We start from the raw sequence: 136737 nt of genomic DNA, 5'->3' as shown, positions 1-136737 counted from the left end.
CATGGAGGGTTCACAATTCGAGTTTATTCCATAAGGATCAGAATGCAATGGAGATGTCGCCAGGAGGTGACATGGTGCAGCGGATCGTGGTGGAACAGTTCGTGGCAATGCGATACACACGACAGTCCCGTGAGGGATGAGATCATATGGAGGTATGATCGGGAGCTATTGGGAGCTCCGCTTTGGTGAACAACACGATGGCAAGAAGGGCTATGGATTCAAGGAGTGAAGGCCATGGTACCGCAGAGGCGGGTCTTCCGTGCGTGCATCGAATTTTGCATCGGACGAAAACCTTGGTCATCAGCATATGGGGGCTGTGTTCCACTAAGGGAAAAGTTCGAATGCAAGTACCAGTGAGTTCCATGGGAGGGACTTGATCATGCAGAGGTATGATCGAAGCAGCTGGAGAGTTGGACTGCTCCAGAGCTCATATTCGCTTAAGGGAGCCCGACAAGTCAGAGGACAAGGTCGAGTAAGCGAACGTTGCTACCAAGGAAGCTAAGGAGAACAGAATCGGTGCAAACTCTACAACGTGATGGCAGAGGCCATGCATGAGAGTTGCAGTATGTCTTTCCATCGACAAAACGGACTGCTTGGAAAACACAAAGGTGTTGAAGCAGGGGGTCGAAAGGGGTAAGGAAGCGACGACGAGTCCAGAGGGACTTAGCTACCCAAAAATCAAGCATCAATTAGAATGGAGGTGGACTCAGAGGAGTGCCATGGAGACATCTCTACTGATCGTGAAGAAAAGGGATTCAGAGGCGAGGCGACGGATAGTAGTGCCATGGGCATGGCAGCGCCATGGTACCACAGAGGCGGGACTTCCGTGAAAGTCATTGATCCCTTGCTCTCATGGAGGGAGAGCGCTTGGTCGTGAAAGGGGCCGAGGAGGTGGAGCATGCAGAGGCAATCTCCAAGTACCGAGACAAGGCTGAAGGGCAGAGGCCAAGAAACTTCGTAAGACCGGTGTCAACAAGTTTCTCATCAAGATAGCCGTAAGTGAAGGACTTCGGGTCATGCAAGAGTGCACGACCAAGGAATGAAGCAGGCATTACGCGGTGCTGTACCTTTGCTACTCAGTGGAGTAGGCGGCAGAGTTGATGGAGAAGACGGTACAATCCCAGAGGCGACCTCGTCTATCAGAGAATTACTCCAAGTTGGGGTGAAAACTTCCCACATTCCAGAAGTTCGATGGCATTGAGAAGGTGAATCACAGTAGCTAACTCAACGCAAGGAGTGCAAACACTTCAAGTGCTTCAGAAGTGTGAGCAAAGAGCAGGCGAAGGCTAGTAACCAGCTCGATGCATGAAGTACAACCTCGAGGAGGCGGGCGAAGTCAAGTAACCTTTGCCTTCTCAACTCTTAAGAGAATGGGCGAAACCGAGTACCCCAATTCTCTTATCTATCCAGTAGAGGAGCTCTGCACAAGTTCAAAGACCCTTCGAGGATAATGGAAGACAATAGTTGTCAAATCCTCACCAACGGTAATCAGTGCTACTAAGAGTAGATTGTCCGCTTCATTTCCCAACGAAATGCCAATCGAATGCGGAAGTGATGCGAACCTACTTGGATGTGACAACTACCTGAAAGAAGAGTCAATGAGCAGATGTTGTGGAGGAAGGACCCAAAACTTCAGAAGTTTGCGAGACGATGCTCGTTAAAACTTCAACAAGCATCCACCCAGTTCGAGCAGCATGTGGAATTTATGAGAGACTGGCGCAGTAAGGATGGTCTTTTCCTTCATCTGGGAGATCCGCATGAATTAATGAGGATCAACACAACTCAGCCAACCCCACACCAGAGTCAGAGTCATTGGCGAGTTGAAGCAGCATGGCGGATCAAAGGTTCGACTACTCAGAAACAGCAGCGGAGAGCAGTTGGGAGCCAGGAGGCGCATTGCAGCTGGAGCAGAAGATTGAAGACTCAGCAAAGGCGAAGAGTTGCAGTGTTCGCAAAGGCTTCGACGAGGACGTCGAAGGGATAAGTGGGGGAGAATGTCACGGACAAACTTCGAAACAAGGTGTTTGATGTAATGCTTATGTATGTCTGTGTTGTTTGGCATGTTCATGCCTTGTACAGCAGGTAGAGGGGCGGCCGAAGGCTTAATAGTCCCATGTTAGTTGGGTTGGTGGCCTCTTTAGGCTTGTAAATAAAGGTTGTGTCATGTGGACACGTTCGAGAGCTTTTCGATCTATAATAGACCATTTTACCCTTTGTTGTGCCACTGTTCAGAGCTTGTAAAGTCTGTTTATAATTTGCATTGTCTATGAAGTGTTTTTCGGACATGTTTGCTTATGGATCCCGATTGAGGCGTTCTCTTTAACCCGTTCTCTCTTTTGTTGGTCCTAAGGGACAATGGGAGGCTTCGGGGAGGCTAACCTTTGCGGACGGACACGCAAGGGTGCCACACGACTTAGGCAAAACCAGCTAAGTCAGTGTCACCATGTCGCCCCCCGGTGACATCTCCATTGCATTCTGATCCTTATGGGATGAACTCGAATTGTGATCCCTCCATGTGTGGCCTCGGCCAATACATCGTAGGGTCTCTTCCACCTTCGATTTTGTTTGCTCCTTTGGCAATTGACTTTTATCTACCGGCTCTTGGGTCACACTTAGATGAAGCACCGTTCTAAGACAGTCCGTCGCCTAGTAGCTCCCGAAGTCCACCGACTTCATTGAAAATGGTGCACCATTGTCTGGATCCTGGGCCTATGCCCCTACCAGCACAATCTCCGCTGCGCACCGCTTCCTTCATAGCGACTTGAATGACACTGTGGCATATTCTTCAAGAGTACTCGCCTCTACGTCCTCTTGCCCCATGCCAAGGCCTTTTGAACTCAACTTCGCCTCTGCAAGTTGAGTTGTCTTAGTTCCTCCATCAAATACTTCTCCGAGATAATGTGCATATGCTCATAAGCTTCCTTCGTCTTTGGCACCATGCAAGATGAGTCCGCTCCATCAGAATAAAGGACCCATGGAACAACATGATCCTGCTCTTGCCTCTGTAAGAGTTCATGTCCTTGACTTCTGTCCAAGGAAAGTTCTATGCCTTTGCTCCATGTCCCATCTTCTATGTCGGATCCCTTCATGCAGCTTGGATACTTTGCCAAGTTACACCCAAGTTGCTCCGCTCCTCGTTTCCCATTGAGTTGATGGTGGCCCTCACACCCGCCATTCTACGGGTCATCTCTCACTTGAGTCTGATCTTCATATCGACTCTAATTGTGTCTTCATTTGTGTTGTTTTGGCTCGCTCCCCCACTTGATCTCGCAATGCATCTACCAATGCATTCTCTCAAGCGAGATAATGCGACGACTCCTCGTCACTCACTCGGTCCATTGAGCTTCGTGGAATTGTTGTTTTTGAGGTACTACTCATCAACATGTGCGGTCTATTGCACATGATTCTCCCTTTAGAGAGCCGGGACTTATCCCTCCTGGATATCTATCCCATTGGAGCAACATCTCTTTTCATTTCCTTCTCTCTGAAAGTTTCGGAGACCACCAACCCCTTGGACTACTCCACCTTGCTGAATAAACTGTGCATTGTTCTGCCTCCTACAAATGCACTTGCTAGATTGCGACTCCACATCAATACAGCCCCCGCTACACCCCTCAAGGCCTAGTGATATGCTGAACTCACTGCACATTTTAGCCTCCTACGGACATATCATTCTCATCCGGAAGAGAAAGTTTCAATGCTCCATGGCACCGAGTTTCAGTTGCCTTGGGATGGCCACGAACACTCCATTGTTCACATATAAGCCATTGCATGAGTACCGAATTCTTTGAGTTAGCAATTCCCCTCACCTCCGTGAGTTTTGCACAACTTTTTTAATCGCTAAGTAACTCATTCCACCTTGCATGGTCTCATCCTTTACTAAGCGTCTCGCTTGCCTTGAGCACAATCAAGTATAGTTGTCAACATCGAGCCGTAGCTCGAACTCAACCATCCCAACCTTTGTGTGCTACGCATTCTTCCAAGCTTGCTTGTTCTCGTGGTGCCTTTTACGCGAAGGGTTGTCCATTCCTCTGAATGCCAATCTCAGATGCCCACTCCTCCGAGTGACTCATTTTCCCTACATCTACATGCATGTTTTCCCCCAAACAGTCGCGCGTGTTGATTGCCCTCAACGCAGTCCCGCTAGGTCCCCCACGTTTGCACGTCAAGTGTTTTTATAAGTGCTTGTCCCACTCTGATACCATATGTCATGGACTTAACTGGTTTTTCCTAAGTCGTGCGACACCCTTGTGTGTCCGTCCGCAAAGGTCAGCCTCCCCAAAACCTCTCATGGTCCCTTAGGACCTAGAAAAGAGAAAACGGGCTAGAGAAAGTGTTGGGAAATCTTGGGGCGACATCATATGCGCAGCGGAAGAACAAGAAAATAAAATCCCCGATTCTCAAAAAGATGTTCGTCGTCGTGAGAAGATTGGTGCGCAAAGTCCGCGAAACTTAAAACTGCGTATAGAGTAGATTGTGTTACCTAGGGAGATCGTATATCCTTATTTCCTTGCAGATTCTTAGGAGAGGGTGAAGGAGGTCAAGCGCCCTCCTCTCTAGCGGTGATCCACACAGCAGGGTTGCGACGACGCTCCTCAAAACTCCAGGCCTGCTTTGAGGTGGAGAGGGAGAGGAGAATAGGAAAGGTAAGCAAAGGCTCTAGCCTATAAGGCTCTGAATCCCTCCTATTTATAGAGGTCCCCTGTCAAACCCTAATGGGTCCTCCCCTAGTGGGTATTGGATCTGCATCCAATAAGACAAGGGCTCCGTTGGATATCTCATATCTGAACCTCTACTCATCGCAATGCCTACCATATGTGTGTGACCCTCTAGGCCCAATATCGAGCTGGCCATGAGTCATACCCGTCAGAACTCCTTCTAACTCAGTGAATTATTATCTCTGTAATAATTCACTTGACTCATCGACTACGGACGTACTAGGCCACTACGCCGTAGTCCCCAGACGATACAGGGGAATCCAATCCATTGGACATGTCTGTCCTCAGTTACCGTGTACCTATAGTCCCTCATCCATCTAATATCCCAGAGACCGTATATCGAGCATGGTGTTGTCAGACCCATACGGTTTCTACTCGAGTCTCGCTCTAATCGGATTCTCCCTGAGAACTCTTTCTCTCTCAACCCGAATGACCCTAGCCAGGGATTTGTCTGAGCAATAACACATGGGATATTCCTCTCATGACGCCGAGAGTGGATGATCCTCTATCGACACTCAATAGCCCTCGTAAGGTCGACTACCACTCCCAATGACCAGGTGTACTAGATCTGGGACAGCCAAACCTATAAGTCTGGTATCAAAGAGTGGAGCACTCATACAGGACATCCTTGGTGTCTCAAGTCTAAGGACCAGATACACCACTAGGACTACGGAATCGCTGTCTGACAATAAGGCATCATCAACCATCCAGCATTCCGTAAGCGGATCAATCGGTGAACTCATTCTCCAAGCACCTGTACTGTATCCCTAGTGTCCCTACACGAGCAGCTATGAGACCAGCTGCATCCATCATATGGACGGGTATACAGCACACCAGTCTGTCCGGTTATCACGATATCCCTCTCGAGTAACCTATAACTGGGATTATTTAGGATATGTGTTTAAAGGTGAATCGATCTCATTATCGTGATCTCATCACGATCCGATTCTCATTGCACAAATCCAAGGACATCGCAATATATATATATATATATATATATATATATATATATATATATATATATATATATATATATATATATATATATATATATATATATATATATGCATTTATGCAATAATTATAAAGTGATATACGCCAAAATATAATAAGCAAAAAGATTCTATATCAAGTCACACGTGCCATCACTCACGTGATTGGCTTGTTGGGCACCTATGACTAGCAATCTCCCACTTGACCTAAAGCCAATCACCTATGTCTCTGATCCCCATCAGACCCCTGTGACGCTCAAAGACAATCTGAGACAACGGCTTTGTCAGTGGATCTGCAATGTTATCTTCGGATGAAACTTTTTCCACCACTACATCTCCTCGGGTTACGATCTCTTTGATAAGTTGAAACCTCCTCAGAACACTTCTGATAAGACCCGGATTCCCTTATTTGAGTAATCACCCCATAGTTGTCACAATATAAGGAAGTCGGCTCCTCGCTACTCGGCACAACTCCCAAATCTGTAATGAACTTCTTCAACCAGACTCCCTCCTTTGCTGCATCTGATGCAGTAATGTACTCCGCCTCTGTGGTCGAGTCAGCAGTGGTATCTTACTTGGAACTCTTCCAGCACACTGCTCCCCCATTCAAGGTGTACACATACCCTGAATTCGACTTGCTATCATCGACATCAGACTGAAAACTTGAGTCAGTGTAGCCTTCAACCTTAAGGCTATTACCTCCATATACAAGTAAAAGATCCTTAGTCCTTCTCAAGTACTTAAGGATACACTTTACTGTTTTCCAGTGCTTCAAGCCTGGATCCGCCTGATACCTGCTCGTGACACTCAGAGCATGCGCTATATCAGACCTAGTACATAGCATGACATACATGATAGACCCTATTGCTGAGGCATAAGGTATCATATTCATGTTTGCCCTTTCTTCTGGAGTCTTTGGGGACATACTCGTAGAAAGCGATATCCCATGTCTCATCGGTATGAGACCTCTCTTGGAATTTTTCATGTCAAACCTTTTGACAATGGTTTCTATGTACCTAGACTGGGACAAGCCAAGCATCCTCTTGGATCTATCTCTATAGATTCTAATCCCCAAGATATAGGATGCTTCCCCTAAGTCCTTCATGGAGAAGTGTCTAGATAACCAAGCCTTTACTGTGGATAGCATTCCTACGTCGTTCCCAATGATGAGGATGTCATCCACATATAATACCAAAAAGGTGATAGCGCTCCCACTTACCTTCCTATACACACAAGGCTCATCTTCGTTTTTAACGAAGTCATAAGATCTAATTGCCTCATCAAATCTTATGTTCCAACTTCGGGAAGCTTGCTTTAGTCCATAAATTGATTAAGCAACCTACACACCTTATTTGGGCAGTTTTTGGACAGGAATCCCTCAGGTTGCATCATATACACCTCCTCCTCGAGGTTCCCATTGAGGAATGCGGTTTTCACATCCATCTGCCAGATCTCATAATCATAGTGTGCTGCAATAGCCAATAGAATTCTGATGGATTTTAGCATTGCTACGGGTGAGAAGGTTTCGTCGTAGTCAACACCTTGCTTTTGACGATACCCCTTAGCCACTAGCCTTGCTTTATAGGTCTCTACCTTTCCATATACTCCGATCTTTTTATTAAAGATCCACTTGCAACCGATGGGTACAATACCTTCGGGCGCATCAACTAGATTCCAAACCTTGTTAGAGTACATAGAATCCATCTCAGAATTCATGGCTTCTTGCCACTTCCCAGAGTCTATACTCATAATAGCCTCCTCGTAGGTCTGAGGATCAATATCCTCAACATCCTCTCCTCTAATATGTCCCACATATCTCTCAGGAGGATGGGATACTCTATCAGACCTGCGTAAAGTTGAAACTTGTGTATTAGGTACCTGAACAGACTTGGGCTGTAGAGTGGTGCTTGAGCTTAGTTCTCCAACCTCGCTCAACTCTATCATTCTCCCACTGTCTCCGCCAAGAATGTGTTCCTTCTCAAGGAACACTACTCTCTTAGCTAAAAAGACCTTTTGGTCCTCGAGATGATAGAAATAATACCCACAAGTTTCCTTGGGGTATCCCACAAATTTGCGTCGCTCTGTCCTTGATTCTAACTTATCGGGGTTGTGTCTTTTAACATGGGCAGGGCAGCCCCAAATCTTAACAATCTTAAGATCAGGCTTCTTCCTTTTTCATATCTCATATGGTGTAGACATTACCGACTTAGTTGGAACTATGTTCAGAAGGTAAGCTGCGATCTCTAGGGCATATCCCTAGAATAAGATGGGTAGGTCAGCGAAACTCATCATGGACCGTACCATATCTAATAGCGTACGATTTCTCCTTTCAGAGACACCATTGAGCTGAGGTGTATAAGGAGGTGTCCATTGGGATAATATCCCATGGTCCTTGAGGAACTGAGTAAACTCTGTACTTAAGTACTCACCTCCTCGATCTGATCGAAGAGTTTTGATACTCTTTCTAGTCTGGTTCTCCACCTCATTCTTATACTCTCTGAATTTCTCAAAGGCCTCGGACTTATACTTCATTAAGTACACATATCCATACTTTGAAAAATCATCAGTAAAGGTAATGAAGTAGGAGTAACCACCAATGGCATGAGTTAACATGGGTCCACATACATCACTATGTATGAGTTCCAACAGCTCAATGGCTCTCTCTCCAATTCCACTAAATGGAGAGTTGGTCAGTTTTTCACGAAGGCAAGGCTCGCAAGTTGCATATGACACATAGTCGAATGGATCTAGATATCCATCATTTAGCAACTTTTGAATCATTCCCTCATGGATATGATCTAGCCTACAATGCCATAGGTATGCACTGTTCACCTCATCTCGTTTCCTCTTAGACACTTACATTCATGATATGTGGAGTAGTGTCTTGCATAAACAAACCTTTATGCAATATTCCTCTCGTCAATCTCCCCTCGGCTTTGCTAGAATTTACAATAAATTGTAGATGTAATAAGCAATACTGGTATCCAATACCAATGCACTATCACAAAAATCTGCTAATTGGCGATTGATCATGAATGTACCTGAAGCTTCTCCAAGCTTCTATTTCGCCTTTTCTGCAAGGTACTCTTTGTAGTTCCTCTTCCGGTGCCCATCTTTACCACAGTGGAAGCACTGGCCTTTGTCCTTTGCTGGGTCTTTCTTAGCAACCTTTGCTTTACCTAGTTTGCCCTTGCCCTTTCCCTTCTTAAGGGACCTTTCTGTTTTCCTTTTCTTTTTGGTCTCACCAGTGTAGAGAACTGGCTTCTCTTTCTTAATAGTATTCTCTGCCTCCCTCAACATATTGAGGAGCTCTGGGAGAGTCGCCTCAAGCTTGTTCATATTAAAATTCATTATGAATTGTGAAAAGGAATTTGGTAGGGACTGAAGCACAATGTCCACACACAAGTTATCCTCTAGGACCATTCCTAGACCTGTGAGTTTCTCTATCCACTCAATCAACTTTAGGACATGGTTCTGAACCGGTGTCCCCTCAGTCATCCTAGTGCGGAAAAGGCTCTTGGATATCTCATATCGTTGAGTCCTTCCCTGTTCCTCAAACAATTTGTGGACATGTAGGAGAATGGATCTGGCATCCATCTTTTCATGTTGTCCATGTAACTCAAGAGTCATAGAGCCCAACATATAGCACTGAGCAAGAGTGGAGTCATCAATGTACTTCACGTAGCGAGCGATCTCATCCTCGTTTGCCCCTTCTTCGGGCATAGGCATCACTGTATCAAGGACGTACATGATTTTCTCCGCTGTTAGAATAATTCTCAAGTTACGGAGCCAATCCGTATAATTTGGACCAGTGAGGCGGTTGACATCAAGTATGCCACGTAAGGGATTTGAAAGCGACATTTTCTGAAAATAAAGATGCAGCAGAAATGAATAACATGTAGATTTTGCAAGAAATAAACTATCAAGATATGGACTTCTATCTTAATATGCTCCCACTATTTTACTAACGAGTCACGCGACACCCTCAGCACGTGAAACGGAAGTCTCCGTTAGACTTCTAGTGGACATCAGGATCCAATTAGCGTCTTAGTGTAACCTCAAGGGACTCGACCAATCACACTAAGCCTAAAAGGTATGCAACTCTTGCCGATCACAACTCCTTGTGATTCCCGTCCTGTTCGGCCTCCGAATCACCATGGCCTCGAGGGACTCGACCAACCATGATGCTCGGTTAAGTCAACACCTTCGTTACAAGATGAGTTTGATTTGATGATATACCCTCGAGGGACTCGACCAAGCATACCATGCCCTCAGGTCACCGGTGACATCTCTATGTCGTAAGCAAGATAGCGAATCGCGATATAGGTGAGTCTCGAGGGACTCGACCAACTCAACCTACATTGGGAATCGGTTCCTACTCATAACGATGGAAGGCCACGTGGGTCAATCTAATTGCCTCACGTTTACCGACTTAATATTATCGAGAGATGTTTCTATGATTTGGTCTCCTAATATGACATGTCACACATATACATATTTAATATATATCTACATTGCATGCAAATATATATACATATCTAGTATGGGTATAAGCAATCACATCAGATGATCATGGACCACAACCTAATATGATTAGGCCCGAGCCAGTAGGCCTAATCACTCACATCAAGATCTATGTGTGCAACGGTGCATCTCCATGCCCCGTGATTGTCCATCTCGTCCTCGTCGGTTCCGTCGACATCTTGATGCATCTTCATGCATCACGATCGTCCGTCTCGTGGGTCCCGTTATCGCATCCACGCTCTCGCTGTGCCTCCTCATGTGATTACAACTTAATTATAGGCACGCAGGCCCGACAATAAACGAGAAATATAATGGAGGCACGCAGACCTCAATAATAATAATCACAAGTACACACATCACACGGTCCATGATCATCCGTCCACACATCATACATCACATGTATAAATAATCATCATCATGTAGGACTACTAGATAATAATAAAAATAATAATCAACTAAACCTTTTAATTAATTAATATTTTCTGAAATCAGGGACATGTAGGGAATTTCTCAATTCCTAAGGGTATTTTCGTAATTTAGATAAAAGACAGAAACTGGAATTTAAGGGTCAAATTACAAATAGACTTTATAAGCTCTGAACGATTACAAAATAAAGGGTCAAAATGGTCCACTATAGATCAAATATCTCTCACAAGTGTCTACATGATATAACCTTTATTTACAAGCCTAAGAAGGCCACCAAACCAACTAAAATGGGGTTGTTAAGCCTTCGACCGTTCCTCTACATGCTGTGCAAAGCATGAACAAACAAAAAAACACAAACATATATAAGTATTACATTAAACATCCTATTTAAAACTTTGTTCGTGATATTACGTCCACTCCTGATTCCTCTTCCTTTAAGGTCATCGGCTTTCACTATCAATCTTCTTTTTAATGGACGAAGATTAACTATCTTTATTACAACTTTCTCATTTTTCAAGTTAAGGAGATAACCTCACACTGTCCTTTTACATAATATCTCTCATCTCTTATAGCTTAGAATTATAACCAAATTCAAGAGGAGGAGGAGACTCAAATTATACTCAAAATGAGAGTTTACAATATTTTTTTGCTCATGAATAGATAATCCATCAACTAAGCTTAAGTGTGATATTTTTAGGCCCTAAAAGACTGTAAGAATTGAGTCAAAAATTTAAATCTTCAAAATTTTGAGGTACAGGGAGTAAGTAGTATTATCACTGAACTAAGTGGTATTACCGTCGATATAGGTGATATCACCATCGAAAACATCAAAAAGTATAAATAATGCTTTTCGATTGACTCAGGTGGTACTATCGCCTAGGCCTAGTTGTACCACCACTAAAGCCTAGTTTAGGCCATTGATTTGGCCTTTTAACATGCCCAATTTGGCTTACTTCAAACCTAATGCTTCCTTGATAAGTTGGTATAATTTCAGCCCAATATCAACTCAAATTGACCCATAATGACATCGATCAAGAATTTGATAAGTCAACCACGCATACAACACATTAACAAAACTTTTAACATGTTAGTAAGCTATTCTAGCATATCATCCGTTCTTCCATTACTTCATCCGAACTTTCGATACTTTATCTTTTTTTTTGGTATTTTATCCATTCCACTAGCATATCGACTTTCCCATCATATCTAATTTTTTGATGCAATATCCGATCCTTCATGATACTCAAACTTATATCATGATGTTCGATCTTTAGCACGTTGACCAATCCTTCGATTCGATGTTCAATTTTCAATAAGAAAACTTTTGGCAAAATGTCCGACTCTCTTGCTTGATAGTCGATCCTTCATAGATCCAAGTATATGATCGAAGTATTTCCTACATCACTTATCTCAAAAATATATTTAATCCAATAAACTTATTAATTAGTTTCATCATCAAATAATCACCCCCTTTTATAATGATAACTAATTAATATTAGGGTTGTAATAAGACTCTCGTATCTTTTTGTCACCTTAAAATGGTGTGATAAACTTGAACTCAAATGATTATATATCTTTTTAAATACATATATTGAATTCAAATTGAAAGAAATTTGATCTTATTGATATTATTATTCAATCAATCATTCAAATACAAAAATCATTGTTCAATCAAGTTTTAAATTTCAAGTTATAATCATAATTATTTCAAAATTTAAATTTTAACAATTATCAATATGTAATATCAATCAAAATGTAACTATAAGTTAATCATTAGCATGAATCAAACAATAATAACAAAAAATCATAAGTAAGACATAATGATTCTTCTTGTTAACAAAAAAAAAAATGCTTCTCTCCTTTTGTTAATAAAAAAACATGAGTTACTACTTCTTCCCCTTCATCATCAATACAAAAATAATAATAATATCATGGTATCATGGTACTACTTCTCCCCTTTTGTATCAATGTCCAATTATATAAAAATAAAAATTATTTTCATATCATTATACATGAAAGATCTCAATATTTTATCATTGAAAATAAATTCAAGACATGGACACTGAGAGGTCAATTGATGATGGGTATTAACAAGATCCTCCTATCTATATGTTATTTTAAAAATATGATGAACTTGAATTCAAAATAATATTTTTTCAATGATAGTCTTAAATTCAAGTTGAGACAAATTTGATCTTGTTGATATTATCATTGTAAGCCCAAATATTCAATCAAGTTTCAAATTTTAAGAAATAATTAATAAAAGTTAGGCATGAGTCATTACTAATAAAAAGTTATAAAAACATCATAAGTCTCATTATTCAATTCATAAACTAGGCATAAATCACTATTTTGTCGCTTTATCATCAGTAAAAAATATGAGTTACTTCTTCTACTTTGTCATCAACAAAATGGAGTATGCAAGTCATGAATATAAGAGAGTCATACAATATAAATCTCAAGTCATGAGTACAAAAAGATCATGATTCATTAGCAAAAAAAAAAAAAAAAATCATAAGAGAACAAATAGTAAAAAGTCTTAATTCATACAAAATAAATTTTAAATCGTGAATACCAAAAATTTAAGTGAAATATCATGATTCATTTGTATAAATCTTCTCTTTAGTCATTAGCAAAAAGAAAGAACTATAGGAGAACAAATAGTAAAAGATATTTATTTATACAAAATAAATCTCAAGTCGTGAACATCAAAAAGTCAAATGAAAGATCATGATTTGTTTGGATAAATCTCCCTTTTAGTAACTAGTAAAAAAAAGAAGGATTGTATGAGAATAAATAGCATATGGTCTTTAATCATGCATTGCCGAGACTCATGAGTCTCATGAGTTATCTTTAAGAGTTTTATCAATACATTTAAACGTAATTTGATATAAAAAAAACTACGTTTGCATAAATATTTTTTTAACAAAGAACGAGCTTGAACACATATCTTCAATAATTAGCTTCTTATGATATGTATTTATATACTTTCATTCCTGGGGTAAGATTTCTTTGGAAGTAGATATATCTAAATTACTTTTGAGAGAAGAATTCTCATTCAAATTCAATTTATTAAGTTCAAAATCATCATCAAAATTATTTTTCTCAGTTATGAGAAATTTATTAAAAATAACATAAATAGATTCTTTAATAACTAAGGATCTCTTATTGAAAACTCGATAAGCTTTAGAGATAGAGAAATATATAAGAAAAATGCTGGATTTTATATTAAAATTTTCAAAAGCATCCTTATGATTTAAAATAAAATATTTATATTTAAAAATTTTAAAATATGAGATATTATGTCTTTTATTGTTTATAATTCATAATGAGTTTTAGATAAATGAGTTTTATAAGAATCCTACATATTATGTCGTGGCTTTGACCTAAAAGTATTTGGGTAATATATGTTCATTAAGCATGGTCTTTGTCATATCTTATAAACTCTCTTTCTTTCTTTCAATAACTCTGTTTTATTATGGATTTCTTAGAGTGGAGAATTTATGGTCATACCCATTTAAATAATAAAATTTTTAAAAATTATAATTTTTAAATTCAACACCATGATTACTTTGAATAGAAGAATCTTTTTTATTTTAAACTTATGTATAAATTTTGATAAAATATTTGAATCAATTTTTTTTATGTGCCAAGAAGTATATCCAAGTATTTCTATTATAATCATCAACAATCTTATAAGTATATTTGCTATCTCACTTGTGATATCAATAGTTCCAAATAAATTCATGTGAATTAGTTGTAATGATTTAGAGGCACTTATGATTTTAGTATATTTTAAATTAATATCTTATCCTTTAAATAAGATTAGATAGGGTCCTAGAGATTAAAAATTCTTATATTTCATATTTATAAATAGGTGACATGTATAGAAATTAAAGCTTCTACGAGTTAAGTCTAAGAGTCGTTCAAGATGTGTAAGTATTGGTTTGATCTTGGCCAGTAATATTATATTATTACTATTTAAGGAAAGATTACACTTGCATGTGATCCTCCCTTTCTTCATATTATAATCATCAAGAATCTACTAATTGATTGCTGAAATCTTATCATTTGATTGGATTTGATATACAAGCCATGTGATATGATACAACTCCAATGTGGAAAGAGTTACTAAATTCATATGATGTAGTATGAGTAATATTGTCGAGAAAATAATAATCAACAATGAATAGAAAGAAATAAGAGAAAAAAAGAAAGATAATAATCAAAACATATTAGGAAGAAAATAGATAATTATCGCATTTACTTGAGGAGTAAACTTCGAAGATAAGGTTTCACACCTTAAATTTAAAAATTCAATAATATTAAAGTATTTTCTCTCCTACTTAGATTAATAAATCTAAGAAAACTTGTTATGTTCTCAATTCAAAGAAGAGAGATATATTTGGATGTAATGTTGATTAAAAAAGATTGAAGTTTTACAAATTTAGTAAAAAAAGGAGAATATTGATTATTGAAGAAATTCATTTATCTTTAAGAAGGAATTATAAATTCATTAAATATCAAACCATAATTATTTCATCCACCTATAAGAATAAGCACCAATTTAGAAAATAATAAATAAAGTATATATTGATAAGAAGAATTTTAATAAATCCATTTAATGTCGTGGCAATATAAATATAAATAAATAAATGTATATGTATATATATATATATATATATATATATGTATATAGATGTATATATATATATATATGTATATATATATATACATATATATAAATATACATATATATTTATATATATATATATATACATATGTATATACATACATACATATATATACATACATACATATGTATATACATATATACACACACACACACACACATATATATATATATATATATATGTATGTATATATATATATATATACATGTATATATACATGTATATATACATATATACATATATATATATACACATATATATAGTGTGGTTCAAACTAGAATTGAATTGGATTAATGATTCGATGGTTTCAAACTGAATCAGGATCAGGGGTATATGGTTCAGTTTCGATTCCTAGAAATTAAAGATGGAATCAAAATCAATAATTTTAAATTGGAGAAAAAATAGATAAATACAAATAGGTTGGGTTAATACATTAGATTTAAACCTAAATAACTTGGGTTTGAATCTTTCCAAAATAATTTATTTATTTTAATCAATTAAAATGGATGCATCTAATCGAAACTGAAACTCGACCGTTCTGAAAACAGTGTGAACTAGTCTGATATCATAACCAAAACCGGCAGTTCTCTCAGCCCAGAAGAGTGTGGTGGCATTGCTTGCTTGCTGCTTGGGGCTTCTCTTCACTCCTGGGTTTGGCTTCGGCGACTCCTGCATAAGCTTCATCTGTGGTTTTGATATCTAAGTAGCCTCTCATTGCCCTCTTATCTGCCCTAGGGAACATCCCGATATGATCAACTTGAGTGAACCTATCAATGCTCACATGAATCAGATGTCTCTAATGAGGCTGTGGCCGGTCATCCTGATACAGCACCAGGATTGAATTCCTTTTGTTGAATTTTCCGAGATATGCATGAATGCATGAAAGGACTGAGGTTAGATTCAAGTTGAAACGAGTCACCATAAAAATGGCAGAAGAAATAGCTTATCTCAAACATAGCTGATGTTGCAGATAATATTGCCAATAAGTTGTACATTGAGATTTAGATTGGAAATAATGAATACACATGGAGATCCATCTCATCTTCCTTCATTTTTCCACCTTTATCTTGTATGTATTTTCTCTCCACATATACTTTGATGCAAATTAGCCTCCCTTTTGTTTCTATTTATTTCCAGCCTCCCACTAGTGTGCACCAAATTTCTCTACTTTACTTTGATGAAAGCAAACCAGTTTTGCCTACGAGATGTGACTGCCGCTATTTACTCTCTCCAAAAGATGTTATGTGAACAAACAATAGTTCAGAAGTCTTCATACTCAGATCATCTCGGCATAAGAACCTTTGAAGTTGTTCATGAATTGTTGCAACACTTGTTGAAGGACTTCAATCATACAAGGGAGATGTAGATGATCGCCGTCTTATTATCCATGCATGTATATGATTCTTATCAGAGAGAAGGCAACTTCGATCAATAATGCAGCATTGCTGAAGGTTGATATTAAGCAGTTGATTTCTGGTGTTCGATAAGAACTTTTCTTTCAAGTACTTTTTGCGGGTCTTCTAATTCTTTTTCGCAGGAGTATATTGTGTCCAGTGGCATTCACAAATGTACAACGACTGAAAGATTATTATGAATCATGTCAAGCAGGGCAATAATACCTGATTTAGCTTAGGAGTAAGCAAATAAATCAACATGTTTTGCCTTTCAGATTCTTGCAAACAAGGTAACATCTGGTTTCTTGTTCATAACTTGCATGAGACTTCTTCCTTCTGATCCATCATAGCTTCCTCTTTCTTGATTTTGGAAAGAGATGGCACTAATAAAAGGATGTTTGGATCAATGCAAGAACACCTACTTGATCACCACGAAGTGCACATCAAACCACAATGCAAAAGTATAGATTCCTCAAATACGTACGAAGCATTCCACACGGATTAAGTTAACCTAGAGGCCATTTCGGCCACCACAGCAACTTGGCAATTGGGAACAAAGTGATGGTAAACTATATGTTGCGTTCGACTCTCCAAACATAACTGTTGGTATGATCAAGTCATTCATTCTTGCAGATGTCAAGGTCATTGATCACAGATCTATATTCTACTGTGCAACATCACAAAGAATATATAAGTAGGTTTAGTAGGAGATCATGTTCCAGGTCCCATCCCTAAGAGGAATGTTGGTGGTGACTTTACCTCGAAGAGGGAGATGAGTGTGTATGGGAAAAGATGCAGTCTGCCAATGTTTAATAGAAAGGAACGTCGACGGTGCAATCATACATGGAATGGGTGTGAATGTGTTGTAGTGGGTGCAGGAATCATTAGGTGACAAGCTTTTTGCTAAGACAGATGAACTGGTTTCCCAGCTTTCCTCCATTCTACGCCATTCTTCCACCATGTTTTTACTTTCTCGAATAGAAAACGAAGAGAAGTATGGAGTTGAAGAAGACTAAGTGACTTAATACAAGATATATACTAAGGCTGCGAGAATGTGGTCATACCTGATTTAGTATTCTCTTCCCTCCAATTTACAAGCTGCTTTTGTGCTGTCATGGCTGGGAGATTCTTAGGTGCGATGACAGAATGCTTTCTCAGGTCTGCTAGAGAAGTAGCAGATGTAGGATTGGCAGATTAAAGGGTAACTTATGAGAACATACACATATATGTTACATTCAATCCTTCGTACTCATGATATAGACAAACAAACTACAGTTCTCTTCCTTTTCGTGCATTCTTTGGATCCATAAAATCTTTGCAGTAGGCCACAGTGCATACAAATATGACAGACAACCAACACACCAAAACATCACATAAAGACTCCCATACTTCTTTCCTTTCCTTCTTCGTATATAAATCAGGCAATGCGCTATGCCCATATATGCAGAAGGATTATTTCTTCTCTTGTTTGTCCTGCAGGAAAGAGGAGAAAAAAGAAAGGAAGAAAGCGCTCTTCCTATCATCAAATCCTCCTTGCTAAGACAGCATTTTGAAGCCAAGATAAAATGGAACTTTACATATCCACAGTGATGAGAAGCCAAAAAGTGTCAAGAAAAGAAATGAAGCTAAAGAGACGCAACTTATGTATCATCTGTCTTATGTGAGGCCTGAGCAACTGCAAACAAAGTGACCTGGCAATGCCATCAAGAATTGAAATGGAAAAGAAGATGCATTCTTGTGTTCTAGTAATCTTGGAAGGCTGTTCTCCTTGAGATCTTTTTGTTCTACCATGAGCCTCCTCCAATGATACCATTCCAGAACCCTTGAGGATCACCACCTTGCCCCCTGTTCTGCTCAAACTGGCTCGCAACGTTGTTTGAAGGGACTACCGGCTTCAGATCCTCGAGGGGAAACGGCAGCTTGGTACCAGTGTTCTCCCCAACCCCTGGCAAGCTCCCGTACCCAGCACTACTACCTCCTTCACCGATTCCATGAAGAGGAAAGTTAAGAGTGGGTGGCCTGAATTCTTGCAGTCCGAACCCAGTGGGGTATTCCGGCATTGGCATCAGCATTGGCATGAAAGGCCCGAGGCCTCTTGCGGTCATCCCACTCTTTAGCAACTCCGTGGCCGAGAGAGAACCAGCAGCAGCATATGCATTGCTGCTGTTGTTGGCAGTGCTACTTTCTATGTCGGGGTAGTCACTGTACTGACGGAGGCTCTGTTGGCGGAAGGCCAGGTTGAGGTCCTGCCCCTCATGGAACTTTAGAGCTTCGGAGGTGGTGGAGAGCGAGATATACGGAGGGATGAGGTCAGCATGAATCTTCTTGGGAGCTGAGGCAGTAGCTATAGCTGCTGTGATGGAGGAAGAGTTGGTGGTGGCGGCCGAGGAGATGGAGGCCCTCTTGCTCTTTCTTGAGCCACCACCAACTGGGACGTTCCTGAGGGATCCACCCTCAGTCCAATACCTCCTGCACGTCTTGCAGAAGTACCTGGGTTGGGTGAGGCTGTAGTTGTTGTAGTAGCAGAACTTGGTGTTGGTAGAGTTGCACCTAGGGCAGTTGAGTGCCTGCTCCTTTTGTGGCCTCGGCCTCCTCTCCGTCGCTTGTGGCCTGGTGGTGGTGCAGGTGCTGCTTGAGGTGGTGGTTATGGTGGAAGAAGCAAACTCCTCCATGGGCTTCACCAGCCCTATGCCCTGGAAAGCACCAGCAACGCCAAATCCCCATGTGGACAGACGAAGTTAAACAGCACGGGAGCAAACAGACTAAACCAGTCGCATGTATCAGATCATATATAACTACTACTTCGACAGATCTCTAAAGAACAAAGTCACAGAAAGAAGCTTACAAGAAAAAGAAGGAAAGGGGACAGGGAAAGAAAAAAAAGCAAGGAAAAGATCGTGAAAGAGAAATCACCGCACACACACACACCCCTTGGATAAGAACAATGCTTAGCAGCACTTTTGATGTTGCTGCTTTATCGCATGCGATAAAAAGCAAGCAAGAAGACGGATATAAAGGAAAAAGAAGAAAAAGGTAGGAAAAAGAAAGTGGTTTGCTGCTTTCAAGAGTAAAAGCGGTGGGGGTGACAGGATTAAAAGCTTAAGGCCAAAGGAAAAAAGATGAGAGAGAGAGAGAGAGAGAGAGAGAGAGAGAGAGAGAGAGAGAGAGAGAATTAAAGAGGATGCACTAACTAGTCCGAAGAGATCTCCCCAAGGGTATCAACGTAAGAAAAGGAAGACCTACATCAATCTCAACCCTCAACCCAAAAAAACACACCGCGAAATCGAGATAAATAGATCGACTGATGGATCCAGAAAACAACAGAACCAAAACAAAGTAAAGTTCTTACCTCAGGCCACTGGTTAGCATCCATGCACTGGTTCACAGATAATCCAAGGCACCAACGGAGAGCAGGAAGGAGTGGAGGAGGAAGAAGGTGGCTTGGGGAAACAAGGATGGATCGAGAAGTGGTTGCCGTCTCTCACATCCTTTTGAGAGGTGGCGGTGGATGATTCTATTCTCAGACATATTAAACTACTACTCTTCTATTTCTATTTTAATACCGCAATTTCTATCTGTATAAGGCGTTTTGTCGATTGCTGTCTCTACGCCGGTACAGTGCGTGTGTGTGTGGAGTCAAACCCTCGTACGCTAGAAGACGCACCGGATCAGGTGCGTCGCACGTGTCGACGGGCCCCCGGCACGTACACGCGAGGGAGACGAGGACGCACGCGGCATCATGATGGAAGACACGCTGGTTGGGTCCCACTTCGTGCGCATGAAGAGAAGCCATGAGGACTTTTCCTTTCTTCCTTCCTTCCTCAGAAAGTTCAGGGAACAGCTTCTTCCTCTGTTTGACCGGGGCAGCGTATGAATCCTTCCATGGCTTGGATGAGGCAAATAGATTACATCAATAATTATTAGATAGGGAGATTTTGGACTGTTGTTATGTCCTCATTTATTGAGTTAAGGGATTATTACATATTAAGGTGATATTTTTGAAGAGAAAAAGTCTGAGTTGGATGAGGTCGAATCTTAAAGCTACATATATGCCCATATGCTTGCAGAGACGTGCATTAAGTATTCAAGTAGAGAAGCTACACATGCCTAACCCGATGAAGACGTTTTCCTTCTTTTTACGTCTCGATGCACTAACAAAAGAATGACACGTTTTAAGCACCATTGACCGCTCCATTAAACTCCATGACCAGCTATAATGTTATCATCTCCTACTCCGTGAGAGTGACAATAGTTAATGCTTCCAATATAGGTGTTAATCCATTGCAGCAATGAGTTCAGGCTTGCACACTGCTGGGTTGCGTTATGCACACCAATCAACAATTTGTGTGAATTCATGGCACCAACTTGAAGCTCTAGTGCTGGAAATGATCCAGGAACGACATGCCAACAACAACACAATTCAATTTAAGGGTATTATGCATAGATGTAGTGGAACAGTGTGAGGAGAGAGTCTCTCCTGTTTGTGTGTAGAGGAATGAGAGAGAGAGAGACACATATGCTTAACTGGAGGAAGTCTCTCCACTTGCTTTGTGTTTGATGAGTAACTTAAGGGATCAATTAAGCTGATCTTAGACGGCTTTCAATTAACCTATTAATGACTGACATCGTTGTAAAAAATCAAAGTGGGGTACTGTGGGATGATGTGATACTTCTGTTTGTGATGACAAATAAATGTTTTATCTCTCTCTCTCTCTCTCTCTCTCTCTCTCTCTCTCTCTCTCTTTCCTCCCCAAAGATAATGGCAGATGTCCATGAAATGGGAAGTTCAATCATCCTGCACTCTGCCACACTCGCATTGATCATCAGATGGAAAGAAAGGTTGGTCACACCCCGCCTTTGCTCTTCTGGAGGAAGGTTATACTGTTTTTACACATCAAGCTGCCATCTTTGATCGATTCACGGCCACTAAAGGCGAGGAGTGGCAATTGGTCGATGTTCGATCGAGCTTATCTTATTCCCACTGTTTACATTTTGCAAAAAGGACATCGATGACAGGTTTGGAGACCTGCTCTTTAGGCCGAGAGTTGTCATTCTCAAAAAGCTATCTTTAGGGTTTCATCACTGGTCCCTGTTAGGAATCAGCACATGCATGCTGTAAAGTAGAGCACATGCATGCATGAACGAAGGTTACTGGTTTCCGCACCCACCTCTTTTAATTAGATCGATATAGTGCAATTCTGTACACACCTTTTTCTTCATGATGCATGTGAGATAGTGCAGATTACGTCTGAAAGGTCACAAAAGGAAGTTGATATGCTTGGCTGTGACATCAAGAGCTTTATAACAGCGAGCTTCACTCCAACTTATTCGAATCTGTTTTACTCGCAAACAGATTTGCTAATACTTGATATTAAGTGGTCATTATTATTTCCATGTAGAAACATGGGGATGCCTCCTTCCATAATTCCAGGATACTTCATCAGCAGAAACGTCTGTGTTTGGTCCATAGGAAGCATGATCTGAGTCGAGGCAAATGGCACTCTGGGTTTGTCAGAACAAGTGCTACATTGTTCAAGGTTGATTTCAGGTAATGATCCGAGCAGACGGTGACAAGGTCCTGCAAAAGCATGAAAAGGAATCCTTATGGGCCTCTTACTCTTTATTTTTCTTGCATATTTGACCTTTTAACCAATGAACATATGCCACATTTTTATCTCATGATCATTTCAAAGTTTTGTTCTTAGACTATTTGTAATGGTCAGTACATGAGAAATTATTTGATTTGTAAGTTGATTTGTCTTTCCCACCTTGCTCAAGGGACCACCTTCCACTCACCCAAATCCAGGCCCAGTGATAGAAACTGAAACCCTAATTCAGGACGCAGAAGACAGTATATCTTAAGTTGACTTGGAGGATCTGAATGCTGACAAAGTAAAGACGAATATGTGGTGATTCAACAGCCCTCAACTGGCTGCCACAAAATGACATATCAATTCGGACTTTTCTACTGTTCTCGAGGTAGAAACATCCCCGGATCCATCCCGCTTTCTGCTCCTCTCCTTCCCATAGAGTTAGTCCAACTGCCACTAAAGATCCAAATGGAAGGAGAACAAATGCAACTGCACCACTGTATTCTTGTTCTTGTCATCCACTTGAATTGTCGAAGTTTCATCACTGATAGCCACGGTGGTCTACCTACGGCTTATTTTCTAGCTCATTATCCTATGTTGGCTTCTCTTCTTGTTCACTATCCATTACATATATGCTTCTCAACATAGTCTGATGACATGTAGCATAGTTCTTTTTTCTTTCCTTTGGAGGAGTTGGAAGACCCACGTTGACTTTGACTGACATGTTTTTTCTTCTTAACAAAATCGTACTGCTTTTTGTCGACTTATATGTGCATCTCTTGCATCCAAATTCAGGTTTTTTTTTAATATAATTTTTTAATGTACAAAGACCTAATTTTAATGGTCATAATTATTAAGAAGTGGTTTTTGTTGAAAATAATTGCCTGCAAAAAGATGATAACAGCAATAAAGCAAAAGATTCTATTCAGTACAAGAAACAAATCTATGCATCCAAATAGTGTGCACATATCAAACTCAGAAAACAAAACCAAATTCCGACCCATAGACACAATCAGTTTACGTCAGCGGAACACACCGTAAGAAAATTTGACATCTAAATAAAACCAGAGAGAACTGCTATTATTCTACGACCACTGTCTTTGACAGGAGATCAAACTAACTCTCTTATGGAACTCTCCATCTGCTTTTGACTAAACGAGGCCTTTCGACAGGAGATCAGGTGAAAGATTGTGGACATTGTCCTGAATCCTACATTAAAATTTCTTGTAACTGCTAATTACCAAAACCTGGTCCACCAGACAAAAAGGAAGAAGAAGATGATAGCATTTCTAGAATGGTATTTAAAGTCCTTCTCAGAATATATTCTGTGAAGAAGGAAGTGCAGTGCTGTTTCCTCTCACCAACCACTAAGTCAATTAAATTTCAGCCAAGTGCATTTGCTTTTTGCTACAGTTGTGTTCATATCTGTTGAGCTCCTTGCTTCTAAATCATGCATGTTCATAAATTAATATTATATATATATATTTCTGATGAGAATATCAAGAGAACCTCAAGTGAATTAGAACTGAACAATCTCGGATAGAACAAAGATAACTGGGAATGCATTTAAAGAAAAGTGGGGTATTCAAAGCAGCAAGATTGAGAGGCTAAACAAAGATGAGGACAGCACATAGTGTTTCTCTTAGTCCCCACCACCACTTCAATCTGTCCCCCCCCCACCTCTTTCCGGTGATTTGTCCATCCAGCAGCCATCCATAGTGCCTGGTGAGATCTGACCGAAGTCCTATCCACATCTTTTCTTTTTTATTCTGAAAGAAATTTCCAAGCCATATCCCACCTAACATGCCTTGCACTCTAATGAAAAGATTAGCCTATATTTTCACATCTAACACACAAAGCTAATTGGCATGGTTGGTGGAGCCAACGACAACTAAACTCATGTAAATTAAAACCTAACCTGCTACTTACTTTGCTCCTTTCTCTTCATGCAAAAGCACTTGCAAGTCAAACCTTCCTCTTAAGAATGGAGCAGCTGCGTTGTTCATCCAATTCGTATTTAATTATTATTTGTTTTGCTAGTTCGTTCTCTAGAAATTAGATACAAAAATTCTCCGTATGTTCGGATTTCTGCAGCCAATGTCTTTAGACAATAAAAAATTCAAGAATACATAAACTTCTATACGGAGGAAAAAAATTATGAAAAATAAAATATGATTGTTCCATAAATATTTCATGTATCTTCATATCCTAATGACATGGTTTGTGAGAAATTTTTTAGTACTAGTAGGTTTAGAGAGGGTGAAAGAAAAAATAATAATAATTTTTTATATTTATATGACTATGGATACAGATTTATATTTAAATTAATTTAAAAAATAATTTTTTTCTTATATAGTAAAGAAAAAGAAATGTGGAGAAGTTTGATAGGAAACATAGTGTAACACAAAAAGAAATTTAGATGATTTTTTCGTTCGATAAGACCAGTACCAAGAGGGAGATTATTGGGGTTGATTTTTTTTATTTCTTATTTCTAAACCTAGTATCCTTACAGAATAAAAAGTATGAAGAGACTTACTTCTATGTGATGGAAGAGAACTTTGAAATTATCAACATATCATCCCCATTGTCCATTGACCTTTTTATTGGATTATTACCAATGTAATCGTCAAAAAATAATTTTTCTAGAATTTTAGACCAAGCTTCTGATAAACTCAGATTTTGGGCTTTATGCCTTAGTGGAAAAGAATGTAAAGAAACACTTTCAGTACTCCTAATATTTCTTTCTAATAAACTTAAAAAGGATAAGAAAGAATGAAATTTTTTTTCAATATTTATGTGAAAATGATATATAAAGATTCCAAATAGATATTTGTGTTAACTCAAAGATACAGTTTATTTATTTATGTTGAAAATTTGTTTTTTCTTCATAGGTATAACTAATTAGTCCTAAATCATATAAATTTTTGTGTTCACTATTTTTGAGTTAATACTTTATTATTTATTCTCCAGCTTCTACGCTCACAAAACCTGTGTCATTGACCAATTCAAAAAGCACCTGAAACAACATGGACGAAGCAATTGCATCAATGTTCTTCGCAAGGCTATCTGCTGGGGCTGAAAGCATGGCACTGAAAGACGACAATGACCTAAGTTCTGCTAAAACCTCTTTCAAAACATTAAAATACTACGCTCTCATCATCACTTTGAAATCTTGAACCACACACAATATGTCTCAAATAGAGATCCAATAGCCATTTACAGTACGTCAAAGCCAACAAGATTTGAAATCTTGAACCCCATACAATATGTCTCAAATAGAGATCCAACAGCCATGTAGAAAACATCAAAGCCAACAAGATTACGGGCGAAGAACACGGTGTCGAGGTCAATGGATCAGTTACCAACGCTGGGCTTCAAAATCCAGCCTATTTAACTCGATCGTCTTGGATGCAACGGTCAACCAGTCAACCATGTTCAAATATAAATTAAGTGGATTAGATTTCTCTCTCTTTCACCAATTGAGTGACAAGTATTTTTCACATAGTCATGAGGAAATGTGTAACTTTACAAAGCTTTCCATTTTTCAATACGATTCAAATCTTTCTTTCATAGAGCTATTTACTATTATCACTTTTGAAAGAATTTATTACACTAGATATAAAGATGTTTGATTTGGAAGGAAAAGAACTTATATTTTTATTTTAGTTTCTTATAATTATAATTTTTTTCTTCTACTGGTTGATCCCTTCCATTGTTAGATTATATGATCCTGTTTAATTAGATAAGATATATTATATATCTGATTATTTTTTTATTAGGATTATCGATTAATAGAAAGGAAATTCAATTATGATAAATTTTTTTAGAAAATAATCTTCGTAGAAAAGACTTTCCTAATTACTTATCCTAGACCTCAATCAAACCAAGATATTTTCAAGCTTTGTTGCACACATAACAATACAGAGAACAACTCGGTGCAGGTGTGAATAATAACTTATTTTCTTTCTTTCATAGCTTCTTCGAATGTCTTTACTCTAAAGTCAATGTTTGCCTTAAGCTTGGTAGGAGAACTATAGCTTATAGTATCAACCATTGTTCCAAGAGATTAAATGAGATTTAGGATTTTAGCAATTGGGGTTCTTCCGAATACTTGCATGACCTTCTATTTTTATCTATAAATAGATAAGACCTGTTAGGAACTCAATATACCAAAAAAAGATTATAAATCTTCTTTATCTCTCTTAGTCCATATTTATCGCTTATATTAGAAGAATAGAAAAAGAGGAGAAGATAAAACTAGTTCTTTTTACATATCGATATATGAATGATAGTACATTTCTAAATTATAAAAAAGGTATTTTGAATGACATTTAAATGTACATAATCATAATTTTAATATATGATTATTTAATTTAAAATTTTGATATTAAAGTTTTTTATATAATAATATAATTATAATTTTTATGCTTACAATTGGTATTAGAGTTTGTTTTGAAATCAAATACTCTATATCATAAAAGCTTTAGATCTATTTTGTATTAGACCTATTTTGTGTTATTGCTATTCACTTAAAAAGGAAGATATGATCTATTTTATTTATCTCCTCTATCGTAGTCACCTACTTGCGGGTGATAAGATTTCCTCGCCCATAAGGATGGCATCATAGATGGAAGATTACTATCATATCTTGGTCGATGAGCTACATCGATAGCTTACCGTCAATGATGCCACAAGAAAGGGTTAATTCTATTTAGGGTGGCTGTAGAGTCACAATAATATATGACTGTATGCTTACTTGTAGTCGAGGTTGGTGACTTACAATAGAATGATTGTTGCACATTACAGTCTAGAAGGTCTTAGCCATAGAGTCCAACATTTTATCCTTGACCATGTGTTTAGTGATTTAAGGAGTCATGGGTGGCTATGCAATTTGAGTTATTTGCAGTGACGAAGGTACAACAATAGTGGCTGCTATCATGGGTAGTGGCTTTCTTTGGTTGTTGGCCTTGTCATAGGTAAGGGCTATGTATAGTATAGTCTACAGTTGTATTAGGCAATGGCATACTAAGAGGGTTGCGGCCTATTGTGGTTGTTAGCCATGTCAATGGCTACCATCTGAACAATGATTTATATTTTATATTTATTATTTTTATATAAAGATATGATTTATATTTTATCATGATTATAGTCATCATATGAGTTTTTCTATACTAATTAATGTCCAATAGTTATTTTAATTATTATTAAACTATTTCTATATGAATTATAATAAAAAATAGGTAAATATTATTTATAATTTATATTCTTAAGTTTTATTTGACTTGTAGTTACAAAAGTGACCTAGAATAATAGGCTTATGTGGTATAAATTATAATAAATATTTTATTATTTTTCTAATATTTAAGATATATTTTATATTCTTATATTAATCTTATAGTTATCAAAGTGGTTTGGACTAATCAATTTATAAAATATATTATAAAATTAGTCATAAATGATATTAAAAATAGCATATATAATTAGGAAATTTATATAATATTAAAAGAATATCTATTTCAAATAATCATGTGATAGAATAGAATAATATTATTTTGAATATCCTTATAGTTTAAGATTATATATATAGAAGTAGCAATACTATTTCACAAGAATGGTATCAATCCTTTATATTTATAAAATCTTGTGTGAAAATTAAGTATGTTAACATCAATAGTTCAATATTTGTTAAGAAATTCAAAGTAATATTATAATATTTTTATTGTTACAGTGGTGCTTCTCATTATAGTATGATCCTTCTAGTAAATAGTTTAAGCATATATAATTTATATTAGGTATTTTAACTTTATCCATACTTATTGGAAGGATCACAAACTTAATTACTAAAAATTCTATCGAATAAGTAATTAAAATAAATAATTGGAAAAGATCTATTTAGGCCTAGTTTTATGACAATTGCTAATAATATTTAGATTTCATTGTAGAATATAACTTGTGCATTGAAATTTGTTAACAAGTCATTGGTTGGTACCTTAATGAGAGAACTAACTATAACTTAATATTATGATATTTAAAAATTCTATGATATATATTTATTATGATTGATAAATTTATAAAGTTTAAGAATATTAGATATAGTGAGTTGTATAATTCATTCTTAGTTCTCTTTATTTTTATTTTAACTCATTTAAAATTCATTATAACATAAATAAAAGATAAATAAAATTTAAATAGCTAACTAGTATGTAGAAGAAATAAGATTAAAGTGCAAAAGATCTCATGATATTTTGATTACTACTCAAACAGTAGGTAACAATAAAGAAAAATTAAAACATAATTCACTAAACAAATTAATTAATTTTTATAAAGACTATATAAACTCATAAAAGAAAAACCTTTATAATAAAATATTATTTCTATAGCAAGAAAGGTGGTGTGAAGGACTATGAGATTTGTTTTGAAAGAGAAAGTTATTGGCTTTCATATGCAATTATTATAAAAGTCTTCTAATTTTTTATGGACTCATGTTATCAATAATGGACAAGATTTTATTTTAACCTAAAAAGGTTTAAAAAAGTATGAAAGATCTTTTGTTATAAGGAATTATCTTAAGTGATAGTCATAATTACTTATTGCCTATATTTAAATATGATTTATTTGATGAATCTTGAGGATGCATGTTCTTACAAATCTAGAAATTTAGTTTCTTTATCTAGAATTATTAAGATATTATCTTTCTCTTAATAATGATAAACTCAATATATTTATGATTCAACAAAAGTTAATTATAAAATTCTATAGTTTGTATAGAATTAATATGAATTTTGAGTTTACAATGATTTTATAGTTAAGTGCTTGAAATAAAATATAGTTTTATGAACTTCTTGAGATTATATATACCTACGTATGCAAATCATTTCATGTTCAAAAGATACTTAGATAGAAATATTAAAAATTATCAGATTTGATAGGAGTGGTAAATTTTATGGATGGGGATCAGGATTTTGATCTTTTTGTTTGATTTCTATAGAATAATGAATTAGTGTGAGTGATAAATTAAAATTTTAATATTAAAAAATATAGATTAATGCTTCTTATATTTTTTTATTTGAGAGATTATTGTTCGTCAAATTATTGAATGAATAGATAAGGGTGAATAATAAAATAATATTGATGAGCTCTCACATGATATTGATATGACTACTAATGATCTTATAGAACAACTACAATTGATAGTTTTAGGAATATATCAAAAAGAATGGAGATCTATCATTTTTGATAATTATGTGGTACATCTATAAGAATCACGATATAAGAATTAAAAGGATCCCTTATTATTTTTATAAGTTATAAAAAATGATGATTTTGAATGATGGTACGATATAATGAAAGAAGAGTTAAAATTAATGAATCAAAATAGTATTTAAAAATCATTAAATTATCTAATAATTATAAAAAAAAAGTCAATTGTAAATTGGTTTTTAAGACTAAACTATTGAATCTCGAATTTTGATAATAAAACCAATCGATAAGTGTTTATGTTTTAATCTGCGTTTTGAGTGACGTAGGATACTTCGATTAGGATAAGACAATTAAAGAAGGAAAAATCATATTGTGCCGAGGGAAAACATGTCTAACGATTGGACGTCGGGCCGGAGGATTGGTTGACGTATCGACAGAAGGTTTCGGGCCATGGATTCGGGTATCGGGCTAAGAAGAGCGGATATTGTGCTAAGGATATCGGAGTTGCGGAGTCAACTAGTCGATTAGGCAATAGGCCGCAAGAGAGGATGATACATCGAATCGGACGAAGCGTCAAGGGACTAATGACATGTTGGACAACTTGATTAATGCATAGTATTAATTATCTAGATCGAAGTGTGTTTTACATGTGCATGATTAACTACGATAGCAAGGCATGGAGCAAAATGAAGTCCCAAAGTCAAGGACGCGCATTTCGTTGGGAGTTCGAGAGTTCGTCGGAAGTCCGGACGTTCGTCGGAAGTTCTGGCGGAACCAGCAAGAAGTCTCGGAGCTTGCCAGAGAAGCTCGTCGAAACTTGCCAAGAAGATCGTCGTGAAGTCCAGGAGCTTGCCAGGAGTCCATTGGAACATTGCCGAGAGATCGTCGGAAGTTCGCCAGAATCTCACTGGAAGAATAGACATAAGAACTTGTTTAGCTTAACAAATGTCTTAGGATTTCGTAGTTAGCACGTAATTAGGTTTGGATTTGGACCAACGCAATTAGGGGCCAACGAGGCCTATGTAAGAACTATGTTGGGCCCAATAAGAGGCCCAAACAGTGCCCCAAGAAGTCTCACCGTCGTGGCACAGTCTTCGAGACTATGTCAAGCAATGGTACCGCCAGTCTGGGCGGTTGTACCGCCCCTGGTAGGGTGCTAGGAGGTGGTACCGCTAGTCTAGGCAGTGGTACCGCCCAGCATTGTCCCCCAGGTGGTGGTATCGCCAGACCTGGGCGGTGGTACTGCCTAGGGTAGTTTCAGTGTCAGAATGACATTAGGCGGTGGTACCACCCATGCCCAAGAAACCCGGGATGGGAAAGTTTTAGGCTTTAAGTTTGAATCAACTTGAAGCCTATAAATACCCTTCTCATCCCTGGTTAAAAGAAAAAAGCATAGAGAGTTTAAAAGTAAAGAATTGTTGTAGAAATCTAAGTGTTAGAATTTTGTTTAGAGAGGAGAGTGAGTGCTTACAAGGGTTATCTCCTAAACCCGTAAAAAGGAGAAGAGGGGTGTAAAAGGTGATTGGCCTTTGCCTATTCAAGGAAGGCCTCTAGTGGACGCCGATGATATCATCGGAGGAGGAAGCCGAAAGTGAATGTAGGTCACGTTGATCGAACCACTCTAAAACTACCGTGTTCTCTGGTTTGCATTTTATTCTTGCTATTACCTTACTGCAAACCTCTTTAAGTGCTTACTGCCTTCAATTCATTACGTATGCTTTCAAGTTACGTTTCCGAAATCGATTTTTCATCGGAAACAGTTTTTATCATACGAAGTTTTTTAAACCAACGTAGTTTTTACCGCTGCACTAATTTACCCCTCCTCTTAGTGCCGACCCCTAATCCTAACAATTGGTATCAGAGCCTCGTTTTCTCATTTTGTTTAACACCCAAAGAGAAATAGCTCTTTTCGACTTTCAAGAGGGTCACTCTCTCATTCGTCCTCCCTTTTTCAATGGGACGGACTACACTTATTGGAAAACTTGAATGAGAGTTTTCTTGCTTTCATTGAATCTCAATTTATGTAATTTAGTCGAAAATAGTTTTCAAAAGTCTTCTCTTCCAATGAACCATTGAAATGATTTAGAGAAGAAGGCTTTTTCTCTAAATGCAAAAGCTATGAATGTCTTATTTTGCACCTTAGACAAAAACGAGTTTAATCGGGTTTCTACTTGCGAAATGGCTTTCGAGATTTGACACATATTAGAAGTCACACACGAAGGCACAAGTAGAGTAAAAAATTCGAAGATCAATCTTTTAATGCATGATTTTGAACTTTTTTGTATGGAACCAAGAGAGACTATTAAAGACATGTACACCCATTTTACAGATGTCGTCAATAATCTAAAAGCACTTGGTAAAAGTTTTTCGAATTTTGAACTCGTTAACAAGATTTTACGCTCACTTTCTAAAACTTGGGATTCAAAAGTAATGGCTTTACAAGAATCAAAAGATTTGAACAATTTCCCTCTCTAAGAACTTATCGGGTCATTGATGACCTATGAAATGACATGTAATGCATGTAAAGAACTTAAGAACCACCTTCCAAAGAACAAGAAGGATTTTGAACTCACAAAGAAATTTAAAAAATTAATGAAACAAAAATTAAAGAATAAAAAGAATATAACTACTTGCTTTGAATGCAAGAAGAAGTTGCCAAAAGACGAATCGAGCTCCTCCGAAGACGAGGAGAAAATCAACAAAGGCGAGGTGGCAAACTATGCCTTAACAATTTTCAACGATGAGGTAATCGAAACTCCCTTAATTTATTTTGAAATTACATGATGCTTTTTATGATGCATTTTCTTTCTTTTAGTTTAGAAAAAATTATTTTTTAAAAAATTATATATTTAAAAATATAACGAAAATACAAAAATTAGGATCATTCTAGTAATTTCGAAAATGATAATAAAAAATTATATGTTTAATAACAAAATGATTTTGGTTGAAAATGCCTTATGCTCAATGAAACCATGATTGATGAATATGCTTTATGTTTAATGATTTCTTTGGCTTGTATGTCCTAACATGATGAATATTTTGAAAATAAATAAAATCATGTTTGATTTGAAGTAATGCATAATGATCTTGCTTAATGAGTTTTTCTTTTGAAATTATGGATGATGAATTTTGTGATTTATGGATTATCGATTTTTACTATAATGAAAGTCGCTTATTGATCTTTATCGTAATAAATCGTGCACCTTCATTTTTAAACGATGATATATATTTTCAATTGGCATAAATGAAAAAAGACATGCTTGAATAAAATAAATTACATGAATTGAAACAACTAAAAAGAGGAAAGGTTTCTCCTAAAAAAAATTATTTTTTCAACTTTATCAATTTTTTTCAAAAAGGAGATTAATGAAAACATGTATATTATGCTTTTATGAATCTCATGGATTATGAAAATGATGAATTTGAATGAGTTTTATCCAAATCATAATTTCTCATGAAATCTTTTATATGAATCAAGATTTTTCATGATCTCCTAAGAACTCTTCATGTTATTTATTTAAGAGGAGATTTGTTAAAATGAATCACGGTTTCTCTTGATTTCTCAGAATTATAACTTGAGTATTCTTTTTATAAATCAAGATTGTTTACTATGATTCTTTTCACTATTTGAGTTATCTAAAAAGAATCATAATATATCTCTTAATATTCACAATTTGTATTCATGAAATATTTATCTCATCACCCAATTAATTCTTCTTGATATTCTTTATGTGATTATATAAATGCATGAAATATTTATGAATTTATTTTGATATATACAAATGATAAAAGAGGGAAAAGTTATGATCATACATGGTAGGATGCAATTTGATAAATTAATACTATCATGATTTGAAACATTTATGATTTGGAATGATACATACAATACTTATACTTTTTATTGTGATGCATACGATGTGTATCATGAATGTTTTAAATAATGATTGTATGGCATCATGATCAAAATGTTGATAAATGCTTAATATGTATTATATGCTCATAATAATGATTAATTTATTTGGTATTGTGCATGAAAAATGAAATGTAAGGTTTTTGAAAATGTGCATGTTTTACTTTGAAAATATAATGATACACAAATAAGTTTGATACTTATCATTGTCATAATCTGAAAATTGATATAAAGGGTCTTCCTTGACAATGACAAAGGGGGAGATAAAAGATGCTAGCTCGTACAATTCAAGAAGAAAGCAAAAATTGTACTTCTCAAAAGAGAAGAAAGAACTTCTTCTTGAACATCTTAAATTATTAGCTTCCATGTTGTAAAATAATGTAACATTTTTGTGAACTTACATTTTTGCAAAGAAAGCAAAAATAATCGCACTTTTAAAAGAGAAGAAATTGTCATCTTGAACATCACCAAGAATTGCTAGCTTGAAATCTCAAGAAGATGCAAAAATATACTATCTTGCATATCACAAAGAAAAGCAAATATGCTAACTTGCACATCTTTAAATTTGCTAACTTATATGTTGTAAAACTTTATATCTACAACTTGATAGCTTGAATGCTCTAACATGATGCAACACTTGCTAAATTTTCTAGCTTCAAATTGCATGATGATAAAACTTGATATTATGTTTTTCATGCAATAAGTTGAATTTATATCTCAAACACATGATAGTTGAAACTTCTCCTTTTTGTTGATGACAAAGGGGGAGAAGTATGTGGATGTTATGCATGATTTTAATCATGACATGTTTGCTTGGATTTTTGAATCCGAAAGTCTCTATCAATACGACATAATTGATAAGGAGAGTTTGTTTAAACTCCGGGAGTTGGGTTAACTCTATCGTCGATTGATTATCATCATCAAAAAGGGGGAGATTGTTGAATCTCGAATTTTGACGATGAAACCATCGATAAGTGTTTATATTTTAATCTATGTTTTGAGTAACACATGATGCTTCGATCAGGATGAGACAATTAAAGCAGGAAAAATCATGTTGTACCAGTGGAAAACATGTCAGAAGATTGGATGTCGAGCCGGAGGATCGATCGACGTATCGACAGAAGTTTCGGGCCGTGGATTCGGGCATTGGGCCAAGAAGAGCGGATATTGCACTAAGGATATCGGAGTTACGGAGTCAACTGGCCGATTGGATAATATAGGTCACAAGAGAGGACGATGCGTCGAAGAATCGAACGAAGCGTTGAGGGACCAGTGATATGCCGGACAACTTGATTAATGCTTAGTATTAATTATCTAGATCGAAGTATATTTTATATATGCAGGATTAACTACGATAGCAAGGCATGGAACAAAATGAAGTCCTAGAGTCAAGGATGTAATTTCGTTGGGAGTTTGAGAGTTCGTCGAAATTCCGGACGTTCGTCGGAAGTTCTGGCGGAACCAGCCGAGAAATCTCGGAGCTTGCTAGAGAAGCTCGTCGAAACTTGCCAAGAAGATCGTCGTGAAGTCTAGGAGCTTGCTGGGAGTCCATCGGAACATTATCGAGAGATCATCGAAAGTTCGCCGGAAGCTTGCTGGAAGAATAGACATAGGGACTTGTTTAGCTTAGCAAATATCTTAGGATTTCGTAGTTAGCACATAATTGGGTTTGGATTTGGACCAACCTAATTAGGGGCCAGCGAGGCCCATGTAAGAATTGTGTTGGGCTCAATAAGAGGCCCAAACAATGCCCCAAGAAGTCTCACCGTCATGGCACAGTCTTCGAGATTGTGTCAGGCGGTGGTACCACTAGTCTGGGCAGTTGTACCGCCCCTAGCAGGGTGCCAAGCAGTGGTATCACCAGTCTAGGTGATGGTACCGCCCAGCACTGCCCCCTAGGCGATGGTACCGTCGGACCTGGGCAATGGTATCGCTAGGGCAGTGTTAGTGTCAGACTAACACTGGGCGATGGTACCACCCAACGTAGGCGGTGGTATCGCCCGTGCCTGAGGAACTCGGGATGAGAAAGTTTTAGGCTCCAAGTTTGAATCAACTTGAAGCCTATAAATACTCTTCTCATCTCTGGTTAAAAGAAAAAAACACAGAGAGTTTAAAAGTAAAGAATCATTATAGAAATCTCTTGTGAGAATCCTCCTCTAGTCTAAGTGTTAGAATTATATTTAGAGAGGAGAATGAGTGCTTGTAAGGGTTATCTCCTAAACTTGTGAAAAGGAGAAGAGGGGTGTAAAAGGTGATTGACCTTTGACTATTGAAGGAAGGCCTCCAGTGGACGCCGATGACCTCAACAAAGGAGGAAGCCAAAAGTAGATGTAGGTCACGTTGACCGAACTACTCTAAAACTATCATGTTTTCTGGTTTGCATTTTATTCTTGCTATTATCTTACTGCAAACCTCTTTAAGTGCTTACTGCCTTCAATTTATTACGTACGCTTTCAAATTAAGTTTCCGAAATCGATTTTTCGTCGGAAATGATTTTTATCGTACGAAGTTTTTCAAACTGACGTAGTTTTTACCGCTGCACTAATTTACCCCCCTCTTAGTGTCGACCCCTGATCCTAACATAAACATGACTCAATTGATAATATCGAATATTATAAAGTAAAACTTGTGATCAAAGATTTTACTCAGAAAGAATGTATCGACCATAGTGACATATTTTCTCTAGTTTTTAAATCAACTTGTTAATAATCATTATAATATTAATATCCTATTATGATTTTAAGTTACATTATATAGATGTGAAAATAAGTTTTCTGAATATAGATTTAGATGAGAAAATTCATATAGAATATCCTAAAAGATTCATAAAGGAAAGGAAAGTTTAACTTACAAATTTAGAATATCAATTTATGACTTTAAATAGGCTTCTAAATAGTGGTATATAAAGTTGCATGATACTATTAATTTTTTTTAGATTTGAAAAAATATTATTTATATTTGAAGATAAGTGGGTGCAAATTTGTTATATTGGTTTATGGATGATATTTTTGTTTGTCACTAGTAATCTTAGTTTATTACATGATATCGGGAGACTTTTTATCAATAATTTTATGATGATTGATATAGATGAGATAGTTTATATTATTAGCATTGAGATATTTAGGAATAGATCTTAAAGATTATTAGGACTGTCTCAAAAATAATATATTGATCGAGTCTTAGAGAGATTTAGTATGCAGTTTTATTAAGCTAATAATATATCTATTACTGTAGATGAAAAATTTAGTCATAGCTAGTGTTCTAAAAATGACTTCAAAAAGAATCAAATAAAAATATTCCTTATAAATATATAGTTGAAAGTCTATTATATGCTTAAGCTTCTATCATATCAGATATCAGTTTTACAGTAAAAAATATTGGGTAGATATTAAAATTATCCATAAATGAAATATTAAAAGATTGTAATAAAGTGATAAGATATATGTAATGGGCGAAGTATTATATACTCATATACAATATATCACCTTCAAATGATGAGATTTTCAAATATTGATTCTATAAATTACCTCAAGAAATCCACTTTATGATTTATATTTATATTCTTTAGAGGGATAATTTTTAAGAATAATATAGTATATATTATATTATCAAAATAAAAGTTGATTTTGTGACATACTTCGAGGCCACTAATCAAGCTTTATGACTACGAAATTTAATCTCAGAACTTAATATGTAATCAAACTCATATGCTAAGTCACCGAAGATACTTTGTAATATATTACCGTAATTTTCTTCTCTAAAAATAATAAGTACTCTAGAAGTTATGTGTCGTATAGTATAAAGTGCCTGATAGTTAAAGAAAGAGTCCGATTAAATAACTAATGTTAATTGAGAATTTAAGTTTCACTGTATTAATTATTGATCTATTTACTAAGGCCTTATAAGCAAAACTATGTAAAGAATATGTTCTCATGATTGATCTCTCGAGCAACATATAAAACATGTATATTTGAGTAGATATCATAATTGACATATTTGCTTACGTAATTAAAGTTATTTATTTTTTCTATTCTGTTTACATTTATGTATATACATATTAGGGTCAAATGTGATAGTAGGATTGTTATAATAAGATAAATTATAGGGTTTATTATAGACTACATAGGGAAATACTAATAGTATTGTAATACATAAAAGAAAATATAATATTGATGAAATAACTATTATGACTCGCATTGGTAGTCGGATATGATATAGTATTATTGAACTTATTAGACTTATTGACCTATTTTAAAATTCATAGTTATATGTAAAATACTTAAAAAATTAGAATCTAATTAGATAAAAATATTTTTAAATATATATTTTTTATTTTATTTTAAATTTATTTTATATCTTATCAATTAATAAACCAAGTGAAAGAATATTAGATTATATGACTCTAATTATATAATATATATTATAGATCTGATTAGATTTTGATTACGATTATTAATCAATAAAAAGAAGTTTAATTATAGTAATATTCCCTAGGAGATACTCTCTTAATTATTAATCCGAGATCCTCTGCTCTCGCCTATAAATAGAAATGATATACTATAGGCTTTATATATATATATATATATATAGATAGAATGCAATAGAAACAAAGACAGCGAACGGGTTACCTACTCCTAACGGTCAAAGCGAGCCCTTTAATTCCATTCTTCATTCTTTAATTAAGAATGAATCAAATCTCCCCAAGTAGGAGATTCGACCTCATAGAGTTCAACCCCCGTTCTCAACCCATGAATAATATGAGTCCGAAGCTTCCTTCGTAACTCCCGGAACTTCTTCGTAGTGGCTCCGTTCCATGCCTCATTTCATAGGGAACCTCAAAGTGGCTCTATTTCATTATATTCCATATATATATATATATATATATATATATATATATATATATATATATATATATATATATATATATATATATATATATATATATATATATATATATATATATATATATATATATATATATATATATATATATATAAGAGATTAGGAATCTTCTCTCATGGTCCTTGTTCCATCATTTATAATGATCCTAAAAATAGAAAAAAAAAAAGAAAAAAAAAAGAATACTAGTTTTGTTCTTTTGCATATTGATATCTACTTCTTTTGGATCGAATGATGATATATTTATATATCAGAAAATAAATTACATCTAAAGATAACAAAATATAATCTTTGATATATAATTATTTGATTTTAAGTTTTAATATTAAAATTTTTTTATATAATAACATAATTTTTATGCTCATATCCATATTTAATTCTGAATGTGCCCGTGATGCATACTCCCCTCAATCTCCTATCTATGTCATGTCTTTCTCGCGTGGGATGTCCACTGCCGAACAAGCATTATATATAGTTCTCCATGTCAGCAAGATCTCAGGGACAAAGCTTCCTTCTCATCCCGACGCGAACTGTTCTACGTGTCTCTCCTTTAATTACGAATTAGGGAGTAGTCATGCCCATCAGAGGCCTTGTCTCACAACATCTTCATCTTTCTTTCTATCGCTCTCTTCTAGAAAGATAGATGACATTGACAACAATATCTAAGAACGTGGGGTGTTCGAGGGACGGCTATACGATGGGACAGAAGGCATATGACAACCCTAAATCATGTATGCTGACGGTGTTGGAAGTTGGACGGTTCTGCAATGGAATGAGTGACGAGACATGCATGCATGTGGTTGGCAGGATGATTTCGATTTGCAAGCCAAATTTAAGAGTCTTGCCTCCCTCGGCCAAAACCCAGCTTGTTAATTATGAGCATCAAAAGAACTCTTTCCAGATCTCATAAATGCATATACTACTAGGAAGAACTCAGATAATAAAGATGTTGGGAACAACTATACCTAGTTCTCTTCTCGAACAAGATACCGAGTTGGCAGTGGCTGCATCATTAGGAAGGGAACACCTACGAGTGACAGCTCCACCGTTCAAGAAGCTAAAACAGTGTTCAAAGGTAGTAGCACTTAACTTGTCACGCATGTTAAAAAATATATTATACGTGAATCTCTTTTTAAAATTTATTATATATATATATATATAATATTATCTCACAAATAATCATTATATTTATCAAGTATCTAACTAACACTTCGTCTCATAGGCTCTTCCAACAGTAGTTTCAGGTGTTTTTGCTAACTTAAAATTACAATCATACTATCTTAAAATAATATACTTTATAGCTTATGGAAACAGTTTTGAATGAGCACAAATGAGTCAGATAATAACAAATAAGAGTACAAAATTATTAGAATAATTAGGGATCATCATAAGTCATTAGGATGCATGCAATATACTTTCATATAATATTTTTCATAAATACAGTCAGTCATACATATGTACCTTAGAATGATTTGATATTTGAGTTATAATGTGTAATGGATACTACTCCCAACGAGATGAGTTTATCTCCTAATAATAGATAAAGAACCTATATTGTATTCCCAATAATAGATAAAGTAATGCATTCAACTATCATAATGGGGATACGTTTCCAAACTATCTAGTTGTCACATCTTGACAACTCGCTAATTCCTAAAGGAAATTATCCTTCAATTTATTGGCTGTTCTGCAATTGACAAAGATCATTTAGATCCTTTTATTATATCAAAATCATATGTCGTAACATATCATCATATTAGCATACCATTAGATGATCGTATCATCAACTCAATCAATCAAGCACATAATCATAAGATAGTAGATTATACTAAGAAGATGCTATAGGGGATTGGATCTAGTGAGTGCCACTGGCAACATGATAGGCTCAAAGCTCCTGTCATATGGGACACAACCACATGAAGATCTCACATTCAACCTAAGCAATTCACTCATCTGTCTATCAATCATGTATCAAGTATGCATATGATATACAAGATTCAATAAATATATTAACAGGGATGGAGGAACATCGATCAGATTATTCACCATGCATCAAACATGTACTTTCATGTATGAGATAATATAGATATATCAATACCAATATATGTCAATAGTGCAAGCATCACTAAGCATTATATACTTTAGAATAATTATATAATCCGTTTAAGAATTCTTTTTACTTGTTTTTTTTTATAGATCAATTATATGTGCAATATGAATCATGAGTCTAACTAGCCAAGGCCTGTACATCGTAAGCCATACAATGTAGGTTATATATCAAATTATGATTAATATATCATGTAGTCGATCGATTTTTTCGACATATCACATCTTATCATTAAACAACATCCTAAAAGCAAAGATACGTGACAATGAATTGTTAGGGACAGTACCTATAATCTAGACCTGTACCTTAGGCAAATAAATCTCATGTTAGGTGTGAATTATAAGTCTGAACACTATATCTTAGTCGAGCCTACACATCATGTGACAAACCTATTTAGGATGATTCACCTATAATAACATGACACTAACAATAAGTTACTTGTCCACATATGAACAGTAACGTCAGATGGATAAGTACTTGGGGCGGCAGGTCATGTTAGCTACAACATGTAGTGTGAAGTGCATGTTATATTAGGTTATACAACGTCTAACTTGCATATTATCATGTGAAGTCAGCTAGTCACTCGTGCACTCTTGGGTTACAAGTCGGGTAGTGTTAAGTGGGTGAGCTTATGCATTAAGGTACTCATGTTAGCTCGCATTTGGAATTGTAAAAGTATGGGCTGCAATTGCTATAGTGGCTTATTGTAATCCAGATGATCGCTATATAATGGGACATGGTCTACGACAGTTACAAGATCATGCTACATGTTCTTGTAGGTTGACAGCCTTTGTCCACCATATGGGCTTATGTGCTAACCCCTCCTAGTAAAATCAAATAGAAAAAGGAAAAAAAAATATTACTAGTCCAAGATTACATGTAACAAGATACTATTAATTCAAGATTAAATCAAATAAAAAGAATCAAGATGAAAAAGAAAAATTATATTGAACTTTTTTAGAAGAAAAAAATTTACGGAGATCTTGAACTATTCTTGGACCTCAACCCTATAGGCCTCAATACATAAGATTTGGATGAATCTACATAGATGACATCTATTTATAGGTGTGAAATATAATTTAAATCAAATTTTTTATACCTCTAACTATATTTAATCAACTTATTTAAAATATAAGATAATAATATAAGATTTTTTTTAAAATATACTTTAACTTTTAACACTCTTCCTTTAAATATATTTTTAGATAAAATATACTTTTAGAAATAAATTCCAGATTGCTTCCAAGATCTTCAAATGATATTTTGAAAAGAAATTGGTAAAGATATATGCGACATTATCTGTGCTTTTGACCTCCATGACTTTAATGACTCAATTTAAAGATACTTTGATTATCACACTGTAAAATAGATTATTTATTAATTTGATGACAAACATCCTCGATTAAATGCTTTAACCATATATATTCTCAAACAGCAAGTGAGGAAACATTGTATTCCGTGGTAAAAAGAGAGTTTGATTGTTATTACTTGCTATACCATAAGATACAAGCAGAACTATATAAAAAGACATGACCAAAAGTAGATCTATGATTATCCACCTCCTAGATCAGCATCTACGTAACCATATAATCCAAGATATATATCCGTATAAAATAATCCTAAATCAAAATGTTAGGACTCTAGTTAAGAGAGTCATAATTGAGAGAGACATTCATGTTAACCTACCTAGCCGACCCCTATTAAAAAGGTGAAGAGGCCGACTAGGGTTAGGAGATTATTTCTTAGAGAAGCATTAAGAGTTGTAAAGGAATAGGAGTCTTGAGTAAGAGTCATATTAGGAGTTGTTCTTAGAGAATCATTAGGAGTTGTAAAGGAATAAGAGTCTTGAGTAGGAGTCATATTAGGAGTTAGGGTTTAGAAGCCCTATAAATAGCCATGCATTTATTTTCTTTTAACAAGCAATAGATGAATCTTTTATGCAATATTTGAGTAATAATTTGGAGGAAGGAACCCCTATAGAGTTCCAAGGAGGCAGATCCCCTAAAGAGATCAACCCCAAGCTTAGAATCTATAAGGGTTCTAACATCTTGTATCAGAGCAGCGTTCTTGGCATCTCGCTGCCCTTTACAGCTATCCATCAGCCCTTCACAGCCGCCCAAAGCAATTCCCATAATTGCTTAAAAGATCATTGTCGAATTCCGCCATCATCTCCACCACTACGGATCATCCTTTGATCTCCCTGTGAATTATAATAGGTTCTGGTTTCGTACCTTACTACTGCTGTAATTTAGTTATCTTTATTTAAAAATCTAAAAAAAATTATTCCTATATTCATACGAATTTTTTTCGTCGCAAAAGTTATCATCTTTGCGAACGAAGGATTGTTGTAGAAAATTTCAACTGCATATTGTTGCCTTAACCGATCTATTTGCAACCCTTTTTGAACGAAATTTCTTATACAATTCATAGATCATCTTGACTTTCATCTAAGATTGATCTATTGAGGAATTTATCTCTAAAAACATTCTTGTGTTGCTGTAAATTTTCATCGTAAACCGTTAAAAATTTTCGACGAGAATTCTGCTATCACAACTTGCATCAATTTCCTTGTTGTTATACTGCCAAAATTTTCTTAATTAAATTAGTCATCTTTGTTGTTATATAAATCAAGATTTTACTGTCAAATTTTCTCCTCAAATCTCTTGGTTTTTGCTAGAAATTTCATCGAGAAACCGTTGTTTCTTCGACGATAATTCTGCTCATACAAGATAACACATATATGTAGCAACTTCCATTGATTTCTATCAAACTTTTGCTGCCATCTATCATAGATCTAAAACTTTTTTCTCTAACCTTCATCTACTACCATCATAGCCTCAAAACTCCACTAAACTACACTCTCAAACTGCATCTAAAATAGCTACAAAATAAGCCTAAACTGTAGCCTACATCCACCAATCCACTAACCCTTTCGACCACCACTTCTCTCAACCAATACATGCCTTTAACCCAATAACAAAAGAGAGATCTTAACATTATAGATTTGGAGGCATATACTATGGTATCTGATGAGGTAATCAGTGCTAAATTTGAAGCCTTCGAGATGCGAATGGAGGATAAGATTCGGACTCTCTTTACCGAACTTAGTTTGAGCCGACCACTAAGCCCGAAGAAATCACATCAAGGAGAGAGCTCTAACCAATCACACTAAGCCCGAAGAGATGACTTCCAAGAGAGGGGAGGCTCTATGATTGATCTCAACTATCCACGCATGAGGGTGGACTTCCCTAGATAGGAAGAAGGAGACTTGATTGGTTGGATCTCGCGCACGGAACGATATTTTCAGTACCACAAAACCGCAGACGCATCTATGGTGGAAATTATGACTATACATCTTGAAAGGGAAATTATGACTATACATGGAGTCCTCTCATGATGATAATTCAAAGAAGGACTGTTGATCCGCTTCGGACCAACCGATTATGAGAACATTGATAGACAACTAGCAAAGATCCAATAAACCTCCACCATTTAGGAGTACCAAACTATATTTGAAAGGTTATCTAATCAAACTCATGATTGGTATGAAAAATAGCTATTAGAGACCTTCATTGAGGGCTTGAAACTAAAGATCCGGGGAGAAGTTAAAGCGCGACAACCATATACGCTTATGACAGCCATCTCTTTCGCATGACTTTAAGAGGAACGATTGAACCATGAAGCCTGGAGGATTAGAGCCGCTCCCTGACTAGCAAAACCAAAACTCTTAGCCCCCCCTATTATCAACCAAGCCTCTACACTAAAAAGGTTGACAAGAGAAGAGCTTCGGGAGCAATCTGCAAAGGGGTTATGTTGGCATTGCGACGAGCTGTGGAGCCGCGAGAATCACTATAAAAAAGGGAGACTTCTTATGATTGAACCAGTAGAAGAAGAGGTCATTAAACATCTAGAAAAAAACCTTAAACATGAAGAAGAAGATACGAAAGAAGAGCCACAACCGATCAACTTTATGGTACATGCACTAGTCGGCTACTCAAACCCGCAAATGATGAAAGTTGGAGGCCTCCTCACCGGTGCTACTTGTATGCAAGAAGGACGGAACTTGACGGATGTGCATCGACTACCGAGCTTTAAATGGCATCACTGTCAAGGACAAGTACCTAATACTAATGGTGGATGAACTTCTTGATGAGTTAAAAGGAGCTCGAGTCTTCACAAAGTTGGACCTCCGATCCGATTATCACCAAATTCAGGTATGTGAAGATGATATTCCAAAAACTGCATTCCACACACATAATAGCTATTATGAATTCTTGGTAATTCCTTTTGGAGTCACTAATGCTTCTTCAACCTTCCAAAGTCTCATGAACGTTATTTTTTGGAGCTTTCTTCATAAATTTGTGCTGGTATTTTTCGATGATATTCTCATTTACAGCCCTTCTCTTAAGACTATTTCAGTATTTATGGATTGTTTTGACGATCCTTTGGGAGAATACTCTTTTTGTTAAGTAGCTAAAATATAGTTTTCTCTAGTAAAAAGTAGAGTACCTTGGGCACATAATATTAGGAGTAGTGGTGGACCCAACAAAAATTGAAGTAATGCAAGGCTGGCCGAAACCTACAAATGTGAAATTACTGCACGGGTTCCTTGGACTAACGTGCTACTACCGAAAATTTGTTAAGGACTATGCGAAGATCAATGCATCTCTTACTTCTCTATTGAAAAAAGATGTCTTCCAATGGTCAGACAAAGCTTCCGCTGCCTTCGACAAACTTAAGACAGCCATGACGACGACGCTAGTGCTAGCGCTACCAGATTTCAACCGACCCTTCATCATTAAGGTCGACGCATTTGGAGTTAGAATTAGAGTCGTTCTTATGCAAGATGGTCGACCACTCACATACACCAGCAATGCATTATCTCCCTCCCATCAAAATATGTCAATATATGATAAGGAGATGCTCGCCATTGTGCACGTAGTAACGAGGTGGAGACCCTACTTGATCGGTCGACGATTTTAAATTAAAACGACTATAGAAGTCTTAAGTACTTTTTAGAGCAAAAAATATCATCCCCTAAGTAGCAAAAATGGGTAACCAAACTATTTGGATTTGATTATAAAATTATTTATAAAAAGGGGAAAGAAAACGTTGTTGCAAATGCACTCTCACGACTACTTGAGCAAGCTAAGTTTTCAGTCATCTCCCTTCCTACCACCAGCTTCCTCGAGGACATTAGGGAAGAATGGAAGAAGGATCCAGAGATTAGCAACATCATAAAAAAATTAGAGGATCCAAGTGCAATAGCCCACTACACTCGGGATTCGAGGGATCTACGCTACAAAGGTTGCATTGTACTTATACCTGACTCCCCTTGTATCAAAATCATCCTGCATGAAATGCACTCCACACCTTCAGCAAGACACTCTGAATTCCTAAGAACCTACAAAAGAGTAAAAAAAAAATTTTATTGGAGAGGGATGAAAAAAATTATTGTTGAATATGTGGCATAATGTGATGTATATCAATAGCACAATGGTGAAACAATGGCAAGTCCAGGGAAACTACAACCACTACCCATATCAGACTCGGTGTGGACTAACATCTCCATGGACTTTATCGAAGGGCTGCCACCTTCCAAAGAGTTATTCCGGATGTAGGACACTAAATTGAAAAGGAGTACGACGTATCACCCACAAACCGACGGCCATATGAATGTAGTGAACAGGTGCTTGGAGACAGCCCAAAGCCATCCACCAAATATGACTACCCAAGGAGAACTCCAGACCCAACTAAGTGTCATTATTGATCGACGGATCGTGACTCGACGACGATGACCCACTACTAAAGTGCTAATACAGTGGGCAAACTTACCAATAGAAGGTGTTACTTGGGAAAACTATGACGACTTGAATATCAAATTCTCAGAATTCATGAATCATCAACCTTGAGGACAAGGCTGATTTGAAGAGGGTGGGTCTGTTTGGACTCTAGCTAGGAGAGTCCTAATTGAGAGGGGCATTAATGTTTACCTACCTAGCCGACCCCTATTAAAGAGGTGAAAAGGTCGGCTAGGGTTAGGAGGTTATTTCTTAGATAAGCATTAGGAGTTGTAAAGGAATATGAGTCTTGAGTAGGAGTCATATTAGGAGTTGTTCTTAGAGAAGCATTAGGAATTATAAAGGAATATGAGTCTTGAGTAGGAGTCCTATTAGGAGTTAAGGTTTAGAAGCCCTATAAAGAGTCATGTATTTATCTTCTTTTAATAAGTAATATATGAATCTTTTCTGCAACCTTTGAGCAGCAATTTGGAGGAATGAACCCCTATAGAGTTCCAAGGAGGTCGATCCCCTAAAGAGATCAACCCCAAGCTTATAATCTATAAGGGTTCTATCACAAAGGTATAATTTATATATTTTAAAATTCTCTTTACTGCATTAAGATTTGACTTTCTTGAAGATTACATAAAATGATTTACAAGACCAACTTAAAATATAATATCTGATCTTGTAATTGTTAAGTAAATAAAACTATCAATAAAAGCACAAAAAGTTCGAGGGTTTTTTCAACTTAGTTTTATATTTACATAAAGTTGAGTAGAAACCTTCTTACCTTTATTAATTTTAAATCTTTCAATAATTTTCTTTGAATAACTTGTTTGAGAGATAAATATATCTTCTTTATATTCATCGCATTCGGACCAAGAAAAATATTAAGCTCTCCCAATATTTTCATTTCAAATTAGAGAAAAAAATTACTTTAAAGCTTTAAGATCTCTATTTCATCATTACTAGTGATGATCATATCATTCTTATATAGAAGAATAATAATGTGTAAACTTCTTTGCATTTTAATAAATAAGCTAACATATGAATAAGAAGAAAAATAACTACAAAAATATAAGTATTGAGTAATTTTTTCATAGAGGTTACTTCAACCCATAGAGGATCTTCTTGAACTTGTAAACATAATTTGGTTTGCAAATAAAAGTATACCCTAATGGTTGTTCATTATAAATGTCCTTATCAATTTTATCATATAAGAATGCATTATTCACATCAAATTGTCAAAGCTTTCATCTAAAATTAGCTACTAAAGCAATCACTATCCTAGATGTCATCTTGGCCATGGGATTACATGTTTTCTAAAAAACTTCTCCATATTTTTTAGAAAACTCACTTATAACAAGTTTTGCCTTATAATGATCTATACTTTTATCTTACTTATATTTCACCTTGTAGACCCATTTGCAAGTAATTGGATCTATATTTGCAAGCTTGGGTATAAGATCTCATCTTTCAATTTTACTTAGAGCCACCATTTCTTCATTCATGGCATCCTCCCACTTCTTAACACCTTTGGCTTTATCAAAATAAATAGGATCAAAATCATCAATTGGTTCAGAAAGAAAAACAATGAGATCTGATTATATTGTCTCCATCTCTATAACGTGTTGGTTTGACAATTATTCCTTTTGATTTCCTCAATATTAGAATTTTTTTTTCATTAACATTATTACTTCTCGTATCACTTTGCTCTACCATTGGTAACAAAGAAATAATAGAAGTAGATATAGATAAGGAAGATGATGAGCCAAAATCCATAGAAACATTAGATCATAAAGGAGACTTAACTATAAGTTTTGAACATATATCATTTTTATTATTATAATTGATATTTTCAAAAGAAACTACTTGTAGAGGATAATAAGAAAGAAACTTCATCAAACACAACATCTCAAGATATCATATACCTATATATTTGTGGATCTATACATTTTTAACCTTTTTTCCTTTTCTTATAGTCAATAAAGATATATTTCTTGGTAGTATCAAGCTTGTTTCTCTTTGAGTTTGGTATATGAATATAGTATAGAGAATCAAATATTTCTGAAATATTTTAACATTTGATTTCTCATCAAACATTAGCTCATATGGAAACTTCATATTGATTCGACTAAGGGGAGTTTGATTAATAACATAAGTTCATAAGTTGCATATGTCATACCTTCTACCTATAATGTTAGTCATAGGTGTCGTGCAAACCAATCACGTGAGCGATAATATGTGTGACATAATATACATTCTTTTTGCTTATTATTTATTTGACACTTTTCTCACTTTATATTATCTATTGCACATATTGTGATGTCTATGGATCTGTGCAATGAGAATCGGATTGTGATAAGATTACGATAATGAGACTAATTCGCATTTAAACACAAACCCTAAATAATTTCGGTCATAAGTGACTTGAGAGGGACATCGAGATAACCTTATAGACTGGTGTATTGTATACCCGTCCATATGATAAAGGCGGTTGGTCTCATAGCTGCTCATGTGGAGACACTAGGGATACGATATAGGTGCTCATTGGAAAATGAGTTCACTGATCGATCCGCTCGCAGAATGCTAGATGGTTGATTATACCTCATTGTCAAACAACGATTCTGTCATTCTAATAATGTATCTGGTCCTTAGATTTAAAACACTAAGAATGTCCTGTATAAGTACTTCATTCTTTGATACCAGACTTATAGGTCTGAAAGTTCTAGATCTAACATATCCAGTCATTAAGAGTGACAACTAATCTTAGGAGGGCTATTGAGAGTCGATAGAGGATCATCCGCTCTTGGTGTTATGAGAGAAATATCCTATGTGTTCTTACTTAGACAAATCATTAACCAAGATTATTTGGATTAAGAGAGAAAGAGTTCTCCGATAGAATCCGATTAAAGCGAGACTCGAGTAGAAACCATATGAGTCTGATAGCACCATACTCAGTATATGATTTTTGGGATATTAAATAGATGAGGGACTATAAATACATAGTAACTAAGATTAGATTTGTATAAAGGATTGGATTCTCCTGTATCGTTTGGGGACTATGGCGTAATGGTCTAGTACGACCGTAGTCGATGAGTAGAGTGAATTATTATAAAGACAATAATTCACTCAGCTAGGAGTTCTAATAGGTATGACTCACGGCTAGATCGATATTAGGCCTAGAGAGTCACACACATATGGTAGGTGTTGCGATGAGTAGAGGTTTGGATATGAGATATCCGTCGGAGTTCCTATCTTATTGGATATCCAGTAAGCCCATGAATTATAGGATCTTATGGATGAGATCCAATAAGAGACGATGAGAGATTATTGGGCAAAGATATACTAATCTAAGAGGCTTGGGTAGTTGGATAGAGATCCAGTACTCAATAAGGCAGGATTCATTAGGGTAAGTACATAGGGGACCTCTATAAATAGGATGGAACCAAAGGGCCATAGGCTAGACCCTTTTTGGCTACCACCTCCTATACTCCTTTCTCCCTCTCCTTCTCAGCTAATATCCCTAGTTTGGGGCATGTTGATAGCAAGAAGTGTTGGCCCCTTCTTGATCGGGTGGTGCGTGTGGAAAGGAAGATTATGTAGTGATTTGAGGAGCATCTTCATAGCTCCTACCATGTGGATCACTGCTAGAGAGGAGGATAGTTGACCTCCTTCATCCTCTCCTATAGATTTATAGGTTTTTAGGGATAATATGATCTCCCTATGTAACACATCTATCACGTATATGTAATTTTTCGATTTTTGCGGACCAATCTTCATACGATGATGAAACCTTCTTTTTCTGTACGAAATTCTAGGATTTTATTTTCTATTCTTCCACTACGCATGTGATGCTATCCCAAATTTTCCAATAGTGGTATCAAAGCCAAGTTGTTCATGCAAAAAATTGGCTTTTAAACTACGTGTGTTGTGTTGAATCGCGTAGAATTATTTTTGTGCGATTGCTGCGATTTTTGCCATATTTTTAAAATCTAGATTGCACTCTTTTTCTTACTATTGAGAGGTATTTAAGGGAGGTCTTTTGATATCAAAATAGTTAACATATAGGTTGGCCAAAGGCTACTTGTAGCCTTGGGCGAGAGCTCTTAAGGGGGCTCTCGGCCTGGCCACCTAGACCGAGAGCAGCCATGCTGCTCTTAGCCTGAGCAAGGCAGAGCCCTTGCAACTAGGCATTCCTGGCTATAAGAGGTACCCCTAGCGGCTAGGGTTTCCTAACTGCTTGGGAGACCCTAGTAACTAGGATTCATGGCTACATACGGCAAGTAGGTGACCAAGTTTACTGGCTGCCCATGGTTGTGCTATATAGCCAGGGAAGAGGACTCCTTGGTGGCTAGGGTTTCCTAGCTACACAAGGCAGCCCTATGACATAGGATTCCTGATCGTAGGGGAGTCCCTAGTGGCTAGGGTTTCCTAGCCGCATAAGGGATTACCTGCCATGTGGGGCACCCTATGGTAGGGTTCCCAAAATACTACATATAATTAATTAAATAGTTTAATTAATTATTTTTATATAGTAGTCCTACATGATGATGTGTACATGTCATATGTGATGTAGACGGATGATCATTGACCGTGTGATGTGTGTGGACATGTGATATGATTATTATTATTATTGGGGCTTGTGAGCCTCTAAAGTTTTCCATTTCTTGTTGGACATGTATGCTTATGATTATGTTGTAATTACACGAGGAGGTGCGACGGGAGCGTGGAGGTGACAACGAGACCCACGAGGCTAAGATGGATAATTACGACACATAAAGATACACCGAGATGTCGACGGAACTGATGATGATGAGATGGATGTGTAGGGAAATCTAGGGATAACATCACATATGTAACGGAAGAACAGAAAAAACAAAAACCCTAAATTTTCCAATGATGTATTTATCGTCATGCGAAGATTTGTACGTAAAATCTATAAAACCGAAAACTGCATATATGAAATATTATATTTAACCTAGGGAGATCGTATATCCCTGAATCTCTACAGATCTGTAGGAGAAGATGAAGGAAGTCAAGTGTCCTCCTCTCTAATAGTGATCCACATAGCAAGGCTATGACGATGCTCCTCAAATCTCCAGGCCTACTATTTGAAGAGAAGAAGGGGAGAGGAGAATAGGACATAGCAACCAAAAGAAGCTCTAGCCTATGAACCTTTAGTTTCCTCCTATTTATAGAGGTCTCCTATCAACTTAAACCTAATGAATCTTACCCTATTGGGTATTGGATCTCTATCCAACTATCCAAACCTCTTAGATTAGTGGATCTTTATCCAATAATCTCTTATTGGTTCTTATTGGATCTCATCAATAGGATCCAATAATTCAAAGGCTTATTGGATATCCAATAAGATAGGGGCTATAACGGATATCTCAAATATGTACATCTACTCATCACAATGCCGACCATATGTGTGTGACCCTCTAGGCCTAATATCAAGCTGGCCAGGAGCCTATCCTCAATTATTGTGAATTATTATCATAATAATTTAGGATATACAAGTCCAAATGGATTGGATTCTCTTGTATCGTTTGGGGACTACGGCGTAGTGGCCTAGTACGCCTACAGTCGATGAGTCGAGTGAATTATTATGAAGATAATAATTCACTGAGCTAGAATGAGTTTTGACAAGTATGACTCATAGCCAGCTCGATATTAGGCCTAGAGGGTTACACATATATGATACGTGTTGTGATGAGTAGAGGTTCATATATGAGATATTCGTTGGAGCCCCTATCTTATTGGATATCCAATAAGCCCCTGAATTATTGGATCCTATAGATGAGATCCAATAAGAGCTAATGAAAGATTATTGGGTAGAGATCCACTAATCTAAGAGACTTGGGTAGTTGAATGGATATCATGTACCCAATATGGTAAGATCTATTAGGGTTAAATTAATAAGGCGCCTCTATAAATAGGAGAGAACTAAAGGGTCATAGGCTATGCCTTTTTTGCTACCACCACCTATTCTCCTCTCCCCTACTCCTCCTTAGCCAACAGTCCCTATTTGGGGCATATAGAGATTTGGGTAGTGATTCGAGAAGCATCTTCACAGCTCCTACCATGTGGATCACCGCTAGAGAGGATGACAGTTGACCTCCTTCATCCTCTCTCATAGATATGTAGGATTTCAGGGATATGCGATATTCTTAGGTAAAACATATCTCTCATATACGTGTGATTTTTGATTTTATGATTTTTGCGCACCAATCTTCACACGACGATGAAACTATTTTGTGGAATTCTGGGATTTTTATTTTTGTTCTTCCACTATATATGTAATGTCGCCCTTATTTTTGTGGAGTCTACCTTTTCGTTTCAAAACCCTAAGTCTCCTACTGTGCGACCTACTCCAACAAATATACATCACCGAAGTACACTGCTGATCCCGTCAAACAAGTCTCCTACAACCCCATCTAGTCCTTCTCCTCAGGATCTACACTCTCTACTTCTCTCGGTTCAGCAGCTCCTCACCCCCTCTATTGCTCCTCTCCCTTCTTTACAAGGTTCTCCTATTGTTGAAGTAATGCCCTCAGAAATACAACCACTATCTTTATCCTCTTTTGGGACTAGTGAAACTGAAGTACCTTAGCTTACCCCAACCCATGTCAATGCCTCTCCATCGCTCATGCCTACAACATAACCTATAGCCCCTAGACATTTAATGATAATACGCTCCAAAAATAGCATCTTTAAATCACGATAAGTCCCTAACCTACATGCTATCACAAAATCCTCGTCAAAGACCAATTAACCTACCATAATTACTCAAGCTCAAAAATCTCCATATTGGTGTAATGCTATGTATGAAGAATATGATGCCCTCCTCCATAATTCTACATGAACCCTTGTACCCTCTCATCCCACAAAAATATCATCGGGTGTAAGTGGATCTTTTGAATTAAGTAGAACTTAGATGGATCTGTTGCTAGATATAAAGTATGTATAGTGGCCAAAGGGTTTCATCAGTGTCCTGGTGTTGACTTCATAAAGACATTTAATCCTATTGTTAAACCCATAATAATCCGACTTATTCTGAGTTTGGTCATCTCAAAAGGTTGGCATTTATGACAACTTGATGTTAACAATACTTTTTTACAAGGGACCCCAATTGAAGATGTCTTCACGTAGCAACATCTTGGGTTCATTCACTCTCAATATGCAAGACATGTTTGTAAACTACAAAAAGCTATTTATGGACTCCGTCAAACTCCAAGAGCTTGGTACATCGAACTTGGCTCGTTTTTTACATCAATTGGCTTTATCAACTCCAAGTCTGATACCTCGCTATTTCTCAGTCACCAAAGTAGCAATACAATATATCTTCTGATATATGTGGATGATATTATTGTCATGAGCAACAATCCTATAGAAATCAAGGCATTCCTTAAGAATTTGGCAAATCGATTCTCCCTCAAAGATCTAGGAATCTTGAGCTATTTTTTGGTAGTGTAAGCAACATACACATCTTTAGGACTCTTCCTATCATAAAGAAAGTATATTCAATATTTATTATTAAAGATGAATATACATGATACAAAAGCGGTTACAACTCTTCTATCTACTAGTGAGTCACTCAAACTATATGATGGAAGTCCTTCTACGTGACCTAACTCAATACCACCAAGTACTTGGCTCTTTATAGTACTTATCTCTCATCAGCCTAGATATCTCATTTGCAGTTAATAAATTATCACAATTCATGCATCGGTCATCTATTATGCATTGGTCTATGGTTAAACAAATCTTATGATATCTTCATGGGACCCTCAATCATGGCCTCTTTTTTCGTAAATATTCCCTCCTTCATCTTTGTGTCTTTGTTAATGCTAATTGGGTAGGAAACTTTGATAATAGAACATTCATGTCGGGGTATATTATCTTTCTTGGAGCTAATCCAATCAGTTAGAGTTCTAAGAAGCAAAAAACAGTTACACGATTTACAATTGAAGTTGAATACCATGTCATTGTAATCGCTATTATAGAACTCAATTGGGTTAGGAATCTACTCAAGGAACTTGACATTAACTCCACCTCTACTCCTACCATATATTGTGATAATGTCGGAGCCACTTACCTATGCGCCAATTCAGTATTCCACTCACGTATGAAATACATAGTCATCGATTTTCACTTCGTGCGAGAATAAGTTGTCAGACATCAACTATGTGTTTCTCATATACATATGGCTGATCAACTAGCAAACTTACTCACGAAGCCTCTCGCTCATAAACTATCTTGACATGAGCACTATCTTACGGGAGCATGATAGTAGCTAAGATTTCTCATAATAGCAGCTAAGATTTTTTCAACTACATAAAATAAAAAAATATCATAGTTCTGTTGAGAAAAATCCTTCTTCCATGTATAAACAGGAAGTACCATATCAAATACAGTAATATCTTTTTCGTTTCATTCTTAATATTTTTTTGTTTCATTCTGTTAATCCTTAGTGGCTTATCTTGCTATCTACCAACGAGTTAGCAACTGTTGTATCAAACCTACAAAGTACAGATAGATTCAGACCTTACCAGCAGCATCGCTGTTGATTAATCTGAGAGATTCATGAATGACCAAAACCCTCTGTAAGTTCAAGCAATATTTATTTCTTTCGTTTTCGTACAACCAATTATGTCATGCTCTATATGCTGCTTTCCAGGAAAACATGTGCAGGCAGCGCCAAACTCTAGCATGCAAACTTAGAATTTAACATGGTTCGTGATGCACGTACTGCCCAAAAGTCAAGCACCAACCCTCGTCAGCCGATACACTCGAGGCTGCCCTTTCAAACTGAACTACGCAGCAAATTGAGTGCCTACGGGTGTTAGATGTAAGTTGTAGCAGGCTTGTGGCAGTCTTACTCTAGTCACACAGTTTGCTGCAGTCGTGTACAGATCGGAGCGATCACTATAGCAAGATTACCGGGCATATTGGTACCACTTTGTCTTTCTCCTCAGTAAATAAAAGTATATTTAAAAGACTGGAGAGATCTGAGTTGATTTGAATCACAGAATTTTTTTTTTATAAATTTATATCAAGCTAAACAGATCATGATATGATAAAGGATATCAACTAAACATATATAAGATATTAACAACTAAAAGAGAAGGATCTCTATATGTTCACCACCTGTTCCTCCTCTCTCTCCGGTTGTCAACACTTGTTTGTCACTGACCTTGCTCTTTTGAAGACTTGAAAGAAGAAAGAGGGTCATGCTATATATATAGGATGAGTATCATAAGAACCCTAGTGCTAATCTATTTAAGATTTCTTTACTTGATTTTTAATCCTAATCCAATTAAAATTTCTATTAAATCTCCATCTAATCTAGATATAGTCCTAACCTAATTAGGAGATACCATATCCACAATAAATTATCAGAATATCCTTAGTTAATTTTAATCTAGATTTAATTATAAAAAATTAAGATAACCCTAGGTAGAAATCCAAATATAACACAACTAGTTAAGTCTCTATCAAATGAAATGAAGGTGCATACAATATCAAAATCTAGGAGTTGTGCGTACCTCAAGTTGGAATCCCGGGCATTAAGGGGGTGGAAGATACGCCTCTTTGCAAAGCTGGTGTGCTGGAGGTGGACAGCTGATCTCACCCTTCAAACTTACTGGTTTCCCATGTCAAACTCTCATGACAAGGAGCAGCTTCAATATCCTATTGGGTTGTCTTGAAGGATAAGATACATAATTCAATGAACTTCCACAGGTGAAGCATAAACACATGCATGCCATCACTGTTTTCACTGAGAGCAAACTTTGGCTTTACATAGGGTGGGAGCAAGGAAGGAAGGTTCAGTGTCTCCATCACATGGATTCCTGCTGCGAGAAAGCATGTCATGTAAATAACAAGACTTGATTAGATCTGTAGATAAGGGAGAGATTAGAGAATGATTGGAATAACTTGTATCGTATCGATCGACGCGCTTGTTAGGTTAATTAAGTCTGTCAGAATTAGTCTATAATCAATAGTTTACAGTGGTGAAACCCTAGAAGATGACAGCACATGGAAGGTGTGGTTGTAGCTGGTGGTGGTGAACTAGTTTATCTACAATGTACATATATATATATGACCCCAACTCTTCTTTGTAAGCCCTGCAGCTGTACATCATCTCCTAATGGAACTCTCGTCCTCCCTCTTTAAAGGTTCCATTCCAAAGGAACAGTGGCCACGCCAATATTGCAGAATACTTCACAGCTCCCAAGTTTCTTTTTTGGAGGGTTTTACAGAATCGATATCTGCTATGGACGAACAAAATGTCATTTGCTATGACACTACAAACTCAAGAAGATTTGGAGAGGTAGAGATAGATCTAAAAGTTTTTCTATTGGAAACTATAAATTATTAACGATTATAAATAAAATCTTAATTAAGAATGATTGCATAAAATATAGGTTGATTTAAATTATTTACAATATTAAAAAAAAGAAGATAATAATGTACGCGTTGAATACATCTACTGTTAATGTACCGATCAATGACTACCCTCTACTTAACAACCTCTACCCACATCGCTAATATGTGAAGACGGATGCCGCGGCCCCACCCACCGACGGCCGGGGCCCGCGGTGTTCGAGGGCCCCGAGTCCTTCTCCCTTGTGATTTGGCTTGTATGTACCGTTTTGTCCCGTTGCGGCCTACCGCGATGTTTCGGGGCGCGTGGGACGATGAGTCGCCGCGTGTCATATCGTCATCAAATAATTGGACCTTAGGGAGGGGGACCCACTCGCACGTCAACATTTGATTTCATATATTTTATTTTCTCTACTTTTCGTTATGTTGGAGGATATTCTTCGAAGCGTTTCTCTCCCATTGGCTGATAGGAAAAAACAAAATCAACAATTGGTGATCATAATTAGATGTCGGAGGTTGGCGATGACAATAATTGTAGGTGGTATTGGGACGATAATAGACGACAAAAATTGATCCATAGGTGATGGGTTATGAGCGATGCGGGTGAAGGATGGAATTGACGCTCAATGTTGTCACCATCAAAAATATTTTTCTGTTAAAATCAAAAACTGAAAACAATTTCTTTTATAAGGATCGCTTAAAATGTTTTTTTTTTCTTTAAAAACGAAAGGAAGTGTTTTTGGAAGGAAAAAGCAATGCCAGGGGCCGCAAAAGGGTATTAATTCTACCACATGGGAGGGTTACTTCGGCTGCTTCCCACTCGGGACTGGGTAAAAGAGGAAGGGCGTGGTGGCCACGAGGAGGTCAGGGATCAAACAGTGGGCGACCTCAATCCATTCATTTGGTGGCCGTACGGGAAGCCCGATCGATTACTAGCAGAGGAAAAGAACGAATTCAATTCAAGCGGAAGTGTGACACGGAGAACTGAGAGCGAAGGCAGCACCAGATTCGGGAGGGCGAGGAGGAGGACGGGGCCAGAGCTCGCCCAAAACCCTCCAAATCGCGGTCCTCGGGCCACCCGATCTCGGAGATCGAGGCTCCACACCCCCTTATCCGATTTATTTAGTCCAAATTCGATTTTTTTTAATGGGGTAGAAGTTGAATTTTTTAGTGCCGAGGTTCTTCCAATCGACAGAGAACGTGAGGAAATTGGAAAGGTTTGGTGGCCGGCCCGGAGGGAGAAAGGTTGCTTGGATCTGACGGCGGTTCCCCAGCTTTTTAATGGGAGGCCAGGTGAGCATCCTCTTCTCTCCTACTCTCTTCTAGTTATGCTTCCTTTCTGGATCGGTTTTATCTTCTTTTCTTGGTCAAGATCGTTTCTTTTGATGTGATTTCCAGTTCTACTTCGTCAAAATCGGATTTTGATGAGCATTTCTCCGTTTCGTGGTTCGGGCTTTCTAATTATCCTTAATTGGTGTCGGAGATCAAGGCCCCGTTCATAGATTTGTCGAAGTCGGCATGTCCTACTCTCCTTTTTAATACGAACCGTGTCTTACTTAGTTGTAATGGGAAGCAACAGAGAGTCTAGATTCGTTGCCTCCACTGCTTGGGTCGGAGGTGTTGAATCTTAGCATTCCGAGATGGAGATTTTGCAGAGATTTGATCCTTTTGTTTATCCTCCCCTTGCTTGCTATTTATAAGGGCAGCGGGATGTTATACTGAGATGTACTTCCTTGTCGCATGGTTCTAAAGTGATAAATCATGGCTCAAGATTTCACCTTACAAGAAGAAGAGGATGAAGTGTTCTTCGACTCGAGAGACTACGTCTCGTCTGTCTCCGATTCGTGTCCCGGAAGCCTGGCGGATAATGGTTTGTTCCCTGAAGACCAATTCATCAGTTGGCCACGGGTTGTTCCCCAGGTCTGGATCAAGGATCCTGTCAGCGTGAGGGAACGGCGGGACAAGTTCATGAAAATTTTTGGTGTGGATATGATGAACAGCTCCCCTGAAGAATCAGATAGTCCTGATGAAGAGCTAAAGGTGGATGGTGATATTGAGCCGGATATTGGTAGGGTCATGTCAGACTATGGTGCTGTGCTAAGAAGCCCTTGTTCAGGGGGCAATTGTTCTATGTCCAGCTTGTCCAATGAGGAGATGGGTGCATCATGCAGTGTGAATAATTTAGGCGAAGATGGTAGCTTAAGAAGCCTTCATGAAGTTGGTTATAATAGGAGTTCAACACTTCATGAACTTGAGAGAAATTTTGGTCCATCATCCTTGACCCAGCAGCTTATGAGGAAAGAAGATGATGCATCAATCATATCTAAGAAGTCAGTAGAAAGGACAAAGATTGGATGGCTCAGAAGATTGGGTGCTGCTGCTTGCATGTTGGATAGGCAAGGGGACAAGTGTAGTTCCAATTTTTCTAACTTTTGCAGGGGTGGAAGTACTAAGACTCAAAGGGTCAAAGTCCATCCTTACAAGAAGCGATCAAAGGAATTATCTGCAGTCTACAAGCGGCAAGATTTCAAAGCCCATAATGGTGCCATCTTAACCATGAAGTTTAGCCCCGATGGTCAGTATTTAGCTACCGGAGGTGAAGATGGAGTTGTGCGTGTGTGGTATGTAACGGAATGTGAAAGAACAGATGAAAAAGACATTCTTGGAGATGATCCTTCATGCATATACTTCACAGTGAATGACACTTCTGAGTTAACTCCTCTCTACGTTGACGAAGAGAAAAAATTGAAGTCCAGAAGCACAAGAATAACTTCAGATCCAGTGTGTGTTGTCATTCCTCCTGAAGCTTTTCAGTTGTCTGAGGAACCACTTCATGAGTTCCATGGGCATGATGGGGATGTTTTGGATATTTCATGGTCAAATAATAAGGTCAGTTAACATTTTTACACTTTGCTTCTATACTGAAAGATAATTTATTGATATAGACTTTTAGTATTGCACGAATCTTTTTCTGATTGTGAGATTTATGCTTTTGTCAGTGCTTACTATCATCATCTATGGACAAAACTGTTCGCATGTGGCAAGTTGGTTCCGAAGACTGTGTCAAAATATTCCCTCACAATGATTACGGTAGGTAATTCCCTTTGATGTTGTTATGTTGCCATTATCTGTCATTCACATAATTTTAGCTCCGGTCAGTTCGTTGGTCTCACAAGTTCTTTTGCATCATCCGATGAATTATGCAGTGACATGTGTGCAGTTTAATCCTATAAATGAGGCCTACTTCATCAGTGGCTCCGTTGATGGTAAAGTTCGTATATGGGAAATTTCAGTATGTCGTGTTGTGGGTTGGGTTGATACTAGAGAAATAGTCACTGCAGTTTGCTACCGTCCTGATGGAAAGGTGTGTTGATACTGTTCTTTGTAGTTGTTCTTAAAGAGTTTTGTCATTGTGAGACTTTCTATAAAAAAAATGTTTTCCTTTTGTGCAGGGAGCAGTTATTGGCACCTTGGCAGGCAATTGCCGCTTTTATGATGCATCAGGTAAATGTGAATCTTCTAACATGATAGTGTTTTTTTTTTCTTGTTGACATCTTTATACATAGTGGAATACCGTGATCCTCATAAAAAGACTACATTCTTATTCTCCTAGACTGAGAACTAAGTCTTCTTTACCATGTTGGTCACTTTCATATGTATGTTTTTATTCCCTTCACGGATGCTTGATACACTTTCTGGATATGTACTTAGCTCCAACAAATCCTGCAGACCAATACATCGCACTCTTTCTGACTCTGTTGCTCCATTGAATGGATTTGAGTTTGGAGTTTTCGTCATTATTTGTAATAATGAGAAATCTTGCTACAGTTTATCTCGTTACCTCATAGGATTGTATATGTTACTTATTGCTGTTTTTCTGCATGGATCAGATAATCATCTGCAGCTAGATGCTCAGGTCTCCTTGCAGGGCAAAAAGAAGTCCTCAAAAAGGATAACAGGATTTCAGGTAAATTTCTGCAGAAGTGACCCCTATATGGTTGATATTTCATATCTGTATTTGCCAACTTCATGTATGCTGTTTGTCTATTACCATTTCTATCTTCTTACAACTTTTGGTTCCATCTCCAGTTTTGCCCAAGCAATCCTCACAAACTGATGGTATCTTCTGCTGACTCACAAATCCGAATTTTTGATGGCATTGATGTGGTTTCGAAATTCAAGTGTATGAAATCTTGCCCTATTAGTATGATCCATTTATTCCAGGACATTCATTCGCAGGCCAATAGTCCTTATGTGTCTCGTATAATTGCTATTCACAGGTATCCAGAACTCTGGAAGTCAGGTCTCTGCATCCTTCACTGCAGATGGACAGCATATCTTTTCTGCCAGTGAAGACTCCAATGTTTACATGTGGAGCCATCATGCTAGCGATGTGGCACCCACATCTCACCACGTGAAGAGCACCTGGTCTAGTGAGCGGTTCATTTCGAGCAATGCATCTATTGTGATACCCTGGTGTGGTCTGCAGTGCAGAAAATCAGGAACAAACACCTCTGAGGTCCCCCATTTGCAAAAGGATGTCTTCAGGGAGAATGCTGGGCTCCTAGGATATGACTTTAATTGTCATATAAAAGATTTGATTGGTAAATACACCTTGAATTTATCGCCTTCCAGTTGTTTCTCTCTGAGCCATGAGTTCTTGGAGTCTCTGCGGAAGAGCTCTGCAACTTGGCCAGAGGAGAAACTTCCCTCAAACTTTGTTGCATCTACCTTCTACAAGTCCCACTACAAGTCCCTGAAGACTTTTCGCCAGACCACCTCACATGCCTGGGGTCAGGTTATAGTTGCTGCTGGATCAGATGGATGGATCAGATCTTACCAGAATTATGGATTACCACAACATCTATGATTAGTTTGGCCTGCACATGGTCATATCGATTTCTTTTTGCCATAGTACCACTACATATGCTTTTGGCAGTACCTCTTTCACACCGATCTATTATGTAAGTAGAACATACAAAGGAACACATCTCCAGTGCTTCTGCCAATTCTACATGGATCAGAATTATACATAAGCTGGCAGGACACAGAGATATTGACGCCATCAAAAGATCAAGCTAGGCGGATAAGGCTTGAATTCTTTGTACATTTGTGCAGTGTAGGTGAGATTTTTGGGTTTGGTATTTTTCTTGTATCAGCTTTGGACACCTTTGGGTTTCCTGATATGTCATAAAAACATTTGGCAATATTGGTGTAAAGCATCCCCATTGTCTAAGGCGGCAACCGGCAGATGAGCTGGGTGAGGGTTAACTTGTACTTTCGGATAGAGAATGCTCATTCAATTATATAGATTCTTTCAAGTATTTCCTATCTGATTGAATTGCTACGGTTGGTCATGGTGGGTTGAACCTTGTCCTGAGGTCTGAATTGGGGTGTTCATCTTCTAGAATTTGCTCCTCTTGTAACTACTCATGGTAGGTTTTGCATGTGGTTGAAGGGTTCTTTCTGGTAAACTTTGTATTCATCTTGATTTATTGATGCTTGGAAAAGTTAAAACTGGTGACCTCATGTCATTGATGTTTTGGTCTTTTTCTTTCCAAAACCTGCTACTGCCTCCAAAATGATCCATTGCTACAGTGGACTGAAACACAACCATAGTCTAATTCTGTCTAAATCACGATTCAGATGGCTCCACTTGCTGTGACCTCGCACCCAAGTCATCTTTGTTTATTTATCATAGAATGAGTCTAACATGGTTTAGGAAAAGTGAGAATCTCTTAAAGCACATGAAGTATAGGATCTTTGTGTTTGACTTAGTGCTTAATTACACAGAATTTTGCTTTTCGTTGAAGATTATATCTCGCTAAATAAAAAGTTTAGGTTGCACGATCCAGATAATTCATAGTATGATGGATAAACCTGTCAAATGCCTTTGTGATGGACATTAATGTCAGCACAAAATTGATGCGAGAACAGAGCAATATAGATTTCGAGAACAACCATAAGGTGACCTCTTTCCACACCTTTCTGATGCAACCAAATGTGTTTTGATTACAAGTATAATGCGGGCGCACGCACCTATGCATCCATTGATGTGTTTATTGGACATCCTTTTAGATTTGGGGAAAACTTCACATGGACGGAAGCTGCTCGAAAGAATGAAATCAAAGTGCTTTCGAGGTATGACACATCAGAACACATGAGCAGATGCACAGCACAGCAGTTGGTGATGATGATTCCAAGTGGCAGATCAACACCTAGGCAAGTCGGCCGGAGGATGGGGAAGAGTCTCCAGGGGCCCCTCGCCGTTCTTCACGATGAACGCCATCGACAGGCCCCAGGTCAGGTGCACATCAAAATGGCAGTGCATGAACCACACACCTGCATGCAGCGTGCATGACGCGTGTTCTAAGAGGCTGTGTCTACGAGAATTTAGTGGGTGTTAGGACGATGATACTGAGAGAGGTCAGTAGTACCTGGATTGTCGGCAACGAACCGGATGGCGGCCCATCCTCCGACCGGCACTCCGATGGTGTTCATGTATGGCGGATCAACCAGGTTGAGCTTCGCACCCATGGGGTTGTAGTTCCCTGTTCCGTAGCCCACAACATAGAAGTTGTAGCCATGGAGATGGATAGGGTGGTTCTCGGTCGTCACGGTGCCGGTGTTCTGCAAGATGAGCTGCACCCTGCTCCCGTACTCGAGGACCTTCACTTTGGTCCCGATCAGGGACTGGGTGTCGTTGGGGATATTGTTGGGCGCGCCATTGACGAAGTCGTAGGTCTTGAGCGGCACGCCGGGGAAGTCGTCCGTGTACAGACCATTGATGTTGTTGTAGTAGGCCTGGAGGAGCGAGATGTTAGGCTTGACGAAACTGACGTTGTTCATCGACGCCGCGAAGACGCCGCCGCTGGGTCCCTGGCAGCTCTTGTTGGGGTTGGAGGAGTGGCATTCCTCCACGTTCAAGCCGACGGTGAAGAAGAGGTTGGCGTCGATCACGGAGGGGAGGTTGGTGGCGTTGAGGCTCCGGAGCATGTGCAGGTTGGTGTTGACGACGAGGTTGTCGTTGTAGACGGGGAGCTGGGCGGGGAGGCTGAGGTCGTCGAGCGTGGCTCCGGTGTACTGGAAGTGGGCAATGGCGGAGATGTTTTGGAAGGTGACGTTCTGGGCGGACATGTACGGCCCCATCGCCATGTCGTACCGGTCGATGGGCTGGTCGGCCTTGACGAGGACGTTGATGGTCTGCCCCGGAGTGATCATGAGGCGGTCGACGGTGAAGGGCTTGGTGTACTCGGCGTCGGCCTCCACGATGGTCAGCTTGTGGCCGGCGATGGCGAAGAAGTGCTCCATGTTCAGGGACGCGCTTATCAGCCGCAGCAGGTACGTCTTGCCGGGGACGACGTCGATCTTGTACACATCTGGAGACAAGAAACCAGTCGTGTGACAATCATCAACAAGAAGCAATGGTAGCAGCGAGAGCAGGGTAGGCTACCAGTAGCCGAGCAGTTGTAACGCGGCCCAGGGTGGCTGTTGATGAGGTACGCCTCCGCAGGTGGAGGGCCGCCGCCGCTGGCGACCACCTCTTTCTCCAGCTGCAGCATATCCTTGTGCCAGTATTCCCCTGAGACGAGCTTTGCAGCGTCAGCAAAACCTCGAACCAACTCTGCTCGAAGCTCATGGGAAGGGAAACGACATTACCAAAGATGAGGACGTGCTCCTCGTAAGGGTAGGGAAAGGGGTAGGGGACGCTGGTCTTGGGGTAGATGACGATGGCGCCGTTGACGGTGGCGCGGAGCCATGAGATATGCGCGTGCCAGAACAGCGTCCCCTTCTGCTGGAACAGGGTGAACTCGTAGGTGAAGCTCTGCCCAGCCTGGATCGGGCATTGGGTGATGTAGGACGGCCCGTCCGCCCAGCACGACAACCTCTGCCGCACTCCATGCCTACAATGCACAGATGGAGAGGACGCCATGATTAGTTCTCGGCATGCGCTGTGAGTTTGGTACCGCATGAGCAGCGTAGACATGCAGTAAAATGAGCCGGGTGGCAAGATTATTACCAGTGGATGGTGGCGTTGTGCGGGCTCTCGTTCGTGACCTTGACGATGATCCGATCATCTTCCTGGGCGTAAATGATCGGGCCGGGGAACATACCATTGACGGTGACGATGTCCTTGGTCTTGCACAGCTTCGTGACCCTCGTCGTTTGCACCTGCGCGCATAACATTCACACACAGTCAAGCCATCAAACAAGCAGATTTCCATGACAAGCTTTGATATCAATCTCAACTTCACAAAGAAACGACCCTTCGTTCTAATACTCCATGCAATAAAGGAGATTCTACAAATGACTAAATCTCTCTATCTCTCTGTCCTCTAAAAACTTACGCAACATATACTCAATGAAAAGCCTGCAAACTAAGAACAGAGACATATGTGCGCATGCAGACAAAGATAAGAACGGAGACCTTGAAGTCGTAGAACCTGGTGGATCCTCCCACAGGCCAATGTCTGCGAGCAAGGCCGAGTGGAACATAACATGACAGCAAAAAGCTCAGCAACAGGATGTGATGAGAAGAAGACAAAGCCATCTTCCTACTGTTTCTGTACCTCTTGTTGTGCACATTGGATGGAAAAGGAGTGGTCTGCTTATATACAATTGTTGGATTGAAGCGTGGAAATGACTGAAGCAAGAGAGAGAGAGAGAGAGAGAGAGAGAGAGAGAGAGAGAGAGAGAGAGAGAGATTGTCTCTGCAAGAGATTTGTCCAGATGTGCGGGAGAGTAGGAAGGGCAGGTCACCCTGTTCCTCCCAACACCGTGATTTGTTATCATAACCTGTCGGAGAGGTGGCCATCCAAAGTCATTATTGTACAAAACTTATTGGCTGTTTTGACTGCACAGAGAACAAACCATAAAGGTGAGGGATAAAGGAATTAAAAGGCTGCGAAATAAACAGTCCTTATTCTTTACATCCACCTCTAAAAGGAGGTCATATTGGAGCCTGGAATGCCTACCAATCCTTTTCTGGGAGGAACAGTGTGTCCATGAAATTTTGCTCTTCTTTCGCATTGCATGCACCCACTGGAAAATGGCCCAGGCTTCTGAAGCAGAGCTTTAAAAGTAACTTTGTGGAAGGAACACATCACTCATCAGCAATGATTTTACTTTCCACCTACTTCTCCTGTGACTTTATCTGTCCCAGTCCTTGCAGGGAGGAATTATTCTCATCTACATAGCCCGTGCTTGGAGAGAGGAAGGAAGACAGAAGCATGGAAAAGGCCCTGGTAATTATGCATACATGAATGAGGGTACAAATGCTGGTTAACCGTGGGTGTTAGAAATATTAAGGATCAAGCCTTCTGCTTTTGAAGTTTGCGATGCTGGTTGAAGCAGATTTCCATGATGATTGTAGCTGCCATGCATACTAAGCATTGTGGAGATCCAGGTGCTGGCATGACTTGTTCTTCTGGGAGCAATCTTGAGTTGACATTTTTGTGCAGATGCTCTGCTGCAAACAAACATCCAGTCAGGCCTCAAACTGTAGAGATAATAGATACTCTCAACAAAAGAACTCCAATCTTGATGGTGATTACTTTTGTGCAAATTTATACTGTCATAAGAAAGTTTGACATGATAGAGTATGTTGGTGTGGCACTTCCTATTGATGGTAACTGGATCTATGACATCTATATTAATCCATCACATGTATGTTGTAAGCCTGATAAGATGTATCACTTGACGTTACATAGTTCTAATTTGTTTGACTGACTGCTTAGCAGTTCCACTCAAAGAAATACTGCAATATTTACCTCAAAACGATCTATGCAAATCTGCTTCAAATAATGTACAGAGAAAGAAAAGGAAGCAATGTTTCAATGTTCCAAATGGTCCTGTAGAACATTTTGCTGACCACATAATAATACTGCAATGTTTCAAATAGCATAAAAAGCTAAAGACAACAAAGCAAGCAACACTACCACCTTTTCCCCATTAAAAAAGACAGTAACATAAAATTTCCAGTTATGTACTAGAATAATCATCACAGAAGCCAAACTATGTTAGTTATCAGTACAAAATAACCTAATGGCTATTAGACCAAACTAAACAATGATTAGGAAATAATAAGTTAATAACTACCCATTATCAAAATTGATCACAAGCCCATGGAATGCATTATATGCAGACCCCAACCACACAGCAAATGTGTCAACCAAACAGTTGACCTAAACCCTGTGATAACATCGACAGAAACATCTAAATAACTCCAATTATATAATTTGCTACCCTATGTTTGTTCATTATTAATTTTTCCTGTAGCTAGATTCTCCCATGCAGAAGTCCCCATGATGTGTCACATTAACCAACACCCATGATTTTAAAAAGAAGTAAACACAACTAATTAGCTATGCAGTCTTCAAAGTCTGATCAGTAAATATATTTCGATGTGGAGCAAATCATCTCTATTATGTACAAAGAGATGAAGCCTCAAATAGGACATATTCTGGTATTGCCCCAATGGCCACAATAAGTAAATACGTCCACGAACATGAAACCTCAAGGTTGAGGTGGAGTATCGTGTCGATGTGACATCTCGGACTCGAGAGGGCGTCTACCCCTTCCCGGACCATCCGAAGCTGTACATAGCAACATCGTTCCGGAAAGTTCGGAGCAGCATCGTGTGGTATTGATCTGTGTGGATCGATCGGCGCTCGCACAAAGGTACAAGCCAGTCGTCCAAGGAGCTGATCGCCATCATCATATTGCATACGATCGACCCTCCTTCACAAATATAAAAACCTTAGGATCAATATCAGTAAGGGGAGGCTAGAAGCATTCGGCTCACTCTTACCCCCCTTGGTACTAATTTAAACTTCGGAAGGGTCGAGTCAGAAAATTCTCCTCCCGATTTCGACCTATGTGTACGACAACGAAGCAAGTGACGACGCTCGAGCTCAACTAGACCTCACATCCACTTCCTCCGCTCGAGCCTTCACGTAGATGACTTTGCACATTTAGGATTGAACTAAACTACGCTGAAACCTTGACCACCACATAAAGATTCACAAACAGTGGCAATCAACTACTCAAATGGAGTTGATTTTGATTGTTGCACGACTAGTTGTGATGATACAATGGAAGGTTGTGTCTGTTAGCCGAGGATGCACGCAAGAAATAGCGGCAATATTGTTGATTGTGGGCCAAATAATTGGGCAGCCGAATGGACTCTCTATCATCTCCGATCGATAGGTACAACCTTCATTCACAACCATTGAATGAAGGTTGTGAATGAAGGTTGTACCTTCATTCACAACCATTCACAGCCGAGGATCCCCCAATTTTCTATCTTAATCCTTCATTCACAACCATTGAATTAATTATGAGAATATATTATCATATATAATAAACCTATAGTTCTAATATTTCGGATAGAACATCGATCAATTTTTATCCTTTTAATATCAGAGCTAAAATTATGTCTTAACCTTATTTTGTGTTCCAATTAAAAGCTAATTAGCTGAAATCATTATCTCTTTTATTTTTTATGTTTTATATTTGAATTTTGAGAGTCTGTTGGATTCATTGAGGATGGATAATTTCAACATGAGAAACATGATGAGAAGAATCTTTGTTTTGGGTGAGATTAAGGAGTAGTTAGTGGTGGCATTACTTTATGACTTCTTCAAGGAAAGGGCCATAATCCATCCCTACCGGTCGCCCAAAGGATGAGACAAGATTCGAACGGAGACAACTAGTCATTGTTTACTGCTTGCACGAGCAAATGGCACTGTTGCAGTGAACTTTTGATGTGTGTGGAATTGTCTCACACCATTACGAGGGTTCGCAAAGAAGAAGAAGAAACATGAGAAGCATGAGGCACTCCATGCCATGGTCATGTCAAGATGGGAGGCCTTCCTCACAAGTACCTCACAGTGATTCAATAATTGAAACCTTAATTTTGGGTACAATCTGTATTTGTTGTTTATCATATTGTCATGCACATATCTGATTTACTAAAACCATAAAGTTCTTTTACCAAAATTATATGACTTCCAAAGGAATCAATATACCCTTAATCTCTTCAAGTGCCATACACCTACTCCACTAATAGACATTATGAAATCTCTAAATTAATGTATTTCAAGTAGATTAAGATGTTCGTATATATATATATATATATATATATATATATATATATATATATATATATATATATATATATATCAAGGAAGAAAAGATGAAGAAGGACTCACGTGGCTCTTTGGAAGAAACCATGCCGCCATCTTTTTGACACACCGCAGTGGTCAAGCCAGATTAGTATCTATTAATCGTCAACCGTTGATCTGACAATGTACGGTGGATGTTATGAAGTTAAATGATTTCTTCCGGTATGCTCTTCCGCGGAATCCGCTGATCACTCGTGTAAATATGTGTAAATATGCATACAAGTTTTGATCTTGTGCGTGATTCGTGGTCACCCGAGTCAGATATTTGTCGTGCTAAAAAGTGGTCCCCACGTGATGTTCCCGGATTGGAAATGCGGGCATGCGGATCGGGTAACATGTAATTGTTTGTGACCGAGTGCTATTAAAATGTGACACTCGTGAATCTTCTCCCTCGCCGCGCCTCGCCTCGCCTCGCCTCTCCGCCCCGTCCACGATGGAGTCCCAGGCCGTCGCCCGCCGCCCCCTCCCGCCCATCCCCGCTCGCGCGGCAGCGGCTGCAGCGCCGAGGACGGCCTTCTCTCCCCAACGCTTCCGCCCCACGTCCATCGGCGGCAGCGGCGCAAGGCTGCCAACCCTGGTGGCCTCCGCAGTCACGACGCAGCGAGAGGCGGGCGCCACCTACACCGTCGCGACCCCCCTCGCGAGGGTATCGGTGGACTCGTTGCAGTACGAAAGCGGCGTTCTTGGGGCGATCACCGAAAGGACACGGCCAGCCGTGGGGGAGGAGCGCCCGAACGGGGCGCTCACCCCGATGGAGTACTTGACCAACGTGCTCTCCTCGAGGGTTTACGACGTGGCGATCGAGTCCCCGCTGCAGCTGGCGCCGAAGCTGTCGGAGAGGCTCGGGGTCAATCTCTGGCTCAAGCGAGAGGACTTGCAACCGGTAATGATTTCTATTCCATCTGTTGCTGCTGGAAAAAGAAAGCCATCTTTGTTTCCTTTTGGCTATTATTGCTTGTTTAAATGGAATTTCAAGCCTTTTTTATCCAGTAAGAATGTATGGTGTTGCTCCGTCTGGTTTCTATTCTCATCTTTATATCTCCACCTTCATTTCCTTGCGTCCTTACTACTGCTTTGGCAAATGTGGATTGCTACACTTTCTTAAGTCTCATATATTAGGCAATTTTTCTTCGCTTACACTTTCAATTCTTCCTCTTTTCCTTTCTTTTGTTGATTCCAGTTCTGGTACTATTAAGTCACGTGGTTCGAGCAAGATGGACAGGAAGCTTCTTTCTTCTCCATGAGGAAAACAGTGGGTTTGTCGAACTATTGATTCAGCAGAAAAAGGAGTCTGCAACTTTTTGTTAAAGAAATCCAAAAATTAGATTTTCTTTTTGGTCTTTGGATCAAAGGGGAAAGTGTTTTCGGCACAATAAATTGCCACCAGTAGTTTTATTTCTTGGAATGATGGTTGGACTCGCTTTACAGGTATTCTCATTTAAGCTACGAGGAGCTTACAATATGATGGTTAAGCTTTCACGAAAGCAGTTGGATAAGGGTGTTATATGCTCTTCTGCTGGAAATCATGCACAAGGGGTCGCATTAGCTGCTCAGAAGTTACACTGTGATGCTGTGATTGTAATGCCGGTTACGACACCAGAAATTAAGGTGTCTGAATCAACTAAACACCATCGTTTACTTTCTTCTATGATGGGAATTCATGGAATAGAAAATTAACATCTGGTTGTCGTTTTTTGGTTTCAATTGTTGTCCCATCTCACTTATTTTCCATTTTTTATTTGTAGTGGCGTTCTGTTGAGAGATTAGGTGCAACGGTTGTCCTTAAGGGAGATTCGTATGATGAAGCGCAGACATATGCTAAGCAGTGTGCTGAGCAGGAAGGCCACACATTCATACACCCCTTTGATCATCCTGATGTTATTACAGGTCAAGGAACCATTGGAATGGAAATTATTCGCCAGTTGACAGGTCCATTGCATGCAATATTTGTTCCTGTAGGAGGTGGTGGACTAATAGCAGGAATTGCTGCTTACGTAAAACGAGTCTGCCCAGCGGTTTGTCCATTACGATAGTATCTTTATATCTTCTAAGCCTATAACTCGTTTTATAATATTTGTAACAAAGGTTTAGATAAATGCACATTATTAAATACCCCTTATTGGTTTAATGTTGTAAAGCAATATATTGTTGGGACATGTTTATATTATACTTTGCTACTTCAACATCCTTGTATGATTGGAACATTCAGTTCTAAATTTTATTGACCAAAGTTCATAAATTGATTTTAGTTGGTAAATCTAGAACTGTTAACAAGTAATATACTGCTTTTAAAGTCTTGGTTTCTTATGGTCAGTGTATTATTAGGATATGACCCACCAATTGGGTTTTTCATGTACTCAAAGAATATAAAGGCCTTTAGGAAAATAAGAGAGAAGAAAGATTGCCATTGGAACCCCACTAAAATAACTGCATAACACAAATAATAAGTCTCCGAGCATATTCGCTTGGGTTTGTGAGTTTTAATGTGTCTTGGAGATGTGGGAGGAAAGCAAATCTCATCAGCCTACAAAATCCCATTAAACAGAAGACCTTCAACTCTTATCCTCTAAGTGGTCTTATACTCTTCAAAGAAGCCAGACTAATGCAAGGAAAATTTCTTCAAGGATGGGTCCTCATTTTAATAAGTTCCGTTGTGAAGCAATTTTAATATACTTTTACAGTATTACTTGATATTTTAGTAATATTTTTATCTATCATTTTGAGAGCTCCTGTTCTTGTTCTAGTGAAACCAAAATTGCATTATTAGGTTCATGTAGTTAAACTTGCTTTCATTATAACACTGAAAATTCAATTTCAAATCTGTTACTGTACCATTCAACTAAATAAAGCTGAGAAAAAAAAGGGTCAGAGGAATTGATCACTTTTTTTTTCTACAGGTGAAGATCATTGGAGTTGAACCCTCTGATGCAAATGCAATGGCACTGTCTTTGCATCATGGGCAGAGGATCATGGTAGAGCATGTAGGTGGATTTGCAGATGGTGTTGCTGTAAAAGTAGTTGGAGAAGAGACATTTCGTTTGTGCAGGGAACTTGTTGACGGTGTGGTTCTCGTCAGTCGTGATGCTATTTGTGCATCTATTAAGGTGTGTATTGTTTACAATTGTATATTGTCAGTGAATATACTTAAATCCTGTTTCTGATTCTCGAGTCTCTGGCTGTTAGGAAGGTTGACATTAAACAAGCTTTGACCATTAATAAAGACACCATTCAAACATGTGTACTGAAGCGATTTCTTGTGTTGTTGTTCTTCAAGTTGTTTCAAACTTTCTATCATTATGAACATTAGCTTTTGCCCACTAGTTAAATTTTGGTTGTCTTGCAACTAATGTACAATTTCAAAATAATTGATGTTGGATCACTAAAAGATTTTACATTCAAATACAGGACATGTTTGAGGAGAAAAGGAGCATTCTAGAACCAGCTGGTGCTCTCTCTCTTGCTGGTGCAGAAGCATACTGCAAATACTATGGTTTGAAAGGTATAAATGTTGTTGCAATAACCAGTGGAGCAAACATGAACTTTGATAGGCTGAGGTTGGTAACTGAACTTGCTGATGTTGGTCGGAAACGAGAGGCTGTACTTGCAACTATTCTACCAGAGGAGCATGGGAGTTTTAAGACATTCTGTAAACTGGTACTTTGCAAACATTATGTTAATCTACTTTATTTTTAGTGTTTGACTTTTTAATTCTAGACATAGGAGAGCCTTGCAGGTAGGCTCCATGAATATTACAGAGTTCAAATACAGATATGATTCACGTAGAGAAGATGCTCTTGTTCTTTACAGGCAAGTAAGATGCTCATTTGATATTAGATCTAGAAAAACCATCAGTAGGTTTTTAATCCAGTAAAAAATGCACAATACTGTTGATCTATTGGTTGAAATTCACTTTTTCATTCCTTGAATATCTGATTCTAAATGCAGTCTTGCACTTTATGTGGTGGTAAAAGGTTTTGCTCTCTTGTTAGAGTCACTTGGTCTTTGTTATTGCAGTGTGGGACTTCATACTGACACTGAACTAGGAGCCATGGTGAACCGAATGAAATCTGCACAACTTCGAACTATCAATCTTACTAATGATGACTTGGCAAAGGATCATCTCAGATATTTTGTAAGTCACTTGGTTTTTGATAACTTAATATACTTGGCAATTGTTACCCTATTATCCAAGGCTGATGTTACATACTTCCAAAATAATAAATAATTGAATGTGGAGTTTTCTTTTGCCTTTTCTATTCTGAGCCAAAAGACAGGAAGACTATCAAACTTAGTTTATAAAGTGTATGAATTATGTGATACAAAAAAAATAAAAAAAGAAAGGGGGAGGCATAGAGGGGGAAGGAGACAGACAGCGGATAGAATAAGTTCGATAACAAAGGAACTTGTTAAATAACTACAGTAGCTGCCATAAAATATTTCATTTCTAAGAGAACAACCATTCAGTGAATGGGTCTGTCCTTTACTTAGAACTTGGAAAGCATATTCTTCCCTAAGACCCAACAAATTGAGACAATAAAATAGGGGTTTAAATAGGCACTCGGGCACTTGGGTGAGGCGAGGCGAGGCAAGGCCTGAGCGCCTCACAAATTCGCCAAGAGATGCGCTTCAGTGAAGCACCGCCTGGCTACTTGCTTGAACCCAGGTGTTGGGCGCCTTGAGCGAGCGCCTGGCTGAAACCATGATGAACCCTAGCGTCTATGGTTCGGTTGAATAGTAGCTGGTCGGTTTGATTGAACCAACTAAGCTACATAAAGTTACTTGCAAACCCACCACTTGCCCCGCTCTGCCCCCCCACCACCCCCCACCCCCCCCCCCCGCATGACCCCGAGCAACCCTGGCACAACCTCTGCCTCTGCCGCATCTCTTTCATTGCCTTCATCACCGATGCACAGGACCGACGCTTCCTCTGCTCCTAACGAACAAGTCCAAAGGTGTAGCTTTCATGCGCAATTCCCTCTGCCATCGTTGCTTCCGTGTGTAGCTCCTTCCACCATTGAGGGAGAGGACCGCAGCTTCCTTCGCCACCGACGGACATATTTGAAGCTTCCTCTGCCCACGACGTCACCGTCCACAACTTCCGCTGTCATCATCCAAAGCTTTCTCCGCCGTTGCTATTGCCGTCCGGAGCTTCCTCTGCCATCGGTATCATCGTTCGAAAGTTCCTCCGTCACCATCGCCCTCTCCTTCCCTACTTTTCATCGTCGGTGACTCTTTTCACCCGTTTGGCTACTGTTAACAGTAGATTAAATACTGTTAATAGTAGATTGTTAACTACTATTATCATATAATAGTCTCTATTTATATTTTAGCACTGTTAATCTCTATTTATCAATTATATTATATATTATTTATATTTTAATATTTCAGAACGTCTCGTTTTGCTCGGGTGAGCACCTAGTGCCTCGAGCATTTTAAGACCTTGGTGCCTTTTGGCGCCTAATACTTTTTAAATCACTGCAATAAAAGCATCACATTGTTTCCATTTATTTTTTATTCTTTTTCTTCTTCAGTTACTCAAAGAACTAGGCATTGAAGTGAACATAGGTAGCATGTGATATTTAAATAGCTGGATACTGTTTGCCATGCCTTCTTGCCAAAAGGGCAATTCAGCAAGTTACCGATATTGACAATGGTTTGCTGTAAGTGGTGTAGTCATATATGGTTGCCATTGTTATCCAAAATTTACATTTGCTACTTTTGATATGCCTCTGGGTTATATCATATCAGTAGGTTTGGGTTAATCATTTATCACAGACTTGCCAGTTAGATTAGTGTTTAAACTTTAAAGACTAACACATTTTTGACGGTTCCAAATTAATATTCATTATGCAAATAGATGACAGAGCAGTCTGCTTCTATTCATTTCTTCAATATATATATGTGTGTGTGTGCGTGTGTGTGGAATTTTACCTTTTTATATTTATTTGTACAATTAGTCGACTCTTTGTTCCCAACTTATTAACTGACTCATCATGTAATCTTGTATTTAAGATACATGTATGGTTTAAGCTTCATACTGTGTAATGGTATCAACTCTTGAACTGGTATTCATTACGTATACAGATGGGAGGCTGGTCGAATGTCCAAGATGAACTACTTTGCAGATTTATCTTCCCAGAGAGGCCAGGTGCTCTTATGAAATTCTTGGATGCCTTTAGTCCATGTTGGAATATTAGCCTGTTCCATTATCGAGCGCAGGTTTAGTACTTTTCCTCTTCTTCTTTACGTTGATCACCAGATTATTCCTTATTTTCTACCATTACCTTGAATATACCACAAAGGAAACTTTATATATGCAAGAATGCAAGGATATTTTCTTTTTATTTTTTGAGGGAATTAGTGAACAATAACCTATACAAGATTTATTCCACTAAACTCTGAAACAAACAGAAGACATGCGAAAGATGATTAAACAGTCTCACCTCCCGTGATGGAAGTTCCGTCTGAGTTCCATTAGATGCTCATCGAAGATGGTGAGGTGACATATGTTTATTGTCTGATTTTTGATAGGGTGAGACTGGTGCAAATGTCTTAGTAGGCATCCAAGTGCCGAAGGAGGACATGCAAGAATTTAAGCATCAAGCTCAGGATCTCGGATATGAGTATACCTATGAGATGACCAACGAGTCCTATCGGCTTCTCATGCAGTGAGTAGCTAGATCAAGCATCAGAAGCTTTACGATTGGAGGAGAAATTCATGAGTAGTACTGATTGTTCCTCGAATTTTCTTGACTGCTCTTCTGTTTGTTCTCGTGTTTTGGTTTCCAGTAGAAATGTGGATGCAGCCCTGGCTCTCTCTATTTATGTAGTAGGTACTGAGAGCAGAACAGCTGAATTCCTTTGTTTATCTGTGTCTGCTATTTACTATCAATATCTCTTTTCTCGGAAGCTTTCTCGATGGAAGAATGTGAACATGCATCTAAAGCTGTGTATGATTTTGAGTTGAGGGACTAATCTGCCACCTGAGAAAGAAGAGAATCATGTTGTCCATTGTACCTCATGCCAATCAGGTGAATGTATCGCGATCCACTGATATATTAACTTGGTGTTTGATGAGCATAAATCATTACATTGTGTGTTGCACGATCGATAAGGTGACTGATATATTAACATGATTCTTGTTAAGGATAAATCATTAAATTATGGGTGTTACATAATGACTTCTGAAATGCTAAGAAACTATTTTTTGGGATCGGATTAATGTCTTTCTGAGTTTAAATATCTTTGGAAGCTGGATTTTAGCAGGATTATACTGTGATCATGAATCGACTTGAAATACCACCACCCATCAGTCTTGGTGCGGATCTCAAAGGTATATGTAAGAAACCTAAATTTGGATATTTTTAATATCTCGATTCTTATATTTTTAAATTATCACTTCGATTTATTATTGGGCATGTATGGTATTTTTAGTCGACATTGTAAAAAAAAACGAAGTTAAATGTTTTATTTTTATAAAAATAAAAAATTTAATATAATTTTTAAAAAGATAGGAATAGAAATATTAAAAATAATTAATTACACGAACTAATCTCTGTAATTAGCTGAAACAAGAACACATCGTTCGATAGTTACTCGTCGAACAACCAGCCTCGTGAATGGAGGCAACAGCGGGTCTCATGGCTCTCTCTAAGTCACAAGGCACTTGGCCAGGGAGCTCCTCCTTCAAGGCAATAGTTCTCCTATCCGTTTGGGATTGCTCTCTCCCAGTGGAGATGGCATCATTAAGGCTCGTCAGTTGTCGGGTAAAGCTTAGACGCTCGACGTCGTCTTTCTTCAAGTAGGCTGCGCTCTTCTGTTCGCGGAGGTAATGACCCCCCGATCCTCTTCTCTTCCCCCTTTTCCCGAAACCCTAATTCCATGCGCCATTGATCACCGATCCCTCTCCTCCCCGCTCTTCTCTCTGACGCATTCTATCCTCCCCTTCCTTTGCAGCGGCAGGCTTCACGGCGGTCTCCGGCCTCGGGGTCCTTCGATTCCCACTGCCTCCGAAAATCGCCGATCCACGCCACTCATCCGGTAGTTCTCTGCATCTTTGTACTAATCGATGCCTTTGATTGTTCTATTTGATTCTATCGGCGAAACATCTCGTCTTTTCTAAAATTCAAGGATTGACTTGATGAGGAATTTGCAACAGAAGGTCCGGAATCTCATCGGAGGAGAGCTTGTGGAGTCGAAGTCCAAATATTGGATCGATGTTATAAACCCTGTAAGTTTCTTAAACGCGGTTCATGTTTGCGTTGGATTAATGGCTGATCAATCATTGTGACGCGCTTCGTTGTGAATTGGGTTTTTGAATCTTATTTTGTATATGCTTATCTTCTGGTCTGAGTTCTACATGTTTGACCATCACTTGATCTACAATAATAGCTTTCTTCTCACCTTCACCACCTTCTGCAAGTAGGAATCTGTTGATGCTTCCAATGATGCTGCTAAGTGAGCCTCTCTGCCCTGTCTCCTGAAACTTTTGCCATCATCATTATCATAAACATGATGCTACATTTGCTATTCATTTGGCAAGGGACCTCACTTGCAATGCCTACATTTCATAAATCATGAACACATTATTCCTTTATTCCTCCTCTGCACACTGTCACTGCTATGGAGCATTTGCTTCTCTTGCTTTTGCAGCACACAAACCAAAAAGAACAATATGGTCTCTGGTAGAATAATCCTGTACGTTATTAATAAAAGCATCATCATATTCTCTTTTATCCATGCTCACCTGCTTGTAAATGTTAGCATCTTTACCTAGCAAGAGTGTGGATTTGCTTCTCTTGCTTTTGCAGCACACAAACCAAAAAGAACAATATGGTCTCTGGTAGAATAATCTTGTACGTTATTAATAAACGCATCATCTTATTCTCTTTTATTCATGCTTACCTTCTTGTAAATGTTAGCATCTTTATCTAGCAAGAGTGTGGATTGCATGCTTGCAAGTCTGGTAAGTATTGAACGGTTTCTTGCATGCTCACCTACTTGTAAATGTTGTCAGGATCTTAAAGCATATATTGGATTCTTTTCTTTCCTAAAATTTAAGATTTTTAAATTTATGATTACACAATTCAAACGTGAAGATAGAATTAGAGTAGATCATGAGTTTGAATCCTGTATCTGTCCTCTCTTTTCCTGTGTTCAATTAAAAATATAGAGTAGGTAATTCAAACATTATTTGGACTTGCACAAGTATAACATTTGGGTTTCATTCACACATCAAACCTAACTGGTTTGCTCTTGAGAAGAGATGCTGAAGAGGGTCCTTTTCTAAAAGCTTAAACTCTTGGTATTTGTGATTAACCAGTACAATAGTTAAGCCTACCAATTGATAACCTTCGGATATTGGGTTAAGGTGTGACGAAGGCTGGCTTGAATTGAGCAACAATACTCTCTTTAATTTGTAGTGGTGGAGTTTAGTTGACCTTGGGGAAATTTGTATAATGTTTTGCTATCATGTCAGCTTGTTTGCAGATAGACATGGCGTTACGTCCTGGACATCATATCCATTTCTAGGGATATAATTCATGTTTTACCTCCAAAGTCAACTTCTTTCTGAGTGATCCAGGTGGCATGGCAAACACAGTCAGGTGATCATATCCATCCCAAAGAGTTCCTTTAAGATAATTATTATTGATATGATATGTTGCTGCTTTCATTATATCTTGGCACTTAGTTTCCTAGTAAAACACTTGCTATTAAAATATTTGTTCAATCTGCACATGCAATTCTCGACTTAAGTATTCTCTCTGTGGCCTACTCTCCACAACTAGGTGATGAGCTTTGTATTGTGTGATAAATGTGTCACGCAATTGCTGGGGACACTAATCCACATGCCCTTTTAGCCTTTTGAGTAGTGTAGGTTTTGCTTAAATTTCTGTTGACAAACAAGGGATTTTTTTATTTTTGGTTCAGATCAAATAAATTAAATGAACAATGAAAAATTGTTATTTTTCAAGATGTGCATCTATAACAGTTATAAAATCCGGATCAAACCAATCACTTGGATGGTTTAAACTGAGAATCAAAACATCAATTGGCCTGGTTCACTAATTAATTCATTTGAATCTTAGTCTAATTTATTATAAGAAATATATGATTTTTTTAAAGCATTTGAGTCTTTTATTTTATTGTAAGGATGAAAGAGAAGAAAACCTTTTAGACTCTGTCATCACCTCAACATGTCTTATTGTCCTCTTTCACATTATAAAAGTTATTTATATATTATTATCCATATGTGATATATTTCTAGCCTATCATACAGTTATACGTATACTTGGATCGATTGATTTGAGATTTGACCAGATGGATAGGTGATTACTATGCTTTGTAGACATGACATGTGCAAATTAATTAATTTGAAGATGGTTCGGAACAAGGCCGAACCACATATGGACCTTATTTGGCCCAACCCAATGACTACAGCTGGTGTTACTTCTGTCGTGTCATCCAAAGGAGAGCAAGAAGAGAAGACGGTGGCTATGATGGTGATGGTGTCCGACTTGCAGTTTCGTGTCCTTTCCAGCAGGAAGAGGACACGAAACTAGTCTCATCCTGGTCTTTGTCTCCTCTTTCCTTCCTGGGGTAGCCCGCAAGGATAACAAGCACGTCCAACCCATTCATCAAGCACTGCATCAAGCTTCGGATTAGCTCCTCCTACCATCACTCCTTCGAATTCGTTGTCGTTGTTGGCCTCAACCCCATCTTGTCACTCTCCTTGTCTCTACTCTTCAAATCTAGTCTTTCTAAATGACCTGCTATGGTGATTGAACCAGTTTCCAGTGGTTAACATCTGAATGTGTGTTCAAGTCCGGATCTTTGAGAAGCATTATTGTAGAAAAAAGCAGAAGACGGTGGCTGTGATGCTAGAGCATGTAGGTGTGTTGCTGTAAAAGTAGTTGTAGAAGAGACATTTCATTTGTGCAGGGAACTTGTTGACGGAGTGGTTCTTGTCAGTCGTGATGCTATTTGTGCATCTATTAAGGTGTGTCTTGTTTACAATTGTATATTGTCAGTGAATATACTTAAATCCTGTTTCTGATTCTCGAGTCTCTGGCTGTTAGGAGGGTTGACACTAAACAAGTTTTGACCGTTAATAAAGACACCATTCAAACATGTCTTGCAACTAACATTGTGTTTCATGTTGTTTCATTATTTCTAACATTGTGAACATTAGCTTTTGCCCACTTGTTAATTTTTGGCTGTCTTGCAACTAATGTATAATTTCAAAATAGTTGATGTTGGATCACTCAAAAGTTTTACATTCAAATACAGGATATGTTTGCGGAGAAAAGGAGCATTCTGGAACCAGCTGGTGCACTCTCTCTAGCTGGTGCAGAAGCATACTGCAAATACTATGGTTTGAAAGGTACAAATGTTGTTGCAATAACCAGTGGAGCAAACATGAACTTTGATAGGCTGAGGTTGGCAACTGGACTTGCTGATGTTGGTCGGAAACGTGAGGCTATGCTTGCAACTATTCTACCAGAGGAGCATGGGAGTTTTTAAGACATTCTGTAAACTGGTAATCTGCAAACATTACTTTAATCTACTTTATTTTTAGTGTTTGACTTCTAAATTCTAGACACAGGAGAGCCTTGCAGGTAGGCTCTATGAATATTACAGAGGTCAAATACAGATATGATTCATGTAGAGAAGATGCTCTTGTACTTTACAGGCAAGTAAGATGTTCTTTCATTCCTTCAATATCTTATTCTAAATGCAGTCTTGCACTTTATGTGGTGGTAAAAAGTTTTGCTCTCTTGTTAAAGCCAATTGGTCTTTTGATATTGCAGTGTGGGACTTCATACTGACACTGAACTAGGAGCCATGGTGAACCGAATGAAATCTGCACAATTTCAAACTATCAATCTTACTAATTATGACTTGGCAAAGGATCATCTGAGGTATTTTGTAAGTTACTTGGCTTTTAATAACTTAATATACTTGGCATTTGCTATCCTATTAGCTAAAGCTGATGTTACATGATTCCAAAAAGAATAAATAAATGAATGTGGGTTTTTCTTTTGTTTTTCTATTCTGAGCCAAAAGACAGAGAGACTGTCAAACTTATTTCATAAAGTGCCTGAATTATGTAATACAAAAAAACAAAAGAGGAGGCACAGAGGGGAAGGTGACAGACAGTAAACCTGGAGAGATATCACTTGTATAGAATAAGTTCCATAACAGTGAAACTTAATAAATGATTATAGATGGCACTGTAAAATATTTGATTTTCAAGAGAAACTCTTCAGTGATTGGATCTGTCCTTTACTTGGATCTTGGAAAATATTTTCTTCCCTACCCCAACAAACCGTGATGGCAAAAGCATCTCATTGTTTTCATTTATTTTTTATTCTTTTCCTTCTTCAGTTACTCGATGCACTTGGCATTGCACAAAGGTAGCATGTGATATTTAAATGGCTGTATACTGTTTGAATGCCTGCTTTCCAAAAGGGCAATTCATCAAGTTACTGATATTGACAATTGTTTGCTGTAAGTGGTGTAGTCTTATATTGTAGCCACCTCTATCCAAAATTTACATTTGTTGAGTTTGAAATGGGTTTATCTTATACCATATTGGTAGGTTTGGGCTTATCCTTGTTTAGACTTGTCAATTAGTGTTTGAACTTCAAAAAGACCAACACATTTTTGACAGTTCCACAGTAATATTCATTTTGCATATAGATAACAGAGATGGTACATGTATGGTTTTATGAAAGCTTCATACTGTGTAATGGTATAAACTCTTAAACTCGTCTTCCTTACCTATTCAGATAGGAGGCTGGTCAAATGTGCAAGATGAACTACTTTGCCGATTTATCTTCCTATAGAGGCCAGGTGCTCTTGTTAAATTCTTGGACTCCTTTAGTCCACGATGGAAAATCAGCCTGTTCCATTATCGAGCACAGGTTTGGTACTTATCCTCTTCTACTTTATGCTGATCGTGAGATTATTACTTATTTGTTACCAGTACCTTGGATACACCACAATGAAAACCTTATATATGGAAGAATGCAATGGCATGTTCTTTTTATTTTTTTGAGGCAAAAAGTGAACAATAACCTGTACAAGATTCATTCTGCTAAACTCACAAAACGAACAGAAGATGTGAGGAAAGATGATTAAACAGTTTCACCTCCAGTGATGGAGGTTTCTTGGAGTTCCATAAGAAGCTCATCAAATACGGTGACTTAATTGTATCCTTATTGTCTGATTTTTGATAGGGTGAGACTGGTGCAAATGTCTTAGTAGGCATCCAAGTGCCAAAGGAGAACATGCAAGAATTTAAGCGTCGAGCTCAAGATCTTGCATACGAGTATACCTATGACAACAACGAGTCCTATTGTCTTCCGATGCAGTGAGTAGCCAGATCAAGTATCTGAAGCTGTATATGATTTTGAGTTGAGGGAGTAATCTGCCACTTGAGAATGAACAGAACCATGTTGTCTTATTTTTTTATTGATTGTTTTTATTATTTTTCAAAACCATGTTGTTATTGTAAAGTCTATAGTATTGATTGTAAAGCTTAAATTATTGATTCAAATTATTTACTTTGATAAGTCTATTCAAATCTTTATTCGAGTAAATTGTCGATGATAGATAATTACTCTTGACTAAGAAACTTTGTTTTTTTTTTTTGACAGATTAATGTCTTTGTGAATTTAAATATATTTACGATGTAGATGTCCAAAGTATAACTTTGGACACGAATGCCTTAGAAGTTGAAAATCCCATCGCCTAACTGTCTTAGTGCGCCCATGAAAGATCAATATGTGTAAAGAAACAATAACACATAGTTTGATGGTTGTCACTTGCTTGCTAAGGGGCTAATTACATATTATTCTTTATAGTTAAACTTCTTTAACATCCTGATCTTTAGACTTCAAAAATTTATATTTGAATCCAAAGTGAAACACTTAGCTCCATGTATCCTAGCGTCATTAGTTTTATTGATGAAGGCATAAAAATATTTTTTTATGGAGGTCGACGACGACATAGATCCCGATGATCTGTATCTGTATCAGAGTCAACAATAATGCAGGGAATGATAATGCTACTCTATATCTGCGTTAACGTCGATGTAAATATTGAATGACCCTTTTGTCACTCTGCATTTACATTGGTGCTGATATATATACTGAGTGATGTCACTCTATATATGCATATATGTCAGTGTCACTTTACATCTACGTTGACATTGCACTACATCTTCGTCAGCGTCGATGCACATGTTGAGTGGCCCTTTCGCATTATATGCATCTGCATTAGCCCCAAGCAATTGCAAGTGACGTTGATATCTGTGTCGTCACCTCACCTCTTATCATCGCTCTTCCTTCTTATCCACAATAGTCACTCACGACCCCTAATAGCATTATTATTCATCATCATCAAAAATATAATTAGTATATTAAAATTATATTTTTGCTCATCGTTTTTATATTTTTATCGATAAAATTGATAATATTCGAATAATATATTTTATTTTTATAATTATAGAGATTCTAATATAATTTTTTTAAATCTATAGATCGAAATATTAAAACTACAAACGTTAATATATAATTAGTCGTTCGTTTAGCCAGAAGCCTCGTGAATGCTTATGGTAGGTCGTCGGGTCCCCGTGGAGATGACATCATTAAGGTAGGTAGGTAGATAGGTAGTGTTGTGGGAAACAACTTTGAGCCGTGGCCTCGGGGCCGACGCGGCTTGGTTCGGGTCCGGACGACGGGGATCTCCCTAGGGTGTTCCTCGAGCCCGCCGAGGCGGTCGAGTGCTGTGTCCGATCGGGACGGTGTAGCCGTCTCCTCCGGGCAGGAACTCCTCGCCTGCGCGTCCGGAGGAGACCTTCGGCTTCGCACCTGCACAAAGGTCGGGCCGAGGCGCTCGGCCCGACCCCTCCGACGATCAAGTTAGCAGATGTGGAGGGGGTTTCAGATGAAGAAGTGTTTTTGTGTGTCTGTCTCTCCCTCCCTCTTTCTGATGAACGAGAGGGTATTTATAGGGAAGCTTACTGCTTCCTGAGCTGCCCGCTTGCAGGGGGCAGGTTGGTAGCGTCTGACTTTGTGTTACCGTGGCATGAAGAATTGAGCTTTGGCAGGATGTTAATGTGCCCCGGTCGGCGTTCCGGTCTGCTTTGACCAGGTGCTGTTGCGTGAGGCGTCATCTGACATCAGCCGAGTCTTATCATAATTACTATCCTCATCATATTCCCCCTCGGAAAGAAGCTATGCGTCGGTCGTTGTAACGAGAGTCCGAGGCATGGGTTCAGCTTTTAGGTGGGCTGGCCGTGCAGACGCGGTCTCGTGGAGTATGAAGCCGAGGAGTCGAGGCAGGCGGGCTGGCCGCGCAGGTGTGTCTCGGGTCATGGAGCCGAGGAGCACGACGCAGGCGGGCTGGCCGCGCAGGCATGTCTTGGGGCATGGGGCCGAGGAGCACGACGTAGGCGGGCTGGCCGCGCAGGTGTGTCTCGGGGAGCATGGAGCCGAGGAGCACGACGCAGGCGGGCTGGCCGCGCAGGCGTGTCTCGGGTCATGGGGCCGAGGAGCCGAGGGGCACAACGCAGGCGGGCTGGCCGCGCAGGTGTGTCTCGGGTCATAGAGCCGAGGAGCACGACGCAGGCGGGCTGGCCGCGCAGGCGTGTCTCGGGGAGCACGGAGCCGAGGAGCACGACGCAGGCGGGCAGGCCGCGCAGGCGTGTCTCGGGGAGCACGGAGCACGACGCAGGCGGGCAGGCCGCGCAGGTGTGTCTCGGGCAACATGCAGCCGAGGAGCACGATGCAGGCGGGCTGGCAACGCAGGTGTGTCTCGGGTCATGGAGCCGAGGAGCACGACGCAGGTGGGCTGGCCGCGCAGGTGTGTCTCGGGGCATGGGGCCGAGGAGCACAACGCAAGCGGGCTGGCCGCGCAGGTGTGTCTCGGGGAGCATGGAGCCGAGGAGCACGATGCAGGCGGGCTGGCCGCGCAAGCGTGTCTCGGGTCATGGGGCCGAGGAGCCGAGGAGCACGACGTAGGCGGGCTAGCCGCGCAGGCGTGTCTCGGGCAACATGCGGCCGAGGAGCTGAGGAGCACGGCGCAGGCGGGCTGGCCGCGCAGGCGTGTCTCGGGGCATGGGGCCGAGGAGCACGACGCAGGCGGGCTGGCCGCGCAGGTGTGTCTCAGGGCATGGAGCCGAGGAGCACGACGTAGGCGGGCTGGCTGTGCAAGTGTGATCTCGGGCATCATGCGATCGAGTAGCACGACGCAGGCGGGCAAACCGCGCAGGCGTGGTCTCTCTGGCCCCATGCGGCCGAGTAGCACGACGCAGGCGAGCAGACCGCACAGGCGTGGTCTCGGGCAACAGGCTACCCTGAGGGGGGCTCGGTAGTCTACGGCCGAGGGATATGGCAAAGGACGAAGGACACGACTCAGGCAGGCAGGCCGTCCTTGCTAGTCATAGGTGTCCAGCAAGCCAATCACGTGAGTGATGGCACGTGTGACTTGATACAGAATCTTTTTGCTTATTATATTTTGGCGTATATCACTTTATAACTATTGCATAAATGTATATATATATATATATATATATATATATATATATATATATATATATATATATATATATATTGTGATGTCCTTGGATTTGTGCAATGGGAATCGGATCGTGATGAGATCACGATAATGAGATCGATTCACCTTTAAACACATATCCTAAATAATCTCAGTCATAGGTTACTCGAGAGGGATATCGTGATAACCGGATAGACTGGTGTGCTGTATACCCGTCCATATGATGGATGTAGCTGGTCTCATAGCTGCTCGTGTAGGGACACTAGGGATATAGTACAGGTGCTCATTGGAGAATGAGTTCACTAATTGATCCGCTTACGGAATGCTGGATGGTTGATGATGCCTTATTGTCAGACAGCGATTCCGTAATCCTAGTGGTGTATTTAGTCCTTAGACTTGAGACACCAAGGATGTCCTATATGAGTGCTCCACTCTTTGATACCAGACTTATAGGTTTTGCTATCCCAGATCTAGTACAGCTGGTCATTTGGAGTGGTAGTCGACCTTACGAGGGCTATTGAGTGTTGATAGAGGATCATCCACTCTCGACGTCATGAGAGGAATATCTCATATGTTCTTGCTCAGACAAATCCCTAGCTAGGGTCATTCGGGTTGAGAGAGAAAGAGTTCTCCGGGAGAATCCGATTAGAGCGAGACTCGAGTAGAAACCGTATGGGTTTGACAGCACCATGCTCGATATACGGTCTCTGGGATATTAGAGGGATGAGGGACTATAGGTATATGGTAACTGAGGATAGACAGGTCTAATGGATTGGATTCCCCTGTATCGTCTGGGGACTACGGCGTAGTGGCCTAGTACGTCCGTAGTCGATGAGTCGAGTGAATTATTATAGATATAATAATTCACTGAGTTAGAAGGAGTTCTGAAAGGTATGACTCACGGCCAGCTCGATATTGGGCCTAGAGGGTCACACACATATGGTAGGCATTGCGATGAGTAGAGGTTCGGATATGAGATATCCGACGGAGCCCTTGTCTTATTGGATGCAGATCCAATACCCACTAGGGGAGGACCCATTAGGGTTTGATAGGGGACCTCTATAAATAGGAGGGATTCAGAGTCTCATAGGCTAGAGCCTTTGCTTGCTTTTTCTATTCTCCTCTCCCTCTCCACCTCAGAGCAGGCCTGGAGTTTTGAGGAGCATCGTCGCAACCTTGCTGTGTGGATCACCGCTAGAGAGGAGAACGCTTGACCTCCTTCACCCTCTCCTAAGGATCTGCAAGGAAACAGGGATATACGATCTCCCTATGTAACACAATCTACTCTATACGCAGTTTTAAGTTTCGCGGATTTTGCGTACCAATCTTCGCACGACGACGAACATCTCTTTGGGAATTGGGGATTTTGTTTTCTTGTTCTTCCGCTGCGCATATGATGTCGCTCCTAAGATTTCCCAACAGTCCTGAGGCAGTACTCGGGCAGTCTACGGCCGAGGGACACGGCTCAGGCGGGCAGGCCATGCTGAGGTGGACTCGACAGACTTCAGCCGAGCCGTGTAGATTCAGAAGGATTTAGGCCGGGGCTAACCGCGAGCCGAGAGGTAGTCAGGTAGGTATATACTGAACCTTCGCTTGGAAGAGACTGAGGTAGGGCCTAAATTTTTTTTCACGAGGACTACATCGGATAGCCGTCGTAGGTGCTTGACCCCTTCTATGGAGCCCGCTGCCGAAAGTCGTCCCTTCTCCTTACGACCGCCCAGGCCTCCGCCGCGATGCACTGGTTAGCCCGCTGGAGCATCTCTAACACCATGGTGGGGGTCGCTCCACGAGGGACCAGATGAATCTGGAAGGTTGCAGGCCTATTATAAACGCTTGCACCAACAGAGAAGGGTGAATGTCCGGCAAACCCCGGATTTGCATGGTAAAGCGATCCACAAAATGTGAGAGGGGCTCGTCCTCCCTTTGTTTGAGTCCGAGGAGCAGTGCCGCGGAGGGCCTTGGCCGTGTATAGACTACGAAGTGGAGCTCGAAGTTATTGGCGAGCTGGTCGAAGGAAGCAATCGTCCTCGTCGAGTTGTTGGCTGACGAAGCGCAACTGGGCCCATAGGGAGTCCGAAGAGAGTGCCTCGGGTTCCGGGTGGCTGCTCGGGTTTGCCATCACTGGATCCCCGAGTGGGGCCGGTCGGACCCGAGGCGAAGTGGGGGGCTCCGGAAGCGTCATGTGGGCCCGAACGGGCGCCTTGCGTTGTCGCAGTGGTTCGATCGCAAGCGGGTGCGCCGGATGAGAAATGAGCGGGATAATGGTTTGCACCATTTCCATCAGGGCTCGGACTTGAAGAGCGAGGTCCTGAAAGGCCTCGGACGACACGGGCGTTGAGTCGGCTGGGGCGCCGTCGGGCGGCGCCAAGCCCGGGTCGTTGAATATTCGCCAATATCATTCAGAGGTCGTGGCAGGGTGTTCGTCACGATGGTCTCCGTGCGGGGGAGGTTCCCCCGAGGCTTCGGTCGGGTGTGACCTCTCAACCGTGGGCTCATCTGAGCCGCTCGGGTGGTCACCCGACATTCCGGGCCCTCCTTCTAACGCCAATTTGTTGTGGGAAACAACTTTGAGCCGTGGCCTCGGGGCCGACGTGGCTCGGTTCGGGTCCGGACGACGGGGATCTCCTTGGGGCGTTCCTCGAGCCCGCCGAGGCAGTCGGGTGCGATGTCCAATCGGGACGGTGTAGCCGTCTCCTCCGGGCAGGAACTCCTCGCCTGCGCGTCCGGAGGGGACCTTCGGCTTCGCAGCTGCACAAAGGTCGGGCCGAGGCGCTCGGCCCGACCCCTCCAACGATCAAGTTAGCAGATGTGTAGGGGGTTTCAGATGAAGAAGTGTTTTTGTGTGTCTGTCTCTCCCTCCCTCTTTCTGATGAACGAGAGGGTATTTATAGGGAAGCTTGCAGGGGGCAGGCTGGTAGCGTCTGACTTTGTGTTGTCATGACGTGAAGAATTGAGCTTTGACAGGATGTTAATACGCCTCGATCGGTGTTCCGATCTGCTTTGACCAGGTTCTGTTGTGTGAGGCGTCATCTAACGTCAACCGAGTGTTATCAGAATTACTATACTCGTCGGGTAGGTTGTCGCGTACGCTTAAACAGGTAGCTGACGCTTTATGTAGATAAATGGCGCCTCCACTCGGCACTCTTCGTCGTCGGCTCTCGTCGAGTATGTTGCGCTCCTCTTCGCGGGTGGTAATAACCCCCCGATCCTCTTCTCTTCCCCTCTCCCCGAAACCCTAATTCCATGCTCCATTGATCACCGATCCCTCTCCTCCCCGCCCTTCTATCTGACGCATTATGTCCTCTCCTACCTCTGCGCCACGGCGGTCTCCTGCCCCCGTCCTCGGGGTCCGTTGCTCCACTGCCTCCGAAGCATCTCCGGTCCACGCCATTCATCGGGTAATTCGATCCTTGTTCTAATCAATGCCTTTGATTCTATCGGCGACACATCTCGTCTTTTCTGAATTCAAGGATTGACTTGATGAGGAATTTGCAGCCGAAGGTCCGGAATCTCATAGGAGGAGAATTTGTGGAGTCGCTGTCTAAAGATTGGATCGATGTTATAAACCCTGTAAGTTTCTTGAATGCAGTTCTTGCTTGCGTTGGATTAACGGCTGGTTGTGAATTGGATTTTTGGATCCCCATTTATATGCTTATCTTCTGGTCTGAGTTCTAAATGTTTGACCATCTCTTGATCTACAATAATAGCTTTCTTTTCACCTTCACCACTTTCTGCAAGTAGGAATCTGTTGATGCTTCCAATAATGTTGCTAAGTGAGCCTCCTGAAACTGTTGCCGCCATCATTATCATATAAACAAACATGATTCTACGCTTGCTGCTCATTTGGAGGTAGTGTTACGGTAAGTAACTTTTTAGCCGCGACCTAGGGGCCGACGCGGCTGGTTCAGGGCTCCAAATGACTCGAATCGGACGTGTCCCTCCCTGAGGCCTGGAGATGGCGGATGTCGAGGACCTGCCTGGAAAACTTGGCCTTGCTGAGCTAACGGCGATCGGGTACCTGCACACAGGTCGGGTCGGTGGCTCGGCCCGACCCCTCCGACGATTAAGTCAGTGGGGAGGAGTATTGTATTGAGTGAGAAATCCCCCTCTCCTCGCTGGGAGCCAGGGGGGTATTTATGAGGGGGGCTTGATGTTACCTGATGGGCCATCCTGCAAGAGTCGGACCGTACCTTCGGTGGCGTCTGTCGTCGTCGTGGGCGTTGCATGTGGAGCCGAGCTGCCGCAGGGTATGGGGGGTGCCAGCTGGTGCGTTTGCCTGCCTCGACCGGCCTTGATGGGTCAGCCGAGGAGGCCCAAGTACGGTGGGTATGGGTGCGTGTCGCGTCGTCGTTAATGCTCTTTCTGGGGCAGCGCGCCGTACTGGGCGTCCGACGTGGGGGGGTGCATTACATCAAATCCGGGGTGTTATGTCAAGTCAGTTTTTACCCCTATGAGGTAGGGAACTCACTCTACACCCCCATAAATCATGACCATATTATTCCTCCTCTGCACACTGTCAGTGCTATGGAGCATTTGCTTCCCTTGCTTTTGCAGGACATAAACCAAAAAGAACAATAGCCTCTGGTAGAATAATCGTGTACATTATTAATGAAAGCATCGTCTTATTCTCTTTTCTCGCATGCTCACCTAATTACATATGTTAGCATCTTTACATAGCAAGAGCGTGGATTGCGTACCATGTTTTTATATACTATTTTACCTAGCAATGATCAAAATATCCTTAATGTCATATTATCAAAGATATATGAAAATTTTCCAAGAGCATTTGGGTGTCTTTCAGTACACTCGTTATTCTCTCATGTCTATTTCATCGTTATCATCTTCTTTCATGTCAAAAAATATTTATATAATATATATTTTGCATAACCTATATATTTCAAAAAATAATTAAACTTGTAGTTCAATCAGTTGACCCTCTAATTAAACTGATGACCAAGTGATATGTGACTTGATTTGATTGATGTCGACTTTGATCCTGATTACTATGACATCTACATTCTGTTTGCTTATTCAAATAAATTAACTTGATGATGGATAGAGAAGTGGATATGGGAACAAGGTCCATCAAAATATGGCCCTTATATGGCCCAACCCAAATTTTGTACTGCTCGTTACTTGTATCGTGTTTTCTCACCGTAGTAGAAGAAGAAGAAGAAGAAGAAGAACAGAAGATGGTGGCTGTGATGGTGATGCCGGCCGGCTCGCGGCTTCGTGTCCACTCCGGCGCGTCGGCTGTTCCTTCCTCTGCTGGCAGCGGACGAGGAGGTGGGGGAAGAGGAGTACCTGAGATCGATGGCGGCGATCAAGTCTCATCGTGGTCTTCGTCTCCTTCTCCTCTGTTCCTGCGGTGGCCTGCGAGGATAACGAGCGCGTCCAACCCATTCGTCAAGCACTGCGTCAAGCTCCGGCTCAGCTCCTCCTACCGTCGGTCCTGCGGCTCCGCCCTTGTTGTGGGCCGTACCCCCATCTTGTCAGTCTCCTGGGTGATTAAACCGGTCGTTCATATCTTAATGTGTGTTAAAGTTTGAATCTTTGAGAAGCATTGTTGTAGAAAAGAGCAGAAGAAGCTGCATCTTTTCTAACGCGTGCCCTTTTGTTATGGGATTTCTTAGAAGTTCTGGTTCGTGGAATAACCTAGAACTACATAACATTCTGTATATATGAAATTGGTGCATTCTATAACATCTTTGCTAAAAAAATGTTTATTTTTTGGCACAAAAATTTGCAGGGAGATATGCAGGTTTCAGCAATTGAAAGGGGATGATGATTCTATGGTGGATTGCTTGCTTTTGCTAGATGGCGCAGACACTCTTGGAGGATTCCATCATATCTCTGCTCCTGTCGTGCATGTGAGCCCTATTGTGATGAAGAAAGTCTCTGGTATGCAGTCATTTGATTCCATTGAAGCTATTGCCCTTATGAGGCTCCCTGGAACTTTCTTAAACCTTGAGGAGAATGATGAAATTTGTCAACGTTGGTTCCCTTCATCTCACCGGCTATTGGTGCTTGACGGGATCCAGGTACCAATTTTTCCTGTTTGATCCTGGGGTCTGCTTGTGTTCCATTACTTGTTCCTCAATTTTGCTACACAGAAATCAAGATTATTGGTGTCTTAATTGATCCTGTTTGTCTGCTTTTGTTCCATTACTTGTTTCTCAAATTTGCTACATAGAAATCAAGATTACTGGTGTCTTAATTGATCCCTCTGCTAAGGCAGTTATAAAGAAAATTGTCTCGCACCAACAGCTATCACAAGTGCAGTTCAGTTAAGTCTATCCATTATCACTCTTGAGTAAATTTGCTTCTCTATGCATCAATTTTAATCATCCTCGGGGAAACTACGTATGATCTGATTGTCTTGCAATCTGATTGATCAATGTAGTAGCTCTGCTTTAAACATGAAAAGAAAGATCTTTGAGGTTTTAATCAGATTTCTGACTAATTTTACTAATAATATGGTAAAAGAAAGATCTTTTAGATGTCCCAAGGAACATTCCTTCCCGGGGAAAAAAGTGAACATAAAAAAAAAAGAAAAAAACTTCGGGTAGTTATTTATGTCCAATTAGCTCGATTTGATTTTATAATTGTTAAATTCTCATAGTAAACTTGGCTTGTTACAGTGAAATGGCATTACTAATGAATTATCACCAGGACTACAGTAGTGCAATGAAAAATGTTACATGGTTTTGTATGTATGCAGTTTCTGGCAGCGTTGATGTAGATTCCTAGGAGGTAAAAGTGAATGGGATGAAACATTCAATTGTTGGTTGACCTCCAGCATTAATATAAGATCTATGCATGAGATTGCTCTTATATCACTCACCCATGAACTATACTTTTACCGAATAACTATTACATCTGTTTGAAAATTAGAGATTCCAATCTTGTTTATGCAGTGTTTACAATCGCTGCAGTTTTCCTGACCTTTCCATCACAATTTGTTCGCTTTTATGTTCTTCACAAAGATTTAGCGCTGGTTTGCATCTATTAACTGTCATAAGTTGTTTGCTTTTAGACTTTCCAGTTATATGGCCTAGTTTCAGTTGCTACTTGGAAGTTGTATGTGGAAGACAAAACACGCCAGGAAATTCAATCGATCTCAAGATTTCACAATGTTCAAATTCTCTAAACTGTTTGTAGGGCTTTAGAAGTAATCACAACCTATTGCAAAGATTAAAGGGGACTGTTGTGCATTATACAGGTGCAGCACGTTACTATAGTTTCAATGTGTCTTTTTGGATATAGTATCCGGGTAGCTGTAGGATTGGAACACCCTTGTTTGTTGGCAATTCCTCATCATATTTTGAGTTTTGGAGATGATCTCTATTATACCACCTGGAGAACCTAACCAGAACTGTATGCCATTTTAACATGGAAAGGGAAGTTAGATTTGCTCATGTATCATATACCACAGTGTTTGGCTGTTTTTCGATTGACATCTGATTTTTTCATTCTTGTTAGTCACATTTTCACTGAATGTACAGAAAGAACCTCTGATGTAACTTATTTTCATTTACATGCTTCATGCCAGGTTTTCTCTTAAATTTCTGGTAACAATGCAACAATAGATCTCCTTTACCAATCTTCTGATTGCATCTGCAAAGATTTCATTGTATGAGGTTTGTTGTATAATAATAAGCATCCTTCAGAGAGTGGGTGGACCCACGGATATGAGAAATATAATTTTTCCCTCTTCTACCTGTTTGACATATAGATAAAATATTCATTCTAAATCTTCCATGTGATAGCTTGCAACCTTCTTTTTATTCTTTTGGGTAACAACACTCATAGAGATGCTCTATAGCTGAGTATGGTCAACTCTGTGGTATCTAGAAATGAGTGTTCATCTGTTCAACTTTGGAGTCTGCAAATTATCGTCTTCAATAACTCTGTTGTCTCAGGTCATGATGCTTCAACCAAATTAAATATTTCTTTCCATTTGTGTTGCAGGACCCTGGTAACCTTGGCACTCTGATAAGATCAGCTATGGCTTTCAAATGGGTAGGGCTTATCATTCCTTGAAGCTAATTGTATTTCTATTATTATATGTCACTAACTTAGAAAAAAAAAATTCTGTGGTGACACAAGTTTGAGAATATTATGAGAGGGCAATAACAACTTTCTTGAAACAATTGGCTTGTCTTATACACAGGATGGTGCCTTTCTGCTTCCTAACTGCTGTGATCCTTTAAATGAGAAGGCACTTCGAGCATCTCGTGGAGCTTCCTTTCAGCTCCCTGTGGTTTCTGGTACGTGGTCTCATCTAATGACCTTAAAGACTAAGAATAAGATGAAGATGTTGGCAGGTCATCCAGGGAGTAGCGCTGATGGATCCAATACGACTCGTTCATTGTCTCATGAACTTGCAGAGTCATTGGCAGGTGAGCCTCTTTGCTTGGTATTAGGTAGTGAGGGACATGGATTGTCAAAGCAAACTGTGCAGGCCTGCAAGCTAGTAAGCATTCCTATGGCTGGTGGTTTCGAGTCCCTTAATGTTTCAGTTGCTGGAGGAATATTCTTATTTATGTTACAACCTGAAACCCGTAGATAGGTATGATTGCCATTACTTAGTTCTCTGCATTTTCGGTGTCAATTCATATATAATCCTTTCTTATACATCATGTTATTCTTTTTTTTATTTTTTATGTCATCATGGAGAAGATAAAGGAAAAAAGGGAGCTCTATTACTGTTAGGAAAAAGAACTTTTGGTTACTGAGAAATTGATGATAAGAATATGTGTTTGATCATGGAAACATTAACTGACATCATTTTAAGCTTGTAAGTTGGGTCGTGCACGGCATGAACACTCCACACTGTCACACATTTTGGGTAGAGCAACAGTCGCGCTCAACGAATCCCATTTTCATAGTTGATTTCTGCTTGATGATCTTGTAATGTAAAACATCAATTGTCTTATCACCCTGGTATCCTTTGGTGTTACTAATTCGGCTGAAGCTTCAATTATATGTCTACGAATGGGTTATATGTCTAGATGGGTCATCCTTAGTGTCTCAGATAGTTACAAGGAAAACGATAATCAAAATCTTCCACTTAGAATAAGGAATGATGCCCAATCCTAGGAAAAAGGTTACTTTCTTTTGAGGTTCAAGCTCCTAATGTTTCTGTTATGATTTTTGGTTTGGTCTTTCCATTTGAATCATATCCTATCCTTCAAGTCACATGACATTTTGAGGGGCAATCTCTTCGTCAATGTGGTTTTACAACTGGTGTCACATGTACACTTATGTGCATAGGTTACTCAATCATTCAAAGTTCATTTTTATATAATGTTTGCTTGTGTGATCTAGTGTTTGGCTCCCATTAACTTTTCTTTTCCTTGTAGGTCTCTATGGGATTGTATGAGATTACTAGAATGTTAACCTTTTGTAGACGAATATCACAAGTGTGTCACACATCTTTAGACAACACCTGCTAAATCCAACATTTGGTATATAACGTGCAAACGTAGCGGGGCTATATGAAGGCACACCCGATTATTTGGGAAAAATGAGCATAGAGATGTGGAAAATGAAATCATTTAAAGGAACGAGCATAATATTCAAATGAATGGTTAACCTTTTACGTAAGAGGCATCACAAGAATAAATGAGTTAGGAAGAACATGTGTGTGCACAAAAGTTAAGATAGTTGAGTTCGAGTAATAACTCGATAACGTTAATCTAACTTGACAGTGCTTGATGTAAGTAAGAGCATTGAGACTCTACAAGTTGGAGAATGGTTAAGTTCAGGCAAGGGCCCAGGAAGGGAGAGAATTGATTATTCATAAAATTTGGTATTCATGCGATGATTTTGTATGCGAATGATATATTTTCCATGGTCATCACAAAGCAATAATGCTATAGAGCATGAAAATTTTTTCTACTACATGGAATATAAAGAAAGTAAAGTTGCTCCAATAGATCAAGTTTACAAAAGATAAGTCTTGATTTCTCAACAAATACTTCTTGTGTAATGTATCACACATTATGAAGAGATACCTTTGAAAAGCAAGCCTACTCAACCTAATGAAGAGTGAGGGGTAGAGCATCTTAGGCTATATGTGGTTCATGAATGGAGTCTATTTAGAAGAAGAAACATGGTGCGATAGCATCAATTTCATAGTGTTTTCCGTGGATGGAGGTCAATGACCTGATCCCTTACAAACGCAAAAGGGAAATCATGTTGTCCTTCAATTTCCTAATGGTATAAGACTCTTCTTATATGGTGTAAAAGTCGAAGGGAGTTCTGAGACATACACTTGATCTCAAAAGGCACAATTGATAATAAATACTGCGACGAAGTGACTCGACTCAACTTATAAAGTTGAAATTGAAGCTAGAAGACATTCACGAGGGACAAGAGGTTGTAGAGGTGAGAGTTCTTATAGAATATATCAATGTTTTGTCCTTTAAATTTACAAGAGAAGCAATAGGCACTAGAGTTTGTGTTTGAGGCAGTCCTAAGATCCTAATATCGAAGCACCATTCTTCAACAAAGTTAGTATACTTCAAGAATTACTAGACGACAAACTAATCCAGAGCTAAAATTCATCTTCGATTGCCTCATTTGAGGGCAGATGAAGGTCAATTACCAACAAAATGAACACGATCAAAAGTGGCAAAGGCCTTATGATGTGAGGATGGAGGTGACACAAATAAGCTTGCAATTCGAGTTCAAACAAAAGATCTTAGGACTACCAAGACATGACCAAAAGGGAGACATAACGAACTATTGATTGTTGTGGAATCTTTACGAGACAAAATGACACACTAACAAGTCCTAAGTCTAATGAGAGATTTAATCATCCAAAGGAAAAGAGCAACACACTGACATGTTACCATAGCGATGAATCTTTCATAAGTTTAATGTCATGTTACCATAAAGATAAATTTCTTTATGATGAATTCCTCACAACTTCAAGTTAAGAGTTGTTGTTTTTTTATTTCTTTTCCCATTCCTTAACCTATACGTGACCATTAATTATACAATTACATGCTTGATGATAACTCTTTGGGTTGCTACAAGGTAAATCAGGAATGTCCCATCTCTTTTATAGCATAGGATCTCATCTATCCAGCTCGACTCCCCTCGACCATAAATATATCATGCTTCTTAATGGTTTAGGTCAATTATATCGTGACTAATGACTAACCTTTTTTTTGGAGCCCGAGTGGATGCTAGCCTAGCGAGCACATTAGCTTGGACGTTTTCTTCGCGGAAGAGCCGTACTACATTGAGTCAGGAGAAATTGTGGGCCATTTTTTATACCTCGACAAGGTGTAGAAATTGTTCACTTTTATCAGAGGTGATGGCTAAGCGTAAAAATGAAATCGATGGATAGATTTATGATGAATTCCTCACAACTTCAAAATTTAAGATGATGCATGTTAAGGGTTTTTTTTTAATTCATTTTCCCATTCTCCAACCTATAGGCGATTATTAATTATGCAAAATTATGCTTGATGATACTTCACTCTTTAGGCCATTACGAGGTCAGTTAGGGGCATCCTATCTCTTTTATAGTATAGGATCTCGTCTATCTAGCTAAGCTTCTCCTCGATCATAAATACATCGTGCTTCTTAATAGTTCGAGTTGATAGTATCTCAACCAAAGGCTAGCCTTCCTTCGAAGCTTGAGCGGATGCTAGCTTAGCGAGCACATCAGCTTGGGCTTTTTTTTTGTGGAAGACTCGTAATACATTAAGTCAGGAGAAATTGCAAGCCAATTTCTACACCTCGACGAGGTACATTGTCATGGTTACATCTCGGGCCTCATAGCTCCCTTCCACCTAGCTTACGACTAGTTGCAAGTCATTGAACATTGTTAAAGTCTTGGACTTGAAACTTCTAGCGAGTTAGAGCCCCGAGATGAGTAATTCATATTATGCTTCATTATTGGATATCTTGAATTTAAACCGAATGGCTTGTTTGTATACCTATTTGGTCGGACCCTTCATGATGAATATGACACTGCCTCTTTCTTAGGTGGTAAAGCTATCCACAAATAGCGTCCATGCTAGCAGAGCCTCTTTCCAATGTCTCAGGATGACTCTGGAGTTCAAAAACCTATCTACTATGTTAGTCGTGTCTTAAGTGGGGCCCAAAGAACAGTACCTCCCTATCAAGAGGCTTGCATTTGTATTGATACTTGTGGCAAGGAAGCTCTACCTCTATTTTCAAGCATATGTTGTATAGGTGATCATCAACCAACCACTCAGACATGTTCTTTCTAGGTTCGATGTCTCAAGATGACTATTAAGATGGTCAGTAGAACTGGATGAGTTCGACATCCGATATGTGTCGAGGACTACTATTAAGACCTATGCATTGGTCAATTTTATCTTAGAGCTAACTCTCGTCGACAGTCGATAGTCACACCCCCTCAGCATGGACACTGTTTATGGATGGCTCGGCCACCTCAGAAAGAGACGGTGTCGGACTTGTCCTGAAGGGCCTGAACAAACAAGTATTCGAACAAGTCATTCGGTTTGAATTCAAGATCTCCAACAATGAGATAGTACTCCTCTCAAGGCTCTAGCTCACCCAAAAGCTTCAAGTCTAAGACTTAAATGGTGTTTAGCGACTCACAATTAGTTGTGAGCCATGTGAAAGGGAACTATGAGGCTCAAGATGTGACTATGGCAAAGTACCTCATCGAGGTGTAGAAATTGACTCGTAGTTTTTCCTAACTCAATGTATTACATGTCTCCTACAAAAGAAATGCCTAAGCTGACGCCCTCGCAGGCTAGTATCCGCTCGAGCTTCGAAGGAAGGCTGGCGTTTGGTTGAGACACTACCAACTCAAACAATTGAGAAGCATGATGTATCTATGGTCAAGGGAGAGTCGAGTTGCATGGACAAGATCCTATACTATAAAAGAGATGAGACACTTTTGACTGACCTCGTAGAAGCCTAAAGAGTTAAGTATCATCAAGCGTAGTATTGCATAATTAATGATGGCCTATATTGCAGGTCCTTTAGCTAACCACTCCTCATATGTCTACACCCAAGAAACTGAGAGGGTGCTCGCTGACGTGCATGAAGGTATTTGTGGGGAGCATATTGGTGGACGGACCCTAGCCTTCAAAGTGCTTCGATGAGAGTTCTATTGGCCGACGTTGCACAAAGAATAATAACCTATACCCAAAGATGCCACGGATACCAAAAATTTGCTCAGAAATAATGTCAACCAACGATCCCTCTAAGCCCGATTGATTACAGATGGCCATTCGCCCAATGAGGGATGAATTTTCTCATACCTTTTCCGCCAACCTTGAGCCAACGAAGGTTCCTCATCGTATGAGTGAACTATTTCACGAAGTGGGTAAAGCGTGAAACACTAGCATCGATCATCGAGAAACAAATAGAGAAATTCATATGAAAAACATCATCACCCGCTTTAGAATCCCAAGAGCCCTCATTACCAACAATGGGACATGTTGGGAAATCTAGGATGACATCACATGCGCAGTGAACAAAAACAAAAAATACAAATTTCCCGTTGAAAAAGGTTTCTTATCATCGTGCAAAAATTGGTGCGTAAAAACCCGCGAAACCAAATAATTACGCATATATATAAGACTATGTTACCTACGGAGATCGTATATTCATGAATTTCTACATATCTATCGGAGAGGATGAAAGAGGTCAACTGTCCTCTCTAATGGTGATCCACACGACAAGGGCTACAATGACGCTCCTCAAATTGTTGCATAATCCTCCTCGCAACACACATCACAATCAAGAAAGGGTTGCCCCTTCTTGTTGTCCACACGCCCCAAATAAGGGTTGCACGTTGAGGAGAGGGAGAGAGGAGAATAGGAGATGACAACAAAAAAGTTCCCTTCTATTTATAGAGATCCCTAATTAACTTAACCCTAATGGATCATGTCTTATTGGGTATTGGATCTTCATCCAATTACTCGAACCTCTTAAATCAATAGATCTTTACCTAATAATCTCTCATTAGCTCTTATTGGATCTCATCTATATGATCCAATAAGATATGAGCTATAACAGATATCTTATATTCGAACCTCTACTAATCGCAATATCTATAATCCCCCGACCTAGTCAACATCCATTCCGACCTGGTCAACATCCATTCAATCGAGTAATGTCGCATGACTGCGAGTTACTCTGACTTGCAAACCTTTTGTGACTTGTTTTCGATTATGTAAGGGAAAAAATAGCTACTACTTAATCGCTCAAAGGGGCTTTAGCTTAGGGATATACTTTCTTCCTCTGAAGCCATTCGAAAGATAGATGTGAATTGGCTGATCAACGTGGGTCTTATCCCATTCCTCCTTTTAATCCTCTACAACCTTACCTTATGATTGTGATACTTTACAAACATGAACATGCATTCTTTGAAAATGAAGGTTCTGGTGCTTCTTCGAGTACGAAGATGGGCTCTTTGACTTCGACCATTGTTCACGAGCCATGGCTCGAGGTGTCGGGCTCGACTCGATTGGACCATTGTGAGGAAGGTGTCTCGCCATCAAAGGAGTGTGGAACACAAGGAGCCAATTCCCAATATAGAGCCTCCCACCTCTACAACATTGAGATCTTTTGAGGGTCATCGAAGTTGTCGGTATTATATATGGACAAACCGAAGTATTCGATTTACTCAGGGCAAACCCTTACCCTTTGCAATTATTTAAATAGCCAACCTACGGACCGAGAGTGATGGTATGACCTTGAAACAATATCACACATCTTTGTGTCCAAAGAGGCAAAGCAAATCTATCATCTTCTTTGAAAGTTCCAATCCACACCTATTTCTGCAATGAAATGCTAGTTAATTAGCTCATGACAAACTCCTTCAGATTCCCTTCGCTGATTAAATATCCTAAAAGACTATACTCTCTTTCATTAACATCATCAACCTATCCATCACTGATCTACACGTCAGATTTGCCCTACTTGATAATTAAATACCTGATCATAATACTTGAATATTTGATTGGTATCCCATCTAGATTGAGCACAGTTGCAGACCTATAAGATGCACATTCTCCATGGTCAACCATTACATGTAAGACAGTGATATCAAGCATACCTTCTACTTGTGCCTTTCTGGAATCCAAACTCAGTGGGTCAAGCTCACAAGAGCTCAACCATCTTTCAACAGCAAATTTGAGATAGTTGACAATGAAGGCTGTTGCAGTAGTTTGAATCAATTAGCATACAGTGTCATATCTCAAATGATAAATACTACGAAGAACAAGATTCACATTGCTAAATATGTATCAAATTGGCAACAAGCAATCAATAAAATTGTCATTCCGGCATCACATTGAATCTAAAACACCAGGTGATAAAGTTTAGTTGGATGCTTACACATCATAATCATAGCAAGGGAAATGGCAGATGGAAAATGTTTTTTTGATTCACTTCCGAGGGCCAATCTAGGATAGCAAAGTGTATCTTTAGCAGATAAAGGTTCAAGGTGCCATTATTACTTATCAAAGAAACACGACCAGCATGAGCAAATATGGACTTCGTGAAAATTATATATAGTTCAGGCACCCAGCCCAGCGCCAGAACCTCGACGGCACTCATTTAGCATGTCCAAATAGAACTGGCACTTGCTGATGTCGGTACCATAATTGTTGATGCACTACATTCACAAATATTAAGGAAAGAAGCTTTAGTGTAAATTATTGAAATGAGTCAATAGTGAGGGCGAGAGATTAGAATACATACATCCTGGAAAGCCTTAGAGTGGATGCCACATGCATCTGTGCCAATAGCATTGCTCACTGGGGCAGCAGCAGCAGCAGGAGCTTCAGATACCACGGTCTCATGCTGTATGGTGCGAGGCCCCAGAACAGCATCGACAGCTCTGTGAGCAACAGCACTGCCCGTGCCGAAAGCCATGCCTGATCAAGGACCACAGCTCACCATGAGTTGACATATCCATCAACTGGGATTACAAAATTCGATGCATGTATAAATATGTCAAAATGGGGAGGGAAGAAGACAATAACCTTGAGCAATTGTGGATCCAATTCCTCCTAGGAGAGATCCACCACCCTGAGCAGGAGCTGGAGCTGGTGCCTGATGTACTGCAAATAAATGAATAAGAAATTGGAAGCATAAGTTTCATCTAGTATCATAGAAAAAAGGAAAAAATAAAGATCAGGATGACCTAAGTAGCACACTAGCGAATTGCAACAGCTAAAGGAAAGTGCTGAACTAGGTGACAATGACCACATATCACAGTTCATGATGGCAAGATTTATCTTTCATAGTGGCAATATCAAAAAGATATAGATGAATTTAAACTACTTTGGAAGCCATTTCATTAAAAACTAGTAATCACACTTGGAACTTCTTAAAATCCTTTTGCCAGACTTCTCATTGCTATGTGCTATAACAGTGTACCCAAAGAAATGGAGTGAACAAATCTAGAGAACTTTAAAATGCAAAGGCTTGACAAAACATAATTTCACAAAGGAACACAATAAACAAAACAAACAAGAACCGATAATTCCCATAAATGCAACCACAACAAGACAATCAAAAGTGATAATTTCATTCCAACATCAGTTGTACAAACACATACCACCATGTTACTGTATGAAAACAAACATTATTCAGTAATGATAAAATGGCAATAAATTACATTTAGACAAATATATTGTGTCAATCAAGGATGGAATATTCATAGGTTGAATATGGAGAAATAACAACGTATCAAAAGTTGTAGGATATATCTGATGGTTATTTATCAAAAATCTCTCAACCATTCAAAAGAAAGGGTCAGCAACCAAGTATTACCAGGTTGAGGAGGGTTCCTCACTGGAGCAGGACGAGGAGCAGCACGTGGGGCTGGACGACCTACAGAGTTTATATGATAATTAATTAGCCTATGGACAAATGAGTTACATAATACAAACAATATAATTAAGCATTCACACAACAAATTGAAGCTTCCTAAATATCATCAATCAAAGCCGGAAAATATATGAATCATCTATTTACATAGCCAAGAAGCTTGTAAAAACAAAAAATCAAACATCCTGAGCAAGAGACAAATGCAAAATGTTCAGTTGATATCCTTGAAGCAAAGGGACTTCACCTAGAAGTTTAAATGAGAGGAAATTGATCACACATCAGTAACTAAGGTTAACTAAATAGTTTCTTTTCACCATATCACTCTGGACACAAATAAAAAAGAAAAAATGGATAATAACTACGGAAAATTTAGTGCAATAAAGAACATTTTCTGAAAGGCCAAAAATTAGAGATATGACCATAGATAGAAATTCATAACAAATATCATCAAGGATGCAAAAGTCTTAATCATATGTTATTGGTCCTGCTAATGTCAAGAGTAAAAAATGGATAAAGATAAACACCATCAGAACGAATACGAGTTGATAAATCTGCAAAAGGCAATATTATGTGATGCTTCAGTAATATGAACACATGCTTATTCGAGATGGAATATTGAGTATCTTAAAAAGAAGCAAATTTTGAGCTTTGTATAGGTTGAGTTGAGTCAAGTCTATTTCTAAAGTTCTTTTGTATTTGCATCAAAAAATTTCTTTTCTTTCCTTTTGTAACACAAAGAAGCAATTTAGTTGGGTAACACCAAAGCCCATGTATGACCCTCACAAGTTGAGAAAGAGTTTGAGTTTATTTCATGGTAAACAAAGTAGTATCTAAATCAAGGAATGGATCCAGAAATGTTAGTACAAATAGGATTATGTTACTCAAGGATAAAATAATTAACAACACTTTGATGGGATCAAACACTTCTCAAAGAGCTATGCAGTTCAAGAACCTAATTTAAGGAAACAAAAGTTCAGCTGAGACTTAAAGAATCATCAATATCTTAAAAAGATGATGAAATTTGAAAATGAAATCAATGTTTAAAGCCAAAGTATGCCAGCATAGTGTTTTTACTCTTCTTTCCCATTTTTGTGTTTTACTTTATTTATATCTTCCTGTGACATCCCTTTTTCTTTTTGAGATTTACTGTTGCGATAATGGTCCCTTCCATTTGAATTGAAGACCATACACTAAGTTTGGATGGGTTTGCTACCACATTAATCTTGGATCAATTGCAAGCCCTTGTTTTCACATCAATAAGAGTCGACTCTTCAAGTATATTTACAACATTAGTTTTTACTAGCAAGAGCTGATCACTCTCTACCAAATACTTATGCCCATTAGGGATGCCTATACTGATATAGGTAGGGAACTGATAAATAGTGTTACTAGTCCAACCACAGACCAGGCAGAAACCAATGGTACCAATACAAATCAGTCATACCATTCAGTAAATTACAGGCATATAGGTGTATCACCAGATATTGGCCTCGTAACAAATTTGAACTGGGCAATAAGCCTACCACCCGGTCAAAACTATGTCCCACCTATCAAAAAACCCAAAAATGTATTTCAGGCTTCCAAACAAGTATCTCACTTCATATTTCTAGCCTCTCCAGTCAAGCTTCAAATCTCCAGCAAGAAAAGAATTTCTATCCAAATTAAGGTAAGTTCAAAACTAGATTTCTTGATTTTGTGGTTAAGGTAACTGGAACCATATCTAGCCTAGATCTAACATAAATCTATGTGACCTTAAGTTAGATCTATGCAGATGTAGTCTAAATTCATATATCTTGGCCAAATCCGCATGGATCTACACCAGATAAGTCACGAATCAAGCCAATATCCATGTATATCAGCAATATGTTATGAACACAATGTTACAAAGAACTCCAAGAAGTTCACTAAACATGCCAACATTGATTTTTTTAACACTAATAAGGGACAACAAGATATATGGCATGCTTATATGATGTTAACTACTGATTACCCAAATTTATAATCTTATTCAGATGCATGATCAAAAATTAAGAATTATATTTCAATATATGCGTTGATTGGTGTGGTATGCTTGATAATTTAGCATTCTACAAGTTGTATTTATATTTTTTTCATTACATGATTAATAATAGGTCCTACATATATTGAGGCCTTATATGGCTAAGGATCAGTCAGGTACTAATATTAACCGGTCCAATTAGTATCGATCTTTGCCGTCTTATAATTGAAGGTAAATATGCTTCAAAGAGAGGAAAAGACCAGTCCACTATTGGTACCATCTGAAACAATCAGTACCGACACACAACATGGATCGGTATGTGATCTTGGCCATGACATATGTTTGAATCCTGGTATTTAAACCTTAAAATATACCACTCAATCAGAAGTGTCCCTTTATCTTGACTAGCATACACAATGTTTTGTTCCCTTTGTCAAATCACAGAAAGAATACATGCTTGCAAATAACAATATCTTATTCCCTTTGTCAAAAACACAGCAAGGAATTTTTCTGGACAAATGAGGTTAAAGCACAGAGATCGACAAGAACCTCAAATACGACGAGAGGAAAAAGCATAGGAACGCAGCATCTGGGGATGCTCCAAACCAAGAGATCTACAAAGAAGGAGGGATTAAAAATCAAAGACATTACCGGAGCTTCGGCGAGGCATGACGGCTACTCGAAGCTCGAGAGGAAGAGATAGTTGGGGATGAAACCCTAGAAAGCTCGAAAGCGAAGAAATGGGAGACGGCTGAAACAGTGAGGACCCATGGGTTGCTTTTATAGACGGGCTGCGGGAAGGGCCAGTTGACGACGGATTCTTAGTTTCCGATTTTGCCCATGTAATTAGCGCTTTATTTACGAGGAATATCCGAAAGTCATCGAATTGCGAAAAAACAATAGCCGTCCGATTAGACCATCGGATAAGGAACTGGATGATGGATGATTTCAGATCCGGTTTTGCTCGTACTATTCTATCTATATTTATGGAGAATATTCCTTCGGCATCGGAATCTAAGGCGTGATCGGATAAATGAAAGCCGTCCACTGGGAATCACGGAGGAGGTAACTTGATGACAGACTTCTTATTCCTACTAGCCCCATCTGCAAAGAAAATTACTCAGCATCCCTCTATTATAAATTACATATTTATATTTATATTTATACTTCTTACTAGCACAGAGATACTAAAATTGATAGGATATGTCTAATATATGAGGATATTTAAGAAGCATCAACAACAGTTCAGGGCTTGTCCCAAGTTGCCAACAAGTCTGATAAGGAGCATGGAATCAAAGGCATTACCAAAATTCAGCGAGAGAAACCAGATTGCAATGTTCAGTGATAGTAAGCACATGAGATGAAGAATAAATCACCTCTTCACCAATCAAAATAGATATATATTCGTTCTTTTAGATCACCTCAATTGACCAAAAATAAATCTAATTTCAAATAGTATACTACAAACATGTAATATATCAAAGTAACTTTTAAGTATTTCTGGCTTAATGTGACAATATTAGTTAAATAAGTTCTTATTTCAATTTGGTCAAATTACATACACTCAGATAAAAAAATGCTAAGAAAAGCACCATCAGGATTGTAGACTGATCCCTGTCAAAGTTCACAAGGAGGTATCCATCCAATGTATGTCAACCATTAACTATGCACTGCATGCAAGCACCATCCCCAAAATCCTGATTTCCCAATATGAACCAGCTCCTGAAGACGCCATGACAACAAAAACTACCAGTTGCAGATTGTTTTCCTTTTTCCGTTTCTTCTCAATTCCCAACTGTGAAGATAACTGACTGATTTATCGTGCCCTAGGGGTCCAGAAAGGGGAAATAAACATCATAAACAAAGATAGTAGCTGAAATGAACTCTATCCTGCTGCTACTTTGCCGAGCCAGAAGAATAGAGGGAACTGAGCAATCGCCATGAAGAGTAGTAGATAGTGTTGCCGGCTGGAATGCTTTTCATAGCTCCTCATCTCTGTGAAAAGTACCCTCTTCATGGTCTTCACTAAAAACACCCCCATACACAAACTCATCCACGGCATTAGGAAATAGTATGAGTAACTCCAGCAAAGCCTTGCCAACATAGTCAAGGACAACCCCGTAAAAGCATACCCACCATATGACACCATATCAAGAAGTGGCGCTTCCCCACTTCCTAACGAATATAACAATCCCTTCAATAGAAGAACCTGCATAAACCAGCCGGCAAGTCCCCTTGTTAACTGCAAGCTCAAAACTTCTGGAGTAAATCTGCAAGAGAGGAGCAATGGTTAGGGCTAATGTTGCTCTAAGGATGACAATCAAGATATAAAAAACTTAGTCTGATACTGATATCGGCACCCTGTCAGACTGGTATTAGTATCCTGGGTAGTATACTGATCCATATTGCTCGACATCACTCAGAAATAATAAAAAATGAATACTCATCCGAACTGAGCCATATGGTCCCATAACAACCAATAGTCGGCATTGTAAATTGCAACCAGTATGTATCGATGCGACCGGTATCTAAATCTTTTATGACAATGGCATGTATTAATAAGGCCAAGGCAAGACTTACTTTCCAAGAAGACCAAACGAAAAGCCTGCTATAACAACGTAGGTTCCAAATGCCATAAAAGGAATGTATAGATCAGGGGCATTTATGTCATATATTGGGGGTTTGTAAGACAGCCTGCCTCCAACTGGCTCAGTTATTCTAGTCCAGTGGCCCTGGAAAGATTGTAACATCGAGTAAAAAAAGAGAATCCTTTTGGGATAATCTGATTGAAATAAAAAAGAGTAGAAACTGAAGATAACAAAACATAGTCAATTTACCCTGTGTAGGAATGGAAACAATATGACCTTCAATTTGTTCCTCACATATTGGTCATTCACTTGAAAATAATATTGAGGGTTGGAGAAATACCTGCTTATCTGTTTCATCAGAGCCCATATGTTAGAATATGACTAACAAATGCTTATGAACATACACATGAAATATAAGAAATCATCAGCCATTTACTATAGCTACTCTATGTGTTACCATAGATATAGTTTCTTACATTACTTTGCATGAATTCAGAACTTGAGCCCAAGAATTTCTCTCCATATGCCCCAAGGCCACCTCGAATAAGTCCAGATCCAGCTCCATAGAATGCATTGCCAAATGGATTGGGAGGAGGATTGGTCGTGGGTCCTTGCATCCCAGTCTGATTGCCCAAATTATTGTACATGTCTGCAGATCAAGCAAACTTAGCAACCTATGATCATTAACTCGGTGATGAACAAAGTGTCATAGGATGCACAGACAAAAAGTTTGGCTTAATTTAAAATTTAAGCAAAGTCTTGTTACATGACCTTTTTTCTTTTTTAGGCAAATAAAAAAAATTCTCCACTTTATCATCAAGATGGAGTCAATTTTGTAAAGAACTCAATAAAAAGACTGGTAAATGCTCACATAACTTTGTAAAATCAGCTGTGACCTAAAACAAGTTTTCAAAAAGAGCCAATCATGTGACATAAAACAAGATTTCAATAAGTGTCAATTATCTGTTTATGTTGACCATACTTCAAAAAGATGGAGTAAACAGCAAAATTGAATAGATTTGAATGCAGCAAATTTTCAGTGGAGCTTAAAACTCAGAATCCACAACAAATAAACAGTTAATGATACTGTAAAACAAATCAGTAACAGATCCTACATTTTATTGTAAATTACATGGTTCTTGTTCACATCTATAAACCAAAGATCCATCTAATTCAAGACCATGTTAACTATTTTATATCTAATATGCATCAAATACAATAAACATCACTATGAAAACTATTAATTGTAAAGAGAAAAAAAAAAAATGGAGTTGAGTTTCAATTTTTTTAACCATTGTATTGTAAAGAATGCCCTACTTCTCTCAACAGCCTGCTGAATCAAACAAGCACTTGGAAGCAAAAGTCGTTTGACTATTTACTTTTTCAGTGTTCAAGAATAGCTTGCACATTCTTATTTAACTCATGTTCAATCAGTGTCTTAGAGATCGTAAAGAAAGCTTGCAAACAACAAAGAAGCCAGCTAATTAAAGTAGGAATGATAGTATGTAGAAAAAAGCAATTGATTTGTTGGAACAAAACTATTAATTTTAGTGTTTAACCATCACAATATTCTCCAATTATTGGGACTTATGGCTCGCCAGAGCAATTTCAATTGTCTAAGTGTAATCTCTGCAACCTGTAGCTTTTATAGAGGTCGATTTTCAAATGGTACTCAAGCAGTACTTGATAAATTTTACCAATAATTTCACTATTTCAATCCATACATTACCTAGATGCATATTTTTTCTAAAAGAATCCATAAATCAAATTAAGGTAGTTCTGATCAGTAAATTATTTAAAATGCTTATACATTTATATGGCTGATTCAAGTGCTTAATCCATCTGGATTCAGCTCAAAGAAGTCTTAAAATTAAACAAAGTAGACCAAGAATTCATAGTCCTGAATGCTGTCCTAAATTTTGGTTTGGATGTGTTTCTATGATTTTATCCATCACATGCTCAAGAGTATATGCCTTTTAAAGACTTCATCGACATCCTAGGATGAAGATGGCATCATTGCTTCTTGTGCTCAGGTAAGGAATCTTAGATTTTTCTACAAAACCATTAAAATTCATCCCCACATCCCCAAATTTTTATCCTCTGTTCCGAACCATCCAGCATTCTTTTGTTGAGAGCAATTAATATTCCATCTTTATGTCCGCATTGTCAGATCGGCTTTCAAGCCTAGCATTGAAGATTCAGGTGCCTTTATCCTCATCACACTGCAAATTTCTGGTCACACTTTGGATCATTCTCAATCTTGTTACCATGGAGAGCAAGAAATAGAGAAATCAATAGCCTCTGGTACCAATCAATAAATTCATCCACTTATGAATTTGACAAACACTTAAAAACAGAACTTGACAATACAATATTTTAATGTTCATATCAGATCGTGATAGTTTCTTGTCTTACCTTGATGGATAAGGAGGAAAAAAGAAAATATTGGGTCGAAAGAAAATGCTAATTTGGAAATAGGAACTGATGCTACACCACTGCTCAATATTTTAGTGGATCTACTCTATCACAGAAGTTGGCTCCAAACTTTTATCCCATATCTACCGACCCAATAGCTAAGAAACAAGTATATAGCTCAATTGGAGAAAATTAAAGAATATAACAGTTTGATAAATTCTAGGTTAAAAGAAACAAAGATATAGGACTGTCCTTACTCCTGATCTTTCCATCCTATAATTGTAAAGCTTTGAGGTGTGATATATGCAATTGATATGGCATCCAATAAGATGTCATGTAAGACAAGAGTTGTCAAAGGTGCTATGCACTAAAAGGCACGAAAGTTCTGAACATCCAAAGGGGTTAGGCACTCATGAGAGCTAAGAGAAACGCCCATCAATATAAAAATTATAAAAATACAAATAAGAAGAAAGATAAATATTAAAATAAAAATTAGACACTACACGAGTTTCATATTCAAAATATTGCCATTAAGATATCAAATTACATTCATTTAATCATCTATAAAACAGCGACAATTGAAAATACTAGACAAATTCAGTCCTCTAAACAATTCTTAAACTAGTATTAACAAAATTTAACCATTATTAACCATAATTAAAACAGTTCAGGGAGATAAAGAAGTAGAGAAGGGGAAGTTGCCGGGAGAAGAAGGAAGCTCATCGGAGGAAGAAGCAGAGAGAGGGAGAGAGAGAGGAGCTATCGAGGAGGCTCGGCGAGGGGCGGCATCTCTGCTTGGAAGAAGAGAGAGCGGCGGAGAGGGGGGCTGTCGAGGAGGCTCGGGAAGGGGCAGCGGAGGAGGAGGAAAAAGAAGGAGAGAGGCAGAAGGAGGGAAGACGAAGGGGGAGAAGCACAGAGGGAGAGGAGGAGGAGAGGAAAGGGCTAGGGGTTGTCAGGGAGGCAGCTGGGGTGGCCACGGAGGAGGAGAAAGAGGGAGTGAAACAGCGGGAGAGGGGGGAGGTGGGAAGAAGCACAGAGAAGGAGGAGTAAGAGGGAGAGGGAGGGGGGCTGTCGGGGAGACTCGGCTGGGGGCGGCAACGGACGAGGATGAGAAAGAGGGAGAGCTACAACGGGAAGGAAGAAAGAGGGATGGAGGGGAAGATGCACCGGAGAGAGAGAGAGACGCACCGTCGGAAAGGGAAGAGGCGCAAAGTGATGGCCGCCTTTGCACGCGGAGGTAGACGAGAGAGGATCGCCGATCTAGGAAACAGACATGACCGAGGCAAAGAAGCCGGTGAGGGTTTACTTCGCCATGAAGCACACCGCCCCTTTCCTTTGTGTTTCCCGATCTCTATTGCTTGGTCCAGTGTCTCTCGGGCGAGCCATGGTTAAGTAGCTCCTTCGTTACAGTCCATCAGATCGGAATCTGACGCCCCTGATACAAGACCCTCGGGCGAACCCAGTTGTGAGCGTTTGGAAACTCACAAATTGGATCCATTTTTATTATTTACACCATCTCATTTTATAATTTCTTAATATTTCAAAAATCGCAACATAAATATATTTAAAAATTATAATAACGAGCATCGCAACAAGTGACATCATCGAGTGGGTAGCGACGAGCAATGACAGACAATGTCTTTCTTTTCATCGAGCAACAACGAGCAATACAACTAAGGTTCTGATATAAATGCTTGTGAAGATGATCGGTTGATAAATGAAATAAGAGTATTCCGATATGAATACGAAGATGATCGATTGATAAATGAAATAAGAGTATATATGATTGGTAATTAAATAATTATATTTTTATTATTTTTAATAATTATCAATAGTTAAAAAATATGTCTTAATTTAATATCAAAAATTACATATGAATCCCACACATAACTCATCCTAACAAGGAAGGGTATGTGATCTCACTAAAGCTAATTAAAGTTAGTTCAATTCCACAAACTTTGTCTAGTTTAATTGCACACAACTTTTGAAGGGGAATCCCAAATCAATTAAAATTAGACTAAGTTAAGCTAATTAAAGAATAGCTTCATGTTATTCTTAACCTCAAGTAGTGTGCAAGATAAATTGAATTCAATTTTAGCTCATAAAACATAATTAGTATAAGCCCACAAATCAAAACCAATTCAAGCCCATGGAGGGGAGCATCAAGTCATCCTTGACTAAAAATAGGGTGGTATAAACAAACACCATTGTAGAGACCTACTAAAATCAATATAATCTATTACTTCTTTTATTTTTTTCCTTTTTGGCTTGTATATGAAATTCTCAAGTGTTCATAACTACAAGTTTTAGATTTTAACAAGGGATATTTAAACAAGTATTTGATTCATCCATCTCAGCATCCCCAAGGGAAGTACATTGAGAGTAGAACATTAACACAGCACAAGGAGAAATCTTGGCTACTCCTTCCTCATGTTGAATTGGTTGATCTCTCTCTCTCTCTCTCTATATATATATATATAGTGGGAACAATTTCATGTGAAATTGTTCCCACTACAAAGAAACTATGACTAGATTTTGACTGCCTTCAACTCTTAGTCTTAACATCTCATGTGCTTCAGATGTAAGCAGCAAATTCTTTATTCTCAACTGGGTCATGAGGATGAGTTGAAAGAGTACCGAAGAATCTTCAAATTGGAGCAGTGATTCCTTCCATCTGTTTTAGATCTTCGCAATGAGCAAACTGTTCCTTGAATGGCCACTTAGTGCTTCACCAAGTCATGGATCATTTCAATATGATTGTTATCATGTTTCAAGATCTTCAAGGTTCATATACAGTGCAGCATTGCTGAAACATGTTTCAAATACAATTTGCTCGTGTGAGAGGGACATACCATATAAACTAAAACCAAAAATGATACGATGTCGATGTGGATGGGTCATTGATCCTAAAGTCACATTAGAAAAAAGATCACACTTTAATCGAAGCCTAAACATAAATTAGTAATCATTTTAAGACAAATATATATATATATATATATAGATATATAATCCTAATGTCTAATTTTGAGGATTGGTGATGGAGTACAAAAAATTGGTAACACATCAAAATCATGCAACCTCCTTCCTTTGCCTTTTAATTTTTTGTATATTTTTATTTACATTTCATTTTATTTTTAGGAGACATGAACTCATGTCGATGTTTGACTTGGTGTGGAGTTCGTGAGACACGATATGAATATACAATTATGTCCACACGTGAATCATGCCAAAGAACATTCGAGATATCATAGGAATCCAAATTATGTGATTCATAAAATAAAAAATAATTATAAATATATTTACGAATGATCTCGACATATTATCTAATCCATATAATAACTTATTATTGATGGGACATTTAGAGTGGAGAGCGTGTAAAAGATGCGCAGGATTTTTGGTTGGCCCATTAATATTTGTCAGTTGATGATCGACAAAATCTCAATAGTATTATATGATATTATATTGTGTTTTGTGTATTCTTAAGATTCATCTCTCTCTCTATATATATATATAACTATTTTAACAAGTCAAGTAACTTAATTGATCAAAATTTTGCTTTCGATGGTAAAATATTAAGATCAAAAATCTCATTTTGGTTATTTAATTTTTATTTACTAATATCAACCATACATAATTATTTGCATTCAAGTCATCCTCTCAAGCCAGCTTGAAACTGATTAAAACTTGTAATTTACTCACCAGCCTTATCTTCAACTCATTAAATTGCTGGACTCATCCCCACCTCGCAAGGTTAAATCTTAGGCTTCAATCAATCCTTTGTCAGGTGGTTACTCATTATTGTTTCCCAAAGCTAGCATGTTATTCGTGTGTGTACCTAACAATACAAATCATAGCAGTATTCTGAGGACAGTGACTGCCTGCATGCATTTGTCAAATCATGTCTATTGAGTGCAGTCATCACTCTTTCTTATGCCCACAGGTTGTGCCCCAGCGTCCACATTATGTCATTTTAATGACAAAAGGGACAGGAGAAGACATCTCTCTCTCTCTCTCTCTCTCTCTCTCTCTCTCTCTCTCTCTTTGGGGTGCAAAGAACAGTGTGTGTTAGTCAGACAACGTATGTGGTAGTCCCATTTCACTGACTTCAATTCTCTAAATCATGATATAAGAACGAAAGTCCTCGGAAGAAGGTGGGGACAAAGGAGCAGCAGCCAAGAAGTTTACAGGCACCATGGGTTTCACAACTTTGAGGTTCTTGTTGCTACCTGAGTGCTATGTGTAACACATTTAGTGGAACCCCATGACCTTGTCTCAGTCTTAACTTTCCTCCTCATTGCACTGGTTTGGAGTCTTGCAAGCATGAAACTAACAAGCTTGGCCTTGGGATCAGTGTTGTAGATAAGGCATTGATTTTGGGTTTATGTATAAGAGGATAGCTATCATGGTTAATGCACTTTGAAGAATGATAAGGATTTTATTTTGATAGGCTCGAGTCTATGAATCGATCATCCTCGAATTTCGTACTGACGAGAGTTTGGTATGCACTGTATCTTTGTTTGTGCAGGAACGAAAGGACACCCCTTAGCTTTCTAACACTGTTTTAGTATTGGATCATCTATGCATTTTGTTGCTTACAAGCAACGTATGTTGACCGACTTCATGTACAACATCATCTTATCATCATCATATATTGTCTATGTTGTTATAATTATTTCATGCTCCTGACATTTAAATCGGGTTCGGAGTCTGATCAGATTTGATGCAAATTAGGTGTCCGAGTCGGGTTCGAGTTTAGGCTATTAGCTGAGTTAATTGGTTGAGATACAGCTCACGGCTGGTCCGGTCTACTGCAAACCGGTTAAGGGCCATCATGACCCACCTTGAACCGCTCTCGAACCGTTGCCGCGTCGATGCTCTGCTAATCTAAGATAAAGCGTCGATTTATCTCCGATTTGTCGCCATTGAAGCGTTGCGGGAGTTTCCACCGCCTTTCTATATAATGGTCGCACCATTGGCTCCCAACCTCCATCAGACCCCTCTCTCTCTCTCACGCTGTTAATCTGAGAGTGCTCCCGCTCTCTTTCTCGTACTCACAATGGTGGAAGCAAGGTCTCTCATGGTTGCCTCTGCTGCTCCGTTCCTTAAAGCTCTAAGCTCGAGCGCAAACGGCAGAAGACAGGTAGAACACTTCGATTCCTTCTATCCGGCTTCCATTTTTGAGTTTTGCCATCGAAAGTTGGTTTTCCGCGTTGATTGTACGTGCATCTTGGCCTCCGCCGTGCTCAGAGTTTCGTGGTTTGTTTCTCCTCTTTAGCTTTGCGTGAGGGCGGGTGGGGCAAGCGGCGATGGGAAGGTGATGATTACGAAGGAAAAGAGTGGGTGGAAGATCGATTACTCCGGGGAGAAGCCAGCAACCCCTCTGCTGGATAGCATCAACTACCCGATTCATATGAAGAACCTCTCCACGCGGGTAATTCGAGATCTCTGCTCGATGCAGTGACTTGTCGGTGGTCTTGTTGTTCTGTGATCGATCGAAATGGGGCACAAAGGTTGCAGCTTTATGATTCGTTTGGTGGCAAAATTTCTGTTTTACAGGATTTGGAGCAGCTCTCGGCTGAGCTCAGAGCAGAAATCGTGTTCGCTGTGGCCAAGACTGGCGGCCACTTGAGTTCGAGCTTGGGAGTGGTGGAATTGGCTATAGCTCTCCATCATGTGTTCGATGCCCCCGAGGACAAGATCATTTGGGATGTCGGCCATCAGGTCAGGTTCCTCTTTTAGTGGTAGCCAAAGAAATTGTACTTCTGCTCTACGAAATGGATACTGAATAGGAATTGGATGAAGAGCAGGCCTACCCTCATAAGATATTGACGGGGAGAAGGTCAAGGATGCATACCATCAGGCAGACCGCAGGGCTTGCCGGATTTCCCAAGAGAGATGAGAGCATCTATGATGCCTTTGGTGCTGGCCATAGTTCCACAAGCATCTCTGCGGGGCTAGGTAAGCTCGCTTGCTCCCCTCAGTTTTCTCTCTTTCTTGCTGTCTCATTTTTATCACTTCTCATATTGTTTAACTTCTTTTGAGCTAGTGGAACATGTAAACCGTAACCCATCGTTTGTTTTTATCGGATGTGTTGGCAGGAATGGCTGTTGCAAGAGATCTGCTAGGGAAGAAGAATCATGTTATTTCTGTCATTGGCGATGGAGCCATGACTGCTGGCCAGGCCTACGAGGCCATGAACAATGCTGGCTACTTGGACTCCAACCTTATTATCGTGTTGAATGATAATAAGCAAGTTTCGTTACCGACTGCAACACTTGATGGACCAGCCACTCCTGTTGGCGCGCTGAGTAAGGCCCTCACCAAACTTCAATCGAGCACTAAGCTGCGCAAGCTCCGTGAAGCCGCTAAGGTAACATGTTTTAGCAAATGTCGTTCTTTTGTTTTACTCAACTGTTCTTCCTTTTAGTGCTGCATTTAATTGTTTTGAGAAAGCTGAACCGGTAAGGCTCTTTCTATATGAACCACTTCGGTGTATGACTATATGTGTGTCATAATTGATTCTCAAAATTCTGCTATGTAGAAATTTCCCTGTATTTATCAAAAGAAAATGTCTGATCAAATGCTTATTATTTAAGCTGTTCTAAGTAGATCAGTGTAGACCATGTGTGATACCGTAATCTGTTGAGATAGGAAAACTTACGTCTGGAGCTTTTGTTCCTTTGGTGGCTTCTTAGACTAATTCAACTGTTCAAAAGCTAAAACCACCGATGACCGATGGTTAGAATGAGCTCTTTCTGCGTTATTATGTCAAAATTGTTTCCTTTTTCCAAAAATCACGGATTTTTCGTCCAAACATTATATCTAAATGATAGATTCTGATGGAATCGTTCTTTCTGTGGTTCAGAATATCACGAAGCAGATTGGTGGGCAGACACATGACATTGCTGCAAAGGTGGATGAATATGCTCGTGGAATGATGAGTGCTACAGGGTCTTCACTGTTCGAGGAGCTTGGTTTGTATTATATTGGGCCTGTAGATGGGCACGATGTGGAAGACTTGGTTACCATCTTTGAGAAGGTGAAGTCTTTGCCTGCTCCGGGACCTGTCCTTATCCATATTGTGACGGAGAAGGGCAAGGGGTATCCCCCCGCTGAGTCTGCTGCGGACAAAATGCATGGTGAGATTGTTTGTTTGTTTTCTCTTCTATGCATGGACCAATCATTTTCCAGATTCCCATGAAGAAAACATGTTTTCCTTGCTGCAGGTGTTGTGAAGTTTGATCCAAAAACTGGGAAGCAATTCAAATCAAAATCATCCACCCTTTCGTACACTCAATACTTTGCAGAGACTCTTATTAAAGAAGCCCAGGTTGACGACAAGATCGTCGCTGTTCATGCTGCCATGGGTAGTGGGACAGGGCTGAACTATTTTCAGCACAAATTTCCTGAAAGATGCTTTGATGTGGGAATTGCAGAGCAGCATGCAGTCACCTTTGCAGCTGGTTTGGCCACCGAGGGCCTCAAGCCTTTCTGTGCCATCTACTCATCGTTTCTGCAACGAGGATATGATCAGGTAAAATTGAGCACAAAGCACACGAGGTCTTCAGGCCATAGATGTTGCTATAGCCTCGTGATCTAATTGCTGAACATTCCATATGTGAAGGTGGTTCATGATGTGGACTTACAAAAGATACCCGTCCGGTTCGCACTGGATCGAGCTGGCCTTGTCGGAGCTGATGGACCTACCCACTGTGGAGCATTCGACATCGTGTACATGGCATGCTTGCCCAACATGATCGTAATGGCCCCAGCCGATGAAGCCGAGCTGATGCACATGATTGCAACAGCGGCGGCGATCGATGACAGACCTAGCTGCTTCAGATTCCCTAGGGGGAATGGAGTCGGTGTGGCCCTTCCTCCAAACAACAAAGGCACCCCTCTTGAGGTGTGCCCCCATCTTGTCATTGAGTTTCGAAGAATTACAATGGTTTTTGCAAGTAAAACCAATTAGCAACTTGATTCATTCATGTTAATTCTTTCAACAGATCGGGAAGGGAAGAGTTCTGATGGAAGGAAACAGGGTGGCCATCCTTGGATATGGTTCAATAGTCCAGACATGCTTGAAGGCTGCAGACTCACTGAGATCGCATGGAATTTTCCCCACAGTGGCTGATGCTCGGTTCTGTAAACCTCTGGATGTGGAGCTCATAAGGAGACTGGCAAATGAGCATGAGATCCTGATCACAGTGGAGGAGGGCTCCATTGGAGGTTTCGGCTCACACGTCACTCACTTCCTTAGCTTGAGTGGCCTGCTGGATAAAAACATAAAGGCAAATCTTTTTCTCCTCAAGCATATACGACATACTACTGATCTGAATCAAAATTTTCTTCACTTTCTCCTCCTCGAATACTGATTTGATTTGGGTTCTTGCAGCTGAGGTCCATGGTTCTACCAGACCGATACATCGACCATGGATCGCCACAGGATCAATTTGAAGTAGCTGGACTTTCCTCCAGACATATTGCAGCCACAGTGCTGAGTCTTTTGGGCAGGCGGAAAGAGGCATTGCATCTCCACTGAAGTTGCATGACCTGAAACTCAAAAAGAAATGGAATTGATAACACCATAATGACTGGGTATTGAGCTTGTATATGGATGCCAAGTACCCATTTCTCGAATTCTTTCTTGTATTACCAGAGACCCTGTGAAACTAGTTGGTCTTGTGTTGTCATCTCTCTCGACCTTTGTTCAGAGAGGTTTCCATTTGGTCTCTTTTATAAGGAACTGTGTAATTTTCATTTGATGTACTGCTGTTGTCCAAGTAAAAGTTAATTTTGCGATGGATTTTGTTCCCTGAGTTCCATTGCTGCCTGTGTTCCTTCCTTTGTTCTCAGCCATGGATTGAATGAGATGGACCCTCACCCACCCCAAGAGGACATCCAACAATCCTGGGCGTTATTTACATCGGCTCCTTCAGCACTTTTTAGAAGACAAACACAGATTGTAATATTGTCCACGAAAGAGACATCCTCTTGGAGATGAGATTGAGCCATCTCTTTTGGGCCTCGAGAGTAACGCTCCTCTCACATGACAAACTAACAATGCATTTCTATGTTAATTATATTTTTCCTTCATTTATGGTACAATATCATCAACTTTCATATGTTGGGACCAATTCCTTAAATCTCTTGAAATCATGGAGAGTTAGCAATATTATTCAGGAAATATTCAATCACTATATATATATATATATATATATATATATATATATATAAAATCTCTTGAAATCATGGAGAGTTACTAATATTATTCGGGAATAAAATACCTAAATTACAAGCGCGTACCGACGAATCGTCCCAATAACTTTCTCGTCTAACGTGTCCATTCGTGAGTCGCTTACGGTATTGGGGGGCCCACACGAACCCATCGTCACGTGTCAGCCACGAGAGAGGACGTGACGACGATGATTAGGGTTCGTCTTCTCTGATACATGAAGAATCGACGCGCTCGCCTGGCGTTCAAGTATCGCAGAAGGTTGGAAGGAGAAGAATACTCGATCGCTATCTACATCCGTTGCAGGTAAAGGGAGAGTTAGGAAAGGATCAAGAAGGACAGGATGAGGTTCGTGATGGAATTCGCGGAGAATCTGATCCTGCGGATGATGGAGGACCCTCGGAAGCGGGACGAGGCGCAGCGGAAGCACATCTACGAGATGCGGGAGCGGTGCGAGAAAACAAAGGCCAACTGGAACCTTCCCCTCCGCCCCTACGGCTTCTGGACCTTCGATCGCTTCAACGCCCAGCTGAGAAGCGACCCCCAGATCAGCCAGGCATTCGGCCGCCGCGACCCCTACGACGACCTCCTCCTTGACGAGCCCTCCGATGTCCCTCCCTCCCGCTCGTCCTCTAAATGATCTGGTCCATCCATCGGTATGACCCCGACCCTCTTCATCTCTTCTCTCATTCTTTTTGGAACGACGACGGATTCGATTCTGGTTCTTTGTTTGCAAGGTTTTTCTTTATCTATATAATAAAGGAGAGATTTTTAGGACTCAATAACGCTCCTCAGCCCGTCGCTCCCTATGTATATATGGCTCTCTGGTCGAGATCCTATTCTATGTTTCGTTGCAAGTCCGAACTAGAATCTATAGGCTAAAGATCATATTTTGCTTGCGGATATTGGGTGTGGTAGGAACTGCTTTAGGTAGTAATCTCTATGGTTGATAAACGATTTTAGGTAGTAGAAAATGAAGATCTAACTCCATTTTATGATCTCTCTTCAGACTACATTCTATGAAGTTGATAAACGAGGATTGCTCTGTTCTTTCATATAACTTCCTGATGTGATACCTGATTTTGTGTTCTTACTGTTATTTAGCGTTTTCTGTGTGTTTGCTGGTGGAACCTAATTATGATACTCAATCCCTGAATTATGCAATTTAGTCATTAGTTTGTCATCTAACTTTAAATGTATGAATAACCTTTGATCGAAATTGACCTCTCGGAGACCATAATCTAGGGTTTTGGTGACTAGTCCAGAACTGGAATCTTGATGCCAAAGAAACTTAATTGTCTGTGGCCGAGTAATCTCTAAGCCTTGTTAAGGACCTTAGTCTCTTCTTGAGATCTATTTTCAGTGTGTTATACTAAGATGATAAATGGGGTTCTATCTGTGACTCTGTGTGTGTGTGTGTGTGTGTGTGTGTGTGTGTGTGTATTGATGTACATTTTATGATATTTCAATGTCATATCATTTTTTGTGCTCTTAATGTTATGTCTAACCTGGAAATCATCTTCCTGGTCTAACCGAGTTAGACCTTATATCACAATCTAATACTTCTTTCTATCAGCTTTCTATCATTGGGGTCTCCATTATTGTTTGAAGTTGGATTTAATGATTTATAAGTTCCTTTCAACTAGTTTCATGGATCCTGTAGCTTTTCTTTGCTGTCGTTCCCTGTACATTCTTTTTGGAACGGTTTAGAGTGTTCTCTTTCTGATCATCAGATATCGTTTGAACGAGAAATTGTGATGGAATATCTGACTAGGAACAACTTGAAATGTGCACAAACTGTAAGATCGAATTTTCTTAGGAAACAAGGATCAATGAAGCGATAGAAATGCTTATAGTCACCACTTACCAGAATCCAGAACAAGGTTAGCAAGCGATTGTTATGCAGGAAACCTTAAGTGGGTAATGAGACAATTTGAGAATTAGAAGCTAATCAGAATCATATGGAAAACATCAACTGGGGATCTGAAAGGTGGCAAACCCCAAAGATGGAAGGCCATAAAGTCCCTTTTGTTTCACTAGACTTTTCTTTTTGTAGCTTGATAAACTTGTCAATTATAGGATCACCCATCGGTGGATATTGGAAGTAGGCAGAGAAATGGGCTGCTTACGTCTGGGTCATAGTTTAGATACTAGAAAACTGGTATATCAAAGATCAAATTGAGAGACAAAAGTGAAAATGCGGATCAACTCTAGGGTGGATCCATGATATCAGGGGATTTCTTAAGAATTGAATGGATCTTCTGATTAATCTACAGATCACTTTGATCTCATTAAAAATTAGGTTTTTGCATCCAAAATGGGGTTGAAGTGAATCAGATAGATTCTTTTATCAGATGCCTGTTGCTCTGCCTTTGCAATTTTATTTTGAGATTTTGGTATCATGTAGTTCTTCCCCTTTTTGTGCATGGTAGCAAAGGAAACAATCCATAGCATTCAAATTTCACCTTTTGCATTTGTTTAAAGAGCCTTATAATTGTAAAGGCTGGGGCATTAATGTGAACTTTAATGTGGTTGCTAATTTTGCCTTGACTTTTACCTTTAGCAGATTGTTGAATGGGGTCTCTAGCCTGCTCCTATGGGTGCTACTCCAGTTAATTTTTAAGAAATTTCAAGTTGATTTGGGAAAATGGTTTCTGTGTGAATGTGTTCTGCATAGCACTTTAAGGTCCAGTCCTTGACTTATTTACTTCTGAAGGAAAACCCATGTAGTTCAAATTTTAATTGTAAGTGTCGACAATTGAAATTAGTTTAACTCCCAACCCCTGATCTGAAGTGGGAGTTACCGTATAACCCTTCCGAAGTAGATTTAAACTCTTAGCAGTTATACATCATATAGTTTTAATAGCATATATATAAAATGTTACTAGTCTAGAAAGGTTATCGATGTCTTATTATAGAGGTGAAAATTTTAAAATATACAATATTTTTTTTCAGATTACAAGCTGGGCAGCTTAAAGAGACTGAAATCGTTCAGGTCACAGTTTGTGTCTGCATCAAATAGTATTTTGCTCTGTGATTCTTCTTTCTTATATCGATAGCTTACCTATAGAAATTATTTGCAAAATGCTGAAAGTCTGTGCATGTGGATTTGCTATGATTTTATGGATGTCACTCTTTGATTTTATTGGCTGTTTCCTATATCTTTCTCTACTTTTTATTTGTTTGATACCTTGTATAAATAGGGCTCGAGCCAAGTATATTAGGTTCTCAAGTGTAGATTAAAAGATACTTGTTGACTTATTGTTTGTTACAGATTTATGACTAGTTAACTCAAAGTTACAACCACTAAGTTATGCGCAGCAAATGTTGTCACTGGAACTTGAGTGATTGTGAAGTCACATCATCGTTCATTTCATATTTTTTGCTGTGTCCACTCAATTGCACAATTAATGAGTCTGAAACAGTGTGATTATTTTTTATCTGGCATATCTGAATCTTAAATCTTCAATCATATTCAATATCTTCAAGTTTTTGACATTTTATTGTTCTGATGACTAATCAGGTACTTTTCTTAGCCTTTTGTGACAACTTCGCTCAAAGACAATAACATAAATGTTTGTTCAGTTTGGATGAAGCCGTGAACAATCCTGTGTGTCTATGCAAGAAGACATAAGCATGATCATATGAGCTGGCTGTAATGAACCATGTTTTGTACTTGTCAAAATGTTCTGCATTTGGCTACAGTCTCTTAATAAGTACACTCATTTGGCTGTGTGTCAAAACAAGTGTTTTGCTTTTACCTTTAATATATCGCAGCAATGTTGAGGAAAGATTCCTTTGTTCAGGTTGGTACTCAGGTGGGCTAAATCTCTCTTGGATGCTTTAGGTAAGTACTGCTGCAAAGTCTGGGACTCGTATAGTTACCATAGTAGAAACTAAGGGATAGGCAAAAGAAATCAAATATAAAATGATCGTTTATTTTCATCAATGCATTATGATATTGAAATGATTAGTGGATGCATTATTCATTTTGCTATATGGCATGTCGTAAAGATTAGCTAGCAAGTCGATTTGGTTTTATTTTTTTTTCTTTCTCATGCATTACTTTTCTCATTTTCTTTCCATTTATCGTGGTCCATATCAATGCTTGTTTGGTTTGTACTGGTTGATAATCAAATCGAGATGCGTTTCGGATGGTCTGGTCCAACATAATCTTAAAAACCTTAAAAAATGGGTAAACTAAGTATTTGTGGTTCTTGTGACCCCATTTCTATTTTGGTTTATTTAATAAATCAAATTATGATATACTTTTCGAAGATATTTACATCAATCCAACCCACTTGAATCGGATTAGGATTAGGGTTCCTAGACACAGTGAAGAAGGCTTCAGACATGACTTCCTGGTTCACATGGTGTGCATCCTAGACACAGTGGTAGATACAGTGAAGAAGGCTTTGGACATTAGTTCCAGGTTCATGTGATGTAGGGCCTTGCATTCTGCATGGTGCAAAGCATTGCAGAGCTTTGAATCATTTGAAGGTTGCTGCATTGACTAGAAAGTTAGGTGGGAATGGCCCAGAGGACACAAGACTGCCTTCTTTTTGACTGTAAAGATGTAGGGTTCTGCATCTCCTACTCTTGTCCCTTGTTTTGCACCACTACCACAATCTAAAGCTCACCAAATATGACTTGCAACAGATGATATCATCTTAGACTTGCAGGTGTGCATGATGTTCTCTACCAATCCACCTCTTTCGGTTTCAGGTATAGACAACCTTTTGTTCCATATGGGTTACATAGGCGAGCGACGATGACTTCATCAAGCTGCTATCACAAATTTTGCTTAAACTACAAAACTTTCAAGCTAGGATTTAATGGGGAAAGTGTCCTCACTCACAAGCAGTGTCTATGTACAAAAAGCATGCTTCCAAGAAATCATGAGAAAGATGCACTTAAATATACATGTTAGATTCATAGAGATCACTCAAGCAGGGTGACATTATCTCTTCCTCGAGCATCTGCAAGACCCTACTCATGGTAGGGCGGTCCTCAGGATCGGCGTCTGTGCACATTGTTGCTATGTCAAGGATTGCTTCTACTGCTTCGGCATCTACATTACTGCAGTGTTCATCAACAATTTCCTCCAGACGATGGCCTTCTCCCAGTGTATTCAGCTGCGAATGTACATATAAAGTGAGCCACTATCAAGATTTCCATGGAAGATGTGATGATGATTGGTGAAAGAATAAGGAAATAGGAGTGTTTTGATCACCCAGCCAACAATGTTCAATCCTCTTCTAACGAAGGATGGATCTGTAGGCCTTTTCCCTGTCACCAACTCCAACAGGAGCACACCGAAGGAGTATACATCTGACTTCTCTGTTGCACGTCCATTTTGCAGGTACTCTGGAACACAGGAGTAGTACTATTTGTCAAACAAACCAATGGGTGACTTCAGCTGGCTTGGTATAAACTTTGACATCAAATCCAGTCATCATTTACTCTTTGCACAAAAAAGAAGAAGAAAAGAATACTGCATTCATTAAACTAACTTCAATCCAAAACTAAGATCTAAACCAGCACAGCTTCATGATTAGCTCTGCCAAGTTTCCAAAGTAATCGATAATCGTACACTGAGTAATTTATGTAACAGTATGTATTATCTGAGAATACTAAGGTCAGCTTGTTTTTAGGATAGAAATTTTATGAAGCTTTCACAAGACACTAATGCAAATGAATGAAATCATGCAAGGAAGGAAGTAGCATACCAGGTGCGAGATAGCCGAAAGTACCAGCAACTACTGTAGTGATACGTGCATCACCGTCTACGAGCAGCTTGGCAAGACCGAAATCAGATACATGAGGCTCCAGGCTTCTATCAAGTAAAATGTTACTGGATTTGATATCCATGTGAACGATCCTGGGAGTGCAGTCATGGTGCAAGTATGCCAATCCTCTTGCGGAGCCAAGAGCAATCTTCATACGTGCGTTCCAATTCAAGGGTTGTTCTTCATCACTATTTTCTGAATTTAGAAATTTAGAGTCGATACACAAATTTTAGACATTTTCTTGACCTTTTTTGTTGGATCTATTGATACATTCCAATGTCATGTCCCAGGCAACTATGCAATTCCCAGAGTAACATTCATAATAGAGAAACAGCAGTCAAGAAATATTTTGAAAGGATATTCTGATTGATTTATCCAATTCAAAACCTCTACGATATATGATCTTTTAACATGAAAATGGAAAAGAAATATCTTGCCAGAGTTGCTTACCATGAAGATACTGGTCTAGACTCCCCAAGGCCAAGTGATCACAAATGAGAAGCCTTGCAGATGGGAGCCTGCAATAGCCTCGAAGATCGACAAGGTTAATGTGTTTGATGCTGCCCAATGTCTCGAGCTCCCTCTCAAAAATTTGATCGGATCCTTCACGGTTGCGATCGATCTTTTTCACAGCAAAAACACTATTATCATCCATTACCATCTTGTAGACTGTACCAAATCCTCCAGAGCCAATTACATCGTCTTCATTGAGTAGCTCCAGCTTATTTATGATTTCCTGGGATGAATATGGGAGGTTTCCGTGGAAAGTGATGAGCTTGGTGCCTAAATGGATTGAAATTAATACAATTAAGTTTTAACATTTTGAGGGATAATAGGAGAGATGCAGTGACACAATATATAGCTTACCGGCATCTTGAACAAGATCTTCATCAACTTTTACATAGTTCCCAGTAAATCTTCCCTTTCTTGATAACAAGCAGATCCAAAGGAATCCAAGGATTGCAACTAAGGCAAGGGCCATGGTAGTCACAGCACCAATTATAATTCCATTCAGAAAACGTGATGATCTTTTCTGTGTGATCGATGAGATTCCTGACAAGTTACCATGGGAGGTTGAAGACAAATTCAGGATGCCAAATGAAAAATGGTCAGTCAATCCTCCTATTATTCTGAAAAATAAAAGGGATGGAGTGGAAAATGTTTCATTTCTGAAACATGCCTGAAGAAGCAAAAGTATCGGCATGTGGTAGCACTGCAGGAAAGCCCAATGTACCACGACAAATTTTTTGAATTGGCAAGCCACACAGTTCTAGATTCCCGACAAACCTGCATTAACTTTGCAACCCCGTTCAAAATTTGTATTACAGGTATGCTACATGAACATAAACACTCAGAGATAAGTGACAGGAAACTTCTTGCCGAAAGAAAACTTGCACTTCAGCTAATTTAAATCATATGACGATGTGCTTCTGAAAGGATGCCAGGCCAGAGGAGGAAAGAAAGAGCTGAAGTATGTATGACTCACGAAGTGTTTCTGAAATTTCCAAGGACTCCAACAGTTGGAATTTCACCAGAGAAGAAGTTGGTTGATAGATTTCTGCAGATGAAAGGATCAGAGTCAAACAGCTTACATTCACAAAAAGAAGATGGTGAGCCAACAATAGTTGCATCAAAACACTCACAGAAAGCGCAGTTCAGACAGATGACCGATAGACGGAGGAATCGCACCCCTCAACAGATTACTCGACAAATCCCTACATTTTTCCACATCGTCCACAAAAAAACTGAGAAAAAGCACAATCACAGAGCAGAAGAGCAGCAAGAGATTAGAGAAAGTACAGGATGGTGAGGTGCACAAGTTCTCCTATCTCAGGTGGAATGCTTCCTTGAAGGTAATTAGCTCTCAGATACCTTGAGAAAGGAAGGAAATGCGGCAGATTGATGCAGCCAACAGCAAATAATCAAGTGGACATCATTGAAGAACACAATGTAGCATATTCTCGCAACCAATAAACAATAATCAAATGGACACCATCAATAACTAAACACAGTAAAAGGACAAAACACACATACACAGAGATGGAGAGACAATAAAAAAGCAACATACAGTGCTCTGAGCTCAGTGCAGCTCTTGATCTCAGGTGGAATGGGCCCGTGCAAGCTGTTCTGATGCAACGCCCTGCCAAAGTAATCCTTGTAATAATTGTTTCACCAAGTAATGTGTTTCAATGTTAGGGAAGAAGAACACTGTTTAATATATCTTATTTGGAATGGCGACCGAAACAGGTTCCGAAAACTAAAAAAGCAGCCTTTTTTCCTATTCCAGTGCTATATCTGTTTACAATCAAGGTTATCATACGCATTCAAAGATGTCTTGAGGAGGACAAAAAAAGAGGAAGAAAGCAATGGGTTTTACAGCCTCTGAAGCCTTCGGAGCCGACCGATGCTGGGGGAGATGATGCCGCCGAGCTGCATGTAGGGCAAGTTACTGCCACAGAACAGGGAGGGATCAGAAGGAGCACGCTGGTGAAGACGCAGCGGAGAGAGAGGGAGAGAGAGAGAGAGAGAGAGCAAACATGGAGCGGACGGTGAGGTCGGAGAGGTGGCAGGTGACGCCGAGCCAGGAGGAGCAGGGGTCAGGATCGGTGGGCCGCCAGCTCCGCAGCAGCTGCTTGGAGTCGCTGAAGCCCAGCTTGAGTTCCAGCAGAGCTTCCCCTGCCAACCCACACTCATTCACTCACTCCATTTCTCCACGAGGAGGAGGAAGAAGAAGAAGAAGAAGTGTTACCATCAGGAGTCAAGGCGCGAGCGAAGTGGAGTAGGAAGGTGAGAGCACAAACGAGTGAAGCTGAGACTGACAGGGCGCGACAACAGATCCACCATGGGCTTACCATGATGGTGCATTGCCTCTCCATTTGCTGCTTTCCTGGCTTTGGCCGATTTGTTGGAGTGAAGCAGGAGATGGAGTTGCAAAGAGAGAGAGAGAGAGAGAGAGAGAGACAGAGACAGAGAGATTGTGGATGGGGAGGGTGCGGTGAAGGGTAGAGTATTAATTGGGCGTGCGAGCTTCTCTTAATGATGAGAAATAATAAGCCTGAGAGAGAGAGAGAGAGAGAGAGGGGGCAGGCAAGGAGGGTCCACAGGGAACAGGGCGTCGAGAATCGTGCGGGGCGGAGGATTTCGATTCAAATTATATATATATATATATATATATATTATAATACAAAATTACATATATAAATCCCTCTGAAATAATTAATTTATTAGATTTATCTCTCTAAATCTAAATTTGTCGCTAATATTCCTGCAAATCTTAAGAACCTGTAGTTATTTTTATTAGTTGACCGGTAGCCCGAAGCTGTCAATACTCGAATTTATAATAATATTCCTTAAATTTTTTTAAAAAATGGTACATAAAATAATTGATGAAAGTAATAAGGTGTACTTTTTTAAATTTATTAATACGATGATTAATAATATTTAAGCTGAATTTATCGCACGGATGTCTGATAATAAATGAGAAGAAAGTAATTACTGTACGGTGAAATTTCAAAATAATTTCTTGATATTTACTCGATATTTATAGAGAGAGAGAGAGAGAGGGGGGGCGGATATTAATGTCGGGAGTGATGAATCAGCCCTGGAATGATCCCCGGTGTCACGCAAATGCGTGCGGGACCCGCATGGCTGGAACTGGTGAGATCACCCATGAACTGTTCCAGGGCTGACTCGTCCATACCGTCGTCTACAATTAGGAAGGACGACATCCATCGGCCGGATGCACGGTTTCCGGGGGCTTTGGATGCTTCTGCCCGCACGTGCGAACCGTGAGAGGCGGATACCCGGCGAATCGGGCGTCTCCGGTAATCGCTGCTTCGCTAACGGGAAGCATCGTTTGAGACCCAAGGCTGTGGTGAACAAGGTGACCATGGAACTCTCTTCTACTTGAGCATGGTCTTGCGGACTCCTCATTGAGGGCCTTGTTTCTTGCTTGCTAGGGCGGTGGGGCGGTGGGCGGCACCGGTTTCCATTTCCGATGTGGAATCTCTCGTTCCTTCTCTGTTTAGTCACAGAGAGTATCGCGTCGCTTATATATTTCTTCTTAAACTCGACTCAGAGTACTGTTCATCTGGATAAAGGTATCACCTTGCAATAATTTGCATCGTCTTCTCAGCCTACATTGCTATAATGCTTGTTATGCGCTGCCTTTCAAGTTTATGTGAAAATGCCTAAATAGATCGTTGTTCTTAATAAATCTCACTTGGTTCAATTTATATTGAGACCTCTAGATGATTTCGGAATATGATGATTGTTTATGGTGCATCACACTCGAGCATTTAAGTGTAACCAGCGACTACATCTGGTTTGGCATTTCCCAGAATGTGCTTTAAGAACGTCCTCGTTGGGATCCTTATCGATAGGATCTTTTGTTGTTCCTCCTGTGTTTGCACCATTCTCAATCGTGTGCGAACCTTCATGAGGGAGGAAGGGAAATTTTCTGCTGTTGCAACAGAGGATAGAGAAAATCTTCACTTCAGATAGCTAGGAAACTAAGGAACACCTTTTACTGCTAGTTGAAATTATCATCGAAAGGTTTCAACGTGCTTAGGCACAAAGAACTAGAAAGCTTTAGCATTATAATCTTAGTGTCATGGATTCTGGCACAATGTCTGCCCTTTGGTCTTTACAATGTCGAAGCCTTCAGTAGGCTTCTGATTATAACACTTTTATTTGCAGCTCTGCTCCTGGAGATACTTCATGGGGTCATGCCTCTCTTCTTTCTTTCACTCTGGAGTGACCACAAACCCGGAAATATAGCAGATTGCTCAAGCCCAACATGGCTCTCAGGTAGTACTAGTATTCTACCCTGCCAATGTTAATGTTATCATCCAGATTGCCGGTGCTCCTTCGTATGACAATGATGAGGAAAGCGCACAAATTTATTCCCACCGCTGCTCGCTGCATAATCTCCAGGAATCTACAGGTGAGCCGCCTTCCTTAATCTCCCTTTCACGTTATAGAAAGCTTTGTTCAAGAACCTAGTGATAAGTACGAATTAATACTCGGTTTCATCCGATGACAAGATCAGCTACAGAAGGGATCTCAAAGCTGACAGATTTTTACTTGAAGTGTGAAGGGAAGCTATATCACTAATGTATTCTTCCTGGATATTTTGTTGTAATGCAACCAGTCTTTTCCACCTTGTCTTGTGGCGCCGCAGTGAGAATGTTCTCTTCCTGAACACAGCCACAAGGTCCTGCACAACACCTGAGAACACGCTGTTCTTGGGCAGCACAAAGATGATGGGAGGAGCATCCGGCCACCGGGATGCCAAACTGACAAGCCCAGCTGAAGCTTTCTTGTATTTAGACCATAATCGTGAAGGCCGTGACCATGCTGCAGTGGTGTAGTTGTACCAGCTAAAGAAGCTGCCGTGGCCACACTACTCCTGCTTTATGGTGCAGTCAAATCGGTCGATGCCGAAGACTACGAAGGGGTGAACACTGGTGGAGCCGAGACAAAGGAGGCGAGGCAGAGGAATAGCGCCCACCCACTGAGAATAGAATGGAAGAGGCCCAAACACCGAGTGCCTAGTTCCACTTGTCTACACATCGGAGGACTGCGGCCGTCAGCGTCAGGATCACCATTCCCTGCGTGCATCTATCACCTTGATAGATCTAGAAGGTAATCACTGTACTACAATATGTTTCAAAATACAGTTGCAATCTTCAATGTATAATTGCATAAAATTTAGGTACGAAAAATATGTACGAATTGACCATGTAAAAAGGACGATGCATTATATATATCTTCTCTATAACTAAATAGATCAAATAAAAAAAAATTACGAGTTAGTGAACTTAGTGATGACTTTTGGCAGATGATTTATAAAAAAAATATCGTATATAGTGAACGAGACTCCTATCAATATAGAATCCGAAGATAATAAATGATTTATAATAATTAAATAAAAACTTGACTTGATCTTTTTCTAACCAACTTATGATTATTGGCCAAATATATGGAAGTGATTTCAAATTGGTTAGTTTTTTTCCCTTTATTTTTTCTCATACATCAACTAGACGGAAGGTGAAGAATTTACTATCAAAGAGATGGTTTCATTCGGTGAAATAATATATATTTATACTGATTTTGAGGGAGAGATTTTCCTTAATCATATATTTAATTGATCATCAAATTATATATTGGTTGAGGATTAAAACATATAAGAAATGGAAAGTTGTTATTCCATATTTGTTTATATTATGATCCTCTATCATGCCCTCCCATAAGATTGAACTTCCATCAAGGATGTCAATTTTGAAACGATGTAATTGAAATATGAATGTCTTTAGGAGAGAATCAACTAATTTATTAGAAGTATGGATATGAGAAACTGGTAGTTGATGTTTGACAATTTGATCTTTGACAAAGTGGAAGTTGACGACAATATGTTTCATACGAGGGTAAAACATCGAGTTAGAGCATAGGTAGGTGACATCGGCGTTATCACAGTATATTATTGGAGTGGATTGGGAGGTGATACCAAGTTCATATAGTAGATTCATGACCTAATTGAGTTTTGTAGCGGTGGTGGTGATGGTTCGGTATTCAACTTTAGTGATGGATCTTACGATTGTGTTCTGCTTTTTAGAACTCCAACTAATCAAGTTTGCTCTAAGGAAGAAATTAAGTTGATATAGATGAATAATCATTAGTATTACCTGTCCAATCGGCATTGACGAAGACATTGAGATGAAGGGATGAGTGTTTACGATGAATAAGTTCATGATTGAGAGTTCCTTTAAGATATCATATGATACATTTTAGTGCTAGTCAATACATAGTGGAGGGCTAATGCATGAATCATGATAATTTGGTGGTTGCAAATAAAATATCTAAATATGTAAGAGATAAATATTACAAGAAACCAAGTACTTATTAGTATTATATGAGTGATCGAGTGGATGAGAGTGAGAAAGTAACTTCTTTAGTATTTTACATATTTGTTTTTAATAATAGATCTCGAATATACTTCGTTTGAGATAAAGAAAAGTCCGATGAACGTCGCTTCCACTTCTAGAAAATAACTTAAGGTTTATAAATTTTTGATGGAGAATTGATCTGTTAATTGTTTAAGGAGTTGATTAATCTCTATAGAATTATTGCATGTCATTCGCATAAACTAGTAGATATATAGTACATCTTTTTTATTGTCATAGGAATAAAGAGCTGTCGGATTTGAAGTTAACGAAGCCGACTAACAACAAAAATGAGTCAAGTTCAATATATTAGGCTTTTGAAGATTAGCAAGGTTTATAAATAATTTTTCATAGTTTATAAATATGATTTGAATATTAAAGGTAAATGACGATTGTTGCATAAAGTCAATTTCAATTAAAATCTTATGAAAAAATCATTGTTAACATTTAGTTAACGTACATATCAAGAGTAATAACCATACTCATAATGAGTTGAATTACTGTTAGGTTAACCACTAGACCGAAGGTCTCAATAAAATTATTATCATTCATATTAATAGAGACCAGAAAGCGAATCTTGATCTGTTACTGATCGGTAACTCATTGCAGATTTTAGATATCACTTAGCACCTGTTCTTTGTTATAAGCGATTTTAAGAGGGCAGTCGAAAGGCACAAATAGTATTGTTCTCACTTTTCTGGACTGTGGACCATGCTATATTGATGGATCAAATCGCCTATAAAATTGTCAGGATGAGGTGTGGGCCTTATTTACATAGGTCCCACCATTTAAGCTTACAAATCCTAGTGGATAGGATGCTCATCTTACTTGCATATATGATGGGTGCTTATTTTTATGTCATAATTTGAGCTGAAAACCAATTGAAGGCATGCTAGACTGACATCAATTAAGATTTACACAGCCTTATCTTTGATATACTGCAGGCATCTGCATGACCTAACTCAACCTTGTGGAGATCTTTCAGTCTTAGAAGCCAAAATGGGGAAACTAGCACAGTGATAGGGCACAATTTGGTGTCGCAAGGTCTTTGGCAGCATTCCACGGCCACGATAGCACCAACATGGAACTTCAAAGCTGATGTGGTGGACCACATCGGTGCAACACATCGGACTTAGACAACACAACCATCCTCCCGGGCTGTACAAGGCTGTGCAAGTGGCATCGTCAAGTACGAAGCTGTCCCGAAAGGTTCGGAACGACGTCGTCGGGTACAGAGCCACCCTGGAATGCTTGGGACGGTGTCGCTCGACGTCGATCCGTGCAGGTCGACCAACATCCGCACGAAAGGCATGGGCTGGCCACTTAAGGGGTCAGTGGTCATTAACAAACGAGATACGATCGACCCCCGTGTGTAGGTATAAAAACCCACCACCTGACCAACACTAGGGGGATTGAATACTCAACTCTCTGTTATTCCACTCCATCCTAACTTAAACTTCGGAGAGGTCGATTCAGGAAATCCCCCTCCCGACCTCGAGCTGAGGGCAAGAACTCGACGACGAAAAAAGCAGGCGACGAGGCCCATGGCTCAACCCGACCCGATGACCACTTCTTCCACTTAAGCTTTCGTGTGGACTACCTTGCACATCCGGGATTGGACCGAGCCGTGCTGACATCTCGATCATGGCGTAAAGGTTCACCAACACACAACAATATAAATATGCCTATTTCTTGCAGCATGTAAGGTTTATCAAGCTCATCTGTTGAGTTCAAAATAGACATCAATGAGCACAAAAAGTTTCACAATGGAAATTATCTGATATTTGCAGATATAACATGTAGAGAGGGTGAACCATTGTTTGTGCATCCACTATGAACAGCATTCTGCCCTTATAAAAGTTTTGCAGCTTCAAATAGTAATAAAAAGAAAAAAGAGGAATCAACAGTACATAGGAAAAGGTATGACTAACAGAACTGTTACTTCTCTTCTGATGAAACCTGATTCCATGTCCTTGTTCTTTCTTCTTGTGCACTGTAAAGATCCAGTGTATCAGATGCTTGCTCATACAGAACTTCTGATTTCCATTGTTTGCAGAGCAATCTCATGGTCTTTGTCTGAGGTTTTGTATCTGTACCACTTTGCACATACAATGAAGAAGACAAAATTAACGGCAGATAATGATGCGATCGAGAAGTAGAGAAGATCTAGTCGACCCTGGTTAAGATCTTCTGCTAACCAATTGCTCTTCTGATGTCCACCAGTTATTCGATGGACTATAGTTATTATCAAGCTACCCAGATAGTTGGAACATGCAAAACCCAGGAAGAGCAGACCCCCTGCCATGCTCCTCATGTTTTCGGGAAATTGCTTGTAGTAGAACTCAACTTGGCCGACGAGGTTGAAAGCATCCGAAAGACCAGCAATAACGAGCTGAGGGATCAACCAGAGGCTGGACATTGATGAAATGGCACCGCCATTGGATGCAGTCCCCAGTGTCGGCTTGTGAAGCGCATAACTCCTTCGCCGTTCCTCTACCAAGCCACCGACAATCATCATCACGACCGAAAGAGCAATGCCAGTCCCCATCCTTTGAAGCAGCGTGATGCCACCTTCCTTTCCAGTAACCCTCTGAAGCAATGGGACGACGAAACGGTCGTAAACAAGCAACCAAATGGTCATGGCCGCCATGGTGAACACAGTAAAAGTTGCAGCAGGAATCTCGAAGTTACTGTGCCCGAGATGTCTATCGGATTGAAGGGCTTGGAAGACGACGTAAGTCCATGTCAGAACGAAGGTAACCTCGAAGATGATACATGAAGACCAAACAGGGATGATTCTTACTAAACATTTCATCTGTTCCACTTGCTGTAAGCTACATAATCTCCATCCATCTGAAGCTGAGCCATCCGGTTTGATATCGTCCATGGGGGTTATGATCGCAGCTTTGTCAAGAAAACTGCAATTGTAATCAAAAAAAAAAAAAAAAAATCACGTCTAGTAGTGATAGTTAAACATATCAAGTTGATAACTTTATTTTCTTAGAATATAGTAAAATTAGTGATAGTTTTATAATAAACCTCATGAAGCAAATTGTAGTAGCTTTGGACTGCAATAGTTTGGATGTTATCAACTTCGAAGGAAGTGTTACAAATGGATTGAGGTTAATTAAATTGTTCCACTAATTTATTATATCATCTTATGCCATCAAAATATAGGTTTGGTGTGTTCTTCTGAGTTGAAATCTCACTTCTTGTGCTCCCAAGTACCTGAACTGGTCGGTGTGCGGCAGCTTGGAGATCAAAGAACTGAGATGTGGAGGGTCAAAAAGAGAGCCCTTGAGGTCATCAGGTAGCTTCAGCGCTCGCTTCCTGAACGCCGCCACCGGCACCTGGGCGATTCTGGTGAACGGGCTGCCCTCCGGCCGAACCTTCACGTAGATCTTGGTCCCGACGAAGAAGAGCACGCAGGAGATGAACATGAACGCCGTGGGAATGGCCAGCCCCAGCGACCAGCTCACGTTGCTCTGCACGTAGATGACGAGGGTGGAGGAGGCCATCATGGCGAAGGTGAAGGTCATGTAGTACCAGTTGAAGAAGCTAGCGATGCCTCGCTTCCCCGCCTCGGTGGTGGGGTCGAACTGGTCGGCGCCGAACGCCAGGTTGCAGGGGCGTATGCCGCCGGCTCCGATGACCATGAAGACGTAGCTGGCGAAGAGGACGGCCAGCTGAGTTGGGTTCGCGCCGTGGCATGCGTCGCCATGACTGCTGCAGGGAGGAGGGTGAAGCTTGGAGACGGCAGCCGTGAGTGTGAGAATGAGCATGCCCTTCAACGTCATCAATCATCATGGACACATAGGATTAGAAGACAGCAATATGATAAGCTTACTATCAATAATTGGAGTATATCGATCCACAAGCCAGACTGTCCCTGGAACAGCTTTACTGGCTTTCAATAATGGCTAGCATGTGCTGATATGTCTCTCTGTGTACTTTTTGTCACGAAGGCTTACATCATATTTATCATGCGTTAGTATATTGGGCCCTGTCATTTTATATCATATCAAAGCTCACATATGACTTGTTACCTCTTGCATGTAAACAAAAAGGCCAGCAAATTTCTTGCTACTCTCGGTGGTGTGTCTCTTCAAGTGTTTGATAAAATAGCTGTTTCATGTTTTTTTTTTTTTAATCTAATATCTGGTGGTGGCTTCAATTTTGATCTCATTTATTTTTACTTTTTGTTCCCTTTTTGTCAGTACATAGTCTATTTCTAAATGTTTCTCTCCTTTTCTTTCTCTAATGTGTGTCAGTAGACTATCAGAACGCAAGTTCATCTTCAGCTTACTCTCTGGGAGTTTTATTTGGTTGGCATTTCATCAAACACATACGAAGAAGACGAGAAGAGCTAGTGAGAGAGAATGGCCGCACTTCAAGGTGGTAGCATACCAAGAGAGAAGCAATCGAAGCGGCCCCCAGTGTGGCGTAGCGGCCGAGATAGGTGTCGGCGAGGAAGGCCCCGAGGAGGGGGGCGAGGTTGGTGGTGCCGTTGAACACGGTGACGAGGGTGGCCGACGCGACGCTCTTCATGTGGAAGACGGTGGTGAGGTAGACCAAGAGGTTGGCGGAGGTGCCGAACGTCCCCAGCTTCTCAAACGCCTCGTTTCCTGCCCAGAATTCTCCTTCTCGTGAGATGTCAAGTGGTGCGTGGGCGAAGGTGGAGGGAGAGCATGTGTTCCACGTACCTATCACGTATGGCATGGCTTTCCACCCTCTGTAGTTGATCACAGGCTTCGCTGCTTCCCCATTCTGTGGTTCCTCCGGCGTCGACGTCGTCATGCTTCGCGTTCCCTTCTCCTCTCTCTTCTGATGAACTACACAGTGTAGAAGAGACCGAGAATCAGATATAGTGAATACAAGCTCTACATCGTTCGTGAGCCTGCACAGTGTGGAGAGAGAGACGGCCTAGATCGACCACACAAAAACGGAGTACCGTTCAAAGCAGTCTACTAGTAAGTATAACCAGTACCAGCGAGCATGAACACCGTTAAGATGGAGAAAGGGAGAAAGTGGGATCCAACCCCCTGCACGAAGTATTTATCTAACTTGTAGGTTGCAGAATCTAAACATGTAGGAGAGGAAAATCTTTCTTACAAATGCATGAATGATGAATGAATTAAATTAATCAACATTAATATATATATATCAAGTTAAATATTAATTTAATTTAAGAACTTAAGCTGATATTTATCAATGTAAAATTATTCTCTTAATTTTTTTAATCTCTTTATCTTCTAATAATATTTTTAGGAATGACACTACGAGAATGTCACATACAATCAACGTGCTCGAAGTCTCTCGTATGATTAGTGTTGAATGCATGGAATGCTTACGACGAGGCATTCCTAACTCCAACTATATACACTCTCTTATGAGCAGTGATTTAGACTCCCACATAAGAAATCAAATAGAGATTATCATTGGAGGGAAGAGGTGTGGTCACTTGGGACTTGTCTTATTGGGGCTTCTTCTTTCTCTCTCTCTCTCTCTCTCTCTCTCTCTCCT

General features: G+C 39.4%; 11 protein-coding genes and 2 long non-coding RNA genes across 24 annotated transcripts; 7 read left to right on the top strand and 6 right to left on the bottom strand.

Moving 5' to 3' along the window:
- Nucleotides 1-18235: 18235 nt before the first annotated feature.
- Nucleotides 18236-20283, bottom strand: LOC103984998 (dof zinc finger protein 1). Its single transcript, XM_009402601.3, has 2 exons — nt 20098-20283; nt 18236-19441 (listed from the first exon to the last, which is right to left on the bottom strand). The coding sequence occupies exons 1-2, from the start codon at nt 20119-20121 to the stop codon at nt 18533-18535; spliced, it is 933 nt and encodes a 310-aa protein (XP_009400876.1). The 5' UTR covers nt 20122-20283; the 3' UTR covers nt 18236-18532.
- Nucleotides 20284-57411: 37128 nt separating this feature from the next.
- On the top strand, nt 57412-61964 carry LOC135612483 (uncharacterized). 3 transcript variants are annotated; one of them, XM_065108847.1, is made up of 8 exons: nt 57412-57926; nt 58386-59522; nt 59633-59723; nt 59840-59997; nt 60086-60137; nt 60524-60600; nt 60723-60816; nt 60914-61964. In XM_065108847.1, the coding sequence occupies exons 2-8, from the start codon at nt 58395-58397 to the stop codon at nt 61501-61503; spliced, it is 2190 nt and encodes a 729-aa protein (XP_064964919.1). In that variant the 5' UTR covers nt 57412-57926; nt 58386-58394; the 3' UTR covers nt 61504-61964. The 3 variants fall into 3 exon arrangements, with proteins under 3 accessions (XP_064964919.1, XP_064964917.1, XP_064964918.1); XM_065108845.1 differs by having other exon boundaries at nt 57413-57926; nt 58032-59522; XM_065108846.1 differs by having other exon boundaries at nt 57413-57926; nt 58006-59522.
- Nucleotides 61965-62723: 759 nt separating this feature from the next.
- On the bottom strand, nt 62724-65184 carry LOC135611703 (laccase-6-like). Its single transcript, XM_065107351.1, has 6 exons — nt 65062-65184; nt 64654-64805; nt 64293-64537; nt 64087-64215; nt 63071-64012; nt 62724-62975 (listed from the first exon to the last, which is right to left on the bottom strand). Exons 1-6 carry the CDS (start codon nt 65182-65184, stop codon nt 62845-62847), a joined length of 1722 nt encoding a protein of 573 aa, XP_064963423.1. The 3' UTR covers nt 62724-62844.
- A 4011-nt stretch (nt 65185-69195) lies between these two features.
- On the top strand, nt 69196-75727 carry LOC103985092 (threonine dehydratase 1 biosynthetic, chloroplastic). Its single transcript, XM_009402703.3, has 9 exons — nt 69196-69701; nt 70247-70426; nt 70564-70833; nt 71716-71922; nt 72224-72472; nt 72552-72625; nt 72833-72950; nt 74903-75037; nt 75350-75727. The coding sequence occupies exons 1-9, from the start codon at nt 69252-69254 to the stop codon at nt 75488-75490; spliced, it is 1824 nt and encodes a 607-aa protein (XP_009400978.2). The 5' UTR covers nt 69196-69251; the 3' UTR covers nt 75491-75727.
- Nucleotides 75728-76417: 690 nt separating this feature from the next.
- On the top strand, nt 76418-82395 carry LOC135612482 (uncharacterized). 7 transcript variants are annotated; one of them, XR_010486981.1, is made up of 9 exons: nt 76418-76646; nt 76775-76858; nt 76977-77048; nt 78297-78423; nt 80068-80357; nt 80437-80510; nt 80629-80739; nt 81610-81744; nt 82060-82395. It is a non-coding gene; the product is annotated as an uncharacterized LOC135612482 (long non-coding RNA). The 7 variants fall into 7 exon arrangements; XR_010486980.1 differs by having other exon boundaries at nt 76419-76646; nt 80108-80357; nt 80437-80514; nt 80629-80746; XR_010486982.1 differs by having other exon boundaries at nt 76419-76646; nt 80108-80357; nt 80424-80514.
- A 6154-nt stretch (nt 82396-88549) lies between these two features.
- Nucleotides 88550-104756, top strand: LOC135583642 (uncharacterized). Of its 3 annotated transcripts, XM_065108842.1 has the most exons (7): nt 88551-88779; nt 88877-88951; nt 90542-90872; nt 91131-91422; nt 93353-93403; nt 93555-93953; nt 104742-104756. In XM_065108842.1, the coding sequence occupies exons 3-6, from the start codon at nt 90574-90576 to the stop codon at nt 93951-93953; spliced, it is 1041 nt and encodes a 346-aa protein (XP_064964914.1). In that variant the 5' UTR covers nt 88551-88779; nt 88877-88951; nt 90542-90573; the 3' UTR covers nt 104742-104756. The 3 variants fall into 3 exon arrangements, with proteins under 3 accessions (XP_064964915.1, XP_064964914.1, XP_064964913.1); XM_065108843.1 differs by lacking the exon at nt 104742-104756 and having other exon boundaries at nt 88550-88779; nt 90545-90872; nt 93555-94023; XM_065108841.1 differs by lacking the exon at nt 104742-104756 and having other exon boundaries at nt 93555-94023.
- LOC103984994 (uncharacterized protein C6C3.02c) lies at nt 100673-105026 on the bottom strand. The gene is made up of 5 exons (XM_009402596.3): nt 104895-105026; nt 102188-102247; nt 101395-101472; nt 101111-101286; nt 100673-101024 (listed from the first exon to the last, which is right to left on the bottom strand). Exons 1-5 carry the CDS (start codon nt 104911-104913, stop codon nt 100926-100928), a joined length of 432 nt encoding a protein of 143 aa, XP_009400871.2. The 5' UTR covers nt 104914-105026; the 3' UTR covers nt 100673-100925.
- A 643-nt stretch (nt 105027-105669) lies between these two features.
- On the bottom strand, nt 105670-110593 carry LOC103984992 (uncharacterized). The gene is made up of 5 exons (XM_009402594.3): nt 110435-110593; nt 107308-107480; nt 107081-107179; nt 106824-106975; nt 105670-106513 (listed from the first exon to the last, which is right to left on the bottom strand). The coding sequence occupies exons 2-5, from the start codon at nt 107476-107478 to the stop codon at nt 106129-106131; spliced, it is 807 nt and encodes a 268-aa protein (XP_009400869.1). The 5' UTR covers nt 107479-107480; nt 110435-110593; the 3' UTR covers nt 105670-106128.
- A 3596-nt stretch (nt 110594-114189) lies between these two features.
- On the top strand, nt 114190-118048 carry LOC135612481 (probable 1-deoxy-D-xylulose-5-phosphate synthase 2, chloroplastic). The gene is made up of 10 exons (XM_065108840.1): nt 114190-114386; nt 114522-114677; nt 114803-114967; nt 115054-115204; nt 115345-115616; nt 116112-116385; nt 116473-116780; nt 116871-117152; nt 117253-117537; nt 117642-118048. Exons 1-10 carry the CDS (start codon nt 114303-114305, stop codon nt 117786-117788), a joined length of 2124 nt encoding a protein of 707 aa, XP_064964912.1. The 5' UTR covers nt 114190-114302; the 3' UTR covers nt 117789-118048.
- Nucleotides 118049-118700: 652 nt separating this feature from the next.
- On the top strand, nt 118701-122272 carry LOC135612480 (uncharacterized). The gene is made up of 2 exons (XM_065108839.1): nt 118701-119137; nt 122005-122272. The coding sequence occupies exon 1, from the start codon at nt 118825-118827 to the stop codon at nt 119119-119121; it is 297 nt and encodes a 98-aa protein (XP_064964911.1). The 5' UTR covers nt 118701-118824; the 3' UTR covers nt 119122-119137; nt 122005-122272.
- Nucleotides 122273-123279: 1007 nt separating this feature from the next.
- On the bottom strand, nt 123280-127278 carry LOC135612479 (LRR receptor-like serine/threonine-protein kinase FEI 1). Its single transcript, XM_065108837.1, has 13 exons — nt 127020-127278; nt 126808-126946; nt 126648-126719; nt 126339-126410; nt 126071-126142; nt 125914-125985; nt 125757-125828; nt 125451-125557; nt 125138-125323; nt 124721-125053; nt 124211-124465; nt 123715-123848; nt 123280-123616 (listed from the first exon to the last, which is right to left on the bottom strand). The coding sequence occupies exons 1-13, from the start codon at nt 127144-127146 to the stop codon at nt 123395-123397; spliced, it is 1863 nt and encodes a 620-aa protein (XP_064964909.1). The 5' UTR covers nt 127147-127278; the 3' UTR covers nt 123280-123394.
- Nucleotides 127279-127877: 599 nt separating this feature from the next.
- Nucleotides 127878-130024, top strand: LOC108952786 (uncharacterized). Of its 2 annotated transcripts, XR_010486630.1 has the most exons (4): nt 127878-128153; nt 128230-128370; nt 128969-129215; nt 129423-130024. It is a non-coding gene; the product is annotated as an uncharacterized LOC108952786 (long non-coding RNA). The 2 variants fall into 2 exon arrangements; XR_010486629.1 differs by having other exon boundaries at nt 127880-128153; nt 128969-130024.
- Nucleotides 130025-132984: 2960 nt separating this feature from the next.
- Nucleotides 132985-136068, bottom strand: LOC135612478 (protein NRT1/ PTR FAMILY 2.11-like). Its single transcript, XM_065108836.1, has 4 exons — nt 135918-136068; nt 135622-135839; nt 134443-134999; nt 132985-134132 (listed from the first exon to the last, which is right to left on the bottom strand). The coding sequence occupies exons 1-4, from the start codon at nt 136009-136011 to the stop codon at nt 133238-133240; spliced, it is 1764 nt and encodes a 587-aa protein (XP_064964908.1). The 5' UTR covers nt 136012-136068; the 3' UTR covers nt 132985-133237.
- Nucleotides 136069-136737: the final 669 nt, after the last annotated feature.

The sequence above is a fragment of the Musa acuminata genome, chromosome BXJ2-5 (genome assembly GCF_036884655.1).
Source record: "Musa acuminata AAA Group cultivar baxijiao chromosome BXJ2-5, Cavendish_Baxijiao_AAA, whole genome shotgun sequence".
NCBI classification, from domain to species: Eukaryota; Viridiplantae; Streptophyta; class Magnoliopsida; order Zingiberales; family Musaceae; genus Musa; species Musa acuminata.
The sequence above is the reverse complement of the archived record's forward strand: the minus strand, read 5'-3'. Positions and strand labels throughout refer to the sequence as shown.

Bases quoted from the DNA above. Each gene is read 5' to 3' on its own strand.
- LOC103985092 (XM_009402703.3), top strand. From the start codon at position 69,252: ATGGAGTCCCAGGCCGTCGCCCGCCGCCCCCTCCCGCCCATCCCCGCT. The intron at 71,923-72,223 runs GTGTGTATTGTT...ATTCAAATACAG, and splicing joins CTATTTGTGCATCTATTAAG to GACATGTTTGAGGAGAAAAG. The intron at 72,626-72,832 runs GCAAGTAAGATG...TTGTTATTGCAG, and splicing joins GATGCTCTTGTTCTTTACAG to TGTGGGACTTCATACTGACA.
- LOC135612478 (XM_065108836.1), bottom strand. From the start codon at position 136,011: ATGACGACGTCGACGCCGGAGGAACCACAGAATGGGGAAGCAGCGAAG. The intron at 135,840-135,917 runs GTACGTGGAACA...AATTCTGGGCAG, and splicing joins AGCCATGCCATACGTGATAG to GAAACGAGGCGTTTGAGAAG. The intron at 134,133-134,442 runs GTACTTGGGAGC...TTACAATTGCAG, and splicing joins CCGCACACCGACCAGTTCAG to TTTTCTTGACAAAGCTGCGA.
- LOC103984998 (XM_009402601.3), bottom strand. From the start codon at position 20,121: ATGGATGCTAACCAGTGGCCTGAG. The intron at 19,442-20,097 runs GTAAGAACTTTA...GGTGCTTTCCAG, and splicing joins ATGCTAACCAGTGGCCTGAG to GGCATAGGGCTGGTGAAGCC.
- LOC135612483 (XM_065108847.1), top strand. From the start codon at position 58,395: ATGGCTCAAGATTTCACCTTACAAGAAGAAGAGGATGAAGTGTTCTTC. The intron at 59,523-59,632 runs GTCAGTTAACAT...TGCTTTTGTCAG, and splicing joins TTTCATGGTCAAATAATAAG to TGCTTACTATCATCATCTAT. The intron at 60,817-60,913 runs GTATGAAATCTT...TGCTATTCACAG, and splicing joins TGTGGTTTCGAAATTCAAGT to GTATCCAGAACTCTGGAAGT.
- LOC135612481 (XM_065108840.1), top strand. From the start codon at position 114,303: ATGGTGGAAGCAAGGTCTCTCATGGTTGCCTCTGCTGCTCCGTTCCTT. The intron at 114,968-115,053 runs GTCAGGTTCCTC...GATGAAGAGCAG, and splicing joins TTTGGGATGTCGGCCATCAG to GCCTACCCTCATAAGATATT. The intron at 116,386-116,472 runs GTGAGATTGTTT...TCCTTGCTGCAG, and splicing joins TGCTGCGGACAAAATGCATG to GTGTTGTGAAGTTTGATCCA.
- LOC135611703 (XM_065107351.1), bottom strand. From the start codon at position 65,184: ATGGCTTTGTCTTCTTCTCATCACATCCTGTTGCTGAGCTTTTTGCTG. The intron at 64,806-65,061 runs GTCTCCGTTCTT...TTATGCGCGCAG, and splicing joins CCAGGTTCTACGACTTCAAG to GTGCAAACGACGAGGGTCAC. The intron at 62,976-63,070 runs GTACTACTGACC...CGCTGCATGCAG, and splicing joins GTTCGTTGCCGACAATCCAG to GTGTGTGGTTCATGCACTGC.
- LOC135583642 (XM_065108842.1), top strand. From the start codon at position 90,574: ATGGTGGCTGTGATGGTGATGCCGGCCGGCTCGCGGCTTCGTGTCCAC. The intron at 90,873-91,130 runs GTCAGTCTCCTG...AAAAATTTGCAG, and splicing joins GTGGGCCGTACCCCCATCTT to GGAGATATGCAGGTTTCAGC. The intron at 93,404-93,554 runs GTAGGGCTTATC...TCTTATACACAG, and splicing joins CAGCTATGGCTTTCAAATGG to GATGGTGCCTTTCTGCTTCC.
- LOC135612479 (XM_065108837.1), bottom strand. From the start codon at position 127,146: ATGGAGAGGCAATGCACCATCATGGTAAGCCCATGGTGGATCTGTTGT. The intron at 125,829-125,913 runs GTGAGTGTTTTG...TTTCATCTGCAG, and splicing joins CTGTCTGAACTGCGCTTTCT to AAATCTATCAACCAACTTCT. The intron at 125,054-125,137 runs GTAAGCTATATA...CAATCCATTTAG, and splicing joins AGATCTTGTTCAAGATGCCG to GCACCAAGCTCATCACTTTC.
- LOC103984992 (XM_009402594.3), bottom strand. From the start codon at position 107,478: ATGTACAATAATTTGGGCAATCAGACTGGGATGCAAGGACCCACGACC. The intron at 107,180-107,307 runs GTAAGAAACTAT...CTGATGAAACAG, and splicing joins CTGAATTCATGCAAAGTAAT to ATAAGCAGGTATTTCTCCAA. The intron at 106,976-107,080 runs GTAAATTGACTA...CAATCTTTCCAG, and splicing joins TGTTTCCATTCCTACACAGG to GGCCACTGGACTAGAATAAC.
- LOC103984994 (XM_009402596.3), bottom strand. The intron at 101,287-101,394 runs GTTATTGTCTTC...GTCCTTGATCAG, and splicing joins TGGATCCACAATTGCTCAAG to GCATGGCTTTCGGCACGGGC. The intron at 101,025-101,110 runs GTATGTATTCTA...TTGTGAATGTAG, and splicing joins ACTCTAAGGCTTTCCAGGAT to TGCATCAACAATTATGGTAC.
- LOC135612480 (XM_065108839.1), top strand. From the start codon at position 118,825: ATGAGGTTCGTGATGGAATTCGCGGAGAATCTGATCCTGCGGATGATG.